A 127,530-nucleotide genomic window follows, 5' to 3' on the forward strand; every position below is an offset into this window, starting at 1 on the left:
CGCATTGAAATCTTGGGCTTTGCCAAAGGCAGTGTCATTGTTTTGTTCAGGATTGTCTTCAAATCCCAGGCAACTGTAGGATCAGCAACACTAGCTCCAGGTTTGACTGTTGCACCAGAACCGGTCATCAACATAGAAATCATTGCCAAGGCCATCAGTGATTACATCTCCTCCAACCCAAATGTGATCCAGATCGACCTGGAATCTATTTCTGTAGCTCAAGGTGAGTAGGCTTAATTTTAAAAAAAACTTCTCGTGCCTTATGAATGATCTGCGCAGCTATTGCTCTGATCAGAACTCGAAAAAAAAGTCTTAATAACCAGTCTTGTTTCATCAAATCTTCCAATACCATGCAGTGTTACGTTTAGAATAGCTCAACGAATCCTTAGCAATAATCCTGCTAATATAGACAATGCTGAAGTGAGGCCTTTTGAGTGTAGAGAAAGTCATTCATGTGGTGTCAATTTTATTTTCAGTGACTGAAGCCCCTACAACAGTGCATCCTGTGACTACACCAATGAGAGAGACAACAGTACCTGTCCAGGGGACAACAGTACCTGTCCGAAGGACAACAGTTCCAGTCCAGGAGACAACAGTACCTGTCAAAAAGACAACAGTACCAGTACAGGAGACAACAGTACCTGTCCAGGAGACAACAGTACCTGTCCAGAAGACAACAGTACCTGTCCAGAAGACGACAGTACCTGTCCTGAAGACAACAGTACCTGTCATGAAGACGACAAGACCTCCCCGTCATACCACACCAGAACCAGCAACAACACCAGGTCCGAAATGCCCTGGTAACCAAGATCTTATCTCTACAGCAACAAATCAATGCCTCCAACAAACTATTGCAATAGTTTCTGCAAAGTCACTGGTCGAAGCCTGCAGCTTATTGGAACAGCTCGGCCTGTGCATCATTGCAAACCATCCTGGCTGTACCATGACTGATATGGAGGAGTTGGTTCGCAGCGGAACTCTCTCAAGTTTGTCGCAAACTTATGATCCTCGAGAATGTCTTGCACTGAGAACAACAGAGAGGCCACCATCTGAGGCTCCCAAGACAACACGCAGAATGACCACGAAAGAAATTGTCACCAGGGTACCAACTGTCAAACCAACAACAGCCAGAGGAACCAGTGCCCCGTGTCCAGGTGATCTTGATGATTGGACAGAAATGCTGCAGTCTTCCCCGTGCATGTCATCATTCATGACTGCGGTGCAGATAGTACAGAGTGGAGGCTTTACATCTGTTGAGGCTTGCAGGTAAGAAGTCATGCCATGCTTTAGATGTTTGTTTCAACTCAATCTAGTCTTGATAGGTAATCTGTGAGTGTTCCACCTAAAACAGGACAACTACTTTTATAATAGGACAAAGTGACTAAAGTTGTCAACCCAGAAGATCAACTAGCCTACCTTTAAAGAACTGTAAAATGAACTAGCTATTGCAAGTACTTTTTTCAAAATCTGTCCCATTTTTTGCAGGGCTTTCATGTCGGTCTTGATCTGCATACGAACTCATCACCAAGTGGAGCTCACCTGTGCCCTTGAGATCGTTGAGGTCTACACCCCAGGGATGTCGGCAACTGTATCCGTGTATTGGGACACCTTGAGTATTGACATGTGTGATGCTGAACTTTCTGATGACCGTTGTTCCATGTCGGTGCCAGATTTGATTGCCAACACAGGAAAGTCAATGTGTCTGCAACATGCAACCAGCATCTACACGAGTTATCAAATGGAAGGATTTGGAGTCAACACTTGCAAGTAAGTATACTCAGTCTCTCTGTTTCAGTCTTTAGACAGCCCAAAATTCATATCATGACAATTACTTCTTGGCTCTCATATAAGTCAGATTCAAAATTTCTATTTGAACGTAATTTAATGTGTCTCTTTTGCAGATCAACTCGAGATTTCATAACATGCATGGCTGATTACTTCGAGTCTTGCTTGCAATATGATGCAGCAGGTACTGTGGCTTTGCTTAGACCAGTGATTGTTCAAGAACTTGGGGTCGATCCTTGGACCTGTTGGGTTGGGACGACATTGCCTCCAGTACAGACAACTAGGCCAACAGTTAGGACAACAATTCCACCAGTTGAGACAACTAGGCCACCAGTTAGGACAACAATGCCACCTGTTCAGACAACCAGGCCACCAGTTCAGACTACAAGGGCTCCACGTGAAACAACCAGTGTACCGGCTGAGACAACCAGAATGCCAGTTGAGACAACTAGGCCAACAGATAGGACAACAATTCCACCAGTTGAGACAACTAGGTCACCAGTTAGGACAACAATGCCACCAGTTGAGACAACTAGGCCCCCAGTTAGGACAACAATTCCACCAGTTCAGACAACAATGCCACCTGTTCAGACAACCAGAATGCCAGTCCACTCAACAGAGCAGCCGATTCTGACAACTCCAGCGACAACTATGCCACCAGTGATAACCACAACTGAGGCTCCCCCAGTCATTGTTGATGGCGAATTCAAAGTCAGCAACCTCAATTTCTCACAAGAACTTCTAAACGAAACAAGTCCTGAATTCCAGCAGTTAGCCGATACATTTAAAGACTTGTTGATGGATGCATACAATAAGTCAGCTTTTGGTGAAGATATCGCCTATATTGAAATTATAGGATTCAGTGCAGGAAGTGTGGTCATCAATTTCCGTATCGTCTTCAAGCCAAAGCCAGTTGTTGCGACATCTGCACCAGAGACTGGTACGACTGTTGGCAGCGCTACTGGCACACCCAGCAGCGTTACTGTACGGCCAGTTAATGGAAGCACTCCAGGTCGACCAGATCCAGTAACCAAGGCACCGGTTGTCTTCCCAGTGTTGAGCCAAGCGTCTATTCTTGCCGTCCTTGATAAGTACATCGCAACGAAGCCAACGATTACTGCATCCAATGGTGAAAGCATAGCTGTAGAGATCGATCCTGCTTCTATTGTTGTTCAAATAGGTAAGTTCACAAACTAATCTGCATAGAACAAAAGTCCTAATGCTACAATTGTAAATAAGCTTTACTGAAAGAGATGACTTAGTTAAGCTAATGCTGGCATTTGCCTCTGACACTGATTGAGTAACTGGCCCAAGATAGCTGATTTGCAGTGGCTGAGAATGAACTGAGGAAGTGAACTACTTTGGAATCCACCCCTCCCATACTTTAAGGCCTATACCTCAGTCACACTCTACTTGATTAACTTGTTTGTTTCAGTGACCACCACCACTTCAACAACGACAACAACAACTCCACAACCAACCACAACAACACCGCAACGGATGACAACAACACCAGAGCAGATGACTACCGCTCAAGAACCAACTACCGCGTTACCACCAACCACAGCTACACCAGAAGGTATGAAAAATTCAATCTAATCAAAGACGAAGGAGTTTGGTATGATTGGGTGGCGGGGATTGGAATCACACTTGTGAATAGGTCCAAGTCGCAGAAAAGAACAACTTCTAATGGCGATGCTGGTAGATCGGAGAAAGCATAGCAGATTCAAGACAACACAACAAGATGATGAACAACATTTGGGCATTCAACCAATCCCCTTTTTCCTTCTGAACGCTTCCTTCAAAGGTTTTTCAGCCAAGTTTATCTAAATGTTTCAGGAACTGAAGTCGATGTTGAGTTTAAGATCACGAACCAGAACTTCACTGAGGACCTCTTAAACAAGTCTTCAGATGCCTACAAGGAGTTGGAGAGGCAGATCATCGAGTTGGTAAGTGGGATCTGATTCTGCAGAAAGATTGGAATAACGTTCAACTTAATATCACAAAAAGCTCTAAGTTCTCTTGATCAACATACTTGTTGTTTGTTAAAGCTTTCTACATGTGAATTCCTGCAATTCATACCAAGTGCTGAGTACAGTATTGTGAGTAACTTGACATGATTGTTGCCCTATTGTACTTACAACATCAACACTTACTTTCCAGCTCATCCAAATCTATGGCAACAGTTCAATTGCTGACTTGATCGACAGTATTGAAATCACAGGATTTGCGTAAGTAACATTATAAGTCTGATATGACTCAATTTAACCATGTTGATTTACATGCCAATAGCCCACTTAAAAAGCAATGCCATCCCATTGAAGGATGACAAAGTTCACTGCTGGTACTCAACTGATTACTGAAGGTCATTGATGGCCATATCATATCATTTGGCATATTTGAGTTTGAAAAGGTTATTTCCCAGAGCTTTTACGAGTAGTTGAAACTGATACTGCTAAATAGGAGTGTAAACATTAAGTCTGTTTCATTCTATAATGCGTCCACCAAGTGTCCTCCCCAGACTACACCTTTAAATCTCGCAGACAGTACTATCTGCTGAACATGTGAACATTCTGTCTTTTGCAGACCTGGTAGCATTGTCGTGGGATACAAAATGAGCATCATGAAAAAATTGAACCAGCAACCTCTGAAGTCATCATCATCTGATCCTATCGAAGATGCAATGGAAGAAGAATACGATGACGATGAATCGGAGCTGACTAAAATGGCGCACAGGATGCTCCACGATGCTGCAGAGAAAAGACGCCTTGGCAAATACAGCGTGTTGTTATCATCCATCAAAGCCAAAGGTAGGAAACGGTTTTTACCCGCGGGACCGTCACGGCCATTTGGAGCATGGCACCCAAAGTATAAAGGTAGGAATTGATGCAAATATTTCGAGTCGTTTATCATTATTATCTTTATGTATAATTTTCATGCACATGTCATTACACACCGTCATTAAACTAAGATTGTCTCATTTATGTTATGAATCACCTGTTCTTGATAACTGCATTAGTTAGGTTTGGTCGGAGGACAAAATTTAGTGAAACTCTTGCCTTGGCTTAAATGTGTTGTTCTGATAAGTGAGTAGTTCAGAAATATAAACTGATTGATGAATCCAAATAATTTGCATCATTTCCAACCTTTAGTTGAGTGTTAGCTTTGGTGATCTAGCTTATAGTGTCTTGAAAACCTCGCTAAAACTTCCCTCCCCTAAAACTCCAAATAGCAGCTTTTCCTAACTTCGACATGTTTAGTTCGACAAATTTGACATAACATGACACTAATTTTCTAGTTTTCCTTTGCAAATAACTTGCTTCTAGTTTGTTGAAATCCTTCTAATCTTTTCTTAGTTGTCAGCCGAGTTCTAACTTGCGTGTCTAAGTGTGACAATACCATTGATTGACTGCATCCATGGTGGCTGTGACAAGTTCACATCCAAATGAGTGTGAGGGTCCTCCCCCAGAAAAAGTCGATGCTAAATATGAATTTTCCGGGCATCTGAGGGATAAAATTAGAATAGTCATTGGCTTCTTGGGGAGAGGTGACCTGAAAAATCGTTGCTTCCTGATGAAAACAGGGCTTGTGCCAAATGCGTCTCATCTGGAAGAGAATTCAGTCTCTGTTTTCTTGACACCATTAAAACCATGATCTCCCCATTTCCAGTTTCAGGCAAGAAATGGGCCTTACTAGGAGAGCGAGCGTGTCAGGATGTGACCACCATGTTTAAACTGGAGAACAGCAAGTGTGGAAGATTTAAAGTTATTGCAAATAGTTCGGCTTCCATCAAGGAGAAGTGCAGGTATGTCCTTTATGAAGAGTTGTGAGGGCCAAATGAGAAACAAACCGAGTGGGGTCGCTTGTGATGGACTCCTTGATGCTCCATGGTTTAAGATGCGTCACAAAGCCAATAGATCTATTTGGTGCTCAAGCAAAGTTGCATGAAACACCAAGAACAAAATGAAGTGATTTATTAGGCTACTGGTATTCTTTACTGCGCTTTCTTCAGCGAACTGTTTGTAGATCTTTCTCAAGCTTTAGCTTACTTTGACTAACATCACTGTCTCCTCCCCTTCAGACTATTCAATGAAGCTCTGGGATGTCTTGTACCGGAGGCCGTGAGTTCCTACCGATGCAGTGCTGGCACCGTCAAACAGCTTCTCTACACTAGCCGAGCCCTCATGGAGCAATGGTACAAGTTTGACTACGTGAACTGCCTAGTTGACGAGCAGTCATTTAGTCAGATTGCTCCTGATGCTAAGGTTCAAGCAGGTCTACCAGCTGACTTCACCTGCAAGCAGCCACAGGGTCTGATGGAGATGACAGGTTGCGTGGTGCCAATTCTCGACCTCCAGAAGAATATCATCAGTGGAAACAAGGACAGAGTCTGCAGGTATGTTATTCTAGTTATAGAACTTGGCCACATCTTGTACTAATTGAAACAGTCAACAATGCCGACGTAAGCTAGATGTACAACTTCATGATTTAAAAAAAACTCCTTGTAACATTGTGGCACCAATTTCTTGGAAAGTTCTGTTTATGTTGTTGTCCAAGACCCTCAATTGCAGCGATTTGCATTCTGTTTCAGGTCCTTCAGCAGTTTAATGGGATGCCTGATGACATCTGCCAGACTCGCTGGTTGCCAAGCGACAGATGCCTACAAGACCATTCTGGACAATCTTGATTTCATCAAAGAGAAATTCAGCGGCTTTAACCCACTTCAGTGCTGGATGACCGACAATGACCTTGTGGTGTCACCTTCTGATAGCCCTGCAAAGCTTGCTCCCACGAAACCTGCTCCTACAAAACCAGATTCTTCCTGGTGCCGTGATGTAACATCGTTCCAGTCCATGACCCAGTACTGTCCACAGTTGGCTACCCAATTCAGTCAGGCTCCAGACTGCAGGTAAGTGAGAAGCAAAGCAGCTCTCAGATGAATTTCAACAAAATAATGTTTTCAAGTTTCACTGTCCTGGTCACCAAGCGACTGGGTATTGCAAAAGCTTTCACTGTGATTTGACATGACTTTTATTTTCTTGACAGCATCTTCCGCAACCTGTTGAGCTGTCTGACCTACAAGCTTGCTGGGAAGTGCTCCATGGATGACATCATGTACATGCTCTTCACAAGCCGCAAACACATCGCCCAGGCGTACAACAACTTCAACATCATTCCGTGTCTCATCAGCACGGGCATGATGCTCCCAGTCCCACCAAACCAGGATCTGATTGCATCACTTCCAGACGACTTCTCTTGCTGGGATATCAAACAGATCGTGAAGATTGGTGCGTGTGATGTGGTATTGTCAGACTTTACAAAGAAGACATTGGTTGCAGTTAATCCATCAGTTCGATGCAAGTAAGTATCATGTAGTCATTGTTTCTTTAGAGACAACCATCGAAATGTTTTTTGGGCTGATGATGCTTCTTCATCTTGAGCAGAAAAAAAAGTGAAAAAAATTTTGTCCAAAATTTTGAAAGATTTTCTAAGTCAAAAAAGTTCTGGGACTGATGATGTTGGTGATGTTGGTTCATTTTGAGCAGGAAAAAAAAAGTGAAAAAAATATTTGTGTTCATAGAGGCTTGGCACTTCCAATTGCTGTTCAAAGCTTCTAAAGCACCTCTCTCAAAGTGTTTTAACCCTTTACTTTTATATTTTTCTTTCAGTGAATTCAGTGCCGTTGCCAGCTGCTTCCTAGCGACTGGAGCCCAGGCAGGATGTGCCACGCACGATGTCTTCACTGCCATTATTGACGGAATCGCATTCTTCAAAGACAAAATCGGGTTTGATCCTGTTGAATGTTTCACCCAAGAAGGCTTTAGTGAATCCTCGTCACCGCAACCGGTAAACCCGGTCCCACCAACGCAACCAGTACCAACACGATCGGATATGGTGATGACAACTAAAGTACCTGTGGCGCCACCAGTGTACCCGCCCCTTGGCTTTTGTCCTGGTGATGTGTTCTCACTGATCTCGCAGGTCTTCCTGACAAGGTGTTCATCACCGTACAATGCATTCTACGCTGAAGCAGGTCAGAATGATGTCATCATATCTTGCAGGTAAGAAATGTCTGCCTTTTTTGTGGGTCCAATCTTATAACCCTGCACCTTATAATGCCCAATGGATATTTTGACTCCTTCCTATTGAAATATTAGGCTATATAATTATAGTCAAACCCAGGTTGTTGCCCCCTTCCACTGTGATTGTATCAAATATAATCCTTAGGGCCCATACAGGAGTTAGCCTTAAACCCAAGATGGCTGCCAACGTTCAATGGCTGCCAAGTTTGATGATAACTTTGTTTCAATTTCCTTTCCAGTCGAGCTTCTTCAGTGATTGACTGTGGTGTTAAACAATCAACGTGTTCACGTGAGGAAATCATCGACCATATCAGGATGAACACACTTCTTCTGAGAAGTTTGTTCAATAATTTTGACATTAGTCAGTGCCTGCCAAAGTCACAGAAATAAACAGGAAGACTGTCTCGCGGTGGTTGGAATTGTGTTAAGTATTAAACAATCTACCCAAATACTGTCAAAATGTTCATATTTTGTGCTTTACTTACCAACACGTATCAAGAATACTTTTTTCACTTATCAAATCCAAAACAACTGCTGAAATTACTGAGATATATTTTAACTTCCGACTTATGTGATATCATGGTCACTTATCAGGGTTACTTTATATTGCCTTAACAGCCTAAAGATGGTCATAGAGCAAGTTCTCAGCCTTTCTTTCAATAGGATTGAGAATTGTAATACTTTTCGAGGCAGACCTGGCCATCTTTATGTTTTCTGTTAGCAGGTTGTCCGTAAAGGTCCTTTTCTGTTTAATTTAGTTCATTCTCATTGAGTTGTTAATTCCGGTGATAAAGTTTAAATAGATTTGTTGAAATTATCATGAAGGTCACCAAGAACGCAGAAATGCGTGATTTTATAGAACTGTCTTCATGCATGTCCATGCACTTAAGTGTTGCCGTTGGTACAATTGTTGTGTTACAGGAAGTACAAGTCCGTCGACTAGGTTATTTGTTTAATACTGCAGGGGTAGCATGTGCCGAAACTATGTCACAGAAATATAACCTTATTGGGGACCACTTTCCTGGCTTAGTGGAATTGACCACATAACATGCCAAAAAACTGATTGATAGACTTTTTCTGTGATATGATAAGTGTACAATTGTCCAGAGTAATGTCTAAATGTTTGCAGACAATGGAATTTGCAAATTTTGTAAATCTATGTATTTTCATAATATTTTTATAATGTTAGTAGTGCATTCGATGACAGCACCACAGTGCAAAAGTGACATATGTAGTCAGTGAGGCCGGTGGTAATGTACTTGTGAGTTACGCATCCAAGGTTTAGTGTTCGGTCATCCTTTTTACGCAACTTAAACTCGGGTTTGGCACGCGAGGATTTGTTCTTTCGGCCCTTACTGGGTATGCTCTTCCACACGTGATATCCAGATTTCTCCAAGTGGGGTGCTAGTTGTCGAATGCACTAAAGTAGTTCTTTGTTGTTAGTGATATAATTCTATGGCCTGACAAGATAAACTTTTTGGGGTTGAATCCCCCTTGCCTCATGTACATTTTCAACAGAAGGCACAGCTTAGTACTTTCAGGCTGTATTTTTAATAAAGTTTTACTATTACTGTTATTATTGGGTCTGTTTCTGACCACCCTGAACAACTTCACAGGTGAATCTACACAGAAATATACACTAGCAAGTTGACCAGGTTGGGGTGAATTGGATGTTAGTTACTTTTTCTATGCTTCTACAATGTTACTATTATCATAAAAGTATTTTTTTACTGAAGACAAGATGTATGAGAACATGTGCCCTCTGCAGAGCAAGAATAAACTGCCCTTTCTTGACTGCCTCATGTTTGCTTTGAGGTTGACAGTGTTGTCATTGAATATAAATGATATAAATGAGATTATTTCTGTATCTGTGATAGTTCATCTATTCTTCTGAATGTGATAATGCTCATTCCAGTTTGCCTGTTAAGCCCTTTTGGATCTAAAATGCTTTACAATTTCTTGAAAATAACTTGAAGTGAGAGTTCTTTCAAGAGTAATTAATGACTTCATAATTTCATGCCAAGGTCAATATTGGGGTTGCAAATTTTCATTCCACTCAATATAAACACTGTGGGGTTAAGAGACTTGTATCAAAAGTCACTAATTCCCATTCCAATAGAATAGAATGTACTAATGAACCAAAAAAATGCTCGACTCATTTTTGAAAATGGCTTGTAATTAACTTTTAAAACACACTTGTAAAAACCTCACACCTAAGCACACATAAAAGTGTACATGTACACCTAAACTGAAAAAAAATTAAGTAGAAAAAATTAAGAATACATCTAAGGTGCACTTTGTAATATGAAAATGCAAATGCCCATTTTATAAATTGTATTAATGATCTCTGATTTCTATGGGTATTATAACTTCAAGAGTTTAATGCACCTGTGATATGAATAACATATTTTTGATAAAACCAGTACTTGATGATATTTTGTTCTTGTGGGTACCCTACAGGTCCTGTGTAGAATTATCCAATAAAAATTGTCATTAGAGCAAGTCGTTCTTAATCTTTACTCTCTGTTTTTAGCTCAGCTGACGAATGGTGTCCGTCCTTCCTTCCATACATCAATCCATCCATCCATCCGTCCATCCATCCATCCATCCATCCATCCATCCATCCATCCATCCGTTGACAAAATTGACCAGAGGGTACAAGGAAGGGTTCCTATATTAAGCAACTGACACGGTCAATAGAGGGGTAAACCGAACAACCCCCTTGAGCCTGCCTCTGGTGAAACTCTCCTCCACCGTCGTTGATCCCATCAGAGAATCATATCTACTGTCGTTTGTGTGGGAAGATGGCTTGTGAATGTGCTGAACATGTTTTGACAACTAAAGCAAGTCATCATCTCTATCAAATTCCCTTAGTTTGATACTGATAACCTTCCAAAGGCATGAAAACCAATTAATTACAGGACATGAAATTGGTTGAGGCGACAGTGGCGCTGTCTCGCGGCGGAAAATGGAACTGAAATCTTCGTCCAAAACTCTCAGTTCCATATTTTGCCGCTAGATAGCACCACTATCGCCTAAGTCACTCGTGAAGTTGAGCATGTTTTTAGGCCTTTTCCATGAATAGATTTCTTGGTATTGCCAATGACATAGGGTGGGGCCCTTTAGCTGTATTTGCATATACTAGTCTTGCAAGTTACTAGCACTAGTTTGATACTGATAACCTTCCAAAGGCATGAAAACCAATCAATTACTGGACCCACAGTATGATTTTTGGCTTAGGCGACAGCGGCGCTGTCTCGCGGCAGAAAATGGAACTGAAATCTTCGTCCAAAACTCTCAGTTCCATATTTTACCGCTAGATAGCACCACTATCGCCTAAGTCACTCGTGAAGTTGAGCATGGTTTTAGGCCTTTTCCATGAACAGATTTCTTGGTATTTCCAATGACATAGGGTGGGGCCCTTTAGCTGTATTTGCATGTACTAGTCTTGCAAGTTACTAGCACTATTTTGATACTGATAACCTTCCAAATGCATGATAACCAATCGATCACAGGACCGGCACAGTATGATTTTTGGCTTAGGCGACAGCGGCGCTGTCTCGCGGCAGAAAATGGAACTGAAATCTTCGTCCAAAACTCTCAGTTCCATATTTTGCCGCTAGATATCACCACTATCGCCTAAGTCACTCCAATGACATGTATGAAATTGAGGCCTTTTCCATGAATAGATTTTTTGGTATTGCCAATGACATAAGACACAGGGTGGGGCCTTTAGCTGTATTTGCATGTACTAGTCTTGCAAATAACCTTGACACATCTACCATTTTTATTCATTTTCTTCATGTCTTGGACAAAGATTTTAAAACTTTTGATGATGGTTGTGATGATGGACTAGAACCTAGGCCTACCTCCAAGCAATTGCGGTAAGATTTTTTGACAGTTGAACCAACCTCTCTATTAAGACCTCTCTATTAGGAACACTAGTTTTAGTCCCAAAGTTGTAGTTTCCATTAAATTTGACCTCTCTAATCAGGACACCTCTAGGATAGGAATTGTCAGTCCCAAGAGTGTCCTTGGATCATAGAGCGGTTCTACTGTACTCCTTTATTTTGTTCCCCAATCCTTTGCTGTGCTTGCCACTCCAGCGCCAAACAAGGCTAGGGACTCCAATACAGTCCCTTTCGTCATCCTGATTGTCCTTCTTCTATGTACCAGGCGATAAGACAAGGCCTGTCCATTGCGTCTGGAATGCTAATGGGGCATCTGAGGCTAATAGTTAGAAATTAAGCGCTCCAAGCAAATGGATTTACTAGCTCTTCTACTGTATAAGAGGGGACTGAGGGCTTCACTTCCCTCCAAGGAACGATGTCACAACCTAATCAACACCAGCTTGAGCATGGGCTAACCATAGGTTGCGACATTGTCCCTATCAACCTGTTTGCAGCATGGTGAACAGAGAGGGCTACTTATTTAGTATGTGCAATCCGGGGGGGGGGTCAAGATTAGATTTCATCTTGGATATTGTCGGACAGCTAGGCCATAATCACCAGTTGTGACAATGTCCCCGTGGCATATACCAAACTATTTAATACTGTGCAAATCTACGTCATTAGTGTCCATTACAGGTTGTGACATTGTCCCAGTCATGCCATCAGATCAAACCAAACTTTAAAGTGGCGAAACTCGAAAGACGCCTATGCATGAAAAATACGGGACCACATTTTCCGGACATGAGAGAAACAACTTGAAGGTGACATCTCTGTAGATTCTTGAAATGCTATTTTTTCAGAGCATTACTAGCTTATTCAGAGGCCTTGATTCAGAGGAAAGCATTTCTTCTGCTTTAATATTAATGTAGTTTCTTCTGCAGCTCCAATCTAACAAAGTAACACCATAAACACTAAAAGCAAACAAAATGACACTTGCATAGTTTACAATTTATTCTTAATTGAAATATACAACAATGGCAGGATGTAGGCCAGAATGGGCTTGCTTGTGGTAAAAAGGAATCACGGAACTGACCAAAGTGATTATGATCTCCAATCAAAGACCAACATCACCCGACTGTTCTTTCTGCCCATGAGATGTGAGGGGAAAACAAGCAACACTAATTTATAAATGACACAAAAGAGTAAACAGTTTGAAGGGATGCCACACAACTATCGGGTATTTTCTCTCTGGACTGGTGATAATCAGACTGGCCCGACGTTTTCATTACTGACCACTCCTCAGTAAAAAAATCCAACTAAAGTGGGGTCATTGTATACAGTGGTACTGTATTACCCCGATGAGAAGCACTTTAATAAAAATATGCCCCCACTCTCAGTTAAGATATTTGTGCGTGCCACTTGACTTCAGGCTGAAGTAGACGGTGACCTGGAGACAGTGACCAGATTAGCACTAACTGGTCATGGGACAATTCCATTGTGCAATCTTTACTCCATTAACCAGATTTACAACTTTTCAAATCACATACTACAGAGCACAACTACACAGTTATAGGCCAAATTGGGCCTGCTCATGGTAAAGTAGAATCACAGAAACTATCCTCAAATGAGCCATTGAATGCGACATGTTACAAGAAACACTAATTTACAAAGGATGTGAAAGAGTTAACCGTTTGATGAAATGCAACAGAACTATCAGGTAATCTCCCTCTGAACTGGTGACAATCAGACTGGCCTGAAATTCTCATTATTGTTCACTCCTCAGTAAAAATCCAAATAAAATGGGGTCATTGTATACAGTTGTACTGTATTACCCCGATGAGAAGCATTTTCAAGTATGTCCCCCACTCTCAACCAAGATATTTGTGCGTGCCGGTTTGACTACAGGCTGAAGTTGACGATGTACTCCTGACGGAGCCATTGGGTTCTTTACCCACTCATTGACCAAGGCATGGTGACCTGGAGACAGTGACCGGATTGGCTCTAACTGGTAATAGGACAATTTCATTGTAAAATCTTTACTCCATTAACCAGATTTACAACTTTTCAAATCACATACTACAGAGTACAAACTACACAGTTATAGGCCAAATTGGGCCTGCTCATGGTCAAGAAGAATCACAGAAACTATCCTCAAATGAGCCATTGAATGCGACATCATGTAACAAGCAACACTAATTTACAAAGGATGTGAAAGAGTTAACCGTTTGACGAAATGCCACATAACTATCAAGTAATCGCCCTCTGAACTGGTGACTATCGGGCTGGCCTGAAATTCTCATTATCGTCCACCCCTCAGTAAAAATCCAAATAAAATGGGGTCATTGTATACAGTTGTACTGTATTACCCCGATGAGAAGCATTTTCAAGTATGTCCCCCACTCTCAACCAAGATATTTGTGCGTGCCGGTTTGACTACGGGCTGAAGTTGACGATGTACTCCTGACGGAGCCATTGGGTTCTTCGCCCGCTCATTGACCGAGGCATGGTGACCTGGAGACAGTGACCGGGTTAGCACTAGCTGGTCGAAGGACATATTCACAGGGCGTCCATTCGCAACTTCTCATCTTTCAGGTACAACCTATTCACGTGGACCAAGTCTTACCCAGAACCTCCCCTTACGTAGCGTGGGGTACCAACCCACCGCACATTCAGGAGATGTGTGCGTGGTTACCGAATATCCTACACCACCCCCAGATCTCAGAACTGGTTGTGATGCTGCCCATTCGCAATAGGTTTAACCGCCGTCATGCCCCTTTGATTTCGCCATTCAGCTCCACCATCGGGACACAGGCCTCAAATTGAGGGATGGGCAGTAATGATTATTTCAGACCGATCAGAATGTCACAAGCCCAGAGCGAAATCACCAGACAGTTATATGGAGTTACACCAAAAGGCTGACCCCCCTCACTTCATTTGTAAATAGGTGTTGGATATTTTTGTCACATTCATTGGACCCAGTCCAACAATCTCTGGAGGGACCTTCAGTGCGGCAAATCGCATATGTTTTTTTAAAGCGAAAACAAAAAGGTCACTCCACTGAGCTAAGCTACAGTAACTTATAGAATACCAGGTGTGGTTATTGGGACACCCTAATCTGAGCCAAGAGCTGCGAGCACCGTTTTTTTACAGTACAGATATGCAGAGTAACGGTAGACCCTAGTGATAGTGTATCATTACGCTATCTCATTGCTTGAATTGGTAGATTTCAATTAAGAATTTACAAATTTGAAAAATACATGTATGCCTTTTTAAAACAATTTTGCTTGCACTATTTACGCAAGGCTACATGATACGGCAGGAATGACAAACACGTGTGAGTACGCAGTGTGTGAAGTGCAGACTCAATGAACACTGTACCTGCCGTATTGTATTAAGATGGCGTAACAACAGTATGATAAAAAATCTTGGCATGGTAAGACTGTTAACAATACCACTATCAAGCCGGCGATGTCTTACGACGACATAAACGGTTACAAAAAGGATTTATTTATCATCAAATTGGGGAACCTGTAGGCTTAGGATACACAAAGATAATAATTATATTCATTCAAGCCTATACTTTTTCTTTGGCTCGTGTACAGAGTACAAACTACACAGTTATAGGCCAAATTGGGCCTGCTCATGGTCAAGAAGAATCACAGAAACTATCCTCAAATGAGCCATTGAATGCGACATGTAACAAGCAACACTAATTTACAAAGGATGTGAAAGAGTTAACCGTTTGACGAAATGCCACATAACTATCAAGTAATCGCCCTCTGAACTGGTGACAATCGGACTGGCCTGAAATTCTCATTATCGTCCACTCCTCAGTAAACATCCAAATAAAATGGGGTCATTGTATACAGTTGTACTGTATTACCCCGATGAGAAGCATTTTCAAGTATGTCCCCCACTCTCAACCAAGATATTTGTGCGTGCCGGTTTGACTACGGGCTGAAGTTGACGATGTACTCCTGACGGAGCCATTGGGTTCTTCGCCCGCTCATTGACCGAGGCATGGTGACCTGGAGACAGTGACCGGGTTAGCACTAGCTGGTCGAAGGACATATTCACAGGGCGTCCATTCGCAACTTCTCATCTTTCAGGTACAACCTATTCACGTGGACCAAGTCTTACCCAGAACCTCCCCTTACGTAGCGTGGGGTACCAACCCACCGCACATTCAGGAGATGTGTGCGTGGTTACCGAATATCCTACACCACCCCCAGATCTCAGAACTGGTTGTGATGCTGCCCATTCGCAATAGGTTTAACCGCCGTCATGCCCCTTTGATTTCGCCATTCAGCTCCACCATCGGGACACAGGCCTCAAATTGAGGGATGGGCAGTAATGATTATTTCAGACCGATCAGAATGTCACAAGCCCAGAGCGAAATCACCAGACAGTTATATGGAGTTACACCAAAAGGCTGACCCCCTCACTTCATTTGTAAATAGGTGTTGGATATTTTTGTCACATTCATTGGACCCAATCCAACAATCTCTGGAGGGACCTTCAGTGCGGCAAATCGCATATGTTTTTTAAAGCGAAAACAAAAAGGTCACTCCACTGAGCTAAGCTACAGTAACTTATAGAATACCAGGTGTGGTTATTGGGACACCCTAATCTGAGCCAAGAGCTGCGAGCACCGTTTTTTTACAGTACAGATATGCAGAGTAACGGTAGACCCTAGTGATAGTGTATCATTACGCTATCTCATTGCTTGAATTGGTAGATTTCAATTAAGAATTTACAAATTTGAAAAATACATGTATGCCTTTTTAAAACAATTTTGCTTGCACTATTTACGCAAGGCTACATGATATGGCAGGAATGACAAACACGTGTGAGTACGCAGTGTGTGAAGTGCAGACTCAATGAACACTGTACCTGCCGTATTGTATAGATGGCGTAACAACAGTATGATAAAAAATCTTGGCATGGTAGACTGTTAACAATACCACTATCAAGCCGGCGATGTCTTACGACGACATAAACGGTTACAAAAAGGATTTATTTATCATCAAATTGGGGAACCTGTAGGCTTAGGATACACAAAGATAATAATTATATTCATTCAAGCTGTAAGCTAGCGCCACCTGCTCTTAGTGTTTGTAACTAATCTTAATGACTAGCGCATGCGTAATAAAGGCATCCGCCATCTCTAGTAGAAACTACACGCTTGTCGATCTACATGGTACCAGAAGTGGGGTTAAAAATAATCAAAACCAATGGATGCCATCAAACAACCAGACCCGCTATCCCTAGATGGGAATGTAGACCACAACTGGAAGGTCTTCAAACAAAGACTAGATCTTTACATGTTGGCGATTGAAGCGGATAAGTTTGGTGATCCTCGCAAAATTGCTGTTCTGCTTACGGTGGCCGGTCAGGCTGCAACTGATTTGTACAACACATTCGAACTGTCAAATGACGACAAAAAAGTGTTCAAAAAAGTATGTGATGAGTTCGAAAAGTATTGCTCGCCTAAAAAGAACGAGACGTACGAACGGTACATATTCAGAAGCAGATTGCAAAAGCAGGGAGAAAATTTCGACACATTTTACACAGATTTGAGACTGAAGGCCAAAACGTGTGCATTCGAGAATCTGCATGATTCGATGTTACGTGACCAAATTGTATTTGGTATTACTGATGCTAAAACTAGAGAAAGACTGCTCAGAGAACCTGAACTAACATTGGCCAAGTCAGTTTCGGTCTGTCATAGTGTAGAGGCAGCACGTCGGCATGTTAAAGCATTGGACACTGTCGGTGCATCATCAGCTGATGCTGCATCTGTCGCTTTCGTGTCGAAGAAGAAATCAAGTTGGCACGGAACTCCAAAGTCGAAAACTTATTCAACGTCACGCACCCAGGCTCAAAAGCATGGTAAAGGGGGCGCTGGTGGTTCAAAGCAAAAACCTGCCAGAGGCCCAGGACCTGGAACTGGTGCATGTACAAGGTGTGGCACAGTTCATGAACATTCAAAAGAACACTGTCCAGCTTACGGCAAAGATTGCATGAAGTGTTCTAAGCCAAATCATTTTGCTAAATTCTGCAAAACGTCAAGCCGTGGTGCACCAAACGTGTCGTTGGTACAACAATCACAGGGAGAGTTCTTTGATAATGATATTGGACTAGATGACCTATTCATTGGCACAGTTCATGTCACAAACCAGGACAATGTCATCACAGATGATGTTGTCACTGACCCAATTGCTGTAGTCACAACCAAAGACACCGTCAAGGATGAAACAGTTGAGGAAAAACCCATCAATTCAGTCGAAGTCACCACCGGAGACAAAGTAACATCCGGAGAGGAGGTCACAACCGGAGACAAAGTCACAACCGGAGATGATGTCTCAAAGGGACAATCAGTTGATTCCATCAATGTGAAGGACTTGTGGACAGTACCACTAGTGGTGAACGATATGGTACTGCCAATGGTGTTGGACACAGGAGCCAAGGCCAACCTGATCACCTCCGCGGATTTCAAGACTTTAAAAAACAAACCCAAGGTTTTTCACAACAATGTAAATCTAACTGCTTACAATGGCACTGCAATCCCAAACCAAGGTGTTTGTAGACTGAACATTAAGCATAGGAATAAAAGATTCCAAATTTTGTTTGTGATTGTGCCTGAGGGCAAATCATTGCTGGGTTGCAAGGCCTGTGAGCACCTAGATCTGATAAGAAGGACGCCAGTCCTCCAGGTTGTACAGCATGACGAGAGTGATTGTAGAAATGATGAGATTGGTACATTACCATTTGAGTATGATATCAAGCTTAAGGAAGGCTCTGAGCCTGTGATACATGCCCCAAGAAAGGTACCCATGCCGATAAAACCTGATGTTCGTGAAGAACTTTTTAGAATGGTCAAATTGGGTGTACTTCAGCACACTGAGGAGCCCACAGACTGGGTTAACTCAATGGTAGTGATAAAAAAACCCAATGGCAAGCTCAGAATATGCATGGATCCTAAAGATTTAAACAAATGTATCAAAAGAGAGCATCACTATCTTCCAACAAGGGAAGATATTTCCAGTGAAATGGCAGGGGCTAAGTACTTTTCCAAGCTAGACTTATCTCAAGGTTTTTGGCAAATCCCCTTAAGTAAAGAAAGTGTCAAACTTTGTTGCATGAATACCCCTTTTGGAAGGTTCTCCTTCAAAAGGCTTCCATTTGGCCTGTGTTCTGCTCCTGAGGTCTTCCAAGCAGCTATGGAAAAAGTGTTGGAAGGTCTGGATGGGGTAAAAGTAGTCATAGACGACATACTGGTTTGGGGAAATACCAAAGAAGAACATGATGAAAGGTTAAGAAAAGTAATGGAAAGAATCAAGATGTACCACCTGAAACTCAATCATGAAAAATGTCTCATCTGTCAGACAAGTCTCTCATTTGTAGGTGACCGGTACTCAGAAAATGGCATTGAGCCAATGGCTGAAAGAGTTGAGGCAATTACAAAAATGCCACGCCCACAAGACAAAAAGTCACTACAGAGACTGTTAGGTGTGTTTAATTATGTAGGTAAATTCATACCAGGTCTCTCCCAGCGCAATCAGTCACTCCGGTCTCTGCTACAGGACAAAAATGAATGGTCCTGGGGCCCTGAACATGAAAAAGAATGGGCTGATTTGAAAAACTGTCTGATCAAGAGCCCAGTACTGGCCTATTTTGATGCTAAACGTGACACAAAGGTCAGTGCAGATGCCTCAAAAAATGGCATCGGAGCAGTGTTGCTCCAAAAACATGACGCAAATTGGCGCCCAGTTGCCTATGCCGCTAGGTCAATGACCCCGGCAGAGGAACGCTATGCACAGATTGAGAAAGAGTGCCTGGGATTGGCTTATGCATGCCAGAGATTTGATGAATATATCTATGGTCTCCCAACTGTTCAATTGGAAACAGATCATAAGCCTCTCATTCCGATCTCACAAAAGAGCCTAAATGACATGCCAGCTCGAGTGCAGAGGCTCATGATCAAAATCCAAAGGTATGATGTGGAATTTGTCTACACTCCGGGTAAATTTTTGTACATACCTGACACACTGTCAAGGGCAGGTTACTCTCAGACTGGTAAAACAGATGATTTGAGTAATGAGGTTAAACATCACATAAATATGGTGTATTCCAATATCTCAGCCAGTGAGGAGCAATTAGACAAAATTGCAGAAGCCACAGCAAGTGACCCAGTCTTAACAGTTGTCACTAGTAATCTTGAAAAGACAGTCTGGGCCAAAGGGTCAGCCAGTGCATATTTTCCTTATAGACATGAGTTGACAATGATCAATGGTATTCTATTTAAGGGAAACAGGATTATTATTCCTACCAGCATGAGACAAGAAATGTTAGGCCGCCTTCATGAAGGGCACTTGGGGACAGAGAAAATTAAATCCCTGGCTAGAAACAGTCTTTTTTGGCCCAGAATGGCTGAGGATATAGACAGAATAACATCAGAATGTAGCATTTGTCAGAAGTTCAAGTACAAGCAACAGAAAGAAAACCTGAAGGTGACGTATGATCAAATTGGGCCATGGGAAAGAATTGGCTCTGATCTATTTGAGTTGGGTAACAAAGATTACCTATTGGTCATTGACTACCACTCAAATTTCCCTGAAGTTGTAAAACTCAGCTCAACCAGTTCACCATCCGTGATTAGACATCTGAAGTCTATCTTCAGCAGACATGGTATTCCCAAGATTGTAGTCACAGATAATGGACCACAGTATGCCAGCTTCGAGTTCAGGGAATTTGCAGGTCACTATGGATTTAAACACATAACTTCATCACCAGTATATCCCCAGAGTAATGGGAAATCTGAAAAGGGTGTTCAGATTGTTAAGAGGTTGCTAAAGAAAGCTATTGAGAGTGGTCAAGACCCAGAACTGGCACTATTGCAATATAGGTCAGCACCCCTGAAATGTGGAAAATCCCCTGCTGAACTCCTGTTTAACAGACAGTTGAAAACAAGAGTACCAAGAGTCAACAAAACTGAGCAAGACTCGCAACTGGGTGAAAATATGAAATCTCTCAAAGTTCAACAAAAAGCTCAGTATGACAAATCTGCCAAAGATTTGGTCCCATTAGTATCTGGTGATGTTGTTCGTCTCAGGTTTCCGCCAAATAGTAAGGAATGGAACATCAAGGCAAAAATTGTAAGGGAGGTAGCTCCCAGGTCTTATGAGATTGTAACAGAACAAGGGAAGGTGTATAGGAGAAATAGAAGACACCTACTGAAAACAAAGGAATTGTATGTTCAGGAACAAACAGGGCTGTCGGATGAATCTTATGCCAGTATCTTCAACCAAGTTGATAAATTGTCAACAAATTCACTGCCAGCTGTGGTAGACTCTCAGGTTCAGGAAACTGCCCAGGTTGTTCCAGGACTTCTCTCAAGTAGTCCTCAGAGTACTAGTAGTCCTCAGATTACAAGGCGTTCTGCTAGAATCAGCAAGCCTCCAACAAGACTTATTGAACAGATGTGAATTAGGTATTGAGTGAAAGTAAGGACAGTGACAATCTTAATAGGTGAAAATGAGGGCTACAATATAATAATTTGTTATTGTTATTGTTTCACAAAAAAAAAAAGGGAGATGTAAGCTAGCGCCACCTGCTCTTAGTGTTTGTAACTAATCTTAATGACTAGCGCATGCGTAATAAAGGCATCCGCCATCTCTAGTAGAAACTACACGCTTGTCGATCTACACAAGCCTATACTTTTTCTTTGGCTCGTGTACAGAGTACAAACTACACAGTTATAGGCCAAATTGGGCCTGCTCATGGTCAAGAAGAATCACAGAAACTATCCTCAAATGAGCCATTGAATGCGACATGTAACAAGCAACACTAATTTACAAAGGATGTGAAAGAGTTAACCGTTTGACGAAATGCCACATAACTATCAAGTAATCGCCCTCTGAACTGGTGACAATCGGACTGGCCTGAAATTCTCATTATCGTCCACTCCTCAGTAAACATCCAAATAAAATGGGGTCATTGTATACAGTTGTACTGTATTACCCCGATGAGAAGCATTTTCAAGTATGTCCCCCACTCTCAACCAAGATATTTGTGCGTGCCGGTTTGACTATGTTGACGATGTACTCCTGACGGAGCCATTGGGTTCTTCGCCCGCTCATTGACCGAGGCATGGTGACCTGGAGACAGTGACCGGGTTAGCACTAGCTGGTCGAAGGACATATTCACAGGGCGTCCATTCGCAACTTCTCATCTTTCAGGTACAACCTATTCACGTGGACCAAGTCTTACCCAGAACCTCCCCTTACGTAGCGTGGGGTACCAACCCACCGCACATTCAGGAGATGTGTGCGTGGTTACCGAATATCCTACACCACCCCCAGATCTCAGAACTGGTTGTGATGCTGCCCATTCGCAATAGGTTTAACCGCCGTCATGCCCCTTTGATTTCGCCATTCAGCTCCACCATCGGGACACAGGCCTCAAATTGAGGGATGGGCAGTAATGATTATTTCAGACCGATCAGAATGTCACAAGCCCAGAGCGAAATCACCAGACAGTTATATGGAGTTACACCAAAAGGCTGACCCCCTCACTTCATTTGTAAATAGGTGTTGGATATTTTTGTCACATTCATTGGACCCAGTCCAACAATCTCTGGAGGGACCTTCAGTGCGGCAAATTGCATATGTTTTTAAAAGTGAAAACAAAAAGGTCACTCCACTGAGCTAAGCTACAGCAACTTATAGAATACCAGGTGTTGGATATCTTTTTTACATTTAATTCAGCCAGTCCAACAATCTTTTGAGGGATCAATGCAGTTGATCATGATGGCTTTTTTAAACCGAAAAAAAAATGGGTCACTAACACTACCTGAGCTACAGTGGCTGGAATCCCAGTACATTGCTGTTTTGCCTCTCAGAAGGACCACTGTTGATCAACATCTGTGTCTGTATCCTTGTACATGAAAACTAACTCTAATAACTACGAGAAATCTAATTACATGTACATTTATTCTCTACATCCAGGAGAAATAATGGTGTTCAGGTTCACTGAGAAGTTAAAGCACCATCCTGCAGAATCTGGAGATAACTTATCAACTTTTAGGCCTACATAGAAAACAAGTCCCCATCTGCTGAAAAAGTAAAGGTCCACCATGTATTTTTTGTGCCTCACAGTCCTTCACGATAATCTTCATGCTCACAATGTTCTCCACATGTAGTAGTGTACCATCTCAGAGGACCCAACTGGTGGACCATAGCTGAAATAATGACAAGGACTGATTGTGAGTAAAAGAAAAAGACATTAACTTTGTAATACTGTGAAATGTCTTTCAATGATCTCATCTTGCACATTTTTAGATTTTGATGACTTCTTCTACCAAAAAAGACAGGTGGTTTTAGAAACAGCACTGAGAAGTTCTTTGGGCAGATCAGGCAGGACTTGCTTCCTCATTCTGCTGGATCAGGTATTCCATCATATTTTCTGCCTTTTTGGTAGAGGGCATTCTGTTTAGACACAGATTCTGGCCCGATCACAGGTAAGGCATCATTCTAAACTGTGTATCTACAGTGGAGTGAATTTAAACAAATGCGCATATAACTCCATGTCCAGGAGGCAGATAGGTTCCCCCCTTTTTGACAGTTTTTCAGCTGATACTTAGCCTTGCCAAACCAAACTGCTTTGTCTTTCTGATGTAGTATGGCGACGGGTCTCTCTTAGATAGCGTCAGGACATCCATGCCCTCTGATCTTGAAACAGGCTGAAAAATTTGCAGAGACCATTCGAATTGCAACACATGTAATTTGTAGGCTATACACTTCTTTGATTTCATGCTGAGTTCACATCCTTTCACTGGCCAATTCTCAACATCTAATCATAATAAGGGCAATGTAACCAGGCATATCTGCTTGAAGGTGATCATCCGAGTATTGTCCTTGTCGTCATTCACTGGCCTCTTCAAATATTGTGGTAAACTTTAACTTGACCACTTTCAAATACATGGTTTGACTGGGAGTTTTTCAAGAAAGTGACATGGACCCTTATGCTCACCTTTCAAACCAGCATTGCCTGCTTTGTTCTCGCCCTCAGGTTTTTCGCCACAAGTGTGCAAATGGTGCTCCAAAGACGACCACGCCCTTGTGGAAGTCCGATATCAGAATGGTTGTAGATATATCTACTGTCCTTGCTCATATCTACTGTCCTTGCTCTGTCATTCCTATGTTCCCTTCTGGTGCTGTCAATGGTGTGAACATCATGACTTGCTGATCTAGCTCTGTAATGTCATTACTCGCCTCTCTTGTCATCTACACATGGCTTTTGGTTTTCAGAAGGGCTGGAAAGGGAGTACAAATCTCATGATAAAAGCCCTGCTGAACTTTGTGACATTCTCATTGGCTTTCCAAGACACATCGCGTAACTATTGTCTCTTTGGCAACATTCTGGTGCAACAACTTCAATCAGTATGCTCCCAAAGCAGTGGGGTCCTGGAGAGGCATGCATTTGGTCTTTCCTGCAAGTAACTTTCTGACCATTCAGGACTACCTAGGGTTCTGTGTCATTTGAAATTAATACGGATTTGTAAATCCAGCATGCTTTCCACTTCACTTGGGTCGGCTCAGCTCATCTTATCTTAGTTTCTTAAGTCAGTTGGGAATTCTGTGCATTTTTGCAGTCAAAGCTCCAACCATTTATCTTGTTTGCCACCTTACCTATTCAGATGCAACATACCACCTAAAGCATTTATTTAAGCATCCAATGCAACATGCAAGAGCGTCTTGGATTGCACAAACAATTTAGAAATCAAATGAATTAAGATGAAACTAATCTTGCACAAAATGCTTGCATCCAAAGTTGTGGGAACAATCGGACTTTGAAAATATTTGAATGTGCTAGCAGTTCCGAGCAACAGGACAAAGCTGTCAGACTGGCCAATGTTCAACATCTCTAGCGCCAACAATTGACAAAAGACAAAATGTGTAGAGATGGACTGAGGCCTTTTAATTCCCACAAAGGATGGAGAAAGGTCTTCCATAAACTTGGGTGAAGTCATTCATAAATTATTGCTCATGAAGTTCACCGTGTTGTCAATAAGATTAAGAACCTATGCAATAATAATTACCCTACCAGAGATCTGGCTCCAGTCTCCCCGAACAGTTGTTAACGTTGCAGTCTGACGCCAACATCCTGGCCTATTGTTGTCTTCCAGCCTGCCTTTGAAGCGTGTGTCTTCAATGCTGATGCTGTAAAAGTACACAATCTTGTTGAATGCAAAGAATTGGACAATAAAATGTCCATCTGCAGTACTGGTTCCCACAAGGTAAACAACCCAGCAATGGGTCATAACCCTGGCTGAGTAAACTGTTCTAATAATCAGCTGACCATCTTCTTAGTCTCACATACTGGAAAAAGAGCCGACTGAAAAACTCCCGACACTTTTTGTTGCTTTGTATGTGCCTGTCGAGGAAACGGAGACTTAAAATGTTAAGTTTATGAAACTAAAAACCATCACCAAAAGCGTTCAAAATATCATGAAAATTGGAAGACATGGACCACTTCAAGTAAATTGCTTGAATAAACTTGTATATTTTTTACTTTTATGGCAAGGTAAACATACCTTGCCTGTGAGCAGGGTCTTTTCAAAATGGCCGCAATTTATTTTTGCAGGTTGTCCATTTCCCTGGCATACCTGCTTTTTATCTCAAACCTGAAGAGAAAAAAACGCTTTCTGTAGCGTCTGCAGTCCCCCACCCGCTAGAAGCTGTTCTTTTTCGCAGGAACAGGGCCACCTGCGAAAATCAAATGTCACACAGTCAATGCATGTTGTTCATGCACACACTAACATGTGCTTCCAGTGCAAGCAAAATGGACGCTATACATTGTATTCAGTTATCGCACCGGACTCGTCAGTTTGAACATGATTTTCACCATCAAAATGGTAAAAAATCTCCATGTAATTCAGTTTACCAGATGCAGAATTACACACAGAACAAGAATACCTGGCTCCGGCACTTTGGTGAGAATCATAGAACACAGAATCGTATGTTATTTTATGAAAAAAATCGCCGCGCACGTGCGGCCGGAACGCCGCCATCAAAATTTTTGCCAACCGCACAAAATTCCTCTATCATTGCCCCGATAACGCAAGAAACGCAAAAACATCGGAATATGGATGACCTAAGATACCTGATCTATGAACTTACCATCCAAAAGTTGTCTTCATGCACGAAAAAGAGGTTAAATCAGAGAATTAAACGGAGAAGTTTCGAAACATAAACGCCGCCGCCGGAAAATTCAACACGTGGGTCAGACGATCGTGTGATTACGTCATTATCACCAGGCGGAGGGGGCAAACAGGCGGAGCAATTTTTTGGCGGCAAAAAAATACTCTCACTTACTTAGAACCTAAATCAAATTTCTTTCCCTGGTAATTTTTCTCTGACACCTTTCCGAATTCAGGATATTCCGAAAAAAATTTGAGAGCGTCTTTCACCCCTGCACCTTGTCTTTCACCGTCATTTATCAATGAATAGCGGGACGAATAGTTGGTTGTGACAATGTCTTTCATGACAGGCCTAAGCCTTGTCTATTCCAAAATTTGACTGTGTTTGCTACGAAGGGCGTTCGTTCTTTATTAATTCTCTCCGAGCCCGCCCAGTTCTTCTCCATAAGTCAACAATAGAGACACAATCCTGAGGCCGAAACAAGACATCTCCGGCCCTATAGACTCCTATGCTGTCCATTTCGTCATCCTGATCGTCCTCCGGGCGACAACGCGAAGCCGGTCAACTGCGTCCGGAGTGTAACAAACACCTGAGACATTTCTAACATTTCCTCCGCATTGGCCGAAAAAAAAGTATTCAGTATGCAGTATGCAGACTTGACTCTAAGAGAATCGACTCTAACTTTAGTGCAAATCCACCCTTGCTGACATCATTGGTTCCACAAACTATCTTTATGTAAGTTTTCTAATAGCGTCAAGAGTGAGCCGAAATCTGCCAGCCAATCCACTACAGGACAGGACAGAAAAAGTGTCCCATCCTCGGTCCTCCGGATCCCTGTCAATCCATAACTGCCCCACAATATCATATTGATGGTTTTCCCTTAAATTTTTCGGCAGAAGTGCTTACAGATTCCTCATCTATATAAGCTGGCACGATGTAATTAAAACATGGATTCCCTCAGAATTGGGCCTCTATCCTTCCTATTGGCCTGGTCACATTATAGGTTCAGTATATTTTGTCTGGACCAGGAATCCATACTCGCCATGTTGCCAGAGAGTGTACCAAGTCTCTGCTGGATGTGCCATGCCCCTTCACTATGCGTACTCTTTCTGATCTAGATGTGTACTCTCCCGACGTAGTGCACCATGTTTCTACAGGGTGGACCTTGTCTCCACCCTTAGGAAAAATGTGTCTCATTTTCACATGGTGAATACCTGATCATTTTCATAAAGGGATTGCATGAAATCAGATCACCAGACCTGAAGAGACAGCAGATACTGCAACAACCATACCATATAACATAACATGCTGCCACAACCAGACCTGATAATACAGCATAGGCCTATGCTGTCACAACCAGACCTGATGAGATTGCACATGCTGCCACAACCAGACCTGATGGGATTGCAGATACCGTCACAACCAGAACTTGCGAGATAACAAATGCTGTTACACCCAGAGCCAAGGGCAGCACGAGCTCGATAGCAAAGATTACTTCGGAGCAATCCTCAACCCGCGTTCATGTTTTGAAATGCCTTTATCATGATGAATTAGGTGATTTCATCACATAATTAAAAAGTTCCCACAAAAATAGTTGCATGTTGAGCAAATATACTAACTTTAATCATTAACATATCCAATACCATCTCCACTCATTTAAGTTCACCAACTGGCACACAGAGATATGAAGCGTTAAGTGTTTCAGCTGAACGCCAGGCCCTTGGTCATGGCCTCTTGTTCATTTTGTAATGTGCTTTATGCTGTACCACGGTTATTTTAGAGAGAGAAGTGCTCACACCAATTGGCACTCTGACGGCCAGCAGTAATTAACTGACCCTCCAGCCATATCGACTTGCACTGGGTCAACCACTTCCTTGCCTCTCATGATCAATTCCAGGTGACAGCTATATAATTCACAATCTGACACAATCAGGACAAAACAGTAACTCATCAATAATAAATTACATTCTTTTTCTGCCGTGTAATAAATGATTGTGACTGCGTTTTTGTTTAAGGTGCGTTATCACAAATAACGCACCTTAAACCCTGCGTTTAAGGTGCAGGGTTTAAGGTGCACCTTAAACCCTGCGTTTAAAGTGCGTTTAAGGTGCAATGAATTCACCCTGCGGTGAGAATTCATTGTGATTGTAACGCCTCTTGATGTACTTGCTCGCTGCCAGACAAACTTCTCAATCAATCAATACAGTTCGTTGTTTGTTGATTTTCAGATAAGAAGTGAAACAGTTATCGCCTTTCTGTCATTACAGGCTCGTGGGGAAAATCTCAGAATGAGATTATTCAAGTGCAGCCAGCTTCTACTTCTGTGTTCCGGTCAACTTGTGAGCCTTTTTCACATAACAGTCAGGCCAGTTGAGGACGATAGCCAGAGCCCATTTTACTACTGAAAATGCATTACGGGCCTAGCTAACTCGAAAAAGGTCCAAGTAGAGTGACCTTCAAACTTGGCACATACATGTAATTGGACCGCTTTATAGATGCAAATATTCCATCCGATTGTAAAAAACGGACGCAACTGCAATTTCCTTTGTTTTTCTGAACAATAGAAAGATAATGTCGTTAATCCTTTTTGTATTTTTTTAACACTGACTCCTAGGGCCCCTCATTTAAAGTGTGCAAATCTTGATCCGCGAGAATCCTGTGAGAATATCCCTTGATGCGGCTTTCCCACTCAAGTCAACCTGACACAACACAAACATCTGAGAACCGCCAGTTACCATTAAACTCCCAAGCAAAATGACAAGGCTCTTTGGACAAACGGCGGTAATAGTGGTTGCCATTATAGTGACAAAGTCACAACCCCCAGCACGGGCAAAAGTTGTTGAAGAAACACCACAGCAGTGGATAGAGTTCAAGAAAGCAATAAAGGGACTGTGTGCAAGGGATAGTAGCAAAATATCTGGGAAGGTCTCTGCAGGAAGTCCCATGGAATGTGGTTTGTTGTGTTTGCAAGAGCTGGGATGCGAGAGTTTTGAATTTGTTGATGGAACGTGTCATTTCATAGAAGTCGGGCTGAATCGAGGGGGGTTGGTACCCAAGGAGGGATGCAGGCATTACTCTATGCAGGTAGGTGGGACAAGTTCTTATGTATTTTTTTTGTCCTTGGGTAAGACACTTTTCTTCCTTAATGGACTGTGAGGCTTGTGAGTTTTTATGGACCTTTCAGTTTCATCCGATGGGACACCCACACTTACTACTGAAGAGTTTGTCTCAAGTGATAAAAAAGGTGTTGATTTGTTAATCTTTTATCCAAATAACGTTCGATAAAATCTCAAGGGCTCTTGCGATGTCTTAGGTCTAAAACTGAGCTCTCGCGTCTCAACAGCCAGTCTCAAACATTCTATGCTATGGTCCCACTGGAAAAGGTGACCGGCCCTATCCTTGAAAAGAACATTTTTGGTGTTCACAATGATACAAGGAATTCACTTCACAATAATCTTTTCAAAATCCACAGACATTGACGATGAAGTGTCCAGACCCCTATGTTCAGCGTGGCCGCCATTGTTATTACTTCAGCAACATTGCCTCATCCAGCTACTTCCGATCCTGGTCTGCAGCAGGACTAGAGTGCCAAGACCGAGGTGGGACAAGGCTTGCTATAGAAACAGAAGAGGAACAGGAGATTCTGATTGAGATTTGGAAGGGTCTAACAGGTTGGTAACAATGTAACTGAGTAAAGAAAAGTGAAAAAAACCTTCTTTTGAGAGTTGATGTTGCCGATTCCATGTAATTGAAAGTCCGGGAGACAATATAACAAGACACAACTGATTCTCCTCAGCACTAAATATTTACTGATTTGTATCAGCTGAAGTCTTCATTGTCAAATTTCACAAAGATTGTGACATGTCCTCTAAGACACATAGGTTGTGACAATTGTCTCGAAGACACATAGGTTGTGACAATTGTCTCGAAGACACATAGGATGTGAGAATTGTCTCTAAAAACCAAAACACAACCTCTATAAAAACCTATCCTTGTGTTTACAGCACTGCACATTCATGATGTAAATGGATTCTGGACCGATGGGAAGAAGGAGGCAAATAGTGATGAATGGATCTGGAAATCCACCAACACCTCTTTTACATACCAAAACTGGATCCCAAGTGGTAAGGATATAGAGGAGCAATGTTGCATGCTGCATATTCTTGGCAATACCAACGTTGTGGTCAATATGGAACTGAAATGGCACGACTATCAATGTGGGATACGCTACTATATGGGATATGTCTGCGAGAAGAAAATTTAGTACCAGTACCAGGAAGGCAGACCGGGCATTTCGTTAACGCTTTCAGCGTCATCTGATGTAGATCTATGTCAACAAATTACCTCTTCAAGCAGACTCGACTAAGTACCTTGAGGAATGATATATAGTGGAACCTCCCTTAACAGACACCTCTGTTAACAGGACACCCTCTTTCATAGGGACAGTGATTTTGGTCCCAAATGGGTTTTCGTACACTTCAACTTCCATGAAGAACAGCATTTGTCAGTCTCGATGTCCTTAATAGCAAGGTGCTAATGTAGTGTTTCTGGTTGAAATTGTGAAGGCTTCTCTGTGCTGAAGGCTAATATGTGCTGAAAGAAGCAAAGCAGCAGATATGTTTGGCAAATGCATTTATTACTTATATCAAAAAGATTTCAAAAACATTAGAATGTACACTATTGCATAATTTCTTACAAATATTATTTTCCTATGGTTATTGTAAAATCACAAACGAATAATCATCACAGATTATGAACAAGTCAGAACTTACAGTTCATCACAAAGAAAAATCAAGATTACATTTCACAACTTTAGCATCAATCAGCGACAAATGAAATCTGGGTTAACAGCATTCAGTGTCACAGAATGAAATCTGGGTTAACAGCATTCAGTGTCACAGATTTTCTACGGACGCATAATTATTTGCATCACATTGGAAATATCATGTCCCATTAAGAAATGCAGCCAATTGTCCAAAGTTTCCAGGAATTGCTGAGTTAGAGCCCTCAGAACACCAGGTTTTGGTATTACAGCAGAACCTCTCTGTTCGAATGTTGTCGAATCTTAGCACCTACGATTACAAGAACTGGCTATGCTGAAAGTTCTTCTTCATAGAATTTACTTGTTCCTGCTCTATTGGCAGTAATGGTAATCGTGTTGGTCCACCGTAGAATCCAAACCACTCCATAGCTACCTTTAAACCTGGTACACCAAATTTTCTTGTCACCTTTAAAAAAGAAAGGAGAAATGAGTGTATGAACTTGTTAGCCATAACTGTACTAGCTAACAGTATCATGCTAGCTCCAGCGGTCACTACAGCTCTGCAGTAGCACCTGTCAAGACCTTGGAACTGGTGATTTCGATCTTACATTTGAGAGATGTAGCAGTGGATAGAATTCCAGTCATCAACTTGACCTAAAAGCACAATACACAACCCCCCTACCGCTCATAACTGACATCACTTAGACCATCAGTGTTGGCTACGAGTTTTTAAAATGTTTTACTGACCAAAAAAGTCAGCAATAATTTAAAGCCATAACTTACATCGCCATTTGGTGCAATTAATCTCTGTTGTAATTTTTGAGCCTCCTCATATTGTCCTGCACGGTAAAGCTTCTCAATTTGGCAGCACTCTCCAGGCAGAGCATTAGCTAGAGCAAGGACTCCACCAACACACCCTAGAAATCAGAGACAGGAGATTAGAAATTGTAACATCAGAAAGCTGCATTATACTGAAAGCCTTTTTTTCTTCCTTATTCTCAGATGGATAATGGAAGATGTACAAACATTCGAAGGCAAAACTAATAACGAGATCTTGTTTCAGCAAAATGAAACCATTTGTCTAAGAATTGTGCTTACCAGCCATAAATGCAGGAAACAGAAAGCCAGCTGATCCAGCCAATATCTGGAAGTCTATATCTTTTGTCTTGTAGACCATGTTACCAATCTTAGAAATCTGCAAGAAAAGATCGGTAGTTAAGTGGGTTGACCAACCAGCTATAGGTGTATCCAAAATTCTGAGAAGTTCCTTCAACAATACACAAGTGGAACATAGCCCCTCCTCTGCCCCCAGCTCCTCATTCCAAGGGTAAACATGCCCTTCTTTTTGGGACATCCTTTCAAGTTGCCATCGCCTTCTTGAATGAACTTATGGTTCCAAAGGGGATCTATTCAGACCATTTCCATCGTACTCCTCCATCAACTTTGAGAATAAAACAAACTTACATCCCCACCACTGTCTTTGAGTCCTATGATATTAGGATGATTGCATACTTTGAAGACAACTTCGGGGGCCAGATCGATGCCAGTGTTAGCGGGAATGTTGTACAGGACCACTGGCACTGGACTCTCATCAGCTACCTGCAATCACAATAGTAAGAGAATGGGTTACTTCACTGCAGAGGAACTACATTTAAATAGACAGACATTTAACAACAGCAATATTATCAGCCATCAATTTATAGCAAGTTTTCAATTCATCCCCAAAGGATTTGTAACTGAATTTTATGTCCACACTTGAGCTTTAGATGATCTTCCCTGGATTTAAAATGGAGTTAGCCAACCCAAAGGACAATATTATTTTCAGGATTGTTCTTGAAAGAATACATATAACCTCATCCTTTTTTCAGTGCATGACACTTGCTGACTTATCCTTGATTCATTTAGCAGGTTAAGTGTTACTTTTTCATTTTGTAGTTGAGTTAACCTGCCAGAATTGATACTTAATGGACCCAATCAATACACAATTAGATTTTACCTTGGTGAAATGTTTTTCTAAAGCAGCATTTGTCATTCCAGACTTATAATAGGATGGAGTAATAACTAGCACCACGTCAGCCCCGGCTTTGGCCATATTTTTACTCATGTTGATAGTATCTCTAGTGGCTGAAAAAAAAGGAAATTGTGTTACATTTGCTACTAGAAGGTAAGAATTATCAATAAGGCAATAAAGCCTGGATGACTTCCTACCATTTCAGGCAGGGAGTAACTAAAACTGGATTGCATGATTGATTGTAATTAAGACTTTGATTGGCTTTGGTAAAGCTGAACAAAATATGTGTGCACACAAACGAAACTAATCATGGTCAATATTCTAGCAGTAAATCATGTAGAACTATGATTTATGTAGTGCAACTAACATTCACAACCGGATCCTGCAATGATGAGCTTGTCATCTGGAACCATTTCTTTTACTCTCCGCACCATCTCTACCCTCTCCTCTGATGTCATGAAGGCGTACTCTCCATTAGACCCCTGTACCACATAACCTGTTCAAATAGGACCAAAAGAGTATTTAAGAATCAGGTCAGGCCTAGTTAAAGATGTCTGAATTTGAAAAAAGATTACCTTTCCTTGACCCTCTGAGATCATCACCATTTATTGAATGGCCTATTTAGATGAAATATAATGGTTATAACCAATATCTCTTCAGGCTTAATTGACCCAATTGGCTATTGTTGCTCTAAAATATTGCAATTGGTCTGTGATAGATTTTTCAAATTAAAATTCAAATTCAATAGATAACACTTGCTTTATCTGGGCTTTGATAAAAAGAAAACAAGTTCTATTTGTGCTGTCTTTTCACACCTTATCTTGTCTCTGTCAATTCCTATTGTCTTGAAAGAACCATAGAATAAAATTAAGATATTCCTCTTATTTTAACAAGAAATAAAAGTTCCTTCAGATATCATAGATACGACATTAACACCCTACCAACTGGTGAGGCTCTTGACCTCTTGACGCAAGGCCACATTTCATCCTTCACTCCTTGGTCATGGATGTGAAAGTATCTCAACCCTGAACTTTACTGAGTATGTAACACTGCTGCGCCCATTGGTAGAATCCACCGGGCTAGGTATGTATTGTATGTGGTCCGTCGTCCATAGACGGACATCCCATGGATGTCGCCGCCAGTGCCACAGTGGTGGACAACCTAGCCTTTACAGTCCAAGCAAGTCTTAGCACACCCTATGCATGTACATGGCTATAACCTAGGTCTACCATACTGGTACTGTTCAACTGAAGGCAAATGTCATTATCAAGCAGATGAGGCAATAAAAACGGATGCCAACCTCTCAATGGATGCTGTTGCAACTTCTTGAGATTGAACTCAAGCTTCTCCCAAGAGATGTCTTCATTGGAGTCAAAAGGTGTCACGATCGGGGGATAGATCCCGGAAATATCTAGGGATTTCGCGGTAGACATCGCCCTCATGTATATGCACGATCTAAATGTGGACTTTGACTGGCGTACACAGACTTTTGTTGCTTGAGAAAGCAGACGAAATGAAGAAGAACATATTTTTTCCATCTTTGCACCGGAAGGAAGTATGGTGGCGTCACCTGTGATCCATGTGATCACTAGGAGAGAACCACCACATCATCCCTCCCCCACTTGTGTCTCTCGAAGATTGAACAAATCGCTGGAAAACCCAAAGCGAATTGTTGTCGAAGGTGATCCGCGAAGTTATTTGTTCAAATGGCAGGAAATTCAAACATTTATCAAGCTAAGCCCATGTCAGGATGTCACATGAAGATACTGAGATACCAGTGACCTAACTGAATTAAAAATTAATTGGTAAGAAATTGAACAAAACCTCAAAATGCACAAGAGAAAATCTTTCTATCATCACAAATCAATCACATTCATTCATTTCTCAAAATCAAGTCCACAAAATGTCCAACAGTGTAATGTTTCCATGTCCATTTATTCATTGATCTGCACAGAAGAGTGACTAACCCATCACTAATCAGCGGTAGGCCTACCTGGCAAGAACCGTGGTGTCGCAGGCTAGTCACAGTGGTGCTTTACTCTGAACTGAGTCGGACGAACACCCTGGGTCTGGTATGAGGGAAGAGGGTATCTACAAAATGTACCCAGACAGAAGAATCAGTCTAAACAGCCTAGTTAAGAATTTACATAGTTCGTATAAGAATTTATTTGCTAACCAAAAATGCTTTTCTTCAGGTACTGGCATGGAATGGTAGTGTCACTGTCCGAAGGCGCCTCAATTCTTGACAGGGTGGACAAGACAAGCAAGATGATGGAAACAGACATTGCTTCGGAAGAATTGGTCAAACAGTTCCTTCTGCCTCAATCAATCTTACCCCCTTGTGTTGGAGATGTTTTTGGTGCTAGTCCAACTCAAGATTCGGTGGAAAATCTGTCAGACTCTATGCACCAGGCAACTTCAAGCAGTCTAGATGGAATACACGACGTTGATACACTTGAATCACCAGTGACGTGCACCCCAGAGTCTGACATTCTTGATATTGCTACGACCCAGGTTGGTCTTGAAAGTCCTGTGGGATTAACTGATACGATCGTTAATCACCAGGCAGTGGACCAAACATGTATAACAAATACTGGGATTAATTTAAATCAGCCAATTTTAATTTTGAACAATCAGCTCCCCACAGCATGGGGTGGAACTAGTCTTCTCACTTCTGAGGGAGGGTTGTATATAGTTGTTGATAAAGGAGCACAACAGACGATCACATTACCTATTGCTGGGACGGCCACACAAATCAACACTACCCAGGCCGGTACTGTACAGAATCTACTTATCAACTCCACAGCATTTAATATTATTCCTGAGGTCACTGAATCCACAGAAGTTGTAGGTGAAGACTTAGATCTCCGAGATGAAGACAAAGATGAAGATGAACCAACACAGCCATTTGATTATTCAATATTTCTCAATAAACTTCCTCCAAAGATTGAAATCCCAGCCACACAAGCTGGGGACAATTCCTCAATTCTTTTCCAAGTCATGGGCGATGATGGCGAAGTGCAGAATGTTAATATTGATCCGGTGGAAATGGAAAATAGTGAAGAAAAAACTGTCCCACCTGCTGTTGTGAGTGATCCGGTGAAAAGTCCTAGTTCAGAGAATCAGATCTTTAAGTGTGACTTGTGTACAGCAACATTCAATAGGAAGGGCAACTTCACCAGACATCGACTAGTACACACTGTCAACTCCAAAGTAAGTTAATATGTAAGAACAAAGACTCTATTTTGAATATGATATTGATATCTAGTTAGTTTCACAACTGTGAGTTTCAAGTTGTCATCATATTGAAGGCAGGCCAGTGGGTGATAGAGAACCCTTCTGAATTCGTAATCTAGTACCACGGTCATTGGTGTGTGTGTCATGCATTGTTCTCCACTACACGAAATGGTCAGTTGATATGGTTGACACTGCATCCAACCAAACATGTAGCCAGAAAACTAAAGGATCAAAGTAATAATTAAAAAAACATGGTACTTCACATATCTTAATGATTCAAATGATAACCATTATTGATTACAGGAAGCATTCCGGTACCAGTGTGACAAATGTTCACGGCAATTCCTGCAGAAATGTGATTTGACTCGTCATATGCATATCCACAATAGGACAGAGCCACACCGGTGCAGCGTATGTGATAAAGGTACGGGAGTTCTTCTTCTTCTTCTTCAGCGTTCAACCTGCCTAAGTACTATAACCTCAGTCCTGTGGCGGAGATGAAGCGGCTTGTCGCCCGAAGGTCCGGCTGTGTTCCCCACAGCTTTTCTTCGACCTTCGTGTCCTTAGGCCAGAATCTATTTCGTAAATCCTGGTACAGGGGACAGTCCTGTAGGATGTGCGTTGTACGGGAGTAATCGGACTATAATCTGTGTTCATGTAGAATAGATGTAAGCACTTCTTGTGTTTCAGTTGATCAATCAAAGTGTATGTTTAATTCACAGATGTGCATATTCAATCACAGCATTGCAGGAAAAGTGGCATGACAAAACAGACACAGAACTATACTTTACAAAGTCTGTCCATACGTCGAGCTCATGGACATAGTTCACAGTACGTTATTATCAATTCATTCTTTTCCGTGTCCAAAATAGTCATATTTTTATGTTCGTACTTGTAGAAAGTTAGCCATGGTTTCATTTTATGTCCTCAGTCATATTTTTCTGTCATTTCTCAGGTTACATTCGAATGAAAGACTTGCTGGTTCACATGAAGTTCCACAGCCGAGATAAGAACCTTCAATGCCCACACTGTGACAAGAACTTCTACCAAAGTGGTAAGTGGTGCAGCTCTGTTAGATTTCTGCTGCGTTTTCATCAAGCAAAAGCACTTCAAATTATTACCCCAACCACAAGTATTGGCATGAACTTCCGGATTTAAGTTCAACTCTCTGGGGAGTATCACTATGTATCTGTACTCAGGCCTCCTGGCTGGAGAACCTCTTGGCTGGAGACCTTAGATGTCGCTACTTCAGTTGCCACAACCTTGAATGAATGAAACCAAATTTGAGACTGTGCCATCGGAATGAGAAACATGAATTTCAGAAAAGCTTGTGATGTAGGCCTCCTCCCTGGTAGAAGGTGAATTTACCAAATTTGTCATTCTGAGTTGGTGGTGCTGTTATGCTGACAAGGTCAAACAGACGTGAATTCACAAGCAATTCAATGAGTTGACTCGCCCAGAATTACAATTTTGTGGTACCTTTTCAGGTGACTTAAAACGGCATGTGCGCTGTGTACACGAAAAGTCAAAGGGATTAACGTGTGGACATTGCCAGAAGAAGTACGCAAAGGAGTCGACGCTGATACGCCACATGCAGACTCATCATCGTGATATCATCTTACAATCCCTCGATCAAATCTCGGGAAAGAAAGGCGACGCTGAACAAGAGACTGGCATTAGTAGCAGTACATGTACTGGTGGCAATGCTTCTGTTCCGGAATTGAGTGACATTTGATGGGATCCACCAATCAGCCCAGTCAGGGAAGCTTAGGATTTAGTGTTGCCAGATCCTTATTTTGAGAAAAATTTTCATGCAGTGTCCTGCTAAAACCACAAGCGTATTTGAAAATATGGGCCATTTTTGGCATTACACATCTCCTGGATCCAAACCCTGCTTGTGGGCTGGCACTGCTGATTAGATTGCCAAAGAGATAGCCAGTGAAGCAAGGTTGACAATGTAAAGATCAAGAATTGCTGAAGACCAGTGTTAAGAGGTCTTTATTCATTCTTTTAAACATGTATAATAAAATCATGTTGAAATCTAATAATGTTTAGTGGCTCTGGACATGAAAGAGCAGACAAGTTGAAACTCATTGATTTCTGGTGTTTTGTTTGTATGCAAAACAATGGGTTGTGTCTATAAGAAACATTGCGAGCTTCAAAAAGAGAAGATATGCCAAGTCTATATTACCACTCAAAATGGTATGAAATCAGTATCAAAGTGCTACCAAGAAAAGACTATTCATTTATTTTTGTTGGTACAATGTAGGTCTTCTTAAAGTTACTTTCTCACTTCCAACTTTAAATACATTTCCAATCAAGTAAGTTCCGGGGACAGTGGCTGATATTTTTGCTGTTCTCTGCTACATGTATGTGTCTTGTTTCCATGTGGACAAAACAGGATTAAAATTGGATCATGTCTTATAATCTATTTAGAATGTTGGTGTATGTTTAGGCAAGATTAAATGTTTGGGAGGCTAATTCTTCTGCCAGTTAACTCGGTTTGTGAGTAATCGTGATTGACTTATCGCTTTGTGGCATTGACTGTAAACAAAATGATCTCTCCTCTGTTATAAATCTTTATGTATTCTGTACGTGTGCCTTTGTACATCTTCTTATAAGGAACTTATTTATTGTTTACAGAACATGTGGTGCTCCTTTTGGAGCTGTTGGGCAAGTGTTGTCAAATTAGAGAATATCCTGGCCTGGGTTCACCAGCCTGTACGATTTGATAGTAGCCACAGTTATCGATTTGAGATGGGATGCTGGGTTCACATTGGGATTATAGTCAGCTTTGACAGCGACAAGTGGTCATAATATCTCCAGTGCTTATCTTGAAGTCTGTTGAACAGTGCTGTTGACAAACCGAGGTTTAAAGTATCTATTTTCATTTGTCGGCCAATGTCAGAGGCAGTCTTATGTATAAAAGAAGGAAAGTGTTTAAACTGGCTTATGTGTGATGTGAACGTTGGTATATTAGATCTAGCTTTACTATTTGGATGCAGGTTCGGGTATTTTATCATCTTTGATGGCAAATTAATTTGCATGTGCATGTACTACAATGTAGCAGGTTAAGCTAAAGTCCATACATACTGTGGCTGTTTGTGCGAGCTGCTTGCCTTCTAAGGTGATCAGCCATTTGTGAAATATGTTGTACGTGAGCAGTCGCATATCATTACACTTTAGTGCTGGTCCTTTTATTTTTGTGTACTGATTACTTTTATACAACATTTGTAGTTATGTGCTATGAAGAAATAAATGTGTCTAAGAAGTATGACCTTTTAGTCTTCCTTTCTCTCTCCCCTGGTGTCTTATCTGTCTTCTCCTACAGGATGAGAGGATGAGACATTGTCACAGCCAGAAACCTTGCATTGGACATGCTGAGGCTTCCAACTCGCGGAAAAGACTGCCACGTTTCTATCCTGGATATCAGGCCTGCATGGCAGCTCCATCACTTTGTCACACGGTGAGCACCAATTTGCCAAATGACAAGAGGGTTGAAACCGTCCCAAAAAGTACAAAATCGGCCTTGCAGGCCGCTCCACTGACTCGCAAAGACGGCATGATATATGAGGCAGTCGCGACAAGACTGAATGGGACCTCCTGTTCAACCATGTTACCAACACGGTGAGATAAATGAGACAGTCACAATGAGACCAAATCGAACATGGTACTTCTATCATCTTACCCCTATCTTGTCAAGATATGAGACAGCTACAACCAGACCGAATCGAGCCTATCCACTCCACCATTTTCCCCACATGTTGAGAGAGTTGAGACAGTCACAACGAGACTGAACAACACCTGTCAGCTCCTCCGTCTTGTGAAGACAGCCACAACCAGTCCGAATCGAGCTTGGTAGCTTCACACAATAAGATAGTTGAGACCGTCAGAACGGGACTGGTAGCTCATCCGTCTTGCGAAGACACCCACAACCAGACGGAATCGGGCCTGCAAGTTCCATCATCTTGCCAACACGTTGTCGCAACGAGACTGAACAGCACCTGGCAGCTCCTCCGTCTTGCTAAGCCGAATCGTGCCTGCCATGTCCATCGTTTTGCCGTCACAGTGAAAGAGATGAGACCACGAACACCACACCGCCTAGCAGCTTCACCGTCTGGCCAACACGCTGAAGGCATCAAGAAGGGCATAGCCAAACGAAACCGGCCTGGCAGCTCAATCTTATGCCATAAGGGTGAGAGAGAAGGACAGCCACAGCCAGACTAAATATGACCTAGCTGATCCACCTTGCCAACATGTTGAGAGACAGTCACAATGAGAATGAACAACAGGTGGCAGCTCCTCCGTCTTGCGAAGACAACCACAACCAGACCGAATCGAGCTTGGTAGCTTCATTCACCGCCTTGACAACACGGTGAGATAGTTGATGCAATCGCAACGACACAAAGGTCCCATTCAGTCTTGTTGTGACTGCCTCATATACTGGGAGCTCATCCGTCTTGCCAACCCGAATCGTTCCTGGCAGTTCCAGCGTCTTGTCATCACAGGGAAAGAGAGGAGACCACTTACACCGGACCGTCTTGCCAACACGTTGAGACGGGACGGTACCTTGTAACTCCACCATACAATGCCAACACTGTGATATAATCACCACCAGACCGACTATTAAAGCCCAAACGTCGTGCTAACTGGATGAGGGAGATGGGCCAGCTACAACCAGACTATAAAGCAAGATGCGACATACAAAGTTTCACCGACGCAATGAGACAGATAAGACAGTGCCAATGGAAATGCGACCGAACTGAGACTGGCTGCCTAACCGTGTCGACTTTCTCTCAGCGTGCTGGCGACAATATGGAGCAGAGGAGACAGTCACAACCAGACCGACTCCTATTACCGTCTTACCAATATGGTCAAGAGTTGAGGCGGTCACAACCGGACGAAATCAGCCTCGCAGTTCAACTAATATGCCAAAACCGTGAGAAAAATGAGACAGTCACATCGAGATCAATCGGGCCTGGCAGCTCCACTGTTTTGCTGCAGATGGTCAGAACCATTTTCTACACAATAAGATAGCTGAGACGGTACTAATTCGGCGTGGCAACTTAACCATCTTGCCAAGACTTTGAGAGATATGAAACAGTCCCGACTACATACTGAATGGGACCTGACTGCTCCAATGTGTTGCCATCACAGTGTGAGGCAGATGAGACAGTCACAACCAGAACGAATCGGGCTAAGCAGCTCCACTGCACAGCGTTACCAGCTCGGTGAGGCAGCAATGGACAATCACAACGAGACCAAATAAGACCCTGGAGCTCTATCGTCTTGCCAACATGGTTACAGATTTGAGACAGTCACAACCATACCGAAAAAGACCTGGCAGCTCCACCGTCTTGCAAATAGGTTGAGACGGTGGAGAAAGTCCCAAACAGACCGAATAAAACCCGGCAGTTCCACCTTGTCAACACGGTGAGAGACTCGAGACAGTCACATCCATGCCGAATGAGACCCGGCGAGAATGCCCCAAAGAGATCGAATGGAGCCTTGTAGCTCCTCCGTATGCAGCAATGGTTAGAGAGTTGAGACAGTCACAACGAGATTGAATTGCACCTGGCAGCTTCCCGTCTTGCTAAGGCAGCCACAGCCAGAACGTGCCTGTCAGTTCCATCGTCCTACCTACTCGATGAAACAGCTACAACCAGACCGAATCAGACCTGCCAGTTCCACTGTCTTGCTATTACATGTACATGGTGAGAGAATTGAGACCGACTCGAGCCTGGCAGCTCCACTGCCTTGCAATACGGTGAGAGGTATGAGAAAGTCCCAAACAGACCGAATAAGACATGGCAGCTCCACCATCTTGCCAATGTAGGCCAGGTTGTAACCTTATTGTCCCAATACCGAATAAGACATAGCAATTCCATCGTCTTGTCAGCACGGTGAGAGAGTTCAGACAGTTAAAAACCAGACTGAATGAGACGTGGTAGCTTCTTGGCCTTGCCAACACGGTTAAGGAGATGAAACAGCTATAACCAGACCGAATCGAACCTGTCAGCTCCACTGCCTTTCCAATACGATGAGACAGTTGAGAATGTCAGAGTTGACAAGTCACAATAAGATTGAAAAGCACCTTGCAGCCTCACTGTCTTGCTGATAGGATAATACAGTTGAAACAGTCACAAACACATCGAATAAGACATGGCAGCACCACCATCTTCTCAACACGGTGAGAGAGTTGAGACAGTCACAACCATGACATGGCAGCTTCACCGTCTTCCCAACACGATGAGAGAGTTAAGACAGTCACAACCATGCCAAATAAGAGATGGCAGCACCACCGTCTTCTCAACACGGTGAGAGAGTTGAGACAGTCACAACCATGCCAAATAAGACATAGTAGCTCCACCGTCTTCTCAGCACGGTGAGAGAGATGAATCAGCTATAACCAGATCGAATCGGACCTTGCAATTGTGGTGAAAGAGATGAGATTTCTAACACCGGCTTCTGGTATAGGCCTCGCAGCTCAACCGTCTTGTCGACAAATGGGACCTGGTAACGCCACCATAATGCCAACACTGAGATACTCACAACCAGACCAAATGAGACCTAGCAGCTCCACCTTCTTGCGATAAACGAAACGGTCACAACCAGACCGAATGGGACTTGAGCTCCAACGTCGTGCTAACAGGATGAGTGAGATGGGCCAGCTACAACCAGACTGAAGACACGTGGCGTGCAGCGTTCCACCGGCACATTGAGACAGATGTGACAGCGCGGATTAGACAAAACTGGGACTCAGTGAAAGAGATGAAAAACATTAGCCGAGACTGAGTTGAAGCTTGGACGGCAAGGCCGAATTCGGTATGGTTGTGGCAGTCTAATTTCTATCCACGTGGTGGCGACAATATGAGGCAAAGGAGACCGTCGCAACCATGTCGAATACGACCTGACAGCCACACTGTCTTGCCAACACGGTGAGAGATATAAGTCACCTATCGCCAGACCGAATTGGACATGTCAGCTCCACAGTCCTTTTAGAGATATGAGACAGCCACAACAGTAGACCGAATGGGGTCTGGCTGTTCCACTGTGTTTCAATCACGGTGGGACTGATGAGACAGTCACAGCCAGACCGAATCGGGCCAGGCAGCTGATACTTGAGAAAGACCCAAATAGATCGTATCGAGTCTGCTAGCTTGTCCGTCTTGAGAGAGTTAAGACAGTTATAACGTCTCCTCCGTCTTGCCAAGCCAGTCACAGTTAGACCATGCTTGGCAGTTCCATCATCTTTTCGGCTCGGTGAGAGAGTTAGAGATGAGACAGCTATAACCAGACCGAATCAGACCTGCCAGTTCTACGCTCTTGCTATACCAGGCGAGCAAGTTGAGACAGTCACAACCAGGCCGAATCGTGTCGGACAGCTCCACTCTCTTACCAACACGATGAGAGATAAGAGACAGTCACATCGAGAGTGAATAGAACCTGAGAGCTCCTCCGTCTTGCCAAAGCAACCACAGTCAAACCATGCCTGGCAGTTCGATCGTCTTGCCAACTCGATGAGAGAGCTGGAGATGAGACAGCTATAACCAGACCAAATCGAACCCTCCAGTTCCACCTTCGTGCTATTTAGGCAAGAGAGTTGAGACAGTCACTACCAGACTGAATCGAGTCGGACTGCTCCACTGTCTTGCCAACTCGATGGGAGAGAAGAGACAGTCACAACCAGATGGAATTGACCTAGCAGCTCTTCCATCCTCCTCCATATTCTTGGCTTCAATATGATCAAGAGACACATCATATTTAGACATTTTGTGAGGACGTTACTGCCCCAGGATGTGACAATGTCTTGGAGGGAAATGGCCAAATGCAGGAAGATGGATTCCAGGGTTGGCTCGTTCTGGTCACAATTTTTTAAGTGGATCCCAATGGAACAGGATGGGGACCACTTGTCCTCAGAAACTCAATCATCAGGAAATAATTACCAAGAGATTTCATTACAGACAAAGTCAATTTTATTTGACCCAAATGATTTAATCTTTACAAATGAATGTTTCTTATTGCCTGTATAAGCTCAGCAATAAATAGTTATTATGTACAAGTATAGACAATCACTCAATCATTGCAGAGACGTATAATCAAGAATGACTCAAGCTTTTTCGAATATTTACACAATCGTTCAAGTTCATAAATCATAAGACTTAGATTACAATACCCAATCAGCTCAGCCGACTGAGTGAAGTGTGGAGAAAATTGCATATATGATAATTAGCGTTGACAGATCTTCAGTAAGAAATTGATGGAAATGCAAAATGTCAAAACAGTTTCCTAGAACTACGATTACATGCTGGAATATTCAATTAAACCTTCTGGCATGCCCATCTTGACTCCTGAGGACTTTTGAATAGCGTACTGTCTGTGGCAAAGGTAGTACAAAGCCTGGGAATTGGGATGCAGCGCAGTTTATGGTCTCAGCTCCTGGGCCTGATTGTTGGGTTATGTTGTTTCATGTACACTGATGTACATGAAACAACATGTCAGGATGATGTTACATGTACGAGCTAACATACTTTCTAAAACTGGGACCTGACTAAATCACCCAAGGAATAAGATACAGGGCCTTCCATCTTAAAATAATGTGTCTCAATCCAACAGTGTGTATTGCACAACAAGATGTAAGACTACATGCACCCAACAAGCCTCTCAGGTTAAGCAAAGGTACTTCTGACTTATTAAAACAATTTCTTTGACATTATGCCTTTCACTGAAGAAGGACGTACATAATTCTACATTTATCGCGAGAAAACTGTTAGCAAAGCATTACATGTACATGAATACCTGTTTTGATAAATGTTTGGCAGGAAATTATCTTACATGAACATTGCAGTAAGCATCATAAAGATCTCGTCCATTTGCCATGCGTTACTAATGGAGGTATCTTGGAATCCTACTGAACACCCTTGGCAGACAGACAGACTTATAAGACGTCCTTCTAAGGGAACCCTTTTTGTAACCCCCAAGTAAGTCATCAAGTCAAACAACAGATTGATATAAGGCAGGGTAGTAAGAATGCAGAGACACAAATCTTGACAGGACCTATGGTAAGCCAACAAGACCCTCAAATTTGATTAGACAATTCACTGAATAACATAAGTCATAAGCCTGTATGGCAAGCAGAGAGTAAACCACTTGAAAAAATGCTTGTAAAAGCAGCAAGTGAAATTAAGTAGACATCTTTTTAAATAGACACGTACTTGCATGATTAGCAGGGAATCACTATACAACAAGAGCAGTTATCAAATACAAATTTCCAGTCCCAGGTTAAAATTTGATCCAAATCATCTCACTAAAGTTTTTAGAGGCAATAAAGGCCACTTAGCCTGAACTGAAAACAAAGCAGACAAGACACCAGGTTATCTACACACTACTTGCCTCCGAATGTGACATTTTCATTTGTATTGTAAGCAATGACAAAGAGACACAGACAGACAGTGAGACAAAATAAATTACCAAATTATATGAAAAACACATTAGCTGAGTATTTTATAGCATTAATCAGCTGATCCACAGTTTGATTTTAAATTTTTAGACAAAGATGAAACATTTTATGTTAAAAGGTGTGACCCAGTCCCAAACCAATCAGTACATTGTGTTGAAATTTGTGTGTAGTCTTTGAAGAGAATGTCTATGACTGATATGGATAGAAACCCATTACATGGGATGGACGAAGAGCAACACAACTTACACATATTATTCTTACAGACGACACAGAGATAGGACATTCAAATAATACAATGGAGAGCTAAGTTATGTTCATGACAGTTTTATTTTTCATGTTTTGGTAGGCACCGCTTGGGAGCCACAATAGATTTGCCCGATTCTTTTACTTCCTTTGGCCTCACAATTTCACCAGCCACAAAGGATTCAGGTAAGTCTATTGCGGCCAATAACCATAGCCCTATGAAAAGCCACAGTGTGACAGAAATACTTGTGAAATATCAGCCCTACTTTCAACAGCATTTATTCAAATTGAATCCCAAAAGCCTTGACATACAGAGAGACTGTAGTGTAAGACTGAAACGTAACAAAGTCTAACTTTGGCTTTGCCACATTCTACTATAAAACACTAGCAAAACAACACAGTTGCACAACCAAACAACACACATCGGAATTTTACACAGTCACTTTTCATCATGGCATATTTTATATGCACCCACATGCACATACAGCAAAAAAGCATAAAGAATTTTTTAAAACTTGCTAACAACCTTTCAATGAGCCATTCATCTGTGTTATATATCTCACCATTGATTCCAGCAGCCCCAGCACAAGTGACCACATGACTGTAGCGTAATGCAACAAAAGCAAGAGGAACTTTATGATGTACCAGTTTTGGCGATCACTTTGAAAGGGGCTTACCTTCGGCAACCACATTATCATATTTTGTAATCAGAAATGCAACAAAAGCAAGCACAAATTAATGACAACAGCACAATTTTATACAAACATAGACACTTTCAAACCGACTAGATCTGGATCGAAATCATCCAGCACACTAACAATATCTCCAACAAAACAGGCATGTAAAATAATACTAGAATTACAACCCGCATCATGAGACAGACCTGAAACGTATCTTTTATGTTGCTGCATCGAATCAAAGATATTTTGTACCCCATTTCTGGTACAGGCTAGGACGCTGGAGGTGTGTTACTACTGGGTAGAAGTGAGAAATACTGACTGAGTACCTTTACTCATTACATGTGCATTGTATCATGTACACTGTGACCTTGCCTTCTCAGAGTCAGAAGTAACACACCATCATTTGGAACCTATGTAACCTGCTACAGCAGCGAGCAAAGATTTTTTCATGGTCAATCTAAAAGTCTCTTTAAGAAGGCACTCTTCACTAAGAATGCAAAAATTCAGGCAATGACTATTAAATCCCATGTCCTGTACAAAAGAACTATAGAAAAGAACATGAGGAAATAAACAGCCATGCAAATTAACCCAAAATTTAGAGCCATATAATGAATAAGGTCTTAACAAGCTGAAGCTGCATTGTAAGACAAACATTATCAACCTATTTCTTTTCAATAGAAATGTATCATAACCTTCATAATATCTGTACAAAGAACTACTGACATTAAAGCCGAGATTTGATACACCCTCATTAAATACACAGTTCCTGCAGCCACAGCAGATGACTACACAAAATTTACATTGCACCAAGCAATGTCTACAGTAAAAGTCCAGGCAAGACACAATCATTCATCGCCATAGTCTTATCCATATGTACACTTAATCCAGGGAGTGGACGTGTGTATATGCCAATTGGTGCTGTCTATCATAAAGTCCTCGAAGGAGTATTTGGCAGTTATATTTGCCACCAGAGCCTGGTTATTTCAATCAAGTTTTGTCATTAACGCTGGCATTAACTCAAATGGACTTAATTAAAGGAGATAACGCCAAGTAAAGTTAAGACCAGCATTGGTGACAGGACTTGTTTTGAACAACCCGGTCAAGAGCCCATACTGAGAACGTGATACTGTATGCTATCAGATCCCTTGGAAAAGTAACGAGTAAATTTTTCCATAACATAATGTCAAGGCGGCAATATTTGCACAAAATATATCTCCTCTGCAACAGTTGACGCAGGTTAGATCAAACACAATAGGCTAGAATTACATATAGACCTTCCATCCCCTTGTTAAAGTTTTCTACAATGATACATTACGGGTTACAGAATAACACTATCACCAGATGTATGAGTGTAACCCAACCAAATGATACACGTGAATTAAGCAGAACTGCAAGCATGATTCAAAGTACATGTGAGATTATCATGAGATGTACACAACCAAATGACACACCTGATTTAAGCAGAACTGCAAGCAAGATTCGAAGTAGTACATTGTTCCCATCACATTAATAAGCAAATTGGGCCAATACAACACTTGTCTCTCAGTCTCAACCAAACTTCTTCTTTTAGTAGAGTACTCGATAACTAATTTTTTGTCAGGTGTGGCCATTTCAGGAATTTAGAAATGATCATAGTCATGGTAGAATGTTGTTGTTTTTATCAGGTGGATTTCAGTTCAAAGGAGTTTTTTCAAGACCCGGTATACTGAAAGGTTAAGGTGCTGAAACGGACAACCGGCTCTGTGAGGAGTACCCACCAGTTCAATACAAGATGAGCAGGACATTGCAAGTGCAAAATGAGCGTCTATTACTAATGGCGATAGATGATGCCCATACGCACGATATATGATCATCAGCCAAAGAAAAGATCACAAGTGCCAAAAACACGGCACAACATGTTGACGGTGGTAAAGCGATGCGACTTTCATACAGACACAAATTCCGGCAGTCGACAATAGTTTGAGAATTTTAAGAACCTAGACACGTATGAGACTTTTTCTCAACTATCCACCGGGGTTGGATTAGGTTCGGTCACTATCACTTGAACAACAAATCCTTTTGGAATTTTTGCCTCCTCGATGCGGAGTTTGTTACTCAGCAAGCGTCCCGAGAAAAACCATCTTTGGTGACTAGGTTCGATACCTTCCTCGGCATGTAGTCGCCGTTTTAGGCGTGACACAGTGTCTGTTGTTCGTACCATGAGTTTCATATCCTTGCCGGTGGACAAGCGGAATTTTATCGGAATGTCCGTACCGTTTGAGGATGCAGATTCTGTATCGGTGGCTGTATCTGTATCGCTAGATTCTTGAATCAGGTTTGTAGGTGCACTAAGTACGTACACCGGTAGTTGGTATCTGTTACCTAGTTCATCATAACAGTCCATTAACGTTCCTGAAATGCAAAGAATAAGACATCTATTGATATTTATTGTACCAGTATCAACAAACTACCAATCTATACAAGCACGAGAGACCAATTGATGTAAGATGGCCAAACATGCCAAATACCAATATTTTCCTGTTGCTCCAGGAGAGACAGCCACAAGCACCAGGACAATGGAATCGTGCCTCATAGAGGACGTCTGAAACTTTTTGGTCAAAACTCAGACACTAGAAATTTGAAATAGGATCCAATATTGACAGCTGTCAAATCTTAGGCTTACCATTTGGCAAGGATATACTGGCACCATCAATAATCGCTTGGGCTAAGGCATGGTCATTAGTCTCTGATGCATAAGCAGCAGCCTTCAAAGCATCCCAGATCTCTTTACGTCCTTCAAAAGCCGGTGCAGTATCCCAGAATTCATCGCGTTTGCTCCGTAGCTGGCCCTCGGTTAGTGGAATATCGCTCTTCCATTTTGGTTTTTCACACTTGAGAGGTTGGTTCTTGCCAATGGAGACTGAAACGAGACAATGACGAAAACTAAATTAGCATGTTGTGATGTAAATCAACGGAAGGCTAGTTTCATTCTTTCGTCATTTGAAGGAAATTTCGGCTGTCAAAAGATCACACCACCTTTTAAGTTCATGCACACCAATGCTGACACTTCCTCTATCTTGAATACTGAAAAATGGATACATGTACATATTGTACTTTAGTTGTACAGTGGAACCTCCCTCAGTGAACCACTCAGTTGTTAGCAGTCAGACACCCTCTCCCGTAAGGACAGTGATTTTGGTCCAAAATTGGCAATTTCCATTACATTTGACCTCTGTCTTTGATAGACAGGTGTTACTGTATTTGGCTGAAAGTGTAGTATTGTTGCCAATGAATAAAACAGCGTTGGCTATTGTTTTAGCTTGAATTACACTTTCCAGGGCAGTATCTAACTTTTCAAGGGGGTGGGCAGAAAACCCTTTTGTCCCAAATCTGAATGAAAACACATTCTTCGGAGTTGCCCCCCCTTTCTATATAGTCAATTAATACAGCTCTGTTACACCAAGCTCCAACATCAATACATGTAATTGATTACTGCTTTCCAATTCCAGGTTACAACAACAGTACACACCAAATAACACTTTGTCACCTCATTTACAGCCTGACAAAACCAGAATAGATTCTTCTCATAACTAAAATATTACCCACCCTGGCACCCAGCTATTTGTTTTTCTAGTGAGCCTGACTTCTATCACCCTTGGGTCTATTAGTCTGCCAACTTCATGAAAGCCTCAATATTGACCCAAGAGCAATAAAAGCAACCCATACATTTGATTGTTTTAGATATTTGCCATTCATTTTATTGATTGGTGGACACGTAAACATTTTACAGACCACGCCAGGTTCAAGCATCTGTGAAAGTGGTCTCATGGATTTCTGTATCATACAGTGGATCTGTGTTGATCAATTTTAACCAACTATGTAAGCCTGCTGAAACTAACAGTAACAACACCTCATGTTGAAATTTTATGGACATCATGCCCAAACTGTACATGTGGGACACTGCAAAGAGCAACAGTGCAAGTTAAAAGCAAGAAGACAAACGGAATCACATGTACATAGCACATCGCCCATACACATCAATGCACACTGAGGCTGTAATTGTACCAGCTTACTTTACATACATGCTGAGTGTCCAATATCAAGTTGATTGGGATACGTATGTATCTCTTAATATCAAAGGACTTTACAGTGGTGTTAAAAAGTCCATTGATAGAGTGAAGTTCACTCTGAAGCTCTATCACACTGAACTGTTTGTGGTCCCAGATTAAGGAATTAAGAGATTATTCAAAGGTTCATTCGTTCAATACTACAGTAATTGATTATTGATCAGCGAGGAAATTACATCAGATCTTAAGGAGAGAACGTTAGCAAAGGACAGTTCAAACGAGACCCAATCACATGCTGCATTGAAAACATTTCATTTGAGCTTAAAGGTCGCAGGAAGACATTCTACTCTATGGTAGAGAAGATTCTATTGTTTGACATGCAATAATCCTTTCAACATAGATGTCACATCAAAGCCGCTGTCGCCCACATGCTTTGTATTCCGATCATCTCCACATGAAAAACCAATAAATTCAGGTGCCTACACAATATATGTAGGATATCACAACCTTTACATGTACATGCAGCTTTATTACATGAAACAGTGAAATTAAGCCAATGAGGAACATGTCCATGATGATGTAGCAAATCCTCATTGGTTGCTAATAAATCAACTATCCGATGCGACAAAAGTACTTTTCAGATTTCGGGATGGGTACAAAATCATGAAAATGTAGTATATCAATGACCTTATGGTAATTTCAACTGGCTAGCAGACAGGACACAGTTCTTCCAAATCCATCATCATTTTTTCTTCAATTTTACTTAGGAAATAACTAAGAGATTTCTGAAAAAAATTGATTTTTTTCTGTTGATAAAACAAAATTATTAGCCTACCTACAGGTAGTTTTCTGAGATTGGATGTACATGGATGGCCAAATGTTATGGAGCATGTGAACCAATTTTATGTCACTGTGTTACAAATTAGTTATAAATGTGGATCCCAGTAAGAGTAATCAAACTATGGTACTGATCCTGAAATAATAAATACAGGTTTGTAATTCCGTCTCTTTCCAGTCAATCCAGATGAGCACCCATTCAATGGAAATTATGACATGCTGAGCTAACTCGACCGATGACAGAACGCCATGCAAAAAATCGGCCTTCTTTATAGTCGCCGTCGATGACGTTGAGACTGACACATCACGAGAAGAGTCATCATCATCGAACGAGATTTTCGGCCCATGGCCTGCTAAGAGCTTGCCTCCTTCTTTCATCTGTCTTACGCTACGGTCTTCATCGTTTATGGTCGGAAGAACAACCACAACACTCGGCCCAAGCATCCAATTCGACACTTAAGTTGGCCCAGGAGGGGCGACGGTACGGTTTAGACAATGGGAGACAGCTAAAATGTGGAATCGGGAATGATTGCAATTGCATCCTCGCTCTTTGCCACTAATGCCAGTTGACAAATTCCATATTTTAGCAGTCTACCATAGTCTAAATGTACCGTTGCAACTTCCGGGCCAATTTCTTGAAGTGTCGTACACTGATGCAGCATGCAACTGTTTTCTGGGTTTTTTTAACTTCATTTTCATGATTTTTCATTTTACTTTTCAGAGAGAGAGACAGCCAGAGAGGTGTCATTTTGGAGTGAATTTTACCTGATTGGCCAGCTCCACTTGAGTCGGTGGGGTCGGCTATCGTGGCATTGCCATCACGGGGAGAGCTTATACACCCTCCCATTCCTGTTTCGAGAAAATGGGAAGGATTTAGAGAAGGTTTTATGGTTGTTGAAAACCCAAAATCGAGATTGTTGTTCCTCTCCTTGTAATGACGTCACGGGTTTTCGCGCATGGGCAAAGGAAAGGTACCGCCGATTTGAGATATTTTCATTGGTTTAAAACAAAAATAATTTTGTTTTTGCAACCTTAAAAAATCTCAAGTTTAAGTTAAATTTCATTCATTGATGACTCAGATGTCTGTGCTTTACTTCATATCTCATTTAATTTATCTTTAGTTTTTTCTCTAATTCAATTCGCCGAACTGTCATCATGGCTGCGCCCATGTGGAACACTCCCTTGGAAAATTTTGTTATAAACCACGAAAATTCTGGAGTTTTACAGATTTCTGCGGGTAATTATCGCGCCTGATGAATAAATAAGATATAAACTGTAATCTGGACCATTTTGATGGACTGCCATTGTATCTCTATTTCAATAATGAGTATTTAACTTAACCCCGTATACTGGTAGTGCATTCATGTACATATACCATGTACATGTTCTGTACATGAACATGTACACCTAACGGCCTCAGTAGGCCCCCTACACCCTTCGGCCCTACCTACCAGGTCTAAGTCAAAGTGCTCTTCTACAAGCTTACATGGAAATTCTTTTGGACTGTAAGTAAAACGACTGGTTTGTCACCGACTCATCACTTCTCCTCCCCTGTGGAACTGATGTGGTTCAAAAAAAGGTGGAAACTGGGAAAAAAATGATTTACATAATCCAATGCAATGTATTCTTATTTCAGGAATTGACTCGGGAAGTCTCAAATTGCTGGGGCTTATAGAACTCCTCGGGTAAGACTTGCTTTCACTAGTTTTGTATTGAACTTTGAAGTGGATAAAATTAAAAATGAATCCAAAATTTAATCAACTGGCAAGACACATGATACTCTAAACATTTGATATAAGACCAAAATTTGTATTTAGAGTGTAGTTTCCCTTTCACCATCACTTGCAAAAGCCTCCTCTTCCTTTCTCATTCCTAAAAAGGATTTATGCTTGTCTTCTCTTCCAGGGTTTACCTGACTGATCAAGATAAAGAAAAGCGAGCTAGAGGAACCCAGTTGTTGTCTGAAGTGTTGCATAGATTGCCACAGGAGCGGCTGTCTTCTAAAGAAGGTAAGGGGAGATATTTCCAGTAATATAATGTTATGAAGTTTACCTTTTCTATCAATTTCATCAGGGAGTATGTCTAAGTATAAGGATGTCTCACTTTCTATTGGCCTTTAATGATATTAAGCAGTTTTCTGCTATTGATCTCAAGGAATCTATCTATTGTTAAAATTCCTAAACACCTGAAGAAGTTTTCATGAAAAATTGTTTCTGTTATCTTTGTCTTTACAACATTGTACAATTTACCTCTGTTCACTGTTTCAGTTGAAATCTTGGCCTCCTTTTTTTGTGATCGTTTGAAGGACCACCACTCTGTGATTCCACCTGTTCTTTATGGATTGAGCGCTTTGGTAAGGTTCATCAGTGAACTCTTGTACTTATTGGTGGTCTATAACACTTCTGGCATTAATCGCCAGCAGGAGTGTCCGATTAGAGAGGTACTATCGTACTTGTCAAAATAAAAATGTTGTGAAAGCTGCGTATTCTTGGCTGTCCTTTTTGGATGATTGTGATTGACCTTCTTTTTTCTTTGATTGTTGCAGAGCACATTCAAGCACATCCCCGATGGCTTGGCACAAAAAGTTGTTGAACATTTGTTCAAAGAGGTGGAGGTGCAGTCCATGGCTCAGAGTGATCGGCGCAACATTTATCAGACTCTATCTAACTTTCTCGCCACAAAATTAGATGGTAGGTGGTTTTCTGTTCTGTAAACTTCGTCTCTGTGTTTCCTTACACAGTACCAAGAAAAATTCTTGAGAATAGTAATACCTGTACATGTAAATGGAAATAACTACATTTTCTGGTTAAAGCTCATCATTCTTTTTCATTACCAATCTGTTAAGGAAAAAATTTAGGCTGATTTCGTTTTGAAGACATTGTGCCAAAGCACTGATAGTAAAGTGTCTCTCCTCTAAAATTACTCACATTTCAAGCTCTCTTTGCCTTCGCTTATCTATATTTTATGTTCTGTACTATTTCTCTCCTTGCATGGTTATTTCAGAGTTGAAAACAATGGGTTCTGGTTTTGTCTACGGCTACATCCAAGCCATGGACGGGGAGAAGGATCCAAGAAATTTGATCATCTTGTTTGAATCGGTTGAGCAAATAATCAAGCATTTTCCTATTCGTAAGTGTATTTATGTAATTAAAATGGATTGATTTTTATCTACTCTTACGTAGCAAAGCAGGAAATTTGCTATTCCCTCAGAGGAAACTCCCGATAAAGATTGTTGCCTTTCCAATGACATCATCAAATGTAGATGAAAAACCACATCCTGACCAGCATTTCTATCACATCGATCTTGATCCACTGTGGCAATGCAACAAAGTCACAACATCATTTTATTTATTCTTTTCAGAAAACTTTGCTGAGGAATTATTTGAGGTTACATCATGTTATTTCCCAATTGATTTCTCTCCAGTAAGTAATATCACCGCTACATGTATTGCATATTCTTATCCAGTTTCTATGTAAAAACAAGTTGTGACTCTAGTCTAGTTCTAATCTTCGTAATGTCACATTTTATAGCTCAATATATAAAAAAAGCCTTCACACGTAATCCAGTGTTCTTCGTGGTGTAGTGCATGCACAATTTCATGCAAGACGTTGTCCAGATTGCCTCAAATTGTTTTGAAGTAGTTGATGTTGACTTTTGATAATCTAAATAAATTAACTAAACCAGACAAGCATGCATTTTTATTTCCTGTTCTATTCTCCAGCCTCCTAATGACCCTTTTGGTGTTAAGAAGGAATCATTGGTCCTTGGATTAAGAAAGTGTATGGCATCAACACCGTTATTTGCCGAATATTGTCTTCCACTTATTCTCGAGAAACTCACTTCTGATGTGATGAATTCAAAGTTGGAGGCGTTGTATACTTTGGTAAGTCTGAGACAGCTAGGGTCACATCATCGCCTCAAAAGATGTTGGATTTAGTGAAAACCATGTAAGGTATTTGACTCAAAACCTGATTGGGCTAGTCTACATTGATACAACATATCTAAACACCCTCAGTGATGGGATCAGTTCTTTCTTTTGGACCTTAAGATATACCTTATTTAAAATTTCTACTTTTCAGACAGCTGCTTGTGAAACGTATGGTGCTCATCGCCTGATTGAATATCAGGGATCGTGTGTTTCTGCGATACGGACAGAGGTCTTCACAGCGAGTAGTGAAACACTAGAGGTGGCTGCCCTTGATGCTCTCTCATCCTATACAAAAGCATTTGTCAATGATGCTGTGGCAGTGAGTATGAGATGTACCAGCATGTTGTCGTGATGACAGGCGAAAACTAAAGACCTCTTCCATGCAATGGGACTTAGGTTTAACCCAGACAGCATTCAGATATTGATGTACTGGATGTAAATGAATGTAGTTTCTGAAACGTCTCCAGTTAATATAGAAGCATGTCCCATGATTTCTCATGGTTTTAATACTTTAACATTTGTGGCCTTGTTTATTTCAGAGTGGAAGTTGTGAATCTCTTGACGAATTCATCAGCAAAGTTTACCGTGAGTGTCGCCACCATCTGTGTGAGCCAGATCTAAAGCTCGTCTTCCCGAGTGGCAAGATGATGCAGGCTGTAGCACGTTCATCACATGTTGCCGCAGATAAAGTCCTGGAGTTGGTTATTCCTTTACTACTGGAACAATTTCACAAACATTCTATAGTAAGTACCGTATCTTCTCAAAATCTACAAACCAATGGCAAAAAGGAAAAGGAGCATCAGACCTCATAAAAGACATCTTAAGTTGTCAGTAGCTGTTTGGATTGGGTATATATAATGTTTACACACTGGAATTTAGATACTTGGTATACTGGCCTCTTGTTCTGCTGACTAAATAATAATCCTGTATCTTACTTGGTACATTCACCATCATTTCCATTCTCTTTTCAGGTTAACCATCGGCGAAACATCTTGGACATTTTACTCGGATTTATCCAAATATGTAAAGGCATGTCAAAAGGTGGCAATGAGGAGACCACAGATTCAAACCCGATACTACCTTATAAAAACGACATTAAAACTATCCTCGAGTCACTCTTAACCGACGTGAATTATCAGCTGAGGATTGTGGGTATTTCTGGTCTGATTGGATTGTTGGCTGTGCGCCATGCGATGTCATCAGAAGAAGCAAGTCTGTTGGCAGATGCTCTGCTGAATCTAGCACTGAATGATGCGGATGCAACAGTAAAGTAAGTAGGCGGCAATCTATTGACATACTTTGTACCTGCCTCTGTAAAAACAAACATTCTGCTATCATGTTAATCTAGAATTGTTCGTATGCCTTTTATTTTTGCTTTTTGGCAAAAAATAAAACCTTATTGAGGTAAGTTTCCGTTGTTGTCAAAACACTAAATGAAAGTTCCAAATTTATATACTGTATTTTGTATAGACTTGTATAGAAGCTGCTGTTATTGACCTTTCAGGAAAGAGAGTGTGACTGGTCTGGCCTTTATGTCGATGGAGTATCAACTGATTGTAAAGGAAAAGGTTCTGCCAGAATTGGAAAGACAACTAGAAATAGGTGAGTTGATTTTTTGCTACCCAAACACAAAATGTTTACATCAATACTGTTTCAGATCAATTGGGGGTCTGTTTAAATCTCTCAGTTTTCTGATTGTGTTCAGTGGTACATGTAATGTCAGCTCTTATTAAGTAAATCCAGTCTATTGCAGTAAGTAGAATTGGTGACATTCCTTATAGAGTTCATTCAATCTGTTCTCATTGCAGCAGGTGACTGTTGTCAAGTAACTCGAGGAATAGATCAACAGCTGAAGTGAATCCTATGCTTTAAGGCCATTAAAATATCATTCATTTTCCAGACACTATGGACATTGATTCCATTATGAAGTCCAGTGGGAATGATTCCAAAGTCACTGTTCTGAATCTGATGGCAGCTATCTCGGTCCACAGCGATATCACAGAGCACACTGTACCACGGTTCGTCACGTTCCTAAACAAGATTAATCAAGGTAAGAAAAACATTTCTAACTTCTCAAAACATTTTCTATTCTGCATTCCCATTTGCAGAAATTTGGTGGTTTACATTATTTTGCTGTATTCCTGATTTCAGAACCAGCCACCTGTCCATCACTTGATCAAACCATCACAATCTTAGAATGCCTGCTTGGAATTGTAAAGGAAAACATTCAACATGATGCAGACCGTCAAATGTTCATCGGACAAACTCTGCCTGATTTATTGAAACTGTGTGTACAGTGTTCTATGGAGAGAGCAGATGGAGCTGTGCTCAACCGTAAGCCGTTAGAATTAACCTGTGACGTTGTGCGGAAGATCGTCTGCTCTCTTGATTCTAGGTGAGTGACCGCCAAAAAGAATCCTAGAGAACAAGATAATTAAGAGACAGTTAAAATGCTGCTTTTGGAGAAGTGGAGAGCGGCGCTTTGAGCCTGGTTTCAACCATGGAAAGGCGCCATACAAATAACAGTTATTTTTATTGTTATTCTAGCATCTACCGGTAACCTTTACTATGCAATCATCTAAATTAGAAAATAGTCATGATCAGAAACTTGCCATTCTTTCAGTCAAGCAGACGACCTTGCCAAAACTGTACTCAAGGTCTTCCTGGATGGCAATGTCTCTGAAAACGGTTCCAGTACCAATAGCCACTTCAAGCCCTTACAAGTCTCATCCCCTTCAAGCCAGACACAATTAATAGGTCTTCTCATGGCTATGGTTTGTGCATTACCAAAACAGGTGAGTCTTTTAGATTATGTCTCCGTCTCTTGTTTACTCCCAAGTTCTGTATCAACCTGGGGATCTTTTGTGTATATTCCTTTGTAATCAATATACTTTCTGTTGAAATTGGCTGTAAGCAACAAGTTGGTTAGAAAATGCTACAAACTAAAAGCCCTTCTCCATGTAAGCTACTAATTTTTGTGTCAAAAAGAATATGTACATGTAACTGAACTGAAATTATTTGTTTTTTCAGACTGAAATTCCGAGGCAGTCAGAGTTGCTCTGTAACCTCCATGATTTATGTTTGTCATGTGATGATGAGTTCTCAAGGTTGTCTGCTGCCAAATGCTTGTCTGGACTTGTCAACAAACACCAGCAAGGTAAGTCTCCATCAGTGTGACAGGGCTTGTGTAAGTTCGTCTCTGCTTTTCTCTGGCATTAACCTTGTGATGATGATGTACAATTGACCGTGTATTTATTGATTAAACTTTTCGTGATTATTGTATAATGATATTTTCTTCTTCAGATGATAAATTCAATCATCTTATTACCAGTCTGAAGGAAGAGCTAGGAGTCGCTATCAAAGATGGCAACACGAGAGCTTTCTCTTTGTGGGTATGGCTGACCAAGGCGTTCGTACTGAGAGGTCATCCTGTAGCTCAAGAGTTTATATCTATTGTAAGTTCAATTTGCTTGTGGTATGGCATGATTGTCAGACATGATCACATACCGGTAGGCCTATGGATCCTAAGGACGTTGGTTTCGTCCATGGTGAGGGTGCCGTTTTGTCTCGGTAGGTTGAATCGTGTGTAGGGCTGAAGAAGCAGCTCGTTGATACCCTAGATAATAACTGTGGATGTCAATAGAACAGTTATGGCATGTTGACATTTTGATGGATGGAGATATTTTATGACTGACGTAGAGGTTTCTCCTGCTTAGGGATTGTTTTATCCTTTCAGGTTATGCTAAGTTTGGAAGATGAAGTCCTGGGAAATGCGGCTGCTGCTGGTTTCTATGTGGTTCTGAATGAGTTTCCTGACGTCATGAACCAAACTCTCCATGCCCAGGTCAAGATGATGTACAGGCAGCGGTTCTTCATGGAAACATTGCCTAAACTTGTTGAGGGATTCAACTCGACCAGATTAGGTGAGAACATATCATGTAAAGTTTTTGAATGCTGCTCCGGATATCCGATTGTCAACTGAACATCTTCTGGCTCCAGAATGTAATTGTCTTGATTATACATTTATATGTCTTCATGATGTGACACAAGCCCACTTCACGTGAATATGTCTTATCAGTAGAAACTGTTGAGGCAATTAGGTTTTTGAGAGTGTACAAGTAAAGCAATCCTGATGGAAGTCAGAATCATGAAAATTGAGGTTTGAATTCTACATTGTACACCTAACTTTCCATCTAATCCTTTCAGAGCGAAAGCCAAATTATCTAAATGCTTTGGCATTCCTGTTGCGGTTTGTCCCTCGTCAAGTCCTACTAAGTGAACTTCCACCAGTAAGTACTTTAGAAACAATATATAGAGCTGGTATCATTTTGAGGACAGTTTTGTCCCCCATCATTAGAACAACTTTGTATAAACATGGCCAGACAGCTCAGTTGCTTACGCAAGTTCATTTTATACATTTGGAATGACGTACCTTTGATAAGTTGAAGTGGTTTTTAAAAATGTTACACGCATAAGCATTATTCATTTCAGCTGCTACCCCTGATGGTACAGTCACTTCAGTGCCAAGATACCAATTTGTGGTTGTCCACCTTGAACACTCTGTATGATCTGATCCATGATGCACCAGAAGTCCTCACCTCCTATGTCGACTCCCTCATTCCACTGATGCTCAAACTAGCAAAGTATCAAGACAGCATGGTAAGCTACATGTACTTGATGGATAGATTACCCTTTGTGTCAATGAATGTCAGTCTAGTCCAAATAGAGTGGTTCTTGACCTAGCAGCTACAATAGTATCAACTACAGTATCAATTTGTATTTCTGCAGAAAGTGCGCATCTCCAGCCTCCAGTGTCTAGGGATGCTGACGACCCTCCCGATCCACAAACTGGTCCCCCATCAGAGAGTGGTGACAAGGGACCTGGCTGCTGTGTTAGATGACAAGAAACGACTGGTTAGGAAGGAGGCCGTACAGGCTAGGGGAGAATGGTAAGGTTTAGTCTGATATAATCACATCCTTTTTCAACTACTGAGTTTGAGGGACACTCTGCACACTGGATGCAGAGGGGAGAGGCTGTGCAGGCTAGGGGAGAATGGTGAGGTTTAGACTGACTAAGTACCGGTAGCTACCTGCTTTCAAGTGACTGTTAATAATGGCTGCCTCCTTCTTCACAGATTTTGTATCTTGGCGTTAATTTATGTCTTCTTTTTCATTCCAGGTTCCTCTTGGGAAAGTGAACTGATGTGTCCTCACCCTGGTAACAGATCTGACTGTGCATTTATCAAAACTCTAGCTTGGATCCTCGTCTTATTAAGAAAGCAGGATGTGTGAACTCTTAGTCTCCTGTGGGTAACCTCCTTGTGCTAAATATTGCATGTTGCATTTTGTGGTGTCATGAGCTCATTGGGCTAACCGTATATCACCGCTGTCTATCATATAATCAGTCTTGCAACAATGAAGACCACTGTATTTGAAGCTGAATTTGATTGTAATTGGCTATAAAACTAAGTTTGGAATGGATGTACAATGTATTTCTATAATCATGTTAATGCTCGCATTCTGACATTAGATACATGTGCTTGTAAAAATTTGTATATAAATAACAATCATGGCAAAGAAATGTACGCAAGGACTTCTTTTTTTTTGTGGCCAAACCAATAACAGGTTGTGACAGGTTGTGACAGGTCATATGTACTCCAATACAGCAAAACATGTAGCTCATAGTCTTGCTGTGACAAGCTGTTTGTGGCTGGTGGAGAGACAGATTGTGATTGGGCCTGTCCACAAGACGTGGAGCTCAAATTCTGGCTGTGACAAACTGTATGTTTCCAGCAGAGCAACAGATTGCAGTTGTTCCCGTCCACAAGTGGTGTAGCCCAAACTCTGGTTGTGACAAGCTCTCTATGGCCAGTGGAGAGACAGATTGTGATTAGTCCTGTCCGCAGGACGTGGAGATCAAACTGACATGCTAGCAATTGTTCCCATCCACAAGATGTGGAGCCATGACAGATTCGGATTGGCCCTGTCCGCAGGACGTGGAGATCAAACTGACAAGCTGTTGGAGAGACTGGGGTTGATCAATTCCATACACAAGACGTGCAGACGATCCTTTCAGACAGTTTGCTATGTTCCTGTCCACAAGACGTGGTGCTATGACAAGCTTTGCCAGTGTCGTGACAGACGGTGATTGTTCCTTTCCACTCTTAAACGTGGCCGCCTCTGGAAGTTCGAACCTGGAAGTTCCACCGTCTTACCATCTTGTGAGGACGGTGAGAGAGATGAGACAGCCACAACCAGCCCGGATCGTGCCCAGTAGTTCCACCGTTTTGCCATCGCGGTGAGAGAGGTATGGCAGCTAACGCTGGACCGAATCAAGCGTAGGCCTAGAAGCTTCACCACCTTGCCATCGCAGTTGGAGAGATGTGACAGCCAGCTGACCCAACGTCTTGCTACCATGGTGAGAGAGACTAATGGGACCTGACAACTCCACCATGTTGCAAGCACTGTGCGATAAGTACAACCAGACCGAATGGAATGGCAGGTCCACCTTGGAGAGACAGACCAGACAGTCACAGCCTGACCGAATGAGACCTGAGTCCCACAGTCGTGCTTACAGGTTGACAGAGATGAGACAGCAAGCGTGGCAGCGTTTCACCGACACATTGTGATAGGAAGACAGAATAGCACCAGGCAGGTCCACCGTCAAGCTGAGACGGCCACAACTGAGATAGAGTGGACAGAAACAATCACAGCCTGTCTCGCCACTGTAGACAAATCTAGTCACAGTAAGAGTATGAGTCTTGTAGACAGGAACTATCACAAGTGGTCTCAGAGGATGATTCATGTCTTGTGGATGGAATTGATCACAATCTGCTTCTCCACCAGTCGCAAACAGCCTTGTCAGTTTGAGCTCAACGTCTTGTTGAGAGGACGAATCACAATCTGTCTCTCCACTGGCCACAAACAGCGTGTCAAGCCAGAGTTTGAGCTCCACGTCTTGTGGACAAGACCAATCACAACTGTCTCTCCACTGACCATAAGGAGCTTGTCACAGCGTCTATCACAGTGGATCTGTTAAGTCACTTTCAGAGGTCTGTCAGTGGTACGTCTCATTCTGATGGAGTTGCTATAGGCCGATTTCGTTTGGTTATGACTTTCTTACCGCTCTCACCTTGTTTGCAAAGCAGTGAAGTTGCTAAGACCTCGACCTGATTCGGTCTGGTTGTGCCGGTCTCATCCCTTTCACCGTCGCGGCAGACATTTGATATGCCATGCCCGATTCGATCTGGATGTAGCTGTCGCATCCCACTGACCGTCTTGGCAAGATAAGGATAAGCCGTTGGACCAACCAGGTCCGAATAGGTCAGGTGAGACCGTCATAACTCTCTCGATAAGTGACACGGTACTGTGACAGGCTTTTTTGAAAGACAGGGATTTGTTGATCCCATCCAGAAGACATAGCTGTGGCCAGCAGAGAGACCGATTGTGATTGCTCTTGTCCACAATACGCGGAGCTCAAACTTTCCAACAGGGAGACAGATTCATCCACAATGCAGAAAGCTCAAATTCGGGCTATGACAAGCTGTTTGCGGCTGATGGAAGACAGATTGCGGTTGACGGAGAGAAGATGTGTAGTTCATCTGATTGTTCCTGTCCACAAGACGTGGTGCTAAAACTCTGGGTTGATTGTGACTGTCTTGGCAAACAGAGGAGCTGCCAGGTGCTATTCAGTCCCGTTGTGACTGCCTCAACTGTGGTCTGGTTGTGCTGTCTCGTCTGTGACAACACATTGGAACTGTCAGGTCCCATTCAGTCTAATTGTGAGTGTCTCATATCTTAACTTTTACGGTCTCGGCAAGATGTTCGATCTGCTAGCCAATACCGTCTGGTTGTTACCATTTCAATCCGAGCATCGTGTGCATTCGTGTTGATAGGTCCGCTAGTCCGATTTCGCGTGGTCATGACTGTCTTAACTGTCTCATCGTGCTTTACGGCGGTGGAGATTCCATGTCCTTTTCAGTCTGGTTGTGACTGTCTTAAAGCTGTCACCTTGTTGGTCACGTCCTCACCGGTCTGTTCGAGACTCTCTCAACTCTCTCGTTGTGCTTGCAAGACGGTAGCGCTGTCAGGTCCCATTTCATCTGGTTGTGACTGTCTCATCTGTCCCATCGTGTGGGGGAGAGAGATATGACAGCCACGTCAATTTCAGCATGGTTACCCCAGCCTCAACTCGGCCTAGGTGTGGCTATTTCATCATCTCTCTCTCAATGAGTCGATACGCGATCTCGATCGTTGTGACAATCTCATATGTCCCTCCAGGGCGGAGCTGCCACGTCCGATTTGGCCTGGTTGCGATTGTCTCACCATGTTGGTACTAACATGGTGGAGGTACCGTGTCCTTAGTTTCTCTTATCCTGTTGGCAAGACGGTGGGGCTGCTAGGTCTAAGCATGATTCGGTCTTGTGTTGCATGTCTCATCTCTTTCACTGTGATGGCAATGTTGTATTTGCACAGGTTACAAACGTAATAAGTCCTGAATTTGCCTTCTAACGTCCGGATCCTTTATTCTAACACTGCTTCACAAAATTATACACACCAAAGTCATAATTGATAAAATAGTTCGTCGGGATGACGATTCGTGCACGTGATTATAAAATACTCGGGAGACTGGAATAACTCTCTATCGCTCTCTTCTCTCTCTCTCTCTCTCTCTCTGCCGAGAGCGTGCGGACAGCTGTTTTGTATTCACGCGCAGCTTTGTCTGCACCAATCAGGGGGCAACGTTGATGCGTCTCCATCCAATGAGGAGCCGCATCAATGCTGACGTAATTGATCACGCTGGGGAGAATGGAGGATTAAAAGTAGACCGTGGGAATTTTCACAGGTATCTTATCTGATACCCAATTCCAATAATCCCGCACACTTAATTCCAAGAATTACACATTACAGTGCTACTCATAAGAAAGGTTTTACAATTACTATACAACATCCCGCGGAACTGGTAAAATATTTTACGAAGTTAAAATATTTTTTTTTTTTTTTTTTTTTAAAAAACAGTTAGAGGAATATGACTTTGGCTTAACACATAGTATTGTTGAATGGGGTACAATCAATGATAATAAGGCTTTAAACGAGGTGTTCATGCAGCGAATGAACTTAAATTACATCATATGGTTCGGGGTTCCCAACAGTGTTCAGCCAGCGGCCGAACTTAGTTACAATATATGTATTTTGTTCCACTTACTAATGAATGACCACTTCATTCATGACAAAGTATGAGCATAAGGTTACAATATAATTATACATTGAATCATTAATCTCATGCTAAACAGCATGTTAAAATATGCAATGATACAATGAAGTGTCAAAACCTCTGCCGGGAATATTGCGAAACTGACTGGACCGGTCGACGAGGCATCTGAAAACTGTGGAAAATAAAGTTTAACTCGAAGAACTTCTGGATGACACGCGTATTTACAAAACCTCAACGAAAAAAAATGTTGTTGTCACAAAAGTATCCAAATTGCTTAAATCATACACTATTGTGTGAGCTGTCTCGAAACAGCAATTGCCACAAGCACTGCTTGGAGACAGAAACCCATCACGAAAATAAATCAGTCCCAAGACTGATGAGAGTTGGCTTTGCTAACATGTAGCCGTACAAACATCCAATAAAATAGAGTATTGATAATAAAATACTCAAACTGGAAAACTGTTCAATAGACAGATTACTGTTGCACAAAGCTTCATTGAAGACAAGTAGAAAAAAATATCACATCTATAGCTAATAGATGTTTCTACAATTATCCAACTAACAACTCACTAGCTTTTATAAAAATAGCAATGAGGGTGAAATAATTATTCTCGTAAAGATTTGTTTTGATAAGCAATATAGCAACGTCTTGTTGTAAACACCAAATGACATCATTACCATAACAACGACAACAAGAAACCACTTGAGATGTTTTAAATACAAACCATATTCTCAATAAATTGTCGTCTAATCACTTTTCTCTTGGCTTTTCGCCAAAATATGTGACTTATCATGAATGGTCTTATCTTTGAACATTTTTAACGGGTTGGGACACCCTGTACATCTTATATCCTTGGCACTTAACACAAACTGGACAATGCTGACAACATGTGGTTCAAATTGAGGTGACCACCAATAGCTAAACTGTTTCTGCCCAAAAGGCACAGAGAGCAAGAGTTCTAGGCATCCATTTTTGAAACGCGCCCGTTTCAAAGTGGTGTAATCAAACTCTGAGGGAGATTGCCAAGTGAGCCGAGACAAATCATCCTGTTGCTTAGTGGACAACACAGAGGGAGCAATCATGCCATGGTTACCCTCGGCATGAGACAAATGAATATTGAAATCACAAAGTTCAGCCTGTGAGGCATAGATGTCGCCTCTATAGGTGGTGGATTCATGAGCGGAACCTGTCTCATCAGTGAAATCCAAAGCATAAGCAGCATGCACAGCTTTCTCATCCTGTGCCTTGTCTGCCTTATGAAGCAAGTTTTGCAACTGCTGGAGATGGGCTACATTTTTCTGACCTGTGGCCCTCAAAAATGCTGGTTTCAACCTTGCAAAATTGAAGATATCAGGAATGATGTTTCCCTTCAAATCTGCTATAATATAGTGTGTCCTATCCAAAACCTGGTGTATAACAAATGGGCCAACCCAAAGAGTCTTAAACTTTCTTGTGTTGGCCGTCATCCCTGTAGTGTTGGGTTTATGTAGATAAACCAACTGACCTTCAGCATAGATGGGAGATTTCTGAAGTTTGTTAGCAATCTTGGCATTTTGAGACAGTTGCTGGTGCTCTTGGAGCTGCAGCATACATTTGGACACATTCTGAAATTTCTGTCGCAGATGTTGGACATACTCAGCATGTGACCGTGAGAGACCTAGACATGGTTTGAAATTCAAAGTGGACAAATCAGCTGGTTCACGCAAGAAGAGCAAATAGAAAGGAGAGTAACCTCCCAAGTGAGCACTTGAAAATGAATTGTATGTGTACACTGCTGTGGACACGAATTGAGTCCAAGAAACACCATACTCAAGGAGATTTGCTTTGATGAGGTCGGCAATGGATTTGATTTGCCGTTCAGCCATAAGACTACCATGGTTTTCTACAGAGACAAGCTTCTGTTGAATGCCAAGTGTCGCACACAGTAATTCAACAAGATGACCGGTGAGAGATGCTGCTGCATCTGACACAATTACAGATGGGACGCCAAACAGAGTAATCACCTTCTGGAGAAGGGCTTCACAAACAGTGGGGGCATCAATTGTCTTTAGCGGGACGGCCACAACAAACCTGGTCATGGCACATGTCACCACTAGCATATGACGGTAACCTGATGGAGATGTGGGCATGGATTTGAAATCCATACTAATGGTCTGGAATGGTTCAAAACTGGCTGGAATGCGTTCATGAAATGTCCGCATAGTATCAGACTTTCCCTTAAGTTGTTGACACCTATCACATGATTGAATATACGAGACAATGCGTTGGAACATAGATGGAAAATAGAAATTTTTCCTAATGGTGAGATAAGTTCTGGTACATCCTCCGTGTCCCAGAAGCAAACCTGAGCCATGATGTTGGCCTATGATGGTATCTATATACTTTTCCGGAACTGCTAATTGAAAACAGAAATTCTCAGAATTGGTGGGAAAGAAAATCCTGAACAGAATGCCATTGAAAGTCAGATACTGCTCAGATTTGATGCTAACGACCCTAGCAGCTTTCTTATCTGCTGGCAAGATATCATGGACTAAGTAATCATAGATGGGTTTAAAATACGGAGATGTCTGTTGTGCGGTACTAAGCTGTTGTGCCTCAATAGGGAGATTGTAATCCCGAATCACCTTGCGTCTGATGATCTTCAATACCTTATTCAGAGATGCCTGATCAGGGACATGCTTGGTATGCATGCTATCAATCCTTGGAACCAATGGTGTGGGTCTAACCAGGAGATCTAAAATATCATCTGAATACTCTTCAACGACAGAAGATGGAGGAAGAGCGGAATCAATGAGCCTAGGTTCATCAGCAACCTTGGTTGATGATTGAGATTTGTCATTCTGTTGGAGAACAAATGGAATCACTGACACTGGTGGTGCCACTGTTGATGTAACAATGGGCACACGTGGAGCTTTTGGAAGTATAGATACTGGTGGCACATTGTTTTGAATGCCATTAACAAGAGGAGTGTGTGTAGGTGCAACAGACACTGTCTGCTGACAAGGAACATGTGTTCGTGGTTTGGGAATTGGTTTTGGCCTATGCAGAAGAGGCACAGGAATGTTCATTTTCTTTGCATATGACCTGGTAACAATCTTTTCAGGAAGTGGCAGTGTATAAAATGCATGTTCCTGAACAGGGGTTGAAAGAGACTCTAATTCATAAATAACAGGTGATTGTGCCTGGAACGTGATTGGCATAATCCTATCTAACTCAGTATCATCATCTAGAGGAGCACGTGACAAGAAATCAGCTAACACAAGCTCTTTGCCTGGCATGTACGACAACTGAAAACTATAGGGAGACAGTCGCTCAAGCAGCTTTTGCAACCTAGTGGTCGGTGGCTGCTTCTTTGACTTTACAATCTGAACCAAAGAAGAATGATCAACAAAAGCCTGGAAAGTCCTGTCTTGTAACAAATACTGAAAAGCTGTTACATTGATGAGGAGTCCAAGTAATTCAAGCTCACTAACAGAATAGTTCTTTGCCGCCTTTGGCAAGCGCTTGGAATAGTATGCGATGATGCGTTCTTGCCCATCAGAGTATTGAGCAAGATATGAACCTGTAGCAATACGTGAAGTATCACTATACAATCTGAATTCACCTCTAGTAGTGGGTGCATTCAAGACAGGTGGCTTGATGAGCAAGTCTTTGATAGTATGAAAAGCTATCTCATGATGGGGTTGCCAATGGAAATGCTTAGATTTGCGTGTGAGCTGATGTAAAGGTGTAAGCAATTCCTGCAATCTAGGTAAATATTGACTCAAATATGACACAGCACCGACAAACCTTCGGACCGCTTTCTGACATGTAGGGGTCTTCATATTCCTAATAGACAAACACTTGTCATTCATAGCCGAAATTTGAACAAAACCATCAGGAGAAATGGACAGAACATGACCCAAGTAAACAACTCTAGTCTGAAACAAGCGACATTTCTTAGGAGAAATCTTCAAGCCATTGGCAATCAAAGCCTGGAAAATTTGTTGCAGATGTACAGTATGCTCTTTCTTATCTTTACTGAAGATGAGAATGTCATCATGTACTGCACAGCAAAAGAGATTAGAGTTGGGAATATTAGAAAGGATATCATTGATTTTCTGAGAGAAAATGGACGGAGAAATGGACAAACCCATTGGAAGTCTACGATAGTAAAAAGTTCGACCACCGTTGTAGGCAGATATGCCGGTGTAGGCCTGTGCCCTACGAGACAAAGGTAGACAATGAAAAGCACTTTTCAAATCTATGACACTCAAGACTTTACAATTTGACTGACCGATTCTAGCTAAGATGGTTTTCAAAGGAGTGAAATCTTGATTTGCACAATGAACTCGACTATTTAAAAACCGAAAATCTGTTACAACGCGCTTCTCAGTAGAATCCTTCTTCTTGACAAGCAAAATTGGACTGGAATATGATGTATGTCCTTGATGCAAAATGCCCAACTTGACTAATTTATCAAGTTCCTTATCAATGAGAGGTTTGTTTTCCTCAGCGACCGGATATGGTCGGATATAGAAAGGGGTTTCATCCTTGAGATGGATGTCCACCTCAAAATTGGGACAAGTCCCAACCTCACCTCGAAGACTAAATGCTGGAGCATGGTTTTCCAAAATATCATACACACTGGCCTGTTCTGGCGTAGACAGAATACTATGGTCTAATTTAACATCTCGCCTTAAAATGTCCCTAGCTGACAAATGCGAGTCTTGATCATCAACAGGTGGTTGTGACGGAGCACAGGGTTGATTTTGCTTGAGGCAGCTTGGAGACAAACTTTGAGTTACATGAATAAAATCATCCAAGTTGGTGAAGACAATAGGCTTGTCAGACCGAATATTGACGGGTTTACGAGAATGGTTATAAATACGAATAGGAGCTAAACCGTGTTTCAATTTGACCATCATGGTTGAAGGACAAAACCTAGACAAATGAGACGATGAATTCAATATGAGTGCCGAGTTTTTCATGTGATGGGGCAATTTGCCTTTAACATGAATGACCCTAACCTGACCTGGTCTAATGACAGTATTGACAGTAGGACGTAACCAAGCCTTCTTTGACCTGACCTTGAACGAATTTGTAATGAAATCCAAAGAACCTTTGAGTTCCTTCATGGTAGATGTACCCAAAAGAATATCAGGACCAATGAAATTTTCAGCTATGACACAGTATACATTGAAATGGTTCCCTTGAATAGTAAGTTTAGGCTTAATGGCCTGTTTTGCAAACAAAAATTCTCCATTACCAATACGAAATTTGATTGGTTTAATATCAACCTTGGGCAATTTGGACAAATAGGGGGAGTCCCTTACAGTTTCCAAACCAATCAGAGTCTCAGTGGCTCCTGAATCAAATAAAATGACCAAACCTTGGCCTGTGGGTAAATAACCTTTGGCATAATTCCTAGAAGTGAGCTGAATGTCAGCAGAGGATTCACCAAGATATTCAGAATGTGGATTATACGATGAAGACAAATGATCACTAGAATGTTGATCACCAGAATGCTGAGCAGAAAATAGAGTCGGAGAGGCATCTAAGTGGCAGTTAGTGCTTCTCCTATCTAAAAATTTTGCTGTTGTGGTCCAGAGTACTGATCAAACCTAGACCTGTTATCTGGCTTATAGGATTGGAACGGGTAGGGTTGAGGACATCGAGTGTCCTGTCGAAACTGTTGACCATTATCGGATGGCTGATAATGGGACGGAGAAAAGGGTGGCGCTGGAGGCCTTACGGGCATGAAAGTAGGGTTCATCCCACGACTGACCATGTTCTGGTAAGTATAACAGTTTCTCCACACATGATTGGGTTTGTGGCAGAAATAACAGACAATGTTGGAGGTGGCACGACGGGGAGAGTTACCAGAACGAGAAATACCATAGGAACCCTGAGAACGACGACTGTCCCTACATGGGGATCTACTGGATACACGATGACTATAACGATAACGGTCTCTAGCCGGACTACGACTAGGACGTCTAGACTGATGACTCACAGGAGATGGCGAACTTGAACGGTAGTTCGAGCTATATGTACGAGCACCAGTATCAGAGTTGGACTGTGGTTGACTAAAATGAACCTGAGGTTGAGTCCTGACCTCTATAGACAAATCTTGCACTTCTGTGCGAAGAGCAGCAAGTTGCTCAGTGAGCCTGTCAACTGCGCAAGCACTACTGTTAGTGGATGCACTAGCAGTGGTCACATGGACCTGATCAGTGATAAATGATACCTGCTTATTAGCAGTAGTTGGCCTGTCTGGCTCAGAAAAATCTAAATATTGTTGAGCACGTTCAACGAGAACTGCCACGTCTGCATCTGCAGGGGCAGCCATGATGACTGCTGCCTGACAATTGGTAGGCAAAACCTGTAAGAATTTGTCTCGAACCTGGACCTCATTATAATGAATACGCTGGGCTGCTAAGCGTATCTTATTGAGAGTCATTTCGGCTGAATCGCCTGGGGTATGGGAAAGAGAATGAAAATGCTTGACATTGGCAAAATTTGAATGGGTTGGACTGAACCGCTGCATAAACTGTGCTCTGAGATTAGCGATAGTGGGGAAAACTTTTCCCTCTGCCCACAGACGTGCTTTGCCACGAAGTCTAGCCTTGAACAATGTTATGATATGAATCATCTCTGCAGCATTTGCTGGCTCGTGGAGATTGTGGAAGTGAAGGTAGTCCATAAACGATAAGATATGTGCATGACAAATGTCATGGTCGATCACTTCACCATCAAACAAAGGAGGTAGAAAATCGGTGCCCCTGAAAGCAGGTGGTGCTGGATCTGCTGGCCCTTCCATTATTACTGTAAAGGGGTAAAAGTTAGTTATGAAGGAATAAAAAGTCAGGTATTTGGGAAGCAAAAGTTAATTTCTTCTGAAAAGGAAATGCAACATTAAAGGTTGGGTTGGTCCGTTGTCTATCTTGCTGTAACAGGGCAAAGCTAAACAAAGTTCATATTATAGATATACAGTTGTCAAAACCTCGGGGTCCGGTTCCAGTCAGTTTGCAATAACGAGTGAAAATTTAAGATTAAATGCATTAAATGCTATGAATCGACTGATATTGCAAAGTATTGTACTATACTCTGCCAAAATTGAAATGATGCACAAAAATATTGTCCTATTACTAATTAGTTTATAAAATGTCTTTCAAAACAGTTAATATAAATGACTATCAAAAAGTTTACAAATGTCTCTCAAAAGTTTATAAAATGTCTTTCAAAAAGTTGATAAAATGTCTCTTTTAAAACTGCAACGCTGGATCAGCTGGAGCCTGGAACGGTATCGGATCTCGAGTAGACATCAGGGCGAATTGAAGAGTATTCTGGCTGCTGGGCACATCATCCGTGAACGTTATAGCACATGTCATGATGTAGAAGTTGAATAGTTCGGTACACACAGAGATAGACGTGTACTATGCGTACTGACGAAGACGGTGTCCGTCAATCGATTAAAAAATGCTGCGCTCACGCTCACAGTGATTCATGGCGATCACAGTGATTTATAACAAAAGTGACGATATATAAATATAATGAAATTCGCACTTACGTCACGAACAGTTTAAAAAAATTCACGATTTTATAAATATTATATTGACAAACGAACGTCACTATTCTGCCTCCCGATGAAATGAGCGAGTTAGAAATCACGTAGGTGTACACGTAATGTACATAATGGACTGCAGTGGCACTAGCACGTGGCGTGAAAAACGGAGTCCTCGGTTAATAGAATCTGCTCCAAGACTGAAACGCATCCGGACTCACTGTCACGAATTGAAGATCCTGGGAAGGTCGCCATGTTGTATTTGCACAGGTTACAAACGTAATAAGTCCTGAATTTGCCTTCTAACGTCCGGATCCTTTATTCTAACACTGCTTCACAAAATTATACACACCAAAGTCATAATTGATAAAATAGTTCGTCGGGATGACGATTCGTGCACGTGATTATAAAATACTCGGGAGACTGGAATAACTCTCTATCGCTCTCTTCTCTCTCTCTCTCTCTCTCTCTGCCGAGAGCGTGCGGACAGCTGTTTTGTATTCACGCGCAGCTTTGTCTGCACCAATCAGGGGGCAACGTTGATGCGTCTCCATCCAATGAGGAGCCGCATCAATGCTGACGTAATTGATCACGCTGGGGAGAATGGAGGATTAAAAGTAGACCGTGGGAATTTTCACAGGTATCTTATCTGATACCCAATTCCAATAATCCCGCACACTTAATTCCAAGAATTACACATTACAGTGCTACTCATAAGAAAGGTTTTACAATTACTATACAACAGCAACACAGTGGGGCTGCCAGGGTGATTTTGTCTAGCTATATAGCTCACCGTCTTGGCAGGATAAGGGTACAGTGGAACTATCAGGTCTTGTAACTGTCTCAACCTTCTCATTGTATTTCCCCGATGGATCGATCGCGCTGCTACAGTCCATTTTGCCTGGTTGTGGCCGTCTCATCTCTCTCAGCGGGTCTGCACGACGGTTCGATTCGGTCTTGTTGTGGTATGAGCTGCCAGGTTCGAATTCGATCTCGTAGTGACCGTCTAATCTGTCTCTCCAGGGCGGAGGTGCCACGTCCTGTCTGGTCCAGTTGCCATTGTCTCACCGTGTTGACACCATGGTGTAGTTACCATGTCCCATCAGCCTTTATCACCCTGTTGGCAGGACGGTGGATCTGCTAGTCTGGTTGTGGTTGTCAATCTCTCTCACCCTGATGGCAACACGACAGAGCTGCCAGGCTGTTTTCCTTTGGCTATAACCTTCTTAACGCTTTCGCCGTGTTGGCAAGTGTAATGGTCAGGCACAATTCGGACCGGTTGTGGCTGTCTTGTCAAGGTGGAGGAGCCGCCAGGGGCTCTTCAGTCTCGTTGTGACTGTCTCATCTCTTTCAGCGTGTTAGCAAGACGGCGGAGCTGCCTGGGTCGATTTGGTCTGGTTGGGACCTTCTCAACCACCTTACTGTGTTGGGAATACAATGGAGCTGCCGAACCTGAGCTGTCTGGGCCGATTCAGTCTCGTTGTGACTGTCTCATCTCTCTCGCTGTGTTGGTAAGACAGTGGAACTGCCAAACCGGAGCTGCCATGTCCGATTTGGTCTAGTTGTGTGTCGCATCTCTCTCAACGTGTTGGCAATATGGTGGAGCTGCCGGGATGATATGGTCTCAAGTCTCTCACCGTGTTAGTAAGTCAGTGGAGCTGCCAGGCTTGTCAGGCCTTGTTGTAGCTGTCTGTTCTCTATCACCGTCTTGGCAAGAGATGAAGGAACTACAATGTCCCTTTCGGTCAGGTTGTGACTGTCTCAACTCTCTCTGATCATGTGGCAAGACAGTACTGTGACTGGCTCGAGCTCTTTATGGACAGCAGGGAGACAGGTTGTGATTTTTCTTTTCAAGAAGACAGAGAGCTCAAACTCCTGCTGTGACAAGCCGTTTGTGTGGAGTGCAGAGACAGATTGTGATTGTTCCTGTCAACAAGACGCAGAGCCCTTACTCTGGCTGTGACAAGCCGTTTTTAGCCAGTGGAGAGACAGACTGTGATGGTTCTTGTCCACAAGTCGTAGAGATCAAACTCTGGTTGTGACCTGCTGTTCATTGCCAGTGGAAAGGCAAGTAGTGACTGATCCCATCCACAAGACATGGAACTCAACTTGTGGTTGTTTTTGGTCTGTAATTACATCCCTGCAGCAGAGATGTATGACACACCAAGTGGAGTAACTCGGAACAAAAAGACAATTTTTGAAGACATTTACAACATTTCATGACGTTTTTTATTATATCACATCTTTAACAACCACCTTTTGCGAATACCAGGAACGACAATAGGCAACAAATTGAAAAACTAAACATATCTAAAATACATCATAATCAGCTATCTCGATTGTATAGTGTCATGGAATGATATTCAGAAGACTTTTAAGGACGGAAAGTAAACAATACTGATTGTGACTAGCTAGTTTTATCCAATATTTTGCTTTTTTAAAAACAAATAAGTAAATTGCATGCTCAGTAATGAAAGACTAGGCAGATACATGCTATGAGTAGCCTTCCCAACATAACAAACAGACAAAACCTTTCTGTTGACTAGATCTTTTGATAAGTTCCCCAAAACTGAACTACCACTCTAAAATCACATCCAAGCAAGACACAACATGGACAAAAATCCTAATACTGACGACTACCTGACTAGTTAAAGAAATGTGACCTATTTTAAAACCAGGTGAATGGAGTTTCAATATCAGATCTATAGAATTGCATCAATGCTTTTTTTTCTGCACCAGTTTAAACATCTGCAAATGCATCACAAGCTTATATAATTGGATGACATCTATCCTTTAACAGGACTGAATATAAATGGATTATACCCTATACAGCATGTCACATGCAGGTATCAAGTTGAACCCCAATCCCCTAACAGAAAAAAACCCAAACAAATACCACGTATCTCTATTTCCACATAGAACAAATGCAACTGCAAGTACAACAACAGACATATAGACACTAAACATCTCACATCTGTAACAACAACAAATCTATATTGCTTATACTCTGCTCTGCTTCAAGTCATGTTTGCCAGGATTTTAGTACAACTTTTAGAGCACCCGGTACAGAAATCTGATCAACTTATTGAAACGGAATCAGCTGTACATTCGATAGTGCTTTGCACACAATCTTACACGTACTGGTCTTCTGACAAACACTTCTTTTAAACATTAAACATTTTGCATGGCGGTTGGGGTGACTTCCACCTTCAAACCCTTGCGTGATGCTTTACGACGCATGATATTCTTCTTGTGGAGCCGATGCATCTCGCGCAGTCTCTTCATTTCATCACGTTCACTCTCCTGAAAGAGTAAAAGAAGTAATCTATGTGAAAATTCTTGCTTAAGGAACAAACTGTCATTTCAAAGGATTAAGCAGAATACATGTATATATCTAGCGGAATGGACTTGACTGTCGTTATTCAATCTTCCTTCATGATGTCTATATCATACAGATATTACAACGGGTAAGAGCTCAGCACTGCTTGCCCTCATAAGCAAAGATAAGCATGGTGAGTGCGCAATCCCGTGATGGATGTACACTTTGCATTGAGATGCAACTGTCCCAGAAACTCAGCCTGGACTCAGTCATTACCCAAGTCACTGTGGAAACCTTTATAGTAACACCTGACTTGGATACTGAAACACGTTAGTAAGTTGCCAATGATAAAAGCCTTACCGTCTGGTGCCATCTTGTGACCAGTGCCCGCCGTCCGTCTGCCATTGGCTGCGAATACATCAACTGCTTGTGACATCTGGCACGGGTACTGACCGTCTGCTCCATTACAAGGACGATCTTAGCCCACTGGAATAACAAAGAACCAAAGATATGTATATCAAACCTCATCATGCTGAAAACAGGATTATGCTCGGAGCTGGCTGTCTTAGCTGTCATCTTATTTATATGCCTATTATAGCAGGAAGTTTGATGACATTCTCCCTACTCAAAGATGTTTTCACAAGTGCCAGAATAATGCTTGAAATGACTTTATCTACCTTGATGGCAATACATGTAGCTGGATTTTCAATTTACCTGTCTTAGATATTCCTTCTGTGTCTGTGAGACCAACGTGTATGTGTTGCCCATCATGGCAATCAGCATGTTGACGAGGAGCAGGGTCACCAACACCATGTGCAGGACAAAAACAATCTGAAAGATATAATCAGAATATTGATTATTTAATTCATACCGGCGCATTTGTGACTTTCAAAGTCAAATTCTTGTAGAATCTAAGAGATAGGCTTCCTATGTTAGACCAACAACTTCTCCACCAGTAGCCTGGTAGGTCTTGACAAATACAGCATTCAGTGGGACCCTCAGTGTATGCCAGAAAAGTAGAACTAAGCGGGTGGACACGGCCAGATACATCCAGATGCGAGCTGATGTCTTGCGTTATTACCGTTGAGTGCTCTACAGAAAACTAAGATAGATCTCTTTGATTACAAGTTTATGACTAATGTATGGAGATGTACAGTGCAATGTACATGTACTGGATTAGGTTCAAGTACAGGCCTTCTCCTACCTTTCCCAGATCTGGATGTGGAGTTGAATCAAACTGCTCATAGATGTCACCAAACTCTCCTAGTGACATGATGAACATGCCCATCATCGCTTCGATCGGATGTGAGAAGATGGTCTCCTCCGCTGGCTCACGACGGAACATGACAAACATGGCTGCAAGGAAAGACATCAGATTAGTCTTCAATATCTCATTCTGTGAAAGACTTTAGTTAATTACTTTAGGTGTGGGTTTACATTTTGTCTCTTGGTATCTTAACTTGGCCACCAAAAAGAAAGCTCTGTTTCTCATCCAGAAACACCATGTTCTCCACTTTTTTATTGGCATAATGATTTTGACAAACCTTGAGAGAATCCTATGAGGAAGACCACGTAGATGGTGAAAAACCTCAACAAGTCACCCTTAATCATCTTGTAGATCATCACAACGAATGGACCAACCATTGTGAAGCCGCTGAAAGAAAGGATCATGATCTAAAGTTGCATTTTAAGCAGAATTAAGTGTTTTCCATCACCAATTGCCAACCTCTCTAGCAAAGTCTTATAGTAATCCAGCGCACACTTCTCAAGTCACGGATGTTTAAAGTCTATTACAATAAACAAATGATTAGTCCAAAAGATGGCAGAGACAAGTCTGCAGTACTCACCGACAGAAGAAGAGGAAGTAGGGTGCCGTGAAGAGGATAGCAAGAACTCCCATGACGTCTTCATACGCACTGTTGCAGGCTGCCCGGCCAGGGATCATCAGCACAACCAGGATGCACGACAGCAGGAACAGAGACTTAGTTGGGGCTGCTTTCTGCAAAGATTACAATCAACCGGCAGTTTTATACGCTGGGTATCCAATTAAGAGGGTGAAAACTACCACATTCTACAATGAAATATGTAGCAGGGTTGACCTAGCTGGCTAATTGTGACACTAGTTTTCCCCTGTCTGATGTCATGGCATGAGGCATCCATCCCATGTTTGACGCAACGTCGTTTCCGACATGTTTTGGCCAATACATCCTGGGAATCATCTACTGAGACCAGATGCATCATGTCTGTTGAACTTACCAGTGTCATGAAAAAGATCGTACAGTTTTGGTGGTAGATTTCATTGGCTGCCAGGATCAGGAAACTACAGGCTCCAAACAGTGTTAAACACTCCAACACATAACGAGCCTGAAAGAATGCAACATAACTGTGCTGAGTTGACATGCAGGCCTACATGTATAAGCCAATTAAGGCATACCTGTGTAATGGAGGGAAAAGGTCCTGCCTCTCTGTTATACACCTAAACATCTAGTCATTATTTGAGAGGGTAAAATGTTAGTTGGATTTTCACTGCCGCTAGTTCTTGGCAGTGTTATTACTGAGTAAAACGAATGGATGCAAATTAGTTGCGGAAAATGTCAAAAATAAAACTTACAATGTCGTCTGGTGTATTGCCTCTCATTAGGTAGCATGGATCGTACACCGTGTTGTTGACAAGCGAGGTGTTTCCGTTCACAGTAACATTGGTGAGTTGGTACGTCGGGTGTTGGTCTTTTCCCGGCCTCAGCAGGAATGCCGCAGCAAATATGACAAAGTAAAGAATGAAGACGGCAAATCGCCGGTAGAATCTGAATCGGGCGAACGTCTTCCATTTCTCCTGAAGCAGCTGTGAGACAATGCCGTCCAACATATCAAGGTGACCCATTTGTTCCTAGAAAGAGAAAATAGAGAATATGAGCTAAAAGTATCATCTGAACCGTTAAATGAAAGTACATGGATTTGGCCTTCTCAATCACGACATGACAACCTATCTCCAGACCTGAGGGTTAACACTTTTCTCAAGCGGTCGGCTATTTCTATCGTCACGAGGTAAGCTATCTGTAACTTGTGTTGTCTACAGAAGATTGATTTCTACTTATTCCTGCACCATCAGTAATTGAAGTAGCTGAAAAGCACTTTGCAAATAAAGATTTTTGCATCGTCAAGAGAAACTCTGCAAAGAGTAACCGACTAAAACATCTGCGTACCCCCTGCACAATGTGAAACAGCGCCGAGTCCTTGTTAATCTCCCCGGTGGAGGATATGGTGTCGATCTCTTGGAGTGGATATCCTGCACATGTGACATCACCATACACCCAATAGACCTCTCGCTCAATCTCCAGGATGTGTTCATACATCTGAAAGTATAATTAAACCAATATCATACAAGCGATACTTGAATAGTGCACAATAGACATGATAGAAGCAGATATACTGAGTTTCTTGCCAATAGAATTGAAAGAACAGGAGGAGACATCATAGTGCACATGGGTGCTATGTATGCTTACATCTTTTCTTGCTAATTTTGCAGCCAAAGTCAATGGTGTCAGTCCTTGGCGATTTTTGATGTCCAGTCGTCCACCGAGGTGATAGATCAAATCAAACATTTCCTGTAAAATAACAAGATGCATTATTATCTGACAATTTACTGGATTTTCTTGAAGGGCATTAGCTATGTAAACTTGAATTCTCCTGACATACCCATTCAATGATGAACCACGCATTCCATCAGATCAATGTTTACAGATGCAATGTACACTTCTGGTTACAACAAAATTGTCTTCATCCAACTTGTGTGCAGATTACTGAGGTGGTTTAGACAACAAATAGCACTAAAAAAAACTGGGGTGTAAGAGAAAAAAAAGTATTTAAGAACTGGAACTGGAAAAACCAGTAAAATCACACAATATGTTAATGACGACTGCAAAAAGTGCTAGTGCAACAGACCGGTGTGCTCACAATAGTCACATACCATCGGTGTATGCACCGTCATCATCATGAAAGGATTCATGGCCTTTGCCGACTGGTAGTTCTCAAATTTCTAATGGCCAAAAAGAATATTGTGACATCACTCATTTTTTCTTGTGGGGCGGGGGGGGGGGGGGGGGGAGGATTCATTGACACAACAACCACAGTGACAACAATCATGATAGAACAATGAAGAACTACATGCTACTTTATACTATACTACCAGCAGTTTATCAGTGGCAGTATTTAAGGTCAATGTTCACAAGGATGTAGAGGGAATAGGTCAGTTGTATACTACCTCTAATAGACTGCTAATAAAACAAAGCAACATTCTGTTTACATGCAAGAGTAACCAAACACAATCAAGTGCGAATACCTCACATACATGTTGTGTACCATCTTGTGAAACCGTATTGACATGAACATGTGACTTCTGTCACTTAGACAATTATATCATGCATTGACAACAAAACAGTAAAAAAGTAAACACAATTGAACCACTATGTTACTAATACTATGATGTAAAGTGGTGCTCCCTCCAGAGATTTAAGGCCCGTTGAGGTTCACCAGACTATGACAGATGCAGTCTGCACATTTTGAGGAGCATCATAGCCTCGTGGTTAACACTGCTTGCTACATTGTAGCACGCAACTGAGCCCAAGTTTAACCCCTGGGAGAACCCCGGATTGTATACCGGCCTGGTTTTCAAGGAACTAAAATTCCAGGCTCTTCATAGTCCTCTGAATGAGAAGCAAAACTGAGGTTCCGTGTGTCTGGTGACTATGTAAAAGCAAGCAAAAGACCCCACCAAGTGAGAATCATGAGTGGCTTGGTCTTCACATCTGGAGGGAGGACAACATTAATGCTGATACCTAATTGTAAAGACTTCCTTATAGCAAGTGCTAGTAGATAGTTACCTTGGGTCCAGTGAACTTTGATATAGAACAATCAAACAATGACATAGAACAACTTTATATAATGAGAAATAAATGACTCAACACACTTCTCAAGCATTATCTAACATAGAAGTATCTGTTTCATATCTGAGGTAACAGTCAATCAAATTTACTACAGAAGTCTCTCCTCTGTTTCATTTTTAAGGCAACACTTGACATATTTCATTCGGCACTTCATCATTAACTGCCTACTATATGTATGGTAACAGTGTCACATGCCTGACCACTAGATCAAGTGATGCACAAGAATAACCATACAAAGTGTACATCTTCACAACAATAACAAGAGAATGAAATTAATATAATAATTTCAAAACAAAATGAATAATAAAATGAAAGAAAAAATCCTGAATAGATGCAGTGTAATGTAGGTGCACAGTACGACTTCTTAAACATAACTTTCATGCAATAAAAAGCAGTGCATGATGTGAGTGCATTAGCCATTGCATCAAATGTATACTAACTAGACAGGTTTTGCATTGTCCTTTTAACTACACAGGGGAACTGGAAAGAAAACCAAGTAATGGAAATTCAAGAAGAAGACAGAAATATTCTTTGAAAAGCATTGGCATTTGAGTGACGAAGGACAAAGAGGATTTGAATTGGAGACTGACAAGAAAATGGGATACCAGATAGAAGTATCAAAACCCTCAGTGAAGTAGGCAGATCTTCATAGGAATGTCAAAACAGGAAAGCCAAACAGGGATGTAATCTATGCTATTCTACATAACTTATTAAACTCGATACTTGAGAAAAAATAAATACAATTAGTATGAAATAAATACCTCATCAGGAACTTGATCTAAAGTCAATGGCTCTCCTTTCGAAGGCTATAGAATGAACCACACGAAATCTAGTCAAAACATTTCCCCTAGACTAACATATGGAAAACAGGGCCATATTTAACTTTTTGGTGGGAGGGCTATAACTAACTCACTGGGGGGCTCTTTTTGTCCAAAATCTGCATGAAAACCACGTTTTCATAGACAACTGGGGGCAGTAGACCCCTCATCGCTAGATACAGCCCTGTAAATTGGTTATTAATCCTGTTAGTAAAGTTAGTCATGACAAATAATTGGTAGCATGGAACCCCCTATTAAAGCATAATCTACTTGACAGAACATTATAATCTGCCATGGATATATCTGGGCCATTTCAACTATGTTTGATCACAAGCAAGCAGCAATGTCACTGAATGGAAGAAGCAAGATATTATGTAGCATTTCACTAGTTTCAGGACCCATTTAGCTATAAGTTTTCAAGACAGGCTGTTTTGAAAATGTGCCAAAACTACCGTTTAAAATATGGAAGGGCATCACAGGAATCAACTGCTCAATGTATGACACAGCAGCAGCTAAAAAATGATTTGTGTACTAATTTCCTACCTTTTTATCATGAATGACTAGCATGTGTAAGACAGTGTTGCCGTTATTGTCTTGGACATTTGGGTCAGCCCCCTTGGCGATGAGAAGACGCACACACTCCTCTTGGCCGAGACAGGCTGCAAAGCCAAGGGCATACTCTCCCCAGTATGTATATCTGTAACGAAATATGCCTAAACTTATTTGAGCAGTCACAGCACTGAATATTTCTGAAGGAAGAAAGACTTTTCCCAGTTGGTTTATGAAATTCCATTACTTGAAAAATCTCTGTCAGCAAGTAAAATGCACTTCAATCATGCAGTTATTTATTTCGGACTTTACACTTGAATTGAATTTTTTTTGGTTTGAAAGTTGACCATCTGAAACACATAACATGGAGACTGAACATACCCTTCATAAGAAGTCTCCTTGCAGACATGAACATACTCTGAACCGGGATAATCTCTCCGGGAATCCTTCTGGTCATCAGGACAAAAGAAGCTCCCGCAGCATCTATCGTTGACGTCTGCTCCGCGGTCAAGGAAAAACTTGACCAACGCTGGATCCTCATTCACAATGGCCATGTGAAGGATAGACTCGCCTGGAAAAGAATGTGTCAGTTATGCCTTAAACTGTTGAATTTGTCTTATTGTAAAAGAGTGATCACAATACTAGGACTCATTGTGCACATCACCGACTGAATAATTGAAATTTGATAGTCTACCAATGTAGTGACAGTCTATTTCGTTGACCTGACGAAGCCGTAGTGTATCAGCACTGTATTCACTGTCCAATGTCTGGCAGGCTATGGGCCTGTGAAAGAGTGACCTCATGGGGACAATGTGGTTTCATTTTTTCAACTGACTGCATTCTTCAGGACGTTCCGATTCACTTTAAACATTTACCATAGTATTCCTCAGACAGGTAGATATCTTTGATTAAGTTTGGGAATATCCTGAGCAGTCTCTTTGCTAGGTCAGCATGGGTTGACGTGGAGTTCAACAGGCACATATGTAATGCGGTCTCCCCTACTGCTCCGATCTTGTCAATTTGCCAACACAAAAATCTGTATTTTTTTCCTGAGAATAAAATAAAAACTTTTCTAAGCAATTGAAGGTAAAAGACAAGAAGGTTAACTTCTGCTAAAAATATCAGACATTGAGACAACAATTCTGGTGTTCCCACAGAATTCCATTCTTCTTCTCTTAGTTGAGAATAACAACCATATATGTATGCTGTGACTCTCAATTAGCCTATAATCTTGAATGATTCTGAGAGTTCTGAGAACCTACGTGGTTTTTGGGAAACATGATTTCCATGCTGATCAGTGACAAGGTTGACCATGGCAACACTATCATTCTCCGGTTTCGGCTCCTCCACTTTCAATGACTGGCGATCCTTGTTACGAATCTTGACCAAATCTGCGATTGGTACCAACTCCCCTTCTCCACCATTGTACAGGAATGGCTTCACCCCTGTACGAATCTTCTCATCAATCTCGCGATAATCTTTAGTGCGACTCGCCTTTTTCATCAACTCAACTAGTTCACCACCGCCTTGCATATTTATCAATTTGTACAAACTATGTGAATTGGAGCCATCGCCTGCCGCTTGCTGCTTCACCCCTTGGCTCACAACACTCTTCGAGTTCCCCATTGTGCTCGTGCACCTTTAATTGAACGATATTATTCGTAAAAAAGAAGCATTTTCAGCTTATCAGAATGAAAATTAATTTTCTCCCTGATTTTCTCAAACCACGGCGGCCATTTGTAAACAAATAGTGTGCGCATGCTCAGTCCGAATTGCGGTTCTTTCGCTCCCTGACCTTTTCGTTCCAAGTCCTTTCGCTCCAAATCGAAGTCCTTTCGCTCCCTGGGACTGAGAAGTACGGTCGATGTTAGCAGGTCATATGATCTTTGATTTCTCGGGAAATGAAATTGTAAACAAACGCACGTGCGCAGTTCAAATGAGTGTTTTGAAAAGGGACTATAGATAGGAGCTGGTCAAGCTGTGATCTAACGGTCGTCAGCACCATGTTTGGGGTTCATGGAATAACTCGTCCCCCGTCCCCCCCCCTAAAATGGGGGAAATTCCCACCCCAAGACGGGGTAAATTTTTTATTTTAAGTAATCGCGTAGTTCCACTGTTTTAGCTCAGATGGCGCCAGCTGGGGTCCTGTCAAAATCATTGATGAGAAGGACCATCAGTGATTACTGTCTTTCTGCTTTCATCATTGTCCTCGCATGTTTTAGGGGCAAAGAAGCATCATGATCACCCATCTGACTACTCCGGAAGCTCAAACGAGACAACCTGACATTTCTGATCTGAACTCAGCACAAAAGATTTTTTTCATGTTTTCACTTGAGTATCGACTGCATGCTTATACATGTAATCAAAAATATATAAAGTTAAACGTAGTCTTGTTAGGGGGACGGATTGAGGCCAATCCACTGTTCACCGGAATTTACTCAACTGGTCTCGGTGCTCGTCAATACGTGAATAATGTCACTTTATTGTAGTTGAAGCAGTCTGGGGCACTTCATTCAATAAATATAGCGCATACATTGGGAGGATCTTTAATACACTTTTTAATAGGACATAAGTTCTTGGTAACAGCCTTTCGCCAATTATCTCAGGCCCGGAACGGATTTGGAATTGCCCTGCAAAAATTCTCCTTCTTGCGACATGATGTTCAGAGGAATTTTCAAGGTAAGGACCATGGGGAGGGAGTGAGGGTCCTAAAATGATTCCTCTCATGATCACCTGACACTTTGAATTCCAACTTGGGTCACGTACAGCATAAATTCGGCCACAGGCTAGTACATCTGACGTATAAGACAACAACATTATATTCCCAGTGGTGCCGTTTGGAAACCTAAGATCTTATAATATCCTATGCACCTCATATAGGCCTACTGAAACCTTTGCTAATAACTGGAAAGAGTTCCTACTTGGTTCCACCATAGTCTATCAATAAATTGAAAGACTCTGGGTCCATATCGTGCATGGCTCCCAGTCATGCTGGCCTCTGCCATTGACCAATGTCTTTTATATGTGGATCAATCATCTTTTCTTTTTATGAGGTTGTATTCTCTCTTCAGTCTTGCAAGAGCATTGACAGCATTCTGCTGATCTGCATTATGTTACTCTTCACGTGGAACATGCTGAAACTCTACGCCAAAATGAATGCGGGGACCTCATCAAGAATATTACAAAGGAAAGCAAGTTTTCCGAGTGAAACAAATATCTCGATGAACCAACATGAAGCAAGGTATAATGGACAGAACCTGAGATATGTTTTGAACAGCCCAGATCTGTGCAGACGACATGGCCAGGCTGATTACGTCACGCTTGTCATTCTTGTCATCACGAGTGCACCCTATTTCAAAGCCAGACAAAACTGGAGAAATTCTGTTCAGATTCGAGAACATAAAAAAGTTCGTGTTTTGTTTGTAGTTGAGAAACCGCAAAATGATACCATTGCGGCCAAGCTGAAGGAAGAACACAGACAATTTGGTGATGTCATTTGTATGAATTTCGCAGCAGACAACAAGGTGGCTGAAAGTTTGCGCTGCCTTTCTGGTTTGCGCTGGATTCAAAACTTCTGCCCACAGACTGGGTATGTCCTCATCGCTAGGATGAATGCAATGGTGATGGTGTCCACCGTTTTAGAATACTTAGATAAATTGCCTCCGAGTGAGAAAGAGACTTTGTATTCGGGGGTTGTCGTTCACCGAAATGCTTTGGTAAAGCGGTCTGGACAATGGGCAGTGACCAAGGAGGAGTGGCCCAATGGCACCTACCCCGATTACATTCAGTACGATGTCATCTTCTTGTCTGGGAAGTCCGCAAGCATCATGGCAGATACGTCAAGAAAAACTGAAGTCTTCAAAATTCCAGACGTTTATTTCGGAATTCTAGCCAAGGAGGCGAAAGATCGGATTATTGCTTCAGAAGCAATTATTGGCTCAGTTTTACGACATGAGAATGTGAAGGACGAATTTACAGACTTCTGCAAAATGACAAAGTTTCTTTATATCATTGCTGATAATCCTGACCAGGACATGCAGAAAGGTTGGGATACACTTAGAGACCGAAAGGAGTTGTTGTGTCAATATTCATAACGCCGCAATGTCTTCATCGATGTGTGTCGGGATGTTTGTATGGCGAGAATTGTACCGATCACCAAGATGAACAAGCATTTTCCCTTACTGCACGTCTAGTCTCCTGGAGAATACCAATGGACCCCTAGCTACTGCCTAACACAGAGGTTCTGTTCTACTACTCCCATCACGATTTATGACTATATTCCCAAAGTGACGTCATTCCCAAAGTGACGCCTGTAAACGAGACACCGAAAATGTAGTTTAAACAGGTCACCTATAGGCCTACTTGTAAACGTGATGTGATGGATAGGATCTTTCTTTAGTCTTTATTTCGGCATTCAATTCAATTTAATTCATTCTCAAATTGATTAAAAATACATGAACGATATTAAATGACTAACGCTTCAGTGGCTTTATCACTATAGTTTTTGCGACTGGATGGTTTTAGGATGGATGAAAGGAACAAGGACAAGGACAAGGCCGTGGACAGTGGTGAAGGTAAGCTAGATGTTGTATTGTACGCGCCGGTCACCGATCCAAAGGTTGACCGCGCTCAGACGTTGCTTAACTTCCACTCTGGGGCCAACGCGCCAACCACTGGGCCATACAGGAATTCCCTCATGGCCGGCGGGTAAAGCCGTGCCATATACCTGGGGGTACTATACAGATGTCTTACATGATGACCCCTCACTATCCTACGAATAGACCCAGACCGTGCCGTCGCGATCGCCTATCGCGGCAACTCAATGTGGTCTAAACTTTAGACCTTTCCATATCAGCCATGCGCCGAGAACAGATTAAAATTAAAATCATTTTAATGACTTCACACACATACTATTCAAACATGCCCTATTGCCATACATGTGAATTTGATTAACCTCCACATGTAACGTTTCTTGCTTAAAGGGGGAGATCGCTCAAGCCTGTGTATGGTCCACCGTGAATCTCTCCTGATTAACGCCCCATATCTCTCCGTCAGTGTCCTCCACAACATTCTTTTCCCATCATTTCTAGTTTCATTCTGGTGTTCCTCCCGGTTCGGTCTTGCCGTCATAGGCTTCCTAGGATTCATCAACCTGTTTGCCCTGCGCGTCAATATGAGCGTGGCATTGGTATGCATGGTCAACCACACCAGCTCACTGGATGTGAACGTCACGGCAGGACAGCTGAATGCGACGGAGGTGACGCAGTGTAGATTTACGTCAAGCAGTAAAGATGATAAGGTGAATATCCCCATAATGTGACTTTGACACACAAAACTGAGGTCCCTTGGCCTGGGCAACCAGAAGACCCACCATGAGTAGTTTGCTCTGGCGGGAGACGGAGTCGCTGGGGGCCGACTGACACCTGGCCGTAGTGGAACGCAAAAACGGTTATCCCACCTTGGAGGAGCGATAACCCCTTGAGCAACACGCCATAGAGCAAAGCGAACGCTTCGATGATTTGACGATTTGAAATTATACGATTTTCTCTTTTTCAAGGCAGGCGAATTCAACTGGGATAAGGTGACACAAGGTCTGATCCTTGGCAGCTTCTACTGGGGATGCATCGTCACCCAGTTGCCGGGCGGGTTGTTAGCCTCTAGGTTTGGCGGCAAGAGGGTGTTCGGTTGGTGCATGTTTGGATGCGCGTTGGCCAATCTCCTAACCCCTGTTGGCGCGAGGACCCACGTGGTCTTCCTTATGGTACTGAGAGTGATCGGAGGACTTGGACAGGTACGATTGTTTCCTGTCAAGTACTCAGGTAGTGAAAGAGTTCAACATTAGCAATTGCCGTATCTGCATCCCATTTTGCAACATTTGTGCGGGTTACAAGCGAAAATAAGCGACAGACTTTAACTGTTATTCCACCTCTTCTTCCAATACTCATTTCTTAGCATTCGGCATCAAGTCAGTAAAACTATATGAAAAAAAGCCAACGGGTGCTTCATGACTTGCGCGCACGGGCATTTTGTCGCCATGTGCAGATTCGCAGAAAGGGCGAAGATCACCTGGCCCTGCGGCATGACGACCAATATCAATCATAGCCATGGCCGTTCCTTGGATGTGTCTTATTTTCAGGGCGTAGTTTGGCCGGCCATGCACACTCTATGGGCAAGCTGGGCGCCACCACTTGAACGAAGCAAGCTGGCCGGGTTCACATATGCGGGTAAGGCACTGCGTCAATGTCAAACTGATAACGACCATGGTTGTGACCGCTGACCGCATCGAAAGGGGGTTGTGACCGGGACAAGAAACAAGTTATGACAAGCGATATTCGACAAATTGATGACTCGTGATAGAGTTTACGCTAGGGATGAGGCGGAGGCCGTCATTTAATTCCCGTTCTGATGTTATTTCCATAATGACCATGATGACGTCCTAGTGATTTGAAAAACCGCCAGATTTGTCATCATGCAGTGGCTGCTGTGGGCCTTTGATTCGAAATCTCTTTACAAAACCATTTTAGAAATAATGCTTTTCTCAACACTTGTATACTACTAATTTGACAGGCTCTCAAGTTGGAAACATTCTGACGTTTCCCTTGGCTGGGCTTCTATGCGAATACGGCTTTGATGGAGGTTGGGCCAGCATCTTCTACATCACGGGGGCCACATGCGTGGTTTGGTTTCTTGCCTGGATGTTGCTGGCCTTCGATACCCCGGCTGAGCACCCCCGGATTAGCGTAGAGGAGAGAGACTATATTGAGAACTCGCTGAAGGGGCAGATGGAGGCGGACACAATGAAGGTAGGAGGTCAATGCTCCGGTTTCTCCTACATTTCGTCACATGACGCCCTTCGGGACAAGCAATATGACAATCCTTTTATCTAAAGGGCTGGTATTTGATGATCTAGGCTTGATTCTGAATTGATGCCTATGCATGTTAGACTCCCTGGGCAGCCCATCGCGGCATCCTCATTTGGTCTCCTTACGGTTAGGGTGAGGAACGAGGCCGGTCCACTGCGTCCGGAGTGTAATGCATGTTGTCTTGCCTCTCTAACCAACACCAAGACTGGTGAAACGTTGGCCAAACGGTGCCGGATTGCTTCTTAATGCTTCAATCGGTCTTCAGATATCAGAGAGAGAGAGCTCTAAGTGACCGCCCGCTCATTGAAATTCTTGGGTTATCTTCGTTTAGTTTCCTTGCAGAAAATGTCAATCCCATGGTTTGCGTTTTTCAAATCTCCCCCAGTGTGGGCGATAGTTGTGGCTCATACCTGTGGTAACTGGGGAACGTACACCTTCCTCTCCAACACGCCGACATACATGAGGGAGGTGCTCAAATTTGATATCAAAGCGGTAAGATATGTCTGAATCAAAAATATTGATAAAAAAACATCTCAGAAGAATTAAAATTAGCTTGGTATTTGCTCTGTTGGCTTACTGGGGCATCCTGTTTACTTGTATTAAGAGCATCGGTCCACTGGATACCGTGCTGTGCAAGTTCGAACGCATTAGTAGAAGTAAGAAGGTGATATACTCATCTTCCAATTCATGCCTCTCCTGGCTGAACGGTGGTTGCTTTAGAAACTACCCCAATGTTTCCACCGTTCCCTTGTCTCTGTTTTAAAAAAGACCTCCACTTTTCTTTCAGAATGGGGTTTTCTCTTCGCTACCCTTTGTTGGATTCGCCATCCTGATCAACGCTACTGGCTTCTTGGCTGATTTTCTGAGGTCAAGGGCATTAGTCAGCACAACCATGTGCAGAAAGATCTTCAACTCATTGGGTAAGATGTACATACGTCCAGTCCTGTTGCCGAGTCTACATCATAGTGTCAGTCTTTGGTTGTGACAGCAAGTTATCTAGATGTTTAACTGCTTGCTTAATATGTCATTGTCCCAACTCGACAGTCCCTGTTTAAACAAGGAGACAGTCTCCTTCTGCTTGAGACTGTTCTGGATCAATCTCTGTCACAACCAACACGTTTTCGTCTCCAATATAAAGCAGATAATACATGTAGTTCAGTCAACGACATCTTTCGTCTCCAAGAAGGACAGTCTGTTTTGCCAAAGATGGCATTTCCTCAGGAATATTACATAGTTGTTGATATACGCTTCTCTGTTCTGTCCTGATCATACCCACCTCCACTTATCTTATCATTGTAACGATTGGACACTAGCTCAATCACAATATGTAAGTTTCATCCTTCCCAGGTATGCTAGTCCCAGCAGCTCTTGTCCTGGTCCTAGGCTACATTGACTGCAGCACCCCTTATACAGCTGTGGCCCTTCTAACTATAGGAGTGGCATTCACAGGGTGTACAGTTGGAAGTGGATTTGTTGTCAATCATGTCGATATCGCTCCAAAATATGCAGGGATATTATTTGGGATTTCAAATACAGCTGCAACAATTCCTGGATTCCTCGCTCCTTACGTCATAGGGGTTCTCACGAATGAAAATGTGAGTATGATCTTTATGATAGTTCACCATGTACACATATATCTTGAGTGGTCCGGTCTTTGAAGTTCTATCAACAGGCAAATTGAGCAGCAAGTATCTGGTTGTGACAAGAAGTTATGCATCAAGAATTTCAACTGCCCAATAATTCTTCTGATCAAAACGTCCTTCGATTTTCTGTCTGAAATGTGGTTCTTCTGGTTGTTTTCAGGAAAGCGAAGGCCAGTGGCGGATTGTTTTCTACATAGCAGCTGGGATCTACACATTTGGTGCCTTATTTTACATCATTTTTGGCAGTGGAGACATCCAAAGCTGGGCAATGGAAGACATTACCACGCCACACAATGATGCCGAGGAAGACCATCTTTGGATACAGGAACCAATCCATAACAAGACAGATTCATCTCAGCTGTAGAACCGCAATGGAGCTAGATTGGGGACGCACAGGGCTAGATGCAATGGACAATGCAGGGCAGCATGTCATAGTAAATAGGAACCAACCAAAGGAATCACCACACACAGCTGTCACAACGGACAATGATAATGACAGTAAAACACAATAGCCTTGTATAATAAAAGTTATTTTAATTTTAATTCATTAAAATACAACTTGGTGAACTTGATGGAAAACTTTGAACAAGAAATGATGATGAGCAGATATGATAACAATTCCAAGACACGTTCTGAAACAATGAGACCCCACAGCAACTTCTAGCATCAATGAGAACAGGTAGAGAAGTTAAGAAAAGAGTATCATACCTCGAGTATTGTGTCGTATTATTCCATCAATTAACGATTTTAGCAGAAAAGAATATTCACTATCTTTGTAAAATATCTCCAATTCAAAAATAAAAAATAGCAAGGACAGTGGATTGTTTTTTCTGCAATGACTTTAACACCTTCAGCGCCGAACTACGTAGATCTACGTGGCCGAAATCCCCCTCCCCTTTGAGCTGTTTATCGGAGTCTCATGAACTTCATGAAAGAACTACGCCATCGCCATCTTCAGGGCAAGGGGGAACTGAAAGACCAAACGGTATTTTCAGTTCCTACTTTGCCCTGAAGATGGAGATGGCGAAGTTCTTTCATGAAGTCCATGAGACTTCGATAACCAGCTCAAAGAGGGGGGATTTGAGCCACGTAGATCTACGTGGTTCGGCGCTGAAGGTGTTAACTACAGCGATACAGTTAGGATTGACCCCACCCTCTTCCCTTAGTACACAAAGACACGTACAAAGACATGTACACAAAAAGAGACTTCCAGTCATTCTCCCACCCATTTTCTAGTTTCACCAATCTAAGACTACGTGTAGTTGATTAATTAGTACAACCTGAAACAGCCCACGTCTGAACCCAGCTGGAATTGATATAGGATCACTAATCAACCCTTGCACAATTTCCATATTGACTCATCTACTGGAAGGAAGTGAATGCTTTGTCTCCAAAGGACAGAACATGCAGGCAATAACATGCAGAATGAAATGATCACTAGAATCAGCAGTAATTAAAACACATTCATGACTACCAGATCTGAAGGAAAACAACTTTACGAGATTTACAAGGTCAATTCTCCAGAGGTAGAATGGAAGTTCATAACAAGACCGATCCCACTATTTTAAAGATAGGTCAGTACACAAATCCAATGAAACTTCCTCCTCGCACATATTTTGACAGATTCACCATTTACAACACAATGTTCGTGCCGATCAAAATGTTCGTTGTCTGATTTCTTACACAGCCCCTTAACTGAATTCCTGAACAGCATTGACCATAATACTTTCTACTTTGCAACCCAATACGAGTAGGCCTAATCGTGTGCAGTAAGCACAATAGCTCTCTGGACCTCACCCTGGACAAGCATTTTTCTGACCTCACTACAGAGGCCCTTGCTGTGACATGACTGTAGTACACACACAATGGTAGAACGTTAGCATCGTCGTAGTTCCACCTATCATAAAACCCCGTGTTTTTTCAAGACCCGTGTCTTCACCGTGTGTCAAAAAACCCGGGGCGCACTTTAATACACCAATCAGTGGTGTTAGATAATGGTTAATAGCCCCGGCGACAGGTGCGCTGTAGGTAGGGAGCTCTCCTGTGTTTCTTTCCCGTTGGAGGGGGCGCAATACCGAGGCAACTACACCGCGCCATCTGTCGCCGGATCTTAGAACTTGCAATTGCCGTGTCTATTCAGATTCCACCTATCAAAAAACCCGTCGATGGGGCTAATAGACACGGGGATTTGACACACGGGTCTATTTAGACACGGCAATTCATAAGTGTAAGCGCAAAAGACACGGGGATTTGATAGGTGGAAGTACGACTATAAGTACATGTAATCACAATATGCCAGAGTAATCAAAATACGATTTTAAATAGAAATAGTTTAGATCTTCTGGTAGTTTGATTCAACTCGAGGAGAATCGAACTCCCAGAAGATTTGAACTGTTTCTGAAAGGATATAAAAATATAAAGGATCGCTGTAATGAACATGTACATTGTACACTCAACAAAGAGATGCCAGAGTGAACGCTTTAGAAGTAGAGGAAATAATCATTACGACATGACAAATCATACTTCTTTGTTTTTGGTCGCATCCACTGACTTATGTGTTCCTGGCCCACATAAAGAAGAGCACTATATTTTTTAATCTATTAAAATGCACAACAGCTGCACATCAACCGGTGTATACAGAGTATTAAATGACTAACGCTTCAGTGTCATCATCACTATAACTTTTGCGACTGGATGGTTTTAGGATGGATGAAAGGAACAAGGACAAGGACAAGGCCGTGGACAGTGGTGAAGGTAAGCTAGATGTCTTACATTATGACCCCTCACTATCCTACGAATAGACCCAGACCGTGCCGTCGCGATCGCCTATCGCGGCAACTCAATGTGGTCTAAACTTTATACCTTTTCATATCAGCCATGCGCCGAGTACAGATTAAAATAAAAATAATTTTACTGACTTCACACACATACTATTCAAACATGCCCTATTGTCATACATGTGAATTTGATTAACCTCCACATGTAACGTTATTTGCAAAAAGGGGGAGATCGCTCAAGCCTGTGTATGGTCCCCCGTGAATCTCTCCTGATTAACGCCCCATGTCTCTCCGTCAGTGTCCTCCACAACATTCTTTTCCCATCATTTCTAGTTTCATTCTGGTGTTCCTCCCGGTTCGGTCTTGCCGTCATAGGCTTCCTAGGATTCATCAACCTGTTTGCCCTGCGCGTCAATATAAGCGTGGCATTGGTATGCATGGTCAACCACACCAGCTCACTGGATGTGAACGTCACGGCAGGACAGCTGAATGCGACGGAGGTGACGCAGTGTAGATTTACGTCAAGCAGTAAAGATGATAAGGTGAATATTCCCATAATGTGACTTTGACACGCAAAACCGAGGTCCCTTGGCCTGGGCAACCAGAAGACCCACCATGAGTACAGTAGTTTGCTTTGGCGGGAGACGGAGTCGCTGGGGGCCAACTGACACCTGGCCGTAGTGGAACGCAAAAACGGTTATCCCACCTTGAAGGAGCGATAAACCCTGGAGCAACACGCCATAGAGCAAAGCGAACGCTTCGATGATTTGACGATTTGAAAGTATACGATTTTCTCTTTTTCAAGGCAGGCGAATTCAACTGGGATAAGGTGACGCAAGGTCTGATCCTTGGCAGCTTCTACTGGGGATACATCGTCACCCAGTTGCCGGGCGGGTTGTTAGCCTCTAGGTTTGGCGGCAAGAGGGTGTTCGGTTGGTGCATGTTTGGATGCGCGTTGGCCAACCTCCTAACCCCTGTTGGCGCGAGGACCCACGTGGTCTTCCTTATGGTACTGAGAGTGATCGGAGGACTTGGACAGGTACGATTGTTTCCTGTCAAGTACTCAGGTAGTGAAAGAGTTCAACATTAGCAATTGCCGTATCTGCATCCCATTTTGCAACATTTGTGCGGGTTACAAGCGAAAATAAGCGACAGACTTTAACTGTTATTCCAACTCTTTTTCCATTACTCATTTCTTATTATTCGGCATCAAGTCAGTAAAACTATATGAAAAAAAGCCAACGGGTGCTTCATGACTTGCGCGCACGGGCATTTTGTCGCCATGTGCAGATTCGCAGAAAGGGCGAAGATCACCTGGCCCTGCGGCATGACGACCAATGTCAATCATAGCCATGGCCGTTCCTTGGATGTGTCTTATTTTCAGGGCGTAGTTTGGCCGGCCATGCACACTCTATGGGCAAGCTGGGCGCCACCACTTGAACGAAGCAAGCTGGCCGGGTTCACATATGCGGGTAAGGCACTGCGTCAATGTCAAACTGATAACGACCATGGTTGTGACCGCTGACCGCATCGAAAGGGGGTTGTGACCGGGACAAGAAACAAGTTATGACTAGCGATATTCGACAAATTGATGACTCGTGATAGAGTTTACGCTAGGGAGGAGGCGGAGGCCGTCATTTCATTCCCGTTCTGATGTTATTTCCATAATGACCATGATGACGTCCTAGTGATTTGAAAAACCGCCAGATTTGTCATCATGCAGTGGCTGCTGTGGGCCTTTGATTCGAAATCTCTTTACAAAACCATTTTAGAAATAATGCTTTTCTCAACACTTGTATACTACTAATTTGACAGGCTCTCAAGTTGGAAACATTCTGACGTTTCCCTTGGCTGGGCTTCTATGCGAATACGGCTTTGATGGAGGTTGGGCCAGCATCTTCTACATCACGGGGGCCACATGCGTGGTTTGGTTTCTTGCCTGGATGTTGCTGGCCTTCGATACCCCGGCTGAGCACCCCCGGATTAGCGTAGAGGAGAGAGACTATATTGAGAACTCGCTGAAGGGGCAGATGGAGGTGGACACAATGAAGGTAGGAGGTCAATGCTCCGGTTTCTCCTACATTTCGTCACATGACGCCCTTCGGGACAAGCAATATGACAATCCTTTTATCTAAAGGGCTGGTATTTGATGATCTAGGCTTGATTCTGAATTGTTGCCTATGCATGTTAGACTCCCTGGGCAGCCCATCGCGGCATCCTCATTTGGTCTCCTTACGGTTAGGGTGAGGAACGAGGCCGGTCCACTGCGTCCGGAGTGTAATGCATGTTGTCTTGCCTCTCCAACCAACACCAAGACTGGTGAAACGTTGGCCAAACGGTGCCGGATTGCTTCTTAATGATTCAATCGGTCTTCAGAAATCAGAGAGAGAGAGCTCTAAGTGACCGCCCGCTCATTGAAATTCTTGGGTTATCTTCGTTAAGTTTCCTTGCAGAAAATGTCAATCCCATGGTTTGCGTTTTTCAAATCTCCCCCAGTGTGGGCGATAGTTGTGGCTCATACCTGTTGTAACTGGGGAACGTACACCTTCCTCTCCAACACGCCGACATACATGAGGGAGGTGCTCAAGTTTAATATCAAAGCGGTAAGATATGTCTGAATCAAAAATATTGATAAAAAAACATCTCAGAAGAATTAAAATTAGCTTGGTATTTGCTCTGTTGGCTTACTGGGGCATCCTGTTTACTTGTATTAAGAGCATCGGTCCACTGGATACCGTGCTGTGCAAGTTCGAACGCATTAGTAGAAGTAAGAAGGTGATATACTCATCTTCCAATTCATGCCTCTCCTGGCTGAACGGTGGTTGCTTTAGAAACTACCCCAATGTTTCCACCGTTCCCTTGTCTCTGTTTTAAAAAAGACCTCCACTTTTCTTTCAGAATGGGGTTTTCTCTTCGCTACCCTTTGTTGGATTCGCCATCCTGATCAACGCTACTGGCTTCTTGGCTGATTTTCTGAGGTCAAGGGCATTAGTCAGCACAACCATGTGCAGAAAGATCTTCAACTCATTGGGTAAGATGTACATACGTCCAGTCCTGTTGCCGAGTCTGCATCATAGTGTGAGTCTTTGGTTGTGACAGCAAGTTATCTAGATGTTTAACTGCTTGCTTAATATGTCATTGTCCCAACTCGACAGTCCCTGTTTAAACAAGGAGACAGTCTCCTTCTGCTTGAGACTGTTCTGGATCAATCTCTGTCACAACCAACACGTTTTCGTCTCCAATATAAAGCAGATAATACATGTAGTTCAGTAAACGACATCTTTCGTCTCCTAGAAGGACAGTCTGTTTTGCCAAAGATGGCATTTCCTCAGGAATATTATATAGTTGTTGATATACGCTTCTCTGTTCTGTCCTGATCATACCCACCTCCACTTATCTGTTATCATTGTAACGATTGGACACTAGCTCAATCACAATATGTAAGTTTCATCCTTCCCAGGTATGCTAGTCCCAGCAGCTCTTGTCCTGGTCCTAGGCTACATTGACTGCAGCACCCCTTATACAGCTGTGGCCCTTCTAACTATAGGAGTGGCATTCACAGGGTGTACAGTTGGAAGTGGATTTGTTGTCAATCATGTCGATATCGCTCCAAAATATGCAGGGATATTATTTGGGATTTCAAATACAGCTGCAACAATTCCTGGATTCCTCGCTCCTTACGTCATAGGGGTTCTCACGAATGAAAATGTGAGTATGATCTTTATGATAGTTCACCATGTACACATATATCTTGAGTGGTCCGGTCTTTGAAGTTCTATCAAGAGGCAAATTGAGCAGCCTGTATCTGGTTGTGACAAGAAGTTATGCAACAAGAATTCCAACTGCCCAATAATTCTTATCAAAACGTCTTTCGATTTTCTGCCTGAAATATGGTTTTTCTGGTTGTTTTCAGCAAAGCGAAGGCCAGTGGCGGATTGTTTTCTACATAGCAGCTGGGATCTACACATTTGGTGCCTTATTTTACATCATTATTGGCAGTGGAGACATCCAAAGCTGGGCAATGGAAGAGATTACCACACCACACAATGATGGCGAGGAAGATCATCTTTGGACACAGGAACCAATCCATAACAAGACAGATTCATCTCAGCTGTAGAACAACAATGGAGCTAGATTGGGGACGCACAGGGCCTATATGCAATGGACAATGCAGGGCAGCATGTCATAGTAAATAGGAACCAACCAATGGAATCATCACACACAGCTGTCACAACGGAGAATGATAATGACAGTAAAACACAATAGCCTTGTATAATAAAAGTTATTTTAATTTTAATTCATTAAAATACAACTTGGTGAACTTGATGGAAAACTTTGAACAAGAAATGATGATGAGCAGATATGATAACAATTCCAAGACACGTTCTGAAACAATGAGACCCCACAGCAACTTCTAGCATCAATGAGAACAGGAAGAGAAGTTAAGAAAAGAGTATCATACCTAGAGTATTGTGTCGTATTATTCCATCAATTAACGATTTTAGCAGAAAAGAATATTCACTATCTTTGTAAAATATCTCCAATTCAAAAATAAAAAATAGCAAGGACAGTGGATTGTTTTTTCTGCAATGACTTTAACACCTTCAGCGCCGAACCACGTAGATCTACGTGGCCAAAATCCCCCTCCCTTTGAGCTGTTTATCGGAGTCTCACAAGGGAGCCTCGCGGACTTCATGAAAGAACTACGCCATCGCCATCTTCAGGGCAAGGTAGGAACTGAAAATACCGTCAAAATACCGTTTGGTCTTTCAAGTTCCTCCCTTACCCTGAAGATGGCGATGGCGTAGGTCAAAACTTTAAATGACTTCATGAAAGAACTACGCCATCTTCAGGGCAAGGCAAGAACTGAAAAGATCGTTTGGTATTTTCAGTTCCTTTTTGCCCTGAAGATGGCGATGGCGTAGTTCTTTCATGAAGTCCATGAGACTCCGATAACCAGCTCAAAGAGGGGGATTTGCGCCACGGAGATCTGCGTGGTTCGGCGCTGAAGGTGTTAACTACAGCGATACAGTTAGGATTGACCCCACCCTCTTCCCTTAGTACACAAAGACACGTACAAAGACATGTACACAAAAAGAGACTTCCAGTCATTCTCCCACCCATTTTCTAGTTTCACCAATCTAAGACTAGTCGATTAATTAGTACAACCTGAAACAGCCCACGTCTGAACCCAGCTGGAATTGATATAGGATCACTAATTAACCCTTGCACAATTTCCATATTGACTCATCAACTGGAAGGAAGTGAATGCTTTGTCTCCAAAGGACAGAACATGCAGGCAATAACATGCAGAATGAAATGATCACTAGAATCAGCAGTAATTAAAACACATTCATAACTACCAGATCTGAAGGAAAACAACGTTACGAGATCTACAAGGTCAATTCTCCAGAAGTAGAATGGAAGTTCATAACAAGACCAATCCCATGTGTTTTAAAGATAGGTCAGTACACAAATCCAATGAAACTTCCTCCTCTCGCATATTTTGACAGGTTCACCCTTTATAACACAATGTTAGTGCCGATCAAAATGTTCGTTGTCTGATTTCTCACATAGCCCCTTAATTGAATTCCTGAACAGCATTGACCATAATACTTTCTACTTTGCAACCCAATACGAGTAGGCCTACGCGTAAGCACAATAGCTCTCTGGACAATCAACCTCACCCTGGACAATCATTTTTCTGACCTCACCACAGAGGCCCTTGCTGTGACATGACTGTAGTACACACACAATGGTAGAACGTTAGCATCCCACTCCCAGTTTCTCAGATGAGATTCTACAATAGTATTAATTCTAAGAAAGTAATTTTTAAAATTTTGTATTGATGAGGCACCCAGCAAATATATAAGTAATCACAATATGCCAGAGTAATCAAAATACGATTTTAAATAGAAATAGTTTAGATCTTCAGGTAGTTTTCTTCAAGTCGAGGAGAATCGAACTCCCAGAAGATTTGAACTGTTTCTGAGAGGATATTAAAAGATAAAGGATTGCTGTAATGAACATTGTACACTCAACAAAGAGATGCCAGAGTGAACGCTTTAGAAGTAGAGGAAATAATCATTACGACATGACAAATCATACTTCTTTGTTTTTGGTCGCATCCACTGACTTATGTGTTCCTGGCCCACATAAAGAAGAGCACTATATTTTTTAATCTATTAAAATGCACAACAGCTGCACATCAACAATAACATCAATTCAGCAACTGCAACCAACATCATAGAAAAAATAACTATCTATACATATATACAAATGTAAAAGTTAAAATGGTTACATTTTTTCTTCACATAGCTATGAGAGTAGGCACATTAAAATAGCATCTGTAAATCGATGACCCACATAATACATTATATTATACAATTGGTTATACTGAGATACTGAGGATTCCTTCCTCACTTCGTATCATATCGTAAAGCCAAGTACGATAGTCATACCACAACTGAAACAAAACATTCGTGGAAAGGATCCACCAGACACAAATATAAATTCCTTGAAAGAACATTATTTGCTCACGAACATTAGCTATTGATCTATGAGACTTACCAGACATGTCTTTCTTACTGGCAGCAATATGATGTACCATTTTATACCTCCAGCCAGGGTTATTCAGTCAAGTCACCTCCTTGGCATTGGATGATATGAATAAAGACTAGAAAATGCTATTGCTTCAATTTTGTACAAAAAGGCCTAGTGAAAATGTACATGAAGTTATAGATAATACTTTTGCTAGAATTTATTCATATCAGTCCTGAACTGAGAATGTTCTCCCTATGTTCAGCCAAGGTGATCTGTTCTCCCTATGCTGAGCCAAGGTGATCTATTGCTAAGTTGGCTACTCAATTTCTTTTGACCAACTGGGCCCAGGCCTAATATTTATTTACAGAAGAGTAATTTTAGATCCAACATTACTAACCAACACCCTATTATCAATATCTATTATGCAGTACAAACCAGTCCCAGCAGAGTATACATGTAAGTTGTGTGCTGCAGGAGGTATTTGCCACGTAAGGGCTCTAAACTCCTTTATGCTTGTGACTCATTACTTGATAAAGGCAACTAAAGACAAAATCTGAGGAGAACATGTAACATAAGCATCATAAACAAATATTATCACATTAAAAACCAAATTTCAAAACAATAGCACCAAATGAGTTTGGGGGTAAGATTTTAACGAAACATTTTAGCATCAACATAAATTAATGCAAAGAAGAGTATTCTCTGGTTCAAGATGTCGAAAAATTAAGCCTCGGGCGCTAGAGAAACATATGTCGAAGGCAGATTCTTACCACAATATATACCAGAGTATTAAACAAACATACCAAAGTATGTGAATGAGGTTCAACCTCTGCCAGTTCTCACAAAATGAAATCATGCTTGAGAAAGCTAATAAACATAAAATAAACGATTGTTCTGGATGTGAGACAGATCAAGTACGCCACCTGGAACTTATCATTTGGTATAATGTTAGATTTGAGGGTGAGCACCCAAAACCAGTTAACTTTTCCACTGTCCCCCTAGACTTGCACCCTTCGACATAATGGCTTTGGGTGCCAACACACAAGATTACCTCAGCAGTCTGGTCAACACAGGTGCTTTCAAATTGCTCCAAATTTGTTGAAGGTGAGCTTAAGTTTGAAGACTGCCCCTTTAGTCTTGAGACCGATGGTATTTTCAATACCAAGATTCTCTCAATACATTTTTGAAGAATATACAACAATAAAGACAATGGAATGTTAAAAACTAATTCTATAACATTATGAAATGTATTGGACACTACAATTACCGATATCATTATGCAAAAAGTGACTTAGAGTTTATCAGTAAATGATGAAGACAATTGGTTAAAGGAGGCAGCAAGTCGTACTCTTGGTTTTCTTTGGTGCTTCTTCACTTTTGATTTTGGCTATTGGATCCATTTTTCCATTCTTCTTGCCATGTTCCTTATTAATCTTGTTTTTTCTCTCCTCTTGACTTGATCCAACCTGCAAAAGAAATGTCACATGGACTTATGTTTTTTTTCTGTCATCACCTAGTCATCGTTCTTTGCTTGATCTGATATTGAGCAACGCCAAGCTGAACACTATATGCTGTTATCTATATCAAATCAAAACATTCTGAGAGAGTTTACATACGGTGTGCAACTTTATCAATGTTTCCCAGCTCCATGCTAAATGAGCTGTCTATAATAATTCCAGAGCACTGACAGAAGTCTTAACATATTCAATCAGCTCCAGTATGATATCAACGTGATATCACGTGAATGAAAACATTTCAGAGCAGACTGACATACATGCAAGACACCAGCCACAAGCAAAAGTAGGTCATATTAAGTGAGGTCAATGATTAATATATCATCAATACTGCGTGTTATTTCTGAAGTGAGTTAGGTTAGTGAAACATGAATCATTAATTAGTGGAACATATGAAAGGTCTACCTTAAGAACTGATCATTTTTTTACAAGTTGTGAGTATCTTAATACTTCTAAAAACAGTCAGTTCAAGATAACATATCACAGGAGACTAATGTTGCGATAGGTGTGTGTTACAGAAGTACATGCATGTTATCACTGCCTTTCAATGTACATGTATACACGTTAGAAGAAGCAGACTCAAGGAAGACCTTTCAACTACATTCCTAAAATCTACTTGGAGCACACAAAGATAGAGAAGGCAACAAATAAAAGTGTCGTACCATGCATCATGCAGAGTCTGTCTATGCTTCCTAAAATTAAAGTAAAGACTAAGAGGTAAGAAAAGTCTCCTGTGATAGTGTTAGACATGTTTGACTCCAAGAAGAACTGCACTGAAGGAACAACATAAACTGAATAATAATTAAAGCAAGAATAGAATTAACAGAACAATACATTGTGTGAAGACTCAATCCATACAGGCCTGGTGCTATAATGAAGTTATGAAGTTAATTCCAATACTTGGTTTATGTAGTTTTGTGAATATTAATCTCTTCTAATGAGTTGAGACAGAATGTTGATTATACCAGACCTGTTGAGCCTGAACAGATCAAGAGAGATGGTCTACCTTATTGTGAGGTTCAAACAAGACTGCACGTTACACAGTTTGTTTGCTGCTGACAAAAGAAACAGGAGATTCAAATTATATCCTGGACCCCTGGAGGCTATTGTATATGAGGTGACTGTATGCACTGGTCATGAGGAAAGCAGTATTGGACAAATGAAGACAGGATTCTGCTATGCAGGAGTAATCTGATATCATTGTCATGCCAAACTATAAGAGCAACATTTTAAGAGCAGCAACAGCAAAACCTCTCCATAAAGTACCACTCCTATGGACAGTCCTGTGTGGAGTTTTCTAGACACACTCAAACTACTTTACATAGGGGATGAAATGACTTGGCTCTACGGCACAGTAACTTTCTGACACAGGAAACAGCAATTATAGGTACTTCGGCAACAGCAATGGAAGGTTTCTACAGAACACATAAGTACAGAATGCAAGAACAACAGCATGCAAGAACAATTGCACCCTAGTTTACCTTTTCTGTTGACGCCATCTTGGCTTTTTTCGAAGGAGGGTCACCACTACTGGTTCCTGGACCATCTGTGCTCAATTTACCTGAATGAGTAAAAAAAAGAGTGTGAATCTCAGGAAATGAAATGAAGGAGTTGATCATTTAAGTACTAACCAAGGGACGCTGCCACAATGATGTATATTTCACATTCACTCAGTAGTATAATTGCTCTAACCAGCAGTCATGACAGTGTATTTTCTGTTGGTCTTTCGATGCAAAGAGACTTTCAAATTGCAATTACTAACAAATAGTATTGACAACTGGGTTTTATCAAAAATGTATAACAAAAGATTTCTTTTGCTTTTATGAAAGAGTCTCAGGCACAACATGAACAATACACATCATCTTCCATTTAGTGTTCAAACTTTGAATCAAAACAGCCAACTCCATCTGATCCAGTCCAGTGTGTCATTTATCTAGTAATGATATACTGACACATGACAGAAGAACAACAACCTTTGCAAAAAATAGTTTCTAAGAGCAGTTAGTGGTTATTTTCTATATTGAGTACACTGTGCAAGTACCATAAGCGCTGCTAAACAAATGCTAGTGGTTAGTGCTATCCATAAGGTTGAAGGCAATGAGCCCTAAACCAAGTGCTTTACCAGGTCCGTCACCAAGAAAAGCTGAGCTAAACTTTAGGAATATCCCTCTATGAAGCTGGCTTAAAGCTGTTAACATGTTATGTTGAAAACAGTAACCTGCATAGTGGTTAAATATCAAGTCTCTACTATCCTGGGGATGGGGCCTGGTCAATCGTGCAGGGTAAGATACAAATGTGGCAGTGCAGTAGTATAATATAAAGAGACAACGACAGCTTAGGAATACTTCGAAATTATCCAATTAAAGTTCCTCTTGCTCACCTGTTTCCAAGTGTGCAAAGAAAAATACACGGCATCATTTTGTTATATGCACATTTTCCCCTTACTAGACCCTCAAAACCCATTTCTAAATCCGCATATGATGAACTGGTGAGTGTTTGTAAACCAGAGGTAAATTTTATAGTAGTTAATATTCTGTAAATAAATCTAACTGTTTGCCAAGTTTCAGTCCTGTTTGCTCCACTACCCACCAATCAAAAACATTCCGAAGCTTTTGGTTTTTTTACTCTTGAGTAAATAAACTAAAGTAGGATAAGTACTTCAAAGCATCATTGATCCATCTGCTCTGGCAGCCCAAGATCTTCCTTGGTGTGTCAAGAAGCAGCTACAAGCTACATTGAACAAATCAAAGTGATCAGCACAAAGGTTTTGAAAGACAATGTAAAGACTTCCAGGATGGCTTGCCAATCAAGCTTCATGACAGTTTACATAACTTGCTTCAGATGTGCGTGCTGATCACTTCTGATGACAGTCTAGAGCTGATGGAGAGTTAAAGCAAGTTAAAAGCCATTAACAAGGCAGTTATAGTAAACTGGGAAAATCTAAAATTGAAACAAACAATTAACAGTCATATTCCTAACCGTCATTTTCATCAGCCAGGTTCTGCCAATTTCTGCGGTTGTTTAGACAGCCTTCTAAGAGAGGTTTCAAGCCAGGTTCTACAAAGGCTAATGTCTGTAGAACAAACAATAGATAAGATCATATAAGATCATATATGACGTGATAAAGACACAATGGCTACATCTTAGTACAAATTCAGGTCAACAGTTGGGACGATTCCAGTTCAGAATGATTTGGTAGCAGAGCCTTCTATTATCACCAACTTTCAAGTTAAGCCAACGGAGGCTGTGGTTGCTGATAAAAACTGCTGGGGTGAATTTGTACTAAGGTTTCACTAATACAAGGAATGTGCCATGTCTGTTGTTCTGAGGAATGTAAGAAGAATGGTTATGAAAAAACCTATCAAATCTAATATAGCTGTTATTCTTCCCAGATGATATCAGAATGATAGAAACATAATGGCCCCGATTCTCAGAGGTCAATGCCAAGAGGGAGCACTGGCTCCAGAATGTGCACTATTTGCTTTCTCAGTTGTTTTAGGTTTGGGATAATGGATGGGCAAAGAAACCTGCCATATTTAGAGCGACAGACATGCACATTACACGGTTACAAATGAATCTAGAAGCTAACCAATAGGATCATCAGGGTTTTCCGCCAGAGTCTGCCAGTTAGTGCGATTACGGGTACAGCCTTCATACAAAGGTTTCAAGCCTCCAAAACTATCTGTCAAAATCTAAAACAACAATACATACAAATGGTTAAGAAGAAAACATTTGATTTAGGTTGGGAGCCAAATTGAATAACAATCGTAGTCACTCAAATCATTCAAATATCCATACTTTCTTTCGCAAAGAGCAAAGAGTTGAATTCGAGGAAGTCATTCACACCGAAATTCAGGGCATACTTTTGACACAAGTAGAATTTGAAAAGCACTCTGCCAGCAATCGTCTCTCTTGATGAGCACACAGTAACTTCAGAAATTACTGGTGTCAACCCCTTGGTATTTATGTGTTTCATTTACAGGCCAAATCCCCATATACCTGATATGCAAGCCTTACCTTGTAGATAGGTGTACAGATTGCATCGATGAATCCAACCTGCATCTTTGGTAACTCATCCTTTTTCTCTCTGTCCATCATGGCCTAAGAGACAAAAATACAACAAAGGCCATTGGCAGTGTAGAAGTGCTTTTATTGAGATAATGACACAAATCTAATTGTTCCCACAAAAATAGTTGGTCCCAATTCATATATATTGATGTAGAAGATCATTTAAGCTGCTCTTAACTTTTTAGTTTCTTGGTTTGCCTCCCAGGTGGCAGAGATACCACATTCACAGTTGACAGAGTTTTTCATCACATAGCCCAATACTCACGATAGGTTTCAGCTTGAGTTGAGATTTCTCGATATCACCCTGTTCAAAGAATTCCCCCGCAACGAGGTGTGCCACCTCTTTCTGGATTTCCCAGGGCTTGGTTATAGCCGCAACATCACATGCCGTCATCATCATGCCCCTGAAATCAACAAGCTTTAATGTTAAAGACTATCCTAGACAACATACTGTGGTGAAAAGTGTTCTACATCAGAAGAGAATAGGGTACTAGAGCACTACATCCAAAGGTATGCAATAACAAGAAATGGGGGCATACTTTTTCTTATCTGTCATTCAGTACACTGACTGGCCACCTGTCGGAGTGGGGCCTCAACGGAGATGAGCAAAGCTTAAGGGAGGAACAAGAGAAGACAGCCATTATCATCATAGGCAGCCAGTACAGCCATAAAAGATGATGTTTTTGTATGTTTTATTTTACACTCCCCACTCCAGCTTTGCAACTAATGACATCCTTGTTGCGGATAAATTGAAGAAGCCATAGGCGGTTAAATTTCTGACTCTCACTGGGCTAATAACCTTCAGCAGTGTAATCAAGAACAGTCATGCAAATGAAATTGATTATCTTCCTGTCACAACGCTTCCTCATCACCAAGGCAACAGCCAGACAATACCACAGCTAAACGCCCAACAAAACCCTCTGTCAAATTGAAAACTCATTATATCTGACAAACATTCTGGTCCAAACATCGTGTCACAAAGAAGTTCAGCCTGTTTTCAATAGCAGCTATCACACACTGCCAATATCTGATATCACAAATTCTGCATTAGACATGTTTGACAGACCTGCTAAATGTTTCATACCTTATTATGCTATGCTCTGAAGTGTCAGGACTTTTAGTCCACAAAATCCCTGCAAGTACATTGGAAAAAACGACTTCTCACTGGGACTCAAACTTGGGCCCACGTGTCATGGCCAGCACTGTAATAACTGGACAATGCTGCACCTCAAAATATTGATGATTAATTTTCATGCTTCCTCAAATCATTTTTCAAGATTTTGAGACCGATAACATACCTGAGAAGGTCTTTCTTGCGCGACTCTTTCCACTGAGTTTCACCTGCATCCACCAATGCTTGGAAGTCACCTCTTTTTCTGGAAAGGGACAGGGTTATGAAAATTCTATTTAAAGGGACAAAAAAAACCAGGCACTAGTACAATTTAACTGATTACCATAAATCCAGTTACTGAAGCATATCTCCATATTTTGTTTAAAGACAATCAGCAAACAGTGAGTTTCTTTTGTACACCACAAGCAGCTACTTTGGTTGCATCAAACAGTTCCTGGCAACGAATACATTTTTAACTCTTGGCTTGTGCGTCTTTGAGCCATTTTCTTTATTCTCAAGAAGAGTAATGAGCTATGCAATAGGTTTCCAGAAGAAGGACTGTTTTCCACCTACTTGAAGTAGAGAGCAAGATCTGTGGATATGATGGCATTCTCCAATACTTTGATCACATTTTTGTAGATAGCAGGAGACATGTACTCAAAGATGTTGTTGCCCTGGAAGGAAAGATGTAGACAGCTCTCAACTGAGGGCAGGGTTGCTTGATCATAATTGGTAACAACAAGAGTCCGCAGCAATATCCAATACCAATACCATACAAATCTACCCTGACACGAACACATCAAATTTCGTATCTCTGAAATTAATCAGCAAACCAAACAATTTGTCAAACAAATTATTGCTTAGTTGTCCAAACCCCAATCAATTGCGACACTGATTGCTCAGACACGTCTTGCAATAATCTCCCGCCAGACGTACTTTTTCTCCACCGAGGCAGGAAAACCAATTAATATCTGTCACTTGCAGCCAGATCAAAATCAGCCAAAGAATACTGTACCCGGCAGGATTCGTCAAATCAATCCTGGCTTGATTTACCTGGCACGCAGCAAGCTAAATCAGATCAAGCAGGCCAAGACCACCAGTTAGGCAAGGGAGAAGCTCTCATCATTTATCACAGGGGTGAATCTGGAGGGCATTGATAATGTCTGTCGGAATACAGCTTTTGCTTGTTTATGTGTTGTTGGAGCTGTTTAGCTGGTAGGTGAGCGTCTTTGTGCTAATATCGATAGTGCTATTTTAGGATCTTAGAATTAATGCTACAATTTCAGCTTTGATTTACTAGTGCCTAGATGATAAAGGATTGGCACACATTTGAAAGATAAATCATTTGCTTGTCATCTAAAATTTGCAATAAAACAAATAGTTGGTTGTGCCAGCTTCCTGCATGAGTGCCGGCAACCATGCCCAATAGACTGGTGATGATATAGTCACAATATTATTAAGCCATATTGATGATAAAATATAGTCATAAATGGTTAAAGCAGGATTTCGAGTACATGTACCCTGGATCATTGCCGCGGCAAACAAAACAACAGCATAGTGTAGCAAACATTGATCATTTCAAACCCTGGCTAAACCTCATCTTTCTATTCCTCAACCAAATTCTCTAGCTGTGCCAACGTTTGTTGAAATTCTGGCTGAAAAGTGTCAACAATGATATTTCCAACATCTATTATGCATGCCTCTTGTAACAACATACCAGCATCATTTGTTATAGGATCGCTAATATACAAACAAATATTGGATTGAATATAGGCTAGTGTCTCCTGAGGCCAAAATAAGGTTCTCTTTACATTAAATTGAACGGAGAAGAAAAAGGAGCTCTGAAGCCAAAGCTTGCACGCACAAACATATTGAATCGGGAATGAGAGATGTCCTTGTAAAGCACTTGATCAGGGACAGATTTGGGAACTGTCAAGACAGACACCATTGCTGATAGTTCTCTTCAAAAGTTTTATATCCCAGACAAAGTGTCATTCATGGCAGAGGGGGCTACCTTGGGGATGGCGGACTTCAATCTCAGTACTCGAGATTGATAAATCTACCCTTGGCCTTGTGGTTTGAGGAGGAGGCCGCACTCCATTTAATGATGTTTAGTCTGGAACAGTCATTGTTGTGGAAAAGCCCCTAGTATTATTGGTAGCTCTTAGCCATGTTAGCAGTGATGATTTTTCCTGTTAATATTAATTGCTTTCTATTTAGTCATGTATAAAGAGGTTATTTTTCCATTAGCTCTATTTGCTATATGACATATGACAAGCTGTCAACCAATGATTGCTGTTTAATTGGTACTCCTATCGATGGAGAGTCACATAGTTGTAGTATTTCAAGGTTTGGACAAGAAAATACATGAACAGCGTGGACTGCCCTGGCTGAATCACTTCTTACACTTCTTCCTGCTGTCAGAGTAGGGTAAAATCGATGTTTCAAAATGAACATCATCAACTGTCACTTCCGAGGTTGTTGGTTCGATCCCTGGTAAGTCCATTTCCACAAGCGGTAGATAGCACAACTCCCTCCCACAGTGTCAGTTTCCTACGGGTTTCCGGTTGCCTTCTACATCCACAAATTATAAAGTACCCAAAATTAAAATGATTACAGTTGTAAACAATATCCTAGTAGACGCTCTGCTCTGCTCTCATATCAATATTTTATCCTCTTACACCTAATCAATATTAGAAGCACATCACTGTTGCTTTTTTCCATCATGGCAATTCATTCCAACATAGGCAGAACATGATTGCTGATCATTCTTCCAATGAATATTACACCAAATCTAGATACAGCACCGGAATCTATGGTAATCAGTTCGCCTGAAACGACTGCCTCATGCATCATCATGCATCAAGATTATTTCCGCGATCACATGGAGGTTCTGAGCGACAGCTGATGATGGTGAGGCATGCTGATATGCTGGTATTTCAGGTCACTGTTGCTGTATCAGACCTGACACAATATTAATACTGTGTAAATTACTGCTGATGGTCATCAGGCAATGATATGCAGGGGAAAACTTTCGGCACCCACCCCGACTTATACTACAATTACTTCCCACAGTCTATCTCAATCATAGAAAGCAAGCCCGAAATCTAAAAACCTGCCATTCAAAGGTTAAAGGTCCAAACTGAAAAATTCAGTTCTGCCAGTAACCATCAAAGAATGTGTAGCGGGTTCAGATTGATCAAATACGAAGCAATTTCTCGAGCTTCTATTTCTGTTTCAAATTCAAAGAAGATTTGAATATCATATCTTTTTTCAAAAGCTCACACGGTGGAATAGCTGAATGAAAGATCGGATTTTGAATGGAAAAAACTCATTAATCATCAGTTCTGGTAGTGGTTTGTTCAGCATCGAATCAGCCAAAGGTGATTGTTTCTTTCGTCCCTCAACATGGCTCAAAGAGATCATTTGGAAGAATCTCACCTTGGAGCAAACATATTGTGAGGATAACACCAAATGGGGTGTAAAAACAACCAACATCGATGACGATGTTGTCTTAGATGGAAAGCAAATCATGCGTGGTTTTTAAGTCAGGCAATGATGCTGCATTCTACACCTGTACAAGTTGTTTTTTGGATCAACACTTTCAAGGTGGATGTTTGATAAAAGGCCACCTGTATTTGAGTAAGACTGGTGAATATCTTGACTCTCATCAGCAGTGCTCTCATGAATCACTTCAACTGAATTCTATTTAGTTCAGGAGTTTTATGGGTCAGGTCAAGTCTTAGGGTTTGTGTTCAACAACAACAATACATGATAGTTGAAGAGCTGAATAACCTGCAGTGGAAATCTGTTGCACTCTAAGGCTAAAACACATTGTGCCTTTTCAGCATTCCAAAAGATGCATGCTGCTCTTTACCGTACAAGTTGTAGATCAGAGTGATTAACATGATTAAGGAATTTCTGGAGTTGCAACTGTTGTATATCATGAAAAGTTACTCAGACTCTTGAAAGTCTGCTTCACTCATTGCATTTGATAGAAACTTTGGTTACTTCATACATACAGTCACAGCAGCAGTATCAATATAAGTCGGAATGTTAACCACTAATGGACCAGCATTTCTTCCACAACCCAAAAACATAGTTGGTTGATCACTTCAGCAAAATCTTATACCCTGAATATACACCACTGATTATTAAATAGGATATTAAACTCATTCAGCTTTGTCGAGCCATCCTCAAGCAACAGCTGACCATACCCTGGTACCTGTCGATGTTTACCGACTAGTGCGAACAGGAATGTCTAATATTGTAATAACGGCTGAGAAATGCTCAACCTTGGCATTACCAATAAGAGGCGAGACTAACAAACAGCTAGATCATGACATTCCAGACAAAAAGTTCTCAGATATGCTAATCTGAAATAATGAATGAGGCAAAAGGCCAATATAATACCCTTGTATTCTCGGGTGTCATGTATTATATCAAAACGGATAACATCTCCTGATATATCACGAGGCAAACTAATCTGCAAATCAAATGAGGATACTGATAGTCATGACTCTTTGAATTTTTGAGCAGAAGCAGTGAAGTTGACTTGTCATCAACTTTTTATACACTCATCTGTTTTCTATCTGGATTGGAAGCAAAATGTACAGCCAAGCTGCAACTGTAGCAGATGTTCAAGCCAATGTTTTGTAAAATGCACCCTAGACCACTGTCAATACTATTGGTATCAATGCTCAACTCCACACAAAGTAATGAGAGTTTACTCATGCTACAATTAAGGCATTATACTACTTTTATAACCGATATAATGATTGCACAAATATCATTAAAGACAATAATTCACTTGATTTGACAATGACTTCCGAGTGACGACCACTCAAAAATATAATCTTACAACAAAAACACACCCAGATCACATCTCTGTTTGCTTATTCTGAGTTACAGGCAATCAATCACTCCACGCCAGCAAAGGAAGGAAAGAACTTTTTTCCAATTCAGCATCTGATGACAGTGACAATCTATTCTCATTGGAGATCGGATGTAATCACAAGGAAAATTGGATTGGTTTTTCTAGCCACAGGCACATCGACTCGAATGATTCATTGTCAGATCGGAGTAAGATCAAGAAACCAACAACACTGAACACAAATCAATACATTTCAGACCGTTCAAAATCAAGTTGGAAGTCCTCATCACTTTTTGTGGCACCAACAACTGTCGTAAAATCAACTGGTCACTCTCATATCAACTCTGTTGGTGGCACTCCACAAGTGCACATTAGCAATGTGCCTTATTCTTTAAAAGGGACTTACCTCGCTGTTGAGTATCATGATGCACTGGTCAAAGTGATGGTGTTCCATTGTGGATGTGGAGTACAACAGAGCGAGTGGGGAGTCACTCCTGTAGTCGGAGAAAAAAAGGACGGTACAGATTAAAACTCGAGACAGCAACATGTTAGCTCTATCCCTAAACAGAAGCCCCCCCCCCCTCCCCCAAGATGAGGGATACATTGTCAAAGAAAGGGACAGTGCTTCATGATATGATTACGATCCTAACTACATTCTCACATCAAACATATCAGGTTGCAGAAATAGGGTTAATTAGTGACTTATCATACCCAAGCCCCAGGCGTGACTGGTCTCCGGAATAGCCCTAATGATCCGTAGGGTTGAAGGCAGGAATCAAAGGACAGCATCTCAGATGTACATGAATATCTAATAAGCTTACTTTTCTTGAAAGGCATTGTTTGTCCCTCTGTGGTCCAGGTCATGACACAGACAAGCAACAAGGAGGCCGAAGATTTCTTGATCATCCAGGTATTTAGACATACCGCCAGTCTGAAAAAAATTGGAGACTTTCGTAAAGAAAAAGTAAACTTTGTACATCAGATTAACCCCAAATAGAAATTTATAAACTGTCTCAGAACAGCTGGACACTTTACGATAAACTTATGCAGAGCTACAAATGTAGTTTGGTCAAGGCAAAATCAATGGCAACTTAGATCTTAATCTTGATAAAAACTGAAAAACCAAACCTCTTTTGAATTCAACCGACACACAGAGGCTGCCACTGACAGAAATAATTCAACTGTTCAACATGTTCAGAATCAAAGGCAAGCAATGATGAAACACCAAAAACACTGATGGTATTGATAAGAGTGGTGATCTCAAAGAAATCCCAATATCATCCAATATCAAAGATGTGAGAAGAATGGCGCTGTTCTGCCACACAAAAGATAAAAACCATGAACAAAAATACCGAAATGTATTAGATAACCAGACGGCTTGATGGATGGCACTGGGGACTTAAACAGCTGCTTGCATTGTTATGGCTCTGAAACGACTTTCATCATTCTACATGTATGTCATTGGACTACTACATAACTCTTGGTGTACAAGGCTGGTTAAGCACTGCACAAAGCGATCTGACAACATGGTGCGTCGCCAGGATCAGCATAACTTACAAAGATCATGGTGAACATGGTCTGAGCAACATTGAAGGCATGCCTCCAGTTGTGGTAGGTGACAGGTCGGTAGTTCTTCTTCACACTCAGAGTCCAGCGGCAGAGCACCTAAAATTATAAAAACAATCAAATACGTTGCATAATTGTCTATAACGATACTCATCGTTGTGACTGTCTCATTGCATACGTACTAAACGAATAGCCCCCTGCTCCACTGTACTCTATAAAATGATGAGGCAGATCGATCATCATCAACTTCAGCAGCACGCTTTCAAGAGTGATTTGGTGACGTTTACATGGCTCCAAGGACAACAGAGAGCACTGATGCAAATGTTTGCTTCCCCAGTTAGTCAATAAAACAATGTTCATCAATATTAATGGCAAGCCAAAATCTATTCCTTAAAGACGGCAAATGGGTTTTTCATGTGGGGGCAGATTGTAAGGAAGACCAGTGAAGGTAACTAATGGCTGGACTTTGGGAAAAACAACATGATGACTGATGAGAGTTCTGCAGAGAAAAAACTTAACAACACCCACCCAAAGGTCATGTACATGTATTAGGGTTAGAAAAAAAAGTTTCATCCAGCTGATGTATCGAGTGCTGCTTCTTACCACTACTCAAAGCCAACAAAGGCGAGTTGTGTAATTGGATTACCACAAACGATACCTGCAACAAAAGCGTCGTAACGACTGAGGTATTCTTTTATTTTTACCACTGTCAAAGCAATACCAGGGAATCCTTCAAAGCTTATCTCATTGCCATGGAAGCTATTACTTGGAGTTTTGTGTAGGGACTCTTGCACTAAAAGACTGCTTATTGTCTGTGTGTTCTTGTTGATGTAAGTGTTGGTGAGACTCAGAACAGCAACTATTTTGGTTCATCTAGTATTTTGTTTATCATTCTACTCACAAATCAGCAATACCCATCAAAAGCTAGATTGACAATCAGTTTCAAAGTAAGCTTTTTGATTTATTAGCAGAGTAAACCTTAACATACGACATTGCTGGTTAGAATTTGTAGTCCTTAGCGCCTCGTAATCACTCTCATTTTATACCATCAGTCGACCTACCAGTGATCGATCATTATCACCATCATGGGCACAATACCACAATGGAAACAATTGTCAAGCATTGTTACTTAATTCACGTCAGGATGTGTCATGTAACTTTTGTGACATGGTGGAAGCTCTGATATCAATGTGCAAAATAATAAGTGTTGGCAATGAGTAGAAAGTCACATCTGATGCAATTGTTGACAGTAGAAATTTCTCTGATGAATAATATGCTAGGTGTGAAGTTGAATAATGAGAATGCAAGTTATGCCTGTTTTCACTTTAGGATGCAAAAATTTATAAATATCACAGTTACACAGTTCATATTCCTCTGCTGTAAAACATAACCAAGTTTTCATTTATCATTTTGCCGATCTATCACTTAAAAGGTGGTGTAAAACGATAAGAGCTGCATGTAATGAAATGAATAATGATGACTAATGTGCATGAGGAAAGAAGCGTTTTAATATGGAAAGTCTTTTTGATGTGTTTGTCTCAAAGATTTAGTGCACGAGTTGAATTTTCAATCACCATTGGAAGTTCTGAATGGAATATTAAAGGTCAATAAATCAAGTGAAGCCATCAGATGTAGTAACACAAAATGATTGATCTTGTAGCATACGAACAGGCATATGAATTTAATGAATTTCGGAGACAGTATTCTAAGCTTTAATAACCATAGATGCGGAATACCCGTAATGAAAAAATATCCTTAATAACATTCAGGAGATTGAATATGACAGCTTTTGAACCAGTCCAACGTTCAAACCAATTTTTGTTTGAAAGTATTCTGCTGCTTGAAAGAAAGATTGAAAACACCACAGCTCTCAATTTCCTTAACGATAAGCGAGGATGACATGTCATCTGAAGCAAACACAATCAATGAATCATTCGCAGATATCGTTTGCTGTGAAGACCAGGAAATATAAAAAAGCAATTTGATTAGAGATGGTTTTGAAGTCAACTGACTGAAGATGGGAATATCACACCACATGTCCTTCTGAGACCTGCTGATCCTTTTGAGATATTGTTACATGTCAGATAGTGATGTTCAGCCATGTACCTGTCAGGTCAACACTAGAGCTTGATTTAAAAAAAAGAATTGTGTATTCTAACTACACCTACATCAATGATGCCACTACAAGTCCCATGATCCCAACACTGGGTTGAAACTCAATGACAAAAATCACTTCTATACCGTCCATCAACTATTCATGAGATTATGGAGATATTGCCAAACATAATTAACCACATTATTGCATTGCAAATAGAGGGATTTATATTGAAATAACATGATTACCAATCAACTGTATTTGAACATTTCATAAATTTAAAATCAGGCACACTACAGGCTAACTATTATACCACCAGTATTGTTTGTACTACTACTGACTACATGTACAGTACACAATAAACAGCAAATGACACCATCTGGAGTCTGGACTAATCGGTTTAGAACCATTTGCCGATGGTCAATTGACCTGGTCTTGGTGTTTGGGGAACATGAGATAATAATAATATAATGATAATAATAATAATAAGATAGTGTGAGAGGAATACATTGCTTACATCATAAGGCACGTGGAAGATAGTTGGTATGTTGCAGTCTAGGAACATCCTGATGACGGAGTAGACCGTTTCAATGTCAGACTGAGGTATATCGTTGAAGGTGAATGAGTAAAGATTGAAGGCCTCCGCTGCTGGAATCTCTGCAGCCTGAAATAGATAGGGAGAGCAAGGTTATTCTTCTAGGTAGCTTCAGAACCGAAATACTTTATAGTGAGCAAATTGAGCAAGCTTTATAGGGAAAACTATCTTTAAATACATTCATAGAGAAAGTTTTTTTTCACCCGGGCACTGATTGAAAGTTCTCAAAGGAATAGACCAAGTTTATAACACCTCACCACAAATTTTCAGGATTGCTTGGTGAATGGTTGACTGGCTACACTTTGCCAAATCAGTTGTATTTATCACAACCAACAAACCTTATGATCAGTCATCATGCTTTACTTGCCTAATTTTAGTTGCAACAGCCAGCCCCTCAACAAAATGATAACACTTTTTATGAGCCACCCTGTGCCAGTGGCTGTGATATTCATTGTCCACAAAGCTAGCCTACTAATCAAGGGCAAGGGTTGAAGCACGTCACACAGCCAAGCAATCAATTGTAGCGTGTGGTGATTAAAAAGGATGTCATGCCTGTATTAGTATCATCATGAGAACCTGACTCTTTTGACCTCAACCCAATATACAGCATGATGAGGGAGACTGATTCGCCTCATTCCTCTACCTCATCAGTATCAATAAATAGCTACAATGAGATTGAGATGCAAAGCAGGACACCTTATCAAAGAACATTGTCACCCATGCCATGCAATCAATCATGCAATGGCCATGGTTATGATAATAAATCAATGAGACCAGAACCGCAGATTATAACATTGTCGAACAGGACGCAGAACATGGAGCAACAACATCATGCAGGCGGTCAGTCTGGCCACAACATCCACCAATGGCTAAAAGCCATTCCAGTGCCAATAGGTACATTGGAAAGACCAATTAATATCATGAAACTATACAGCGTAGAGGAAGCCAACTTCAGTTTACGTTTAGATTTTCAGAAGCCAATGATATTCAAAGCGTATCACTGTACCAGACTTTTCAATGGAACCTGACACTTCAAACTGAGCGTAATTTGAAATTTCTTCCAACCCTTGAACACACTGAGACACGTGAGCATTAGCCAAATCAAAACCTAATTGACAACTGAGGAAAAGGTCAACCTGGCTCTCTTCAACTTCAAGATGAGCAGTTATCAATGTTGCACACGTTTAACGTCGGTAAGCTAAATTGAATGGATTTTGTCAAGAAACACGACAGAACACTCTCTAGCTAAGTTTTCTGTTGGAGTTATCTAAAATGACAATTGAATCTTGGACACTTGCTCTGAAGATCTAGACAAATTAGTATGGTTACTTACTATCAGCTTGTCCACTTCCTCTTTTGGAGCTGTGGCATGATATGAGAGCACCTCAAGGGCCACTCGTTGCTTCGCCATAAGTTTGCACACGCTTTCATATGTGGTCGTATTGTGAATGCCAAGACCACAGAAGATAGCAAACGCCTGGAAATGAGGGAGAGAAGATCTTAAAATGTTGACAACAATATGAATTTGTTTCATTTGATTTTCAACACAGTGATTTCTGGTCTATCTGGGGATCCCAAGTGATGATGGCATATTAATTAGAATACTAGTAGTTGTTTTTTATTTAACGCACCTCGAATATGTTGACATCACTAGCAGCAAACATCTGTCCATCTAGCCTGTTCATCATCTGAGCAACTCCAATCACCTGTTGCTCACTATCAAAGATTGGCATGCACAGTAAGGACTTGACCACGAAGCCTTTGTCATCCATAACCTGAGAAAGGAGATCACAATTCACATCATTGGCCAAAAGCAAAACAATACAAAATTTCAAAGACATTGATATGGCTATACAAGAGTTCCCAAAATAATTCATCAGATCTTGTTTCACCCAGTATAAATAGTCACACAGAGGTTGCGCCAACCCCAACAGTAACTTAGTAACACATGTTTATGGGTGATTCATACCAGCCTAACTAGCTGGCATAAATCAACCTATCATTGACCTCAAAATGTCATTTATAGTCTATTCCTCAGATACGAAGCAAGGTCAATTTCCGGTAAAGCAAGGTCAATTTCCGGTAAAGCGAAGGAGGCAAGATGATAGTCATGTGATATGAATGATTAATGAACTGATATCGTAACACTAACAATACCTTTTTTCATGATTACAATATCATATGAGATTCGCTATACAGCATGACTTGCAGATCTTCGTTTTGAGGTCTGCGTAGTCAGTAGACTGGTGACTACTCAGAGATGCTGGTTGCAGCCAGCACACTGAAATCAATTGGCAAAATTTCACTTACTGCATCTTCTCCAAATCTACCATCTGCTTCAAAGTCGGCAATGTTCACCACCTGAAATCAAGTATTTGTAATGTAATGAGCTTTGGTCAGACTAAGTAAAAGCCAAATTTTATAATCATCATCATTGTCAAGAGCATATCCACAATTCGGGAACAGGAGTTTGTAGAAGACTTATCACAGTTTGCCTGAATCAACACCACTGGCAGATACTTTGGTCCAAAGTCATGTTTACATGTATCATTGTATGTTGATTTTTTTTGATATTGTGATGTTTAGAATGAACTTCTGATGTCATGTCTGTTGTGGCATGGAGTATATTGCCTGTCCACATGGACTGACATGGACCAACGAAGGCCATCCATTGATCTGTGAGTCAGAAGATATAGGGAATCGTGTTCCCTAGGAATCCTGCATCGATCCCTGCAATGGTCATCAGAATTGGATTCGATCAGTTTTATCCAACACTAACAGATTGCCGTTGTGATTACCATTTTGAATCTGTGGTATTTGCCTCTTGACAAGTCACATCTCCGACCACTGGTCATCAGCTCCGAGGCCAATTATTTTGTGTTGCATTTATTTCCAATAAGTGGACATTAGTAATCCATATTGAATCGATACCATCCCATCAATGCAGCGCATCCAATAACACTTAGGTAGCTCTGAGTGCTTTGCTAACTCTGACAATACTATTTTTCATGATCAGTCTATACATGTTATGGTGCATATATATTTCCAATACTCTACCATGCCATGGCACTTGGCAGGAAACATGCATCACAATTACATGAGAACTAAGCTTACCTTCTGACCCACAGCTATCTCTCGAGCTATATGCGTCACTCGCCACTTCTCTGCAAGGTTGGCACTAGAAAAGAACAAATTACAAGTACAGTTTTTGTAACTAAGAATTTTTAGGGCAACTCAATTTATACTATGACTTCTAGTTTTTTTCAACAACACTTCCACCTACGATGGAACAAGATGACATTGATGAACAGACCAAACTCATCCCTGAGCACTTGATATACCAATAAAGTTCTCGGCTTAAGTAAGGTATTCATTCCTCACGGGATGAGAACAGTCTCATGTCTCATCCCAGATGAATAAAGTGTGTTGACTTAATACTTACTCAGGTGTCTCAACACTTCCATCCTTTGCCATCATGTCATATATCTGGGAGAAAGTGATTTTCTGGAAGGGCTGAAAGGAGAAATCAAGATTACAACTTCAGTGAGTGTGGTGTGGACTACAAAGTATTGCAACAAAGAGACAAGAAACGTCCCTGGGATTATGCTAGGGCTGTGATGTCTTTGAACCTCCTGATATCAAACATGGGAATCTTGGTACAAATTCAAAGGTTGGTGTACCACATGACATTGTCACAATCATGAACTTTATTTCATGAAAAAATCTTAATCAAGTATTCATTTAACGCGTTCAAAAGACAGCTGCCATGATTTGGTGAGAACATCACGAGTAACGTCAAGGAAAACTTTGACACTCTCAAATCAGGATCTTAACCAGGATCTGGATGATAACACACAATAAAGGCTGAATAACAATTTCTGACCACTATAATGATTGCAGGAGCTGCAAGATGAAAAGTCAAAAGACTGCATGACTTAACTACCAAGAGTGGAGCTAGTTTAGTTATTAGTTAAATCCAACTTCATGAAAAAAAAAAGAAGTCTCACTACTCTCAGTCACAGAGTGTGAAGATCAATGAAAGATTATACCCTACTCGTGACATTTCAATCTGGATGAGAAGCAACAATAATAGCCCAGAACTCAGAGGTGTGACGTTTCATAGTCTAAAGTGCTTCCTGAAGCCTGTAATAGGAGAGGAGCCTTTCATCAAGCAGACTTACGTGACATCCTGAAAGTCATTAGAAACTTCAATCAATGCTACAGCTACAAGATATAAACACAGATTGAGCAGGAGCTGTTGATAGATTACATGTACATGTACCGTACAGTCATACAAGGGATGTTCAGTACTAATCTAAACTAAAGTACATTTTAAGGCTAATTGTAGGTCGGTACAATCACAGTCCCTCATAAGAGCAGTGAAAACTTGGCTGAAATCTGCAGCTTATAGATATTTGGACTTCGTGTTATTTAGACTTATACATTTGTGTCATTCGTGCAAGCCAGAATGCCTAATCGAGTTAAAGGGAAGGGCCCGCCAAAAAATGGGGAGTTTTGGACGGCCCGGTCAAAACCTTAGGCGGGAATAAGGTTTCATTGATAAATATAAGGAGTTTCAAGGCCCCCAAATTACTTGTAAGGTTCAATAGATACTGGCCTTTCATTGGTTTACCGTTTGCGTATCATTTACATACTCTCATCTTGAAAAATATGACAATATTTACGATCACGTTATTGATTTTTGCAACATTTTCGGTAACGCGCCCCTTGCGGATCTGTAAGGTACCATTCGGATGCTTGAAAAATGTTAGTGGCGTGGCTCCATCTGCTACAGCTGTCACCGCGCCGGTGTTAGTCTCACGTCTTGGCGTCTGCACCACCCTTGGGGAACACCTCAATGCCGTTGGCGTACTGACGAGACCAGCGTCTCTAGAGGCTCCGACATTCGCCATGAGCAGTGACAGGTCACTTGGCTGGAATGGCCCCATCTCCTCTTCACTCATGTTCATTGCCGGCAATTCTGGCAAATATCTTGACTCGTCATGGTTGTCAAACAAGTCTTGGATAATATGCTGCTCCATTTCTTCTGTACTGTTTGGATCAGGGGCCTCGCTCTCCACCGGCCCAGAATCCACCGGCGACTCGAAATCCATACTACTATTCTCTCCATTTTCCCTTCATTTCCTCTCTCCAACTCACTACTATCGCTATTGACTGCGTAACATACACTAACATTCTTTCGCTATCATTGCTAACTTCATTTACTAGAACACTGGCCTCTTTGTAGCCGATTATGTAACCCATAGTGGAAACACCTGGCAGCGCCGCCCGGCATGATACACGTGCTACTGGCATATTTATAACTCGTAGTAAATAAGGTTGTAAAAATATGCAAATGAGATGCCGTATATGGAAACCATGACGTCACTAAGCAGTGCTTATTTCTGCTACGGGTGGCGCTGTTGCTTGCTTCTGGAGGCGCTATTCAACCTCTTTAATCTATGTCAAAACATGCTAATGTTTGGCTTGTCAACATTGACCATGGGGATTTGCATGCAATATTGCTATACAAAAACCTAACCACCAATACAAGACAGGAAATAATTCGATAGACAAGCACAATATTACAATTTGGATCAAGTCATTACAGGGGTCTCTATTCACACAGTCACAATAACTCATAAATGCAGTTCGTTTTACATAAAAAGCACAGTGAATATGGTTGAACTCAAATTCAAGGCCGACATTTAAATTGGAACTTTCAAAAGAAACTCAACTGTGTGTGCCTGCTTTGAATATGCCCCTCCACATCTTTCTGCAGTTTGCAGCCCTCGCAGTGCATGGACATGACCCTTCTAATCAGTTATGAGTAATGTCTGGTGAATTAATACCCAATTCAAAAAACCAGCACTTCCAACCAAATAAATTTGCCACTCAGCAACAAGGGAGTATCAATCATTGCATGCTATCATATCTATCATGCATAAATACACACAATTTGACTGGGCTAATGACAGTCTGGGACCCCAATCACCACCAGCAATGGATCTGCAGCCAAACTAGATAGAAATAACTAACTAGGTGACAAGTTATGATATGATCAAAACCAAGTAACCTGGAAGTGTTGATACGTATGTGATTTCGAGAAATATGAATGACATGAATGAGGTGTTCAAATTCAGAAGAACAAAACAGAGACCGATGTTTTGACAATATCAGAATCTTCCTGCGTGATTGTTTGGAATTACATTCGAGAGCTTGAATAGATCAACAGTGTCAATTTTCACTGTTGACTGCCATCCAGGAATATATTTCCATTGTTGTTTATCCAAGCTAAAGTGAAAAACTTATAGAACAACTTGCTGAATGTGGCATGGCTATGGCAGGTTATCAAGTGAGGCATCATGTATCGGATGATTCTTATCTGAATATCCATTCCACTGCTTTCAGTTGATTACTGTCAGGAAACCAATAAACCAAATAAATATTGTCAGCTGTATTGATATTGGGATAATGCTGTTCCTAGTGAGATATAGATATGATTACCGACTGGCTCAACCAGAATCAGTTACAAGCACTGTTGGTAAGAGTTATTGACTGTGGCAAGTTGGACAATGGCCAGCTCCCATGCCAGGATTTCTAGAGGGCAAAGTTAAAACCAGATTCAAGACTAAGACTCCCCAGAGGACAGCAGAGGATCATATTCTCTGACTGAATGAAGGAAACACTCCATCATTCTCATTCATCAGAAACTATTTTGACATTTTACTTCAATAGTGTCATTCCAAACTCAGTGACTGTGGCTGGTAGGTTGCTCAGGTACAGGAACTGTGCAAGTTCTAACACAGGACAATCTTACCAACCAGTACTCCTCGATTTCTTGTAAATGTTAAGTGGATCACTCACTCTATTCAAACAGCAAGATTGTATCATTATCACATCAAAGCAAAAGACTGATTAGAAAAGAAAAAAAGCGAATCCAAATGATTGCATGGATAGAAAGCCTTTTTTGCCGACCGTGATACCAATCCAAATAGGACTCTCGAGGACTGTTGGATGTTCTCATCAATTTGACTGCACAGTCAGTGATATTAGTCTAAATACAACTGGTTTGTGTCTTATTAGGGAAATTGGAAGGTCCATGTTGTCCATTGTCCAAATAAAACTAAAACCCTTGTTACAAGATTAAGAAAACACGCTTTGCCTCTGCTAGACTGAAGAACTTTTGCTACGTCTAATTGAAAGCAATTTTCAGAGTGAGTAAGATTGATATGCCTTCGAGAGGAAGTAAATGATGGCTTCGCAAATAGTCTTGTTTACCAGGATGGCTCGTCTAATCAGTGGCATCCCCGAGGACTGTGATGATGGTCAATATGACTTCGAGAGAAGCCATATCATTTGGTGGTGCTTCGTGAACTTTATGCCAGGGACAAATGAAGCTAATCTGTCACATCATTAGCAGTCCCTTATTAAGCTTGCAGTCTACAGGCTGGTGGAGTAGTCCCTGTTCATAATGTAATTAAGAATACAGCTGGAGGCGATGCCGCAATATGAATTTCTCCTGGTTATCAAGTGTTACATTGACTGGTATGTTGGTAAGATACGAGTTTAGCAATGATGGCCATTTCATCTGGTGGTGATTGGTGAACTTTTTGCCCGGGACTGATGAACCTATGTAATCTGTTCATTATTAGCCTTGTCTCTGGTATCGTCCCTATTAATCATGCCACAGCATTTTTTATAGTGCGATGAATGGGACAGCATAATGACAGGTCAGAGAAAAGGAAATATTGGCATAGACTCAAAATGGACCTGATATTCTCCAGAAACAAAATTCCATGCATCATGCAAAAACCTAACACCATGACAGTCACAACATCAAGATGTCATTGTAGCAGGTCATCAGTACCTTTTTCGTCTTCATCAGATTGTTCATGTTTTGAAGTTCCTAGTAAAAGTGTGAAGAAAATAAATATGAAAAGATCTGAGGATGATGGAAAAAGTTCAAAGAAATCATACTTGTGGCCACACAGAACAAAGTTCTGTAGGTTTGTGACAGAACCTGGCATGCCCTGAACTTTAAAAGCTAATCATGAGGCCTTTCATGTCTGAAATAAACACATCAACTTCAAAGGCTCCTGAAAACGTGTAAAAAGAAACATGAACAATTTCACTGTGGCTATCAACCAAATATCAAACAAATTGCAATGAATGACCTTCCTCAGGAGCTGTCTAGTCTATAGCACAAAAAAGATAATTGTACATGTACTTGTAAAAGAACAGCAGAACACACAGGTGTTGCAAAAAGATGAAAGGTTACCTTTCCTGATGGAAATGATGTTTTTTTTAGGTTAGTAGAATGAAACTATGTAGCAACTAAAATAATTAGTACTTGATTAGAACTCTAACCTACCACCACCTAGAAAATAGCACTGAGAAAGAAAGTGTTAGAACTTTAAATAAGAAAGTTGAAATGTAAATTCAAAACTATAATTTGTACAAAGTATTTGTACAATGTTACCTTGCAGTCTTTTGTTTTATCACAACCAGACTCTTCCACTGGATTTATATCAATGTTTGTTTCCTGAAATAAATGCTAGACAACTCAGCATTTTGTTGAATGGAATCTTCATGAATGCATTTTTTATGAGCATACTTTTTTGCTTGTAACATGGAGCAGAGTACATCTACATGTATGTAGACATCATATCATTTGAAGATTACTGCCTTGCCTGATGCCTAGAATTAACGTGGCCACGTCCGGAAAGTTCTACATATCCGGTGATTGCTCAACCCAAATAGTAGTACTCTGTCCATAATGTAGACTTGTCATAGATATATGAGCAGCCAGCAACTCTTTACCATGGCAACCAAATGCAATGGCACAAAGCACACAAATGATTGTGACATGACTACAAATTACATTTTGATTCATTCATCTCACAATTTTGATTAGCTGTATTACACTTGTAAATGATTTTTATCAGTTCTTGCCCAAGGCAACTAATCGAGTAATTTGTAATTCTCTGTGTGTTTGTTTTGGTTTAGACAGTGTCCGGAATAATTTTATGATAGAGCAATTGCAAAAAAGCCCCAATTTGATATTCTATTTCTGTGCTTGACCTGCTTTGATGTAGGAATGATGTATTGTAGGACCGCCATGAAGGAGCCTCATGGCCTAGTGGTTTACACTGCTGGCCACCACGCAATAGGGCCCGGGTTTGATCCCGGGAAGAACCCATGATCGTATGTCTGGATGAACCGGCGTGGCTTTCAAGGAACTACAATTCCTGGCTCTTCACAGTCCTTCGAATGAGACTCAAAACCGAGGTTCCTTGTACCTGGTGTCTATGCCAGGGCAAGCTAAGACCCCACCAAGTGAGAAACATGAGTAGCTTGCGTGGACTCTATCTCTCTCGCCAAAGTCGGACCACTAGGCCAATAAACCCAATTGGCGCCTAACCGTAGTGGCACGCAGGATACGCTCATCCCGCCTTGGAGGAGGATTACTCCTAGGAGAATGACCCCTCCAAGTGCAGAGCGAACGCTGAAGAAGAAGAAGAAGTAGGACCGCCAGAGTCAACTGAAACGTACTGAAAGTGCTGCATTTGCTGCCTGGATCATAATTCATAATCGTACTCACCGACATACTGAATGAGATTTTCATGTCAATGAGATGAACGATCACTCGCTCACACTTCAGCAGACCATGGGCCTCTTGCAGGATCTTCCGTATCAGTTGATCCATTGATGACTGTTCCTTGAATATTCCTCTTGCTAGGCGGAGCAGAAGCTGAAGAATGGAGATGATAAAAGAGTTTTGTGATGACAGGCTGTTGATTTTGAAGTTGACTTTACATTGAAAACAGTGGTAGGAAATTCAAAAGCCAAAGGGATGGCAGTCAGATTTAGAATAGGGGTGCGTCAAATGAGGCCAAGGGGCACCTCTAAAAAAACCCTTTCAAAATCAGAATTTTACAATCTCTTGATTTTTATTATAATGCCAAAATAAGCAGTCAGTATGTTCTTGAAACTCACCTTATTTCGTTTGTATTCGTCCACTGACATCTGGAACAGCTGAGCATTCATGATGCCAATACCACAAAATGTCAGGTATTTTTGAAAAACCTATTAAATGAAATAACTCAAATTAAAAAGGTGATGAGCTTCAAAAGATTTACTGTAAAGTAACTAAACTGTAACTCTGTGACTTTGATGCAGTTGCCAGAAAGGAAAGTATTCCAAGATCTAAGATGGTTTTCTGTAGTGTTAAAATTGGACATTTGCCTTGCATTTGCAGCAGGTTTAACTCAAGAGTTTCTGCTTGTCCAAAGGACAGCTTGTTTATTGAGGTAACTTGTCAGTTGATAATTTGGTCAAGTCAAGGGGCGAGGACAAGCAGAAAAGTGGGAAATGGAAGCCTGACAAGTGACATACCTGTTCATCTTGCTTGGTAAACTCATGATCCCCAGAAGCTTTGTTGATGATCTGTGCAACACCGATAACTTCTTCTTCATAGTTGAGAATCGGCATACAGAGGATACTGTGTGTTCTGTAGCCAGTAGCTTTATCAACAGCTTGGCTAAACCTTGGGTCCTGGAAATTAGAAAAGAATGCACATTGCACAACTATGATTTAAAATGGGTTAACTTTAGTTACCCAGACCGTTGACTACATTTGATTACTGCGTTGATACACATAGCGCTTTGCACTCAGTCAGGTGAACAATTACAAAGGAAGTTTTCACTGACAGTGACACTGACAGATGTGACCACCATGGAAACTTTCCATTATGCACATCATCCGATTGATAAAGATTCAGCACACTGACTAAGTTATTGAATGTTGTCGCCAACAAATGATTGGTGGCCCCGGGGTTCTTTGCCTGAAAAGCTGCAGGTTACATTCAACAAGAATACATGGTGATTTTCAATAGTCTCAATCATCTCAACTGCTCAAAAGAGAAAAATGTCTGCCACTTCACTACAAATTTGACTTACATCATAAGCTTGCTTTATATTTACAACCTCTTTCGTTTGTGCAACATGTCCAGCGATGCCCTTTCCAAAAGGAACAGTGAAGCCTCTTTCTGCAGCCTTCAAAGACTCCTCAAGCGTAGAAACTGCCGTTACATCAAAGAGTTTCGAATATAAAACGCGATGGTCAGCAGGGCCTCTCGCCAAGAATAAGCTACCACGGTCACTGTTTGTCAGAATGCTAACATTCATGAGGATCTTATGACATAACACGTTGACATCCAATTCATTCGCAATATCTTTGATAAGTTCCATAAACAACTCCTGTTCATTAAGGTCTTTTAAACGTGCAACATCAAGTTGCCGACAAGAAACTTTACGGGATCTCGTGCCATCGATATAATCTTTGAACAAATTCACTGTTAATGCTTCCTTCTCCTCCTTTTCATTATCATCATCACTCAACGTGGAAGAATTTGCAGGGGCAGGGGCACTTTGACTGACAGTAATTGGTAAACTGGGACCTGGCGTAGCCACTCCGATGCTGCCACCATTTTTTGCAAACCATTCTCTGGCATAGTCCGGGTTATCCGTCAAAAATTTGCCCACTGTTTCAGCGTTGACTTCTTGTTTCTTTTTTTTCGGTGCCATATTGCCACACAGTCGAGTTGATTGATGATGGGATTCCTCTTCTACACTACACTCAATATGCAGCCTACATTATAACAGTATTATCCACATGCTTTGAATGCCTCAAAATAAACAGGTTAGGCCCAATGGGTTAGGCCAGGCCCAGATGAGAACAACCACAGGTACAGATAAGTTCAAGTTGTGTACATTTTGCATGTCATGCATGTGTATCCACACTGGGCAGGGGTTTTTGCAGGTAGCTCTATCAACAAAGTTCTCACATCAGGCTAAACAACGAAAACAAAAGGCCGATCGGTTAGAAAACAGCAGTAATGACACACTCCAACATCGAGGAATTTGTAAATAATGTCGTAGATCCCTTATTTCGTCTAAAAGTGGAAGAAAATCGAGAAATATTGCGGAAGCAGACGCTTCGTTGTGACGGGAGTTTCCTCGACAGCCGTGGCGAACGGCACCGTCATCCACTTGTAACGAGCATTTTGATTGGTGCGCTCAAAGTTGTTGCGCGCGATTGGATGAATTTCCAAATAATCCCACGTGTTTTGTACAGTTTTGCTGCAAATGCTATATTTTAGACGAACTATAACATTATAATACACTAATAACACCTTAAATCTGTTCTATAGTTAAAGGAACGACATGAATTAACAGCAGCAGGTTAAAAAATCCGTCTTTGATATAGATTATTGCGTTGCTAACACAAGTTGACAAGGAAACCACTGTTCATAGTTTCACCA

The 127,530-nt window shown here is 41.5% G+C and overlaps 11 protein-coding genes and 1 long non-coding RNA gene across 21 annotated transcripts; 7 read left to right on the plus strand and 5 right to left on the minus strand.

The window, feature by feature from the left end:
* The first annotated feature begins 844 nt into the window (after positions 1–844).
* LOC135489586 (uncharacterized) lies at positions 845–8,455 on the plus strand. The gene is made up of 13 exons (XM_064774995.1): positions 845–1,266; positions 1,486–1,767; positions 1,902–2,965; positions 3,221–3,364; positions 3,625–3,734; positions 3,949–4,016; positions 4,372–4,595; positions 5,455–5,590; positions 5,867–6,181; positions 6,377–6,694; positions 6,832–7,146; positions 7,455–7,847; positions 8,108–8,455. The coding sequence occupies exons 1-13, from the start codon at positions 944–946 to the stop codon at positions 8,256–8,258; spliced, it is 3,843 nt and encodes a 1,280-aa protein (XP_064631065.1). The 5' UTR covers positions 845–943; the 3' UTR covers positions 8,259–8,455.
* Positions 8,456–21,865: 13,410 nt separating this feature from the next.
* LOC135489628 (uncharacterized) lies at positions 21,866–26,027 on the minus strand. Of its 3 annotated transcripts, XR_010447180.1 has the most exons (5): positions 25,942–26,027; positions 25,356–25,445; positions 24,866–24,981; positions 23,792–24,074; positions 21,866–23,501 (listed from the first exon to the last, which is right to left on the minus strand). It is a non-coding gene; the product is annotated as an uncharacterized LOC135489628 (long non-coding RNA). The 3 variants fall into 3 exon arrangements; XR_010447181.1 differs by lacking the exon at positions 25,356–25,445 and having other exon boundaries at positions 21,866–23,000; XR_010447179.1 differs by lacking the exon at positions 25,356–25,445.
* Positions 26,028–28,711: 2,684 nt separating this feature from the next.
* LOC135489620 (secretory phospholipase A2 receptor-like) lies at positions 28,712–30,497 on the plus strand. The gene is made up of 3 exons (XM_064775050.1): positions 28,712–29,046; positions 29,435–29,633; positions 29,967–30,497. The coding sequence occupies exons 1-3, from the start codon at positions 28,717–28,719 to the stop codon at positions 30,224–30,226; spliced, it is 789 nt and encodes a 262-aa protein (XP_064631120.1). The 5' UTR covers positions 28,712–28,716; the 3' UTR covers positions 30,227–30,497.
* Positions 30,498–30,630: 133 nt separating this feature from the next.
* Positions 30,631–34,297, minus strand: LOC135489616 (4-hydroxy-2-oxoglutarate aldolase, mitochondrial-like). The gene is made up of 7 exons (XM_064775047.1): positions 34,036–34,297; positions 33,103–33,231; positions 32,721–32,848; positions 32,189–32,323; positions 31,823–31,919; positions 31,508–31,641; positions 30,631–31,190 (listed from the first exon to the last, which is right to left on the minus strand). The coding sequence occupies exons 1-7, from the start codon at positions 34,271–34,273 to the stop codon at positions 31,041–31,043; spliced, it is 1,011 nt and encodes a 336-aa protein (XP_064631117.1). The 5' UTR covers positions 34,274–34,297; the 3' UTR covers positions 30,631–31,040.
* Positions 34,298–34,379: 82 nt separating this feature from the next.
* LOC135489605 (zinc finger protein 540-like) lies at positions 34,380–39,246 on the plus strand. Its single transcript, XM_064775032.1, has 5 exons — positions 34,380–34,540; positions 34,931–35,948; positions 36,276–36,396; positions 36,928–37,026; positions 37,460–39,246. Exons 2-5 carry the CDS (start codon positions 34,944–34,946, stop codon positions 37,705–37,707), a joined length of 1,473 nt encoding a protein of 490 aa, XP_064631102.1. The 5' UTR covers positions 34,380–34,540; positions 34,931–34,943; the 3' UTR covers positions 37,708–39,246.
* A 4,679-nt stretch (positions 39,247–43,925) lies between these two features.
* LOC135489621 (ubiquitin domain-containing protein 1-like) lies at positions 43,926–52,139 on the minus strand. Its single transcript, XM_064775051.1, has 3 exons — positions 52,004–52,139; positions 49,018–49,254; positions 43,926–48,746 (listed from the first exon to the last, which is right to left on the minus strand). The coding sequence occupies exons 1-3, from the start codon at positions 52,083–52,085 to the stop codon at positions 48,355–48,357; spliced, it is 711 nt and encodes a 236-aa protein (XP_064631121.1). The 5' UTR covers positions 52,086–52,139; the 3' UTR covers positions 43,926–48,354.
* LOC135489590 (MMS19 nucleotide excision repair protein homolog) lies at positions 52,109–60,735 on the plus strand. The gene is made up of 23 exons (XM_064775001.1): positions 52,109–52,209; positions 52,360–52,475; positions 52,875–52,923; positions 53,144–53,247; positions 53,506–53,591; positions 53,784–53,928; positions 54,242–54,367; positions 54,600–54,661; positions 54,961–55,122; positions 55,319–55,486; positions 55,707–55,910; positions 56,139–56,437; positions 56,672–56,769; positions 57,068–57,217; positions 57,319–57,562; positions 57,791–57,962; positions 58,198–58,324; positions 58,471–58,622; positions 58,904–59,090; positions 59,374–59,456; positions 59,659–59,826; positions 59,956–60,116; positions 60,347–60,735. The coding sequence occupies exons 2-23, from the start codon at positions 52,394–52,396 to the stop codon at positions 60,363–60,365; spliced, it is 3,048 nt and encodes a 1,015-aa protein (XP_064631071.1). The 5' UTR covers positions 52,109–52,209; positions 52,360–52,393; the 3' UTR covers positions 60,366–60,735.
* Positions 60,736–74,154: 13,419 nt separating this feature from the next.
* LOC135489597 (transient receptor potential cation channel subfamily V member 6-like) lies at positions 74,155–83,291 on the minus strand. Its single transcript, XM_064775019.1, has 14 exons — positions 82,820–83,291; positions 82,433–82,606; positions 81,939–82,128; positions 81,552–81,705; positions 78,751–78,852; positions 78,451–78,600; positions 77,859–78,134; positions 77,504–77,611; positions 77,095–77,246; positions 76,792–76,901; positions 76,452–76,603; positions 75,962–76,078; positions 75,608–75,733; positions 74,155–75,231 (listed from the first exon to the last, which is right to left on the minus strand). The coding sequence occupies exons 1-14, from the start codon at positions 83,181–83,183 to the stop codon at positions 75,100–75,102; spliced, it is 2,307 nt and encodes a 768-aa protein (XP_064631089.1). The 5' UTR covers positions 83,184–83,291; the 3' UTR covers positions 74,155–75,099.
* A 656-nt stretch (positions 83,292–83,947) lies between these two features.
* Positions 83,948–90,933, plus strand: LOC135489603 (sialin-like). Its single transcript, XM_064775030.1, has 10 exons — positions 83,948–84,236; positions 84,629–86,131; positions 86,648–86,856; positions 87,115–87,348; positions 87,694–87,781; positions 88,125–88,360; positions 88,763–88,912; positions 89,208–89,340; positions 89,768–90,015; positions 90,224–90,933. Exons 2-10 carry the CDS (start codon positions 86,083–86,085, stop codon positions 90,425–90,427), a joined length of 1,551 nt encoding a protein of 516 aa, XP_064631100.1. The 5' UTR covers positions 83,948–84,236; positions 84,629–86,082; the 3' UTR covers positions 90,428–90,933.
* On the plus strand, positions 84,668–85,651 carry LOC135490020 (beta-1,3-galactosyltransferase 1-like). The gene has a single exon (XM_064775666.1). The coding sequence runs from the start codon at positions 84,668–84,670 to the stop codon at positions 85,649–85,651; it is 984 nt and encodes a 327-aa protein (XP_064631736.1).
* An 805-nt stretch (positions 90,934–91,738) lies between the features above and the next one.
* LOC135489593 (cGMP-specific 3',5'-cyclic phosphodiesterase-like) lies at positions 91,739–127,247 on the minus strand. 8 transcript variants are annotated; one of them, XR_010447176.1, is made up of 23 exons: positions 126,167–127,247; positions 125,604–125,762; positions 125,205–125,294; positions 124,810–124,959; positions 123,688–123,750; positions 123,076–123,114; positions 118,648–118,718; positions 118,320–118,383; positions 117,516–117,566; positions 116,837–116,980; positions 116,539–116,682; positions 115,128–115,274; positions 112,507–112,614; positions 111,771–111,880; positions 111,356–111,443; positions 106,650–106,750; positions 106,264–106,341; positions 105,231–105,369; positions 104,915–104,998; positions 104,487–104,589; positions 102,379–102,458; positions 98,516–100,849; positions 91,739–91,855 (listed from the first exon to the last, which is right to left on the minus strand). XR_010447176.1 is itself a non-coding variant. In XM_064775012.1 (23 exons), the coding sequence occupies exons 1-22, from the start codon at positions 126,791–126,793 to the stop codon at positions 101,581–101,583; spliced, it is 2,649 nt and encodes an 882-aa protein (XP_064631082.1). In that variant the 5' UTR covers positions 126,794–127,247; the 3' UTR covers positions 100,719–100,849; positions 101,560–101,580. The 8 variants fall into 8 exon arrangements, 6 of the variants coding, with proteins under 6 accessions (XP_064631077.1, XP_064631076.1, XP_064631080.1 ...); XM_064775012.1 differs by lacking the exon at positions 91,739–91,855 and adding an exon at positions 101,560–101,589 and having other exon boundaries at positions 100,719–100,849; XM_064775007.1 differs by lacking the exons at positions 91,739–91,855; positions 104,487–104,589 and adding an exon at positions 103,877–103,970 and having other exon boundaries at positions 97,349–100,849.
* LOC135489604 (sialin-like) lies at positions 92,706–97,140 on the plus strand. Its single transcript, XM_064775031.1, has 9 exons — positions 92,706–92,817; positions 93,174–93,382; positions 93,646–93,879; positions 94,225–94,312; positions 94,656–94,891; positions 95,294–95,443; positions 95,739–95,871; positions 96,301–96,548; positions 96,754–97,140. Exons 1-9 carry the CDS (start codon positions 92,769–92,771, stop codon positions 96,955–96,957), a joined length of 1,551 nt encoding a protein of 516 aa, XP_064631101.1. The 5' UTR covers positions 92,706–92,768; the 3' UTR covers positions 96,958–97,140.
* Positions 127,248–127,530: the final 283 nt, after the last annotated feature.

This window comes from Lineus longissimus, chromosome 6 (assembly GCF_910592395.1).
Source record: "Lineus longissimus chromosome 6, tnLinLong1.2, whole genome shotgun sequence".
NCBI classification, from domain to species: domain Eukaryota; kingdom Metazoa; phylum Nemertea; class Pilidiophora; order Heteronemertea; family Lineidae; genus Lineus; species Lineus longissimus.

Bases quoted from the DNA above. Each gene is read 5' to 3' on its own strand.
- LOC135489605 (XM_064775032.1), top strand. From the start codon at position 34,944: ATGGTAGTGTCACTGTCCGAAGGCGCCTCAATTCTTGACAGGGTGGAC. The intron at 35,949-36,275 runs GTAAGTTAATAT...TATTGATTACAG, and splicing joins TACACACTGTCAACTCCAAA to GAAGCATTCCGGTACCAGTG. The intron at 37,027-37,459 runs GTAAGTGGTGCA...GTACCTTTTCAG, and splicing joins CAAGAACTTCTACCAAAGTG to GTGACTTAAAACGGCATGTG.
- LOC135489593 (XM_064775006.1), bottom strand. From the start codon at position 126,793: ATGGCACCGAAAAAAAAGAAACAAGAAGTCAACGCTGAAACAGTGGGC. The intron at 111,444-111,770 runs GTAAGCTTATTA...CTCCGACTACAG, and splicing joins AACAATGCCTTTCAAGAAAA to GAGTGACTCCCCACTCGCTC. The intron at 104,590-104,914 runs GTAAGGCTTGCA...TTGTTGTTTTAG, and splicing joins TCTGTACACCTATCTACAAG to ATTTTGACAGATAGTTTTGG.
- LOC135489621 (XM_064775051.1), bottom strand. From the start codon at position 52,085: ATGGGAGGGTGTATAAGCTCTCCCCGTGATGGCAATGCCACGATAGCC. The intron at 49,255-52,003 runs GTAAAATTCACT...GTCTCGTTTCAG, and splicing joins AAGTGGAGCTGGCCAATCAG to TCTCCATTGGCAAGAACCAA. The intron at 48,747-49,017 runs GTAAGCCTAAGA...TTTGCATTTCAG, and splicing joins CAGTATATCCTTGCCAAATG to GAACGTTAATGGACTGTTAT.
- LOC135489590 (XM_064775001.1), top strand. From the start codon at position 52,394: ATGGCTGCGCCCATGTGGAACACTCCCTTGGAAAATTTTGTTATAAAC. The intron at 54,662-54,960 runs GTAAGTAATATC...TCTATTCTCCAG, and splicing joins TCCCAATTGATTTCTCTCCA to CCTCCTAATGACCCTTTTGG. The intron at 55,911-56,138 runs GTAAGTACCGTA...TTCTCTTTTCAG, and splicing joins AATTTCACAAACATTCTATA to GTTAACCATCGGCGAAACAT.
- LOC135489603 (XM_064775030.1), top strand. From the start codon at position 86,083: ATGGATGAAAGGAACAAGGACAAGGACAAGGCCGTGGACAGTGGTGAA. The intron at 86,857-87,114 runs GTGAATATCCCC...CTCTTTTTCAAG, and splicing joins CAAGCAGTAAAGATGATAAG to GCAGGCGAATTCAACTGGGA. The intron at 87,782-88,124 runs GTAAGGCACTGC...CTAATTTGACAG, and splicing joins GGCCGGGTTCACATATGCGG to GCTCTCAAGTTGGAAACATT.
- LOC135489597 (XM_064775019.1), bottom strand. From the start codon at position 83,183: ATGGGGAACTCGAAGAGTGTTGTGAGCCAAGGGGTGAAGCAGCAAGCG. The intron at 82,129-82,432 runs GTAAATGTTTAA...ATTCTTTTCCAG, and splicing joins CCTGTCTGAGGAATACTATG to GCGAGTCTATCCTTCACATG. The intron at 78,601-78,750 runs GTAAGCATACAT...TTATACTTTCAG, and splicing joins CAAAATTAGCAAGAAAAGAT to ATGTATGAACACATCCTGGA.
- LOC135489620 (XM_064775050.1), top strand. From the start codon at position 28,717: ATGACAAGGCTCTTTGGACAAACGGCGGTAATAGTGGTTGCCATTATA. The intron at 29,047-29,434 runs GTAGGTGGGACA...CAAAATCCACAG, and splicing joins GCAGGCATTACTCTATGCAG to ACATTGACGATGAAGTGTCC. The intron at 29,634-29,966 runs GTTGGTAACAAT...TTGTGTTTACAG, and splicing joins GATTTGGAAGGGTCTAACAG to CACTGCACATTCATGATGTA.
- LOC135490020 (XM_064775666.1), top strand. From the start codon at position 84,668: ATGTTACTCTTCACGTGGAACATGCTGAAACTCTACGCCAAAATGAAT.
- LOC135489616 (XM_064775047.1), bottom strand. From the start codon at position 34,273: ATGGAAAAAATATGTTCTTCTTCATTTCGTCTGCTTTCTCAAGCAACA. The intron at 32,849-33,102 runs GTTAGTTGCACT...CTTTTTTTTCAG, and splicing joins TGCAGGATCCGGTTGTGAAT to CCACTAGAGATACTATCAAC. The intron at 32,324-32,720 runs GTAAAATCTAAT...TTGTGATTGCAG, and splicing joins TAGAAAAACATTTCACCAAG to GTAGCTGATGAGAGTCCAGT.
- LOC135489604 (XM_064775031.1), top strand. From the start codon at position 92,769: ATGGATGAAAGGAACAAGGACAAGGACAAGGCCGTGGACAGTGGTGAA. The intron at 95,872-96,300 runs GTAAGATGTACA...CATCCTTCCCAG, and splicing joins AAAGATCTTCAACTCATTGG to GTATGCTAGTCCCAGCAGCT. The intron at 96,549-96,753 runs GTGAGTATGATC...GGTTGTTTTCAG, and splicing joins GGGTTCTCACGAATGAAAAT to CAAAGCGAAGGCCAGTGGCG.
- LOC135489586 (XM_064774995.1), top strand. From the start codon at position 944: ATGACTGATATGGAGGAGTTGGTTCGCAGCGGAACTCTCTCAAGTTTG. The intron at 5,591-5,866 runs GTATGTCCTTTA...CCTCCCCTTCAG, and splicing joins TCCATCAAGGAGAAGTGCAG to ACTATTCAATGAAGCTCTGG. The intron at 6,695-6,831 runs GTAAGTGAGAAG...TTTTCTTGACAG, and splicing joins AGTCAGGCTCCAGACTGCAG to CATCTTCCGCAACCTGTTGA.